This window comes from Plectropomus leopardus, chromosome 1 (assembly GCF_026936395.1).
Source record: "Plectropomus leopardus strain MGB_pleo_1.0 chromosome 1, ASM2693639v1, whole genome shotgun sequence".
Classification (NCBI taxonomy): Eukaryota; Metazoa; Chordata; class Actinopteri; order Perciformes; family Serranidae; genus Plectropomus; species Plectropomus leopardus.
Window position 1 is genome coordinate 15711522 of NC_142176.1, and position 144179 is coordinate 15855700.

Genomic DNA, 144179 nt, shown 5'->3' on the forward strand with positions numbered 1-144179 from the left:
TACCTTGTCAAATAGAAAATACTGCAGAAAAAGATGCCCAAAAATTCCCAATTAAGTTTACAGTTTCAATGCACTGATGTAATTAAGACTGTTAAGTTTATTGTTAAACTTTTGAATATCCTGCTTACATATATTAGTCACAAGTAAATGATAGCTCTATGTGAGGGATAATTGCATTGCATAATGGCGTGTGTGTGTGTGTGTGTGTGTCAGAGATCAGCAAATATATCAGTATTGGAATTATTTACTCTCCAATATCTGCATCGACCCCAAAGATCCAGTATTAAGTATTAGATCATTTCGACATAGTAAGAATGCTACCATTCAATTTTTATGTATTTATACAAAAAACATTATGCATGCTTTTGGGGGAGCCCTTATTTCCAGGGTCAAAGGGTACTGTACAAATGCATGCATGCATATATAGAACTAACAGTATACCTCAGTTTATTCAGAGATATTTAGCGTAGGCCAACAAAGAAACAGAAAAAATACTCACCGTCGTCACGTTATTTTAATTGATAGTTATTGGTTAGGATTTGTTGAACAACTTTCAGTCATAACAAATAAGGTTCTACAGACAATAGCCTTGCTTCCATATGGCAGTTGCCAGGGACCTTTAAATTTGTAGCTCTGTCCAATCAGATGCCAGCCTTACTAAGTGTGTCTTTCTATTGTGCATCCTCCCTGTTTAAATGGCAGATAGCCTAATAATTTTACCTGTCACTGCCAACAATTAACATGTATTTGGTGGGTGGTGGGTGCTAGTCTCACCTTGTTAATATTACATTTATTATACATTTAGAGGCATTCACAACCAGTTACTTGGTACAGTCTTATATAAACCAACTGAAGAATGTGACGTACAGCAGGTATAAACCTTCTGTTCTGGTGTTATAAAAGTCTTATAAAGCAGTTCCCTTCTCACTTGTTCAAGCTACTTTGTCGCCACATTCATTATCACATGTAGAAGAATCACCACTATCAGAGTTTTCAGTCAATAGGGGGAAAAAAGACAAGAGCGTCCCATAAGAAATAAAAGATAATTTGAGAGAATGCCCACTGACTTGCCTCTTGTTAAGAATATATTGTTATGGTGCAGACTAAGCACACCATGATAATTACCATCAATAATTGAGTAAGGGGAAATGGTAGAAAGAGCTGCATTCAATGCTTGCTAAATGTGCCTGAGAGATGCTGAGATGGACAGTCTGGCTAGCTAGCTAATTTGGCTCCTTTTTATGTGGCACTGAAGATTATCTTTATGTTTCCACCCGCTTAGCTTTGGCTCTTATGAAACCTGGGAGGGGAACGCGTAGTATTTCCTGTCATTGCCATTTATCAATTGTTTGGTGGTGCATATCGATCCCAAAGAGCATCAAAACAACATAAAGTGAGATGCTTGGAATGCATGTCTCATCCTGTAGGGTAGACTAAATCCATTCATGAATAAGAGCTCTTGGCTTGCTTGTGTAAGGGGCACTAATACAAAGCTGAAATTGATATCAGATCTTTATAGATTTCTGACTGAATGTTTACAGGAGTAAAAAATTAGCAGTTTTATCCAATCCAATTATAAACAATAAATTATTTGTATTTCTTATAACTCTTGCAAAAAGAAAACATCATAGGATCCAGATAAAGTTGCTTCTTCTTTGCTCCTGTGTTGTGCTGTGTATATTATGCTGACGATTACCTTTTTGGAAGTCTCGAGACTCAGATAACCTTAATGCAGAGCTAGCTGGAGGGCAGTTGTTGGCAAGAGCTGTTGCTGGAGTCTCTGGAAGAGGGAGCTTGCCTCTGAAATAGGCCAGAGATCTGTTGCAGTCCAGTTATACCCATGAAAATTATGATCAGCAAAAAGACTAACCTTGAAACTTCCCGCATTATTGAACAGGAGCAATCTGACAAACATGTTTTTCTGCAATATGTAGAGACATTTAGGACAATCTGTTTGTGTTTGAATTGGAGGACCTCACATGCATTTCTATGTTTTTTATTTCTCACATACAGAATAAAGCATAACCATTCATGACAGCTGCAAGGATAAATTGATTAGTTGTCAACTATTAAATGAATTGCCAACTAATCTGATAATTGATTAATCAGTTTGAGTCTGTTTTTAAGGGGGAAAAAATCCAAATCTTGTTTCCAGGTTCCTAAATCCAAATTGTATTTTTTTTTTATTAAGGATTTTTTTTTTTAGTACTTCTTGACAATTTGTTACATAACAATAAAAAGGGGATGTTTTACATGTAACCAAAGTTATTTTTATTGTTTTGCCCAGTGAATGTATACATTTCAAAAAGCATTATATTTTATGTCATCTGCCACTATCACAAAAAGAGCAGGCGGAATATGTTAATTCCACTTCAGGAGAGATTTGATGTTCTCAGCAATTAGTTGGAAAAAACATATTTGTATGTATTTTTATCACCAGTCGGCTAAAATGAGCGGAAAATTGCGGCATATCAAATAGCGGAAAAAACAAATCTTGTGCATCCCTAATCGAAATAATTGTTAGTGTAAGCCCGACCAATTAGGTATGTACATTTGTATATATGGATTCAGACTTGGGTTTTCAACAATTTACAAACTGTAAAAACAAAAAAACAAACAAAAAAAGTGAAGCAGCCATAATGCAGCCAGTGTGTAAAGGACTGGAGAGTCTTCCACAACAAAGAAAGTTCAGAGTCAGTATTGACTGAAAACGATAGGCAAACCCCCCGGGAGTAAGGTGCACTTTCCAAAATGTAAATCAGGCCTTCCCTGAGACACACGGGCCTCTCCCTCCCCTGCTGCTCAGAAAGCTTTGCCATTCACCTTTAAACAGCAGAACAATAATCAATGGAGCATTATTAATGCTGAAATCATTCATGTGCACTCCTGTGTTACCCTGCTGAGTGTAAAGCCACTGAAGTCATGGAGCCTATACAGTGGATTGCATTACATGGTAGAAGTATAGTAGCTGCAATCACTGACCAAATCATAACAAAATCTGTGTTGCCATCAATTAAAATCTTAAAATGTCATTCTTTAATCACCCAGAGACCTTAGTGTTCACACAAATCATGAACTATTAAGGTAGATCAGATCCTCCTGAGCCCTCTGGTACCTTCCGCTTCCCTTCAGTATCTTCTATCTCTGCATTTCTCTTAATCCCTAAGGTTTTTGGGCACTAGTATCAAGAATTTCCTTCTTGACACAGAAAAGAATCATGTATGTATGCTTCAATCTTTAATAAGCTGTGTTTCTTTACCGTGTTACGCACAAGCCCCTATTCCATCCCTCAAAGATCCTGGTGTAAATTTTTCAGAAGCTATGTCTCTGTTTCTTGTTCATGAGCTGTCTCAACACACAGAGGCTCGTTCCTCCCATTGCGTACAGCCACGGCATATTTATCGGACATTAGAGCGGAGCTTCAGTGCTTGGTGAAAAAGGAAGAGGAGAGGACTGAGCGCTCTCCTTCATTACAGTGGGCAGATATAAATCAAACTAATTATGGAGCCACTACAGTATCGAACCCATGGAGAGGAAATGAAATGATCGGAGGCAGGTCGCAGCTCAACACAGAGTGAGTTAATGAAAATATTAATTACCTGATGATATACTGGGAATCCAGACCCCACATCCCCCCCTCCCATCTCTCTGCCTCTCAAGCCCCCTACCACAGAGAGCATTTGTTTTAATTGAGTAATAATAAGACTGTTACATTTGGCTGAGTCACTTGATTCGATTGGGTAATTGACCAATAAAGGCCCATGATAGCCAATTATAAATCCAATGTAGCGCTAATTACTTAGCAACTCTTAAGTGTCTGACTAACACATTACACTTCAGTGCAGATGGTGATTTTAAAAGTCATAAAAATAAAAGCCAAGTGAGTTCACCGAGTAAGTTTGATACACATGACAGATACTAAATTAGTTGAATCAGTGTCTGTCTCTCTGTCACACACACACACACACACACACACACACACACACACACACACACACACACACACACACACACACTTACACACACACACACACTTGCACCAAACATCATTTGCTGTTAATATCAGATTTTGGCCTCATGATTGATTTCTTCTGTGTTTTCATTCTGAATTATTCAGTGGTACACTTTATCTCCTCACCTTCCCCTCTCCGCAGACTGCTGCCCCTCTCCCCCCTCCCACCACCCCTCCCTGCCATACCATTTGTTACACGCGCTGGTCAATAAGTGGGTGAAATTTGGATCCTGACAGTGTGGGACAGGGTGACTTGTAGGGTGTATATGTGATGGTGGGGGGGTCCAGACAGATAATATTGCACAACAGTCAATCACTGTAATTAGAGGAGGTATCAACAGTAGTCTGGTCTGCTGAGGTTTGAGGCAGAGGATGTGCTGAAGTTTGTGCTATTCTTAGGATCTGTTCATTTATTCTTGTGAATGAATGAATGAGCTTTTACAGACTTGTGCTGAGGATATTTTAAAATTTTTATTCATTTACGTCTACATATTTTTGTCCAATTCTCACGCTGAGAACTACAGGTTTAATATACAAATAGACCACATTACAACATCTTTTTTTTAATTAGCAATTAATCTGCCATTTTCCCCCCAATTGCATTGTTTGGTCTGTAAAATGTCAGAAAATGGCAAAACATTGTTCCCAGAGACCCAGGTGACTTCTTCTCGTCTTTTTTTCCCAATAAACAGTTCAAATATTTAGTTTGCAAGGATATAAAACAGAGAAATTGAGAAAATCTTCACTTTGGAGGAGTGGGAACGAGCTGATTTTGGCATTTCTGCTTGAAAAATTACTCCAAGGATTAATCTATTATCAAAATATTTTGAGCTCAACCATATGTACAAGTTAACATGTAAATGGTCCCTATTTGAAACCAATTATGACATTGGTTGGTTAAATTATATATTTTTACATGAAAGTGCTCATTGATCAACAGAAAAAAATGCCAATGAGCCAAAGTTGAGTCCTATACTGTTAACTTTTAACTGTTGGTAATAGCCAGATGTTAAAAAACAGACCAATAGCCAGAGGCAAATGCTGGCATTGTGACATTTCTGCAAACCACAAATGTTGCATTTCCTCATTTGGTACATATTATATCAATATTTCTAAAGTGGCGTAGTATATGAGCTGAGTTTGTCATGGGGAGATTGAGGGGACGGTGGATGGCATGACACCTGCCAAGCTCCACTGCAGGAGAACTACAAAAAACAAAACTGGTTCTATTTTAGTGACATGTGACTGTGTTTCCAGCATCTTTTTAGTAATGAAATGTGGGTGTTTCGTCACAACCACTCGCTGCTTTTACGTTGGAGATGGTTTTTCACAGAATCATCTCGGTAATTCCTGCCACGATAGTGCCTAGAAAAGTGGTTGGTGCCTAGAGAATTGGTTGTTGAAGAACATGTGCTTTCCCAGTGGGACTGTGCTCCCAAATCAGGTATTTTCAGCCAAAACATAACATAGTGCAATGTATGCCTAAACCGAAACCACACATTGTCACCATGAGGTGGAAAAGACTCTGGATGGCATGCCTCCTATGCAAGACACCTGCCAAGCTGCAGACCACTGTTCAAGACCAACAAACAACACAACCAGCTATGATTTAGTGAGTCATTGCTGAGTTTCCAGCACTTTTTATTTTTGGTTTTTTTTGTGTGTGTGTGGGGGGGGGGGGGTCAGGCTTCAAACATGGGTGTTTTGTATTGCCTCCTTTCTGTTTTTCCAGTGGTGATTATACCACCAGAACATGAATTATTTCTAAACATATCAAAGTCATTTTTGTGCCTAAACTTAGCCACATGTTAACCACAGCATTGTTGAAAGGACATATCAGCAACATAATAACATGCAAATGTTACGTTTCCATGATTTGTAGCCTACACTGCCAACATTTTACTTGTGATTGGGTTTTAAAAAGTCATGCCAACAATGTAAAGACATGACATTATTATGTAAAATCAAAAGGTGTCAGACATTGCACAAAACACTTGCTATTATCTTGAATAACAACAAAAGAGAGGCTTGGGTGTTACACCCTACAAAAGACAGTAGATGTTAACAAAAAACTGCATAACCTTAAATGCACAAGTGAGTTTGTACTGCTTTCCAAGGTGGAGGTTTTGAGGACAAACTGATAATTCACATTGTTAATTCTTCTAGATAATTACAACCTATTAATTAATAAACTGGCAAGTCATTACTGAAATGCCACCAAAACCAGACTCTGAAACACTTGCACAGATGCATCAATGTGACCGGTGCTTATGACTAATTAGTCATCTCAATTTATCTAACTCAATGAGGTGACGCATTCAGTCCGCTGCCTATCCGGCTCTCAGGGAGTCAATCAATGAATTTTACATAGTTCGTGGCTTCCTTGCATTCAGAGTGACAGGCTAATCAGTACTTTGTCAAAGTCGACTGCAGCTCCACCTGTCAAAGCTGGCCGTCTTCAGTGGAGACGATTAGGTCCCCCGAGTAATAAAACGCAGAGCTGATTTCACACCGTGTGACCTGCGAGGTGTGAAGTCAGGACGCTGAGGACTTAACAATCAATGTCAGAACATGTGGTATTGATGAAAGGTGTCAGAAATGGCTGGAACTTACATGGGATCCTGCAGGCGCTCGGTGGGTGTCTCTTGGGCGTGATCATGATTAATACACAATGTGTTGTGTGGTATAACAGTGATGTCAGGCAGCAGCAGCAGCGAGAGTCTATTAGCTTCCATAGAAACTGTCCTGGTGAACTGAGAAGTCACAGGATTGTGGTGCCCTTGAGGAAATCATCATACTTCTACCTGCTTGCTTTTGCTCTGTTAAACTCTGCAAAAGACGATGTCACTTCATCGCAGCTTTAGAAGAGGATATCGAGGGCTTTTCGCGGGGATATGAACACCACCCAATGGTGCAGCACTTGTCATCTTTGTTGTGTGTTGGCTGGTCGATGGGTGACACTCAGGTTGAGTTGCTGATCTAACAACCGTGTCATGAGTCGGATATTCCAGTAAGGGGATCCAGAGGATGATATTCCAGTCTGAGTAACAAGAGGCTAATAAGATCACAGAGAGACGATCAATGGCCAGTAAACTGAGCTCTCTCTTTTTGTCTCCCTCTCCCTCTCTCAGTCAGACACTTGTTTCCTCTGGCTGTTAAATGCTGTCTGATTTTGCACAGTTCCCATAAACTCCCTCCACAACTCACTGGACGTGCCACAGATGATATCGGGAGAAAATGCAAAAAATGCCCCAGTTATGTTTTTAAATTCTAGTTGAAAAGCATGCTAAAGGAATTGGTATGAATGTGTATGAGCACATGCTTTTGCACTTAAATCTTTGTGATGTTTTACCAAAATCAGCATGCTGATAAAGCCTTTCACATGAGGACTCTTTAACTGGATCCTCACTTTGACGAGAGCTTCGGTCACAAGGCCGTAAATAAAGCTCAGGCCTATGGTTGGGGTGAGGTCCTAGCATTTATAGCTAAAACCATAAGTCTATTAATAGATCACAGAAAATTTAGCTGCATTTTATAAATACTGATTAATCATTGGAGTCATTTTTCAAGCAAATTGACAATAATGTGTGATTCCACCCCTCAAACGTGGGATTTTTTTCTTCTTTTTTTTGTTCCATTGTTGCAGACTGAATATTTTGGGTACTGGACTGTTGATCAGACAAAACAAGACAATTGATGGCATCTTATTGGCCTCTGTGATATGTGACATTTGTAACAGACCAAATAAGTAACCGATTAATCAAGGACATAATTGGCGGGCTAATGGATAATGAAAAAAGTCATAAGCTTTGCATTAAGTTTGCATTCAGTAATTGTTAGAGTTTGGGTTGCTTCTCATTTGATTTCAGTGTGATGCAAGAGACACACACACCCCTCAATATTTAGAACATGTGCTTGACCCCCACTCCCCTCCACCACCACCACCACCAAAAAAAAACAAACATGACAGTAGTAAAGGACTTTTATTTTGACCAAATTAAAGACATTTACACCATGATTTGATGCAGAAAATGCACAAATTGGTGCATAAAAATTCACAGGATACAGGATATTAAGTGTTTGATGCTCAAAATTTTCTGACTGAGGACTCCCACACCCCCCTATTGCATGACCAATGCGTTTTGGCTTGTGGGTTCATGATAAAGGCTACACGACAAAAATCATTGGTCTTATGGTCAAGTTGTTCTGTATACTATGGGCCACAAGTGTAGCTGGAGTTTTGACCTTTTCAGAGTTTTGGTTTGCATGAAGAAAGGAGTGAAAGTCAGGGTTTAATTTTCATTGGAGTTAGACTTAAATTCTTGAGTAATGAAAATTGTAACATGGTTTGGGTTTGTAAATATTAAATATTCAATTTTTCAGCATCAGCTAAGGTTTCATTTGAACATTGTAATCTTCACATTAAGTTGCAAAGCTTATGTGCATCAGTGCATGTGTGTGTTTGTTAAAACAGGGGTAAGAAAATTGTAACTTTTTTCCTCATGGGAGCAAAAAAATCAATTTGTTACAAATCATCCAATTAGACTTCTTTTGTCTTGCTAAATGAGCCATGGGACATGGATGTTGGGACACACAGAGGAGTTTTCATCTGTAGAGGGAGGAAGGAGCTGAGAGCCTGAGTGAAGGATCTCTGGAAAATGACAAATGCACCTAGCACTGTACTGCTTTATTTGCATTGTCACTGACATTTAAAGAGATAACTACTCAACCAATAATGTGTGTGTGCATGTGTGTGTTTGTGTGTGTCAGACTGCATCAACATTTGCTCCCACTGCATGCTTCTCAGCCCGAGTTCAGCAAATGAGTTGAACCAACCTTCCTGGGCACTCTTTCCTCTCCACTCCAACAACTCATGAAATATTTAACGCGCCTCACAGTAACCTCTCTCTCTCTCTCTCTCTCTCTCTCTCTCTCTCTCTCTCTCTCTCTCTCTCTCACTCTCACACACACACACACACACACACACACACACACACACAGTTTAATTCTTCCAATATTTCTTTCTTTCTGATGACCACGGGACGGAAATGTCCGCTTAAGCCCTGCTAGATTTTTAGAGTGCAAGTGTTATCCCTGCACCCCCACACAAGCACACATACACACACATGCACACATTTGGTGAACTTCCGCCCCACGCCTCTCTATTATTTCGTGGGTGATTTCAGTCCCATTTCATTGTATTCAGGCTGGGTGTATACAGAGGTAGCTGGATACAAATTTGACACCCGGCCGATCGGCAGCTGCCGGCTGTTTAATCAACAGTGATGAATATTTGATGGCATGGCGGCGGGCAAACGGTGGCCGACACTCTCCTCATTATCGAAGTCCATGTGTACAGAGGAAGATATTCAATATCTGCCGATGGGGAGCTGGCCTCTCTCAGCCACATGAAATGCCCCCACACTTCCTCAGCGGAAAACTAGATGTTCTATATGTGGTGCTGGGAAAAAAAAAAAGTTTATGGAGAAGCAGTGGGAACAAAAATGTATTCCAGTAAAATAACAGAGAGTAAGCCTTTTGTAATTTATAAGAGGTAGACCAAACTTAAAGCATTTGGATTTTAAGTAATGTCTAAAGATGGCTGGTTAACATTCAGTTGGTTTTTGACCAGTGGAGCAGAGAAACATCATATGTGGACATTTTCTAACACTAATATGCTTTAAGTCAGAGGTCTTCAATGTTTTTTCAGGCCAAGCACCCATCAGCTGAATGAGAGAGGAAGCGAGGACCTCATACTATATATATTGTATAAAATTGCATAGCATATTAAACAGGGCAGATGGAGGTTGTCAGTCAGAGGGCCATATCAGCCTAAGGCTTCAGTCTTGACCTGTATTTGCTTTTCTGTTGGTAAAGGGAAAAAACTTTCCTGTTATAGCAATAAGTTATTATAAAAGGCAAACTATGTTCGAGTCATGTTTATTTGTAGTTTTTAAACATATTTACATTTTTAAACAGGAAAAAAACTTGTAAAAAAAAAAAGAAATATCAAACAATATTTTGGGGCTCCCTGCAATTACTTTGAGGACCCCCTAGGGTTCCCGGACCCCCTGTTGAGGACTCAAGCTTTAACTCATCTTTAAAGTGTAATTTTTTCTGAATTATGCACTTGAAGTGATTTCTAACCAACTACAAGTGTAAAAAGTTTAGTTAATCCACCTCTTACGGGACGTGATGAGGTCATTCAAAGTGAATCTTGACGTTTCAGAACGCAATTCTCTTTGGATAATGGGGGGGGGGCAAAGTTAATACATACATCCTCGGAATAGCAATATAAGGTTTGCACTTGGTGGAAGGTACAGTGAGGGAATATGATGTTCAGCACCACGGTCAGCGACATGGAGAACAGCGGCAAAGACGTAAAGCTTTATAAGTATCCTTTCCTGTAATCCTTTTTAACAAAAAAAGGTAAACGTTCGCAAAAGTAAGATATTCCAGCACAGTTGAGGATTACTTCATACAGGAGTCCTGTTTAGCTTGTCATCACCAGCTGTGAGGCTGGGTGAAGTTGCAAACGATTTATGTTGTTATGAATTTGTGCTATAAAAAGCACATTTAAAACCGGAAGCATGAATTGAAAAAAAGAAACAACTGTATGCAGCTTCTTATGTTATAGCTTTAATACCTCTCCCCCTCCTCCCCTTTTGTTTGTTTTAGAAAAGTAGACTAACTACAACAGTGAAAAGTTAGGCTAAATCACCTATATGATTCAACAATGGCAAATATTAGGTTGTTCTAGATAACATAATATTGCAGGAATAGCGACACTGTCTCAGTGTTGACCCATAAATTGGATCGCGTGTGCCTGAATTTTACACTCGCGCTGATGTGGAATCTCCTTATATGGTGATGCCTTACTTTTTGTTTCCGGTGGCGCCCCCCGCCCCCCCGCCTCTCTCACCACGCGGCTTCTGTCTGCAGCACGTGTTGGTAATGACGACAGGGAAATGGGTTCAACACAAGGGTTCAAAGAGCACTTCGCCCGGGGATATGGTGGCTCTTAACAGGCAGGACTCAGGATATAAATGACATTTAGGTAGTAAGGCAGATTTTGCATGACGTGACATTTAAGGTGGCGATAGGTAGTTTTTTTAAAGAGGTGAGACACAACTCGACTAACCAGTGCAGACACTGACGAGTGTTTTGATGTTTTAGTGCAGCATGTTGTTAAGGTGGGTGTCAAATGCTTGGGCCACGCAAGCAGGGGTTAAAACATGGTATGTTGTGTTTTGAGTCTACAGATTGATGCCTATTTAATTTTGGCTTAATGCATAGTGGACACACAGACAGGGGCGTAGCACCAAATTCTGGGACCTATAAGCAGTCCCTGTGACCCCCCTTTTACAAAGTCAGTTTTCTTTCTCTCCCTCTCATTTTTTTGTTTTGTTTTTAGTTTGGAAACCAAAATTCCTTTTCTCTAAGAAAAGCGTTACAGTGTAGTTAGTGCTCCGACAGCATTAGCAGTCATTCTCCTGCATTTAAAGACAAGTCCTAGTGTGGGAGCAGATTTAATCATTTTGATCATTTTGACACCCTGAATTCAGATATAGCAATATACAGAAAATGCCAAAATGCTGAAACAAAACGGCTGCCATTCACAGACATCACAAAAAGGGTTTTGCTTCAGCCAAACTCAACAGCAGGTCATTTAAATCAGGCATTCCCAGCTGTTAATATGTCCTAATTGATTAAATAAACCATAGCAGAGAAAACTGCTGCTTGTAGCTCTGGATGGCACACTGGTGGTGGCTGATACCCTGTAAAGATTTACTGGAGTGAGCAGTCTTTAAGTCGTGCACAGAGATCAAAATAAAGCTACAGAATTGCAGTTTGATGGTGTTCAGATGTGTTTTGTCCCTGGAAAGATTGCAGTACTCTGACAATAACATTTTAATTAACAAAAAAGTTTTGTAAAAACTGCAAGAGATGGTGAACTTGGATGGGTGAAGTGGTGTAAATGAGCAGCTTTATGGAGGTTTTTGATGTCACAACTTGTAGTGGCACACTACAGTTACTGCTTGATAGACTGCAGGTCTGGATTATTGTAATGAAATTCTGTAAAGTAGCAAAATATCAATTTGGCATTGTACAGATTTCAGCTGCTCAACTAATTTGGATGATATTGTGCTCTAATTAAAGCTGCTATCATAGGCTCATTTTATTTGTTTGCAAAGTCAAAGTATGTGCTACTGTCCAAGATGCTACTGGATTTCAACAGCCTCTATCCCAGTATGATGTCTCTTGGTGATGGGCCTTTTTTATGATCTTAATTTTAAAACTATAGCCACAGAATTCAAATGAAATGATGGCATAGAGCTGAATATAGCTTTCATTTTCTGTTATTTTGACATCTAAAATAAATATTTTTATAGTTATGCTTTGGATATCTGCAGGACTATAAAACTTTTTCCACTTCCAGCTTTTTGTTAGCATATGCTACAATAAGAATATGCGTGCTGGCAGACTTTGATCGGTCTGTTGTGTGTGTACTTCATACAAATATGAATCTAAATTGTGCCTTTTTTGGTATGCAGGCTACCTGCATATCCGTGAAGCATACGCACATACCCATTTTTTATCTGTCAGTAGCTACATGACAAGAGGTCAGCCCCTCAAGATCAAATATTTTTCTTACTAAATGACGGATTTATTAGACAAATAAGTTGTTCGTCTGACTCTGAACCCTCTGTGATTGAAATATACCCCTGTGTCAACAGCATCGCCTCTCAAACCGGGTCCCGGGCGATGGAGGGCTGCCACAGCGGATTACTGAGCAAATATAAGTGGGAAATGAGTGCAGATCTGGGGGATCTACCCATCCACATCCCCGGTTTGACATTTCCGTCCAAAGGCCAACCTTCCCTGCGCATTGTTAGATCAACGGTGGATGGGAGTTCCTGTTTTTTTGTTTTAAGACACTTCCGAATGTCAAAAACAAGGACAAGAACCAACGCAGTTTGTGTGCGCTCTCCATTCCTTTTTATTTTAGCTTGTAGTGTTGTAATTATAATGATCTAATCCATCTTAGCCAGGGCGCCTAACAGCTGCGATTAGGGTAGGCCCACTCCCTTCCGCTCAGAGCTATAGTAAAAAGTCGTGCGCTCGTAAATCTAAGCGCCTGCGTAACCATAACGTGTGGTGAAATCATTATTTGGCGACGTGGTGTCAGAGACTCTCTCATCTCGTCTGTCAGGAATCCAATTTCCTTTTATTTACATCCACGGTATGGATTAATTACTCCCCCGACTAGTAGCCTGAAGGAATTAAGTTATGAGATCCTTTGGTAGGCTCCATGATTAATCCATCGCGGCCTATGCAAGGAGAGCAAGGAGAGGAAGTGATTAATGCGGGTGAGATAGGATCGAAAACATTGTTACATAACAATACTACTATTACTACTACTACTACTAATAATAATAATAATAATAATGATAATAATAATAATAAAATATGCCTAATCATACACTGTAAAATCTGACAAATTGGTGGTATTTAAAATAATCTTGGAAAGCGATTGGGAAAAGTGGAAAAGTAAATTTAACTATTAATCTTAATTTATGCTGATTTTATATCTAATTGTTTGGTTTACTCGAAATTTTGCTGTATTTACTTAATTTTGTGAAGTTGTTGCAACTTAAAAAATGACAAGTGAAATTACCTTGTTCTTTCTAAGTGTTAGCAACTTCAGAAATCCAAGTTAGTCTGACTTTACTTGATCATAAGGATTCTGCCAGTGATTAAGTTCTGTGACTTCTGTTTTGTTAACATGTTTAAGAATATATAAATATTAATGATTAGCATGCAACTGGCAGAGTAATGATATAGTACAGCAAACTTGGTTTACTGTTAAAGTTTCTAAAACTTTGAAAGATTCATTTAATGAAATTTCATTTGAAGTTGCAATAACTTCACAGTACTAAGTAAATATAACATACATTTAAGTAAACTTGACAATTACGTATAAAGTAACATAAATTAAGATGAATGGTTATATTTACTTATATTTTTTAAGGCAATCGGTGTCCTAGATTTTTTAAAAGTAAAATCAACTTATCAGATTTTACAGTGCAATAAACATTAAAAATAGTTGTTAGAGCAAACATTTTTTTATGTGATCAATTTGGAATTAAAGGTGGTTTTCATTGCCATGAGGCTCAGATGTTTCAGCCAAAGCACCATGGGGTAGTACAAGAGGAGGCGGGGAGGGTGTGAGGAGGGGTCATCTAAACGATCTAGACATGAATATAGTGGGGAGGCCCTTTCAGGCCCAGGCAATAACGATACCTACGATCAGGCGATGCTGCGGCCCGCTATTGATAGAGCTTTAAGGGTTATGATATCGGTGAAGTTACTGATGAAATACCCCCCTGATTAATAGAGGACTCTGTCGTAACGGGCTGACATATGGTAGGCGAGGCAGCTGGGGACGGTACCTCAAGCATCCCCTACGGCCATTAACATATTAGAGGCTATTGTGCAGGCAGACAGTCCGACTTCATCCAGAGCCCTTGTGCAGAGAGACAGCACCCCAGAGCTGTTTGATATAGGCTTTCAATAATGCATTACTCTTCAATCCGCCAACGGAGCTGTTCGTGGTGCTGAAATTATTGCCGTGTGGCGCGTGGTGGTGGTGGTGGTGGTGGTGGTGCAGCGCGTGGAGTGTGTTCAGTGCCAGCGGTGTTGTGTTACTCTCGGTAGGTTGTGTTAGAAGGAGAAACTTTGAAGTCATAAGATAAAATAATAGATATCAAGGCTGCACACACATGAGGAATAAACGCTCGCTGCTCCAAATGGATGCCGTCTTAGCTGTGTGAACACGTTAAAAAGTCCGGATTATTTAGATTTTTTTTTTTAATGTTATTAATATAAATCCAGAAACCTAAGATTACATCTCACAGAAGTGGCTCTCCCGAAATGTTTTCTCCTGAACAGTTTCTGCTGCAATAATATTAAATTAAATTAAATTAAATTAAATATCTTGCTAAAATATTCTGTATTTTCACATTAAGGTTGTAGTATATTCATTTCGAGCAAAATATTTTTTTCTCACGTATAATTCCTTATAATCTTTAAATTCATAATCGTTATTTATTAAAAAATGTTAAAGAAAAGGCAAGGCTAGAATAACTGCAATGAATTCCAACTTTCCATGAAAAATAGTTTTTAGAAACGGCTATGTTTTAAATATGCTATTCCCGTGTAAATCTCTGCTAAACATTGATTATTAACAAAGAAATCAGACTTAAAATATTTTACTCACGTTAAGGGATCGCTTACTCTTCTGTTCCATGTAGCCAAAAGCCAAAGAAAAGCAATAAGGAGCAGCTCTTCTCTGCTGTTAAACAGCGGCTTCCTTCACCCGCCTGCCTCCCCTGAAACCCCCGATAGCTGTCTGAAAATATTGCATTTTATATCAGCAAATTGCGATTAATATTGCATTACCTGCATTTAAAAATTCGTTTTTATAAATGCAGCGGAAAGTGAAGCCCCACCAAAAGAAAAATAAATGAGGAAGTATACAGTGAATAAATATATTTGGGAGAGGGTGAAGGTCAAACAGTTGTCCTTTTAGATAAATATATCTACTTTTCTTCATCTTTTCTTTAATTTCTCTCTCTCTCTCTCTCTCTCTCTCTCTCTCTCTCTCTCTCTCTTTGGTGTCACGGGGAGCCGCTTTAATGTTTCTGCTGTTGAGTTATTCTGACTCGGCTGTGAAACTTCATTAAATGTTGATTGTCAGGCCTGTTTCAACACAGCAAAAGGCGGTAACTTTATCTTAGTTAGGAACTCCACACATACAATCAGTGTTACATTTAGCAGCCCATTCTGCTGTAATTAAGCCCATTGTAGGGGCAAAGTTGCAAATAGATGGGCAACTAAAACAACAACACACCAATTTAAAAACGCAACATTTCTTAAATTTGGTAGAATATTTTGAGGGAAGGTATTATTATTTTTATTATGTTGGTATCAGTATTTGCAAATTGTGTTTACATTTTTCATTAATTTTTAATGTGGCACCAAAATGTAGGCTACTGAAGGGGGGAGGGGGGCAAAAATACATTTCACTTTTAAAATGTGACCATAAACTGCAGTATTTTTATATTAAATCTGAAAATCATTAATTTTAACAAGGTTTGAAATAAATTAAATTAAATTTAAATTAGCTTAATTTACTGAACAATAAATTGGACTAAATCTGCAGACACCCAAGCAATATTTCGATTAATAAACGCTTTATCTCGATAGTTAAAATGCAATGTATAACTGTGAAATTAAGTCACATCTAAAAATCAAATAACGTCATTTTTTATCGAGTTGTGGCCACAATAAAACATTAAGCCATTCCACTAATATTAACATAAAATCCGTAATAATTGTGCTCAGTGTAAAGGCCCAGTCACAAACAGAAAAGCATCGTTTTCTTTCTTCGATTTATTAGAAGATTGCTGGAACACACCTCCCTGTTGAATTTGGCTTACAGGATGAATAGTACCAATGAAAGTATAAGAGGACAACAGAGGAGAGTGGAGAAGTTGTGAGAGAGGGAAGGAGACAGTGGGGACATTTTTTTTCCATGATGCACATGTCGCCGCAGTTTTGTAAACATACTTGTGCACAAAGTAAAATATTACTTACACAACGTTTCCGTAACAATTAACACGACAAACAACGTGGTGATCTTAATGTGAAAAACAGGCATTTAAACAGTGACTTACACCATCCACAAAATAAGGTCTATCAGTAGACAGCTCTACTGTACGCAGTGATTCTTTTCCAATGCATAGAGTGTTTGCACTGCAAACTGAAACACAGGAAAGAAAAACTTGTTCTTTTTTTTCGTGGTGATTTCTCCTTGATGAAGCAGACAAGGCTCTCGTGCTCTCTGGATCTGTTTGAAACTTCTCCTTGTGTTGCCAATGGTGTCGATAGACCCTATAATTTATTTCCAAAACACAGGAGGCTCACCTCTGGTAAGTGACAAAGTGATGTCTGTATATACAAAACCATTTCGATGTAACCGATCTATAAACCTAAAGGGTCTTTTGTGCAAATTTAAAATAAATATATCTCTAGATGTGACAGCCTATAGAGGCTAAATTACCGCCCGTGAATTTCATGCAGGCCTAAACATTTTTTTTCGTTAGCCATAAAAGTTTGCAACTAAATTTGAGTTTATAGCAGCCTCCAAATAAGAATAAATGAACACATGAATAAATGAACAGATTCATGAATTATTCTATACCAACAACGACAAAAAATCAAACCAAAAACACAGTTCAACAATCAATGAGGTAATTCGTAAATGGCTATACTTCAAATAATAGGCCTATTAGGAGAAAATAACTCGCTATAGTATCAAGCAAATTACCTCTTTCCACATGTTTTTAAAAGGCAATGTCGACGTCGCTAAACTTTTTCCCTCAACTGAGCGAAATTTGTGTAATCTGTTATTTGCATACTTCACATTCACCGATAACGTGAAAATAAACAAGATATATGAAGCCTCATAAAATGGGTATCTAAAGCCCATTGCGGATCCAACGTGTAAAATCGCTGGAGACAAAAGACTGAAAATGGTGTCTTAGTGTCCCTTGGTCCCCAAATTCAGTCACACAACTTTTTTCTGCTTTTTTATGCCCGTCAGTGAGCAGCGGAAAATTTCAACCTCTTCTGCTTCTGTCTTTGGTTACAAAACCACACTCGCACCACATTTTTTTTCAGGTCCAACTTTTCAGCTATAGCTGCTATTTTCTCGGACGACGGTCGAGGCTGGACAGCGAAGTACGCCTCCAAAGACCTCTTTTCCGGGGCCGCTATCGAGGTCCTCTTGCGTTTCTTTTCCCCTCCGTTGAAAATGTCAGGTTTGCTCATTTTCTCCCTCTGGGCCCCCTCGGCCTCCTCCAGCCAGGCCTGGAGGATAGGTTTGAGCGCAATCATGTTGTTGTGGGAGAGAGTTAACGACTCGAATCGACAAATTGTACTTTGGCTCAGTGACCCCACGCCGGGGATTTTGAGATTAGCCAGAGCGCCGCCCACGTCCGCCTGGGTCACCCCCAGCTTGATCCTCCGCTGCTTGAAGCGCTCCGCGAAAGCTTCCAGCTCCCTTGGGTCTGTGTCCGAATCATTGATGGAGGGAAGTCCGGTGTTAGTGAGTCCTGGGCCGCCTTGAGTCCCTCCATGATGGCCCGGTAGGAGCCCGTGGTGGGTGAGAGGCGAGTTCATACTCATAGCCTGGTGGGAGAGGTGACCCAAGCCGTGCATGTGAGAGTGCGGATGCGCGGAGGAGGTGGAGATGAGCCCTCCGCCGCCGCCACCTCCGCCGCCTCCGCCACCTCCTCCGCCGGAGCCGTCGTGCGCACCGGACATCAAGGCGAGTGACGGCGACGTGATGTGGTCCATGATTTCTTGAGGCTCCAGGTTCTGGTGGTGGTGGTGGTGATGGTGGTGGTGGTGGTGCGCCAGCGGGACGGTGGATGTGGACGAGCATGGCACCGTGCTCATCGTGTGATAGGTGGCGTCGGGCTTGAACGGGTGCGTCTTGCCCTGGGACACGGCGATATCCACGGCCGCCAAAGCCTCAGCGCGGGCCAGCAGGGTCTCATCCAGGCTCGCGAATATGTTACTCTGTAGCTGCAAGGGTGGAAATTAAAGAGGAGGGGAGAATGGAGGGGTGCGAAATTGGGTAAGAAAAGGGAAAAGACACGGAGAGGGAAAAGGGAAGACGCAAAAACATAAATAAATGTATCTGTCAGTCGGGACTTTTGGCGACACATAACACAGTCGGAGTATTCCTTCAGAAGTCATAAAAATTAATACAAAAACAGTAAAGCGAGGCTTTGCGTGCTTTCAAAAAGAGTCTCTCCGAGTGATTGCCGAGGAATACATGAAAAAAACATTAAGTGCGCGTCTTGGCTGAATGTGCCTTGGAGCACCCCTTGTTATTACGCACAGACAGCGTTCAGAGCATGCAGCCTAGGCACGAAAAAAGACAAAGTGGAAGTTGTTTTTCTCTCTTTTTTTTAATTTACCTGTGGAGTTTGTAGACAGGCTCTCCTTATAGCTTCCGAGCTGGAATGCAAAGTGGTGTACTTGTGCTCGGGTAAAGAGGGATGCATGGCGAAGTGCGGCTGTTTGCTGTTCATGGACATCATCTTGGCGAGCTTCTCCAATTAAAGTGCACGGGAAGAAGGGGGGGAAAAAGCTGCTACAAGAGCAAGAAAATAGTCATAGATACACAGTGATCCTTTTGCCTATCCAGTAATGATGCGGTGTAGTTTTCGCTGTGTAGTGCGCCGAGTGCAGCCTTGAGCCCGGAGATCACAGAGATGCCTGCAGTCTCTCAGACGCACTTATCTGTCTACTGTTTCCCACTGCTGGGGATGAGAGAGGCTCTTACACCTGAGCGCCTCAGATCTCGTCAAGCCCGTGCTCGGCTGCTCTCGCGAGACATAAACTGCCAGAACAGTGAACAGGCTGACAGATAAAAACTGCTCACAGGGCAAGCTGGAACATCTGGAGACTAGACGCCTGCGTTTTTAAGGGCTCACTCCACTCCATCCAGCCGCCGAAGTGCGCCGGTCGCAATGCCTTTCGGTCTTATTCTGTGCTTGGAGGCCGTAAACCATTGACTTAACGCTGCTTATTTTAGCAGCCATGCACTTTAGACCGGTCTTCATCCATCTGATTACAGGAAGTTGTTTTCATACAGAATTATAGTTATGAGGAAAGTGTCGCAAAAATGTGGGTAAACAAAACGTTCAAGCTATAATGCTCAAATGAACAGTCTACAACAATAAACAGGAAGGAAGAAATGTATGTGTACAGTGCTGAGCAAAAGTCTCATATATATGATGTATATGTGTGTGTGTGTGTTTCTCAATATCTTTATTAAGAAACAAATAGTCAAAGAGTACCAGGAACATGTACAATGCAATAAACACTAAAAAAAAAAGTCAGAAAAAATGCTTAAACTGAAGTCAATATTTAGTGTCAAAAAATAAATATTGAGTTTTGGACATGTCTTTAATGCAACCTAGTGTAAATACGCCAGAAGATTAGTATTGTAAATCTCATATTGTCTGCCCAACTTTTCCCATTTGGTTGTTTTATTCTTAAATATTTGATTTTATTTAATACTGTATACATATTTACTGTAATTTCAGGTTGTATTTTTAAGAGACTAATGAGAAATAAAATTTGTTGATCATTATAACCTTGTTAAATAACAAAGTTTAAGGTGGCCTAAGACTTTTGCACAGTGCTGTATATATTTATATTATTGATCAGTTCTTCACACCAATCCCAATCACTTCAATGTGCAGGTTACACGGTTCACTGCCCCGCTTTTCTCTCATATTAACCCCTGGAAGTAATGAGTCCGCCGTCTTATCATTAAAGCCCATCATCGCCAGATGAGCACTAAACAAATTGATTTAATACACCAGCGTAACCTTGTACACAGTCTTTACCTAAATTAATTAATCCCAATGAATTAACACTTCATTTATTCAAACCACAACGGTTACCCAATTAAAATTTCATGCAGCGATTAGAGGTATGTGAAATATACATGATATCGTTAAATTTGCATAATAAATAAGGCGCTTTTCTGCTACAATGGAATTACTGTGCGTGTGAGGTCTCTAATGTGTGTCGTTATGGGCTACAACATGCTTTTAACGACAATAGCAGGCTATGCGTTTTTTTCGACTTTTAATGGCAGCAAATTAATAATTGTTAGTTTAATGTAATGCAAATCATCAGGAACAGAAGCGCAAGAGAAAGGAATATGAGTGTGACAGTTTCCACTAAATAATAATTGTCACCAGAAATCTCAACAAGGAACAATCACTTATGGTCCCACATTTGAATCCTCAATGTGAGATAGTGTGTGGCATGAATAATGTGATCAAAGCACAGCAAAAGATGAGGAAAAATGCACAAAACACATGGAAAACAAACTTTCATACAATTTTACTCCTTGCATTACTATTTTATTTCCTAACACATTTTTACATTGTAATATTTCATTCAAAATATCAGTTTTTTCATGACATGACAGTTGTTTATGTGTCTTCAGTTTTGCATGTCACAAAAAGATAACCACAAGGACCATGTTTACTGGCTTAACTTGAAATGACAAGCATACAAGTTGGCTTAAAGTATTTTTGAAAGTGTCTCACTACCAAAACTGGTGCACTACAGTATGACAAAGGACAGCACATCAGTGTTTGTCAGATTACAGCACAGACAGGAGTTCAGACTGTAAAGGCTGGCCTTAAAAGCATTTAACTGCCACTGAGACCTACATGTATACTACACACAAAACTGACAAAGCTGCTGTATTTTATCTAATTCATACAACAGACAAAATGACAAAGACAATAATTTACATCAGAGCATCATGTTCCAAGTTTCTTCTGAAGCAACGTGGAGTTAAAGCAGTGGATTCTAACTTTTATAAGAAAAAAAATTCTCATATTTGCCAAACTGTCGTTATGTCCTGACAGTGATTCATGGAACAGATAATTTGTAAAAAAAAAAATTAAAAAAAAGGAAAAAAAATCATGTTCCTGCTCCTCCTTGTAATGCTTCTAATGGCACTGACAAGAGAGAAAAATAATCACAGCCAAGTAGTCTCTAACCCAGCCGTCAATCGTGTTACTGCTCTTGAACTGGGGTCAAACTAGGCAGCACTAATCAAATAGGAATCAAGATTCTGCTACTGAATTACCTGTTTCTGGTCTTAAATGTTTTCAGAGACATATTTTAATGTACTGCTTAGCTGTAAAAATGAGAATGTTTGTGACCTGGTTGCCATATGGAAAACAAGTGAACCAAAACAAAGCACCGCTGACCAGCTGGAGCAAACTTTCTCATTTTACAGATGTGTTAAGAAACATATCCTAGAGTACTTTTTAGCTGTGATATGATAACGTTTTCTCTGGCCAGTGCTTAGTTTTGGCTTTCCTTTTTCAACCTGGCAGCCAGATCACAAACGTTCTCATTTTACCGCTAAACAGTACTCTACAATATGTTTTTTATAAAAAACATTTGAAGTGAGAAATAGACAATGCAGTAACAGAATCTTGATTAGTATTTGATCAGCGCTGCCTAGTTTGACAGTTTGACCACAGTTTACAAGCAGTGATTGACAACTTAGAGACTCTTTGGTTGTTTTACTAAATCTGAGGTGGATTTTTGCAAATGTCATTTGAAGCACTACAAGGAAGCAGAGAAACATGGATTTTCAGAACTGTCTCGTGCACTACTGTCTGGATATATGGACAGTTCAGCAAGTATGTCAAAAAGTTATTTTTTATAAAAGTTAACTACACAGTGCATGGCACAGTGAGAACACAGGTTCAGTTTTTAAAACCTTCACATGAGCTTTGAAAGTTTTGTGGGACTGCTTGTGTTAAAGGGACTGTGAGACTTTCTTTTTGTTGGCTGGCTGATGTTCAGTGCATGTCTGTCTCTTGTTGCATTCACAGGTTTACTGGTGCAGCTGGGGGAGGAGGACGGGTTTGCGTGGTCACGGTCTTGCTCTGCTGGACTGACAAAGCCAGAGGGACCAGCCTTATTCTCTTCCAGTGAATCAAACAGCAAATCAAAAGACAGTTCGTCAGTCTGAGACAGCCTGCCGTGCCCTGCACAGTCAGGGACAGGGGCGGCGCTCTCCCCACCTGACACCAGTGTAGCAAAACTTTCCTCTGCAGAGCCCTTTGGAGCCTCTTTGTCATTCAAGGTGCCACCCATGTTGCCACGTGGTGCATCATTCTTCTGGTCACACAGTTTGCCACCATGGCTTGACAAGGTATCTGTGCATGTTTGTGGTTCAGGGACGAGAGTGTTGTCCAAGTCTGTGGGAGGAGAGGAGGCCAGGGAGGGTTGTGATCCCCGACTACTGGAACTCTCTCCATCCAACATCATGGAGTCCAACTCTGAGATTTTGTCCAGGTAAGCAGCATCCATGGAGGCCTCGCTGGACATTTGGAAACCATCAGACTCTTCACATGAAAGAGTAGTGGATGTGGTGCCTCTAACTAAGCTTTCTTTACTTGGACCTGGACATGACTTGTCATTAGATTTAGATCTCTGCCAACCACCCCAGAAGACAGACTTTGAGGGCTCCACATCAGTATTTGGAGACAAACCTTTGATGAGTTTGTCGAGGCTGCTGAATTGGTTCTCCATGGTGCTGTTACTCTTGGCAGGATTAGGAAACTCCTCAAAATCAAGCCTCCTCAGATAAGACGCAGGCTTAAATGCAACTTTTTTTTCACGGATGCCGGGGCTTCTCAGAGTCAGGGACCGGAAAGCAGCGGACGGAGTGGTGGGCAAAAAGTCAGAGGAGGTGCTTTCCAAATCCTCGTTTTTCTGGTCTCCAGTCTTATCAGACGCTCTGTGATCTGCAGATGGGATGAACATTAAATTGTGATTTCTAGGAAATGTTTGCACCTCTGCCACTGGATTGCTGCAGATCAATGCCCTCTCATTGTCACTCAAACTTCTCATCATCATGTTGATTTTCTGCTGCTGTGTGAGATCCTCTGATCCAGCCTTGCTATTCCTGCATGCTTCCTGGCCTTCAAGACGTCCCTTCTCACTTTTTCTAACCCGAGACTCCAGGTCTTCGATGTACTGGTCACTGCGCTCTAGAGCCCTCTTCAAGTGGTCCACATCACGCTCATACTGCTGGATTTTAGCCTCCAGTGCTGCCACTGTGTAACGCCCAAACCTGGGGACAGATGACTTTGAGTCTTTAATTTATTCAAGGGTCATCCTGACTGAAAACACACATTTTTGTTATTTGTCACACACTTGACTGAGCAAAAACAATTACTGCAAGATAGCTGTAAGATTACATTTGAAGAAATCATGACAACATTATAGTTACCCTCTGCCCAATACTCAATACTATAGTTTTACTGAATAGAGCTTGAATGCATCATAATGTAACTCAAGATGTTCGGCCAGTAAATCAGTGCATCCCTTGTCAAAACCCTTTATATGTATCAATAACACTTGAAAGACACTTACTTCTGAGGAGATCTGCTCGCCACCTCTGCTTTCAGTCTTATATTCTCTTGTACAAGGTCGACATTTTGAGATCGTAATGCCTTGTTTGCCTGCAGATGGCAAAATAACACATTTGTAGTATTTTACAAAATATTCCACAAAAGTATCACAAATATCATTAAAGTATTGTTTTTTATGCTTCAGCTCATCTTTATCAGTGTTTCTATTGAAAGATGGGTAAAATGAAAAGCTCAGTGTTAATATTGTTTGCCTTATTTCTTCATATGATATAATGAATACGAATAACAAAAATGCGTTATAGTGAGTATTCTCTTTTGAGGATCAGTACAGTTAATATAAATGCAATCTATTGATTGGCATAGGTTGCATACCTCCTTTAGCTTATCCATGTCCTGCTTTACTTTATCACAAACATCGGAGGCAGCTCGCAGCTTGTTCGTCCATTCCTCTAGGATGTAGGGGTCAACTTTTTTGTCGTCTCTTTGCACTGTATTAATGCTGCAGGGATCCAAAGCAGTCCTTAGTTGAGACTCCAGACTTTGAGTTCTCGTTTTCAGCTCCTCATTTTCTCTCATGAGCCCTTCTACTTCCTCCTGTCAGAGAGAAACGGCATCGTGAAAAACGTATAGGCTTATCACAGTATTGAAAAGTCAGTGCAGCTACTATCCTATAACAATGTTCTTCCTTTTGAGCAACCAGGCAGCTGGACACTTTGTTGTGATATAAAATAATGAATTGCTTTCATAGAATCTGCCACATTCTTTTGAGATGTGAGCAAATGAGCAAATCTGTATCAGGTGGCTGCAACTGAATCTCACCCCTCTGTCTATGCTTAAATCTTTGCGGTGATAAACCTCTTGATGAGTCTGTTTGAGAGCATCAACGTGCTTGTTATTGTTGTGAAAACACACAGAATGATGAACCCATACCTCATACTCTCGCAAAAGCAGTTCTCCTCTGGTTTTTCTGAGACATTTCCTCATGGAAGGACTGTCATTATGGTCACTCTCATTTGTGCCCCCTATAACAGAAATACAAGAGTACAGTAACAGATAAACTGACTTGATAAAAAACACATTAAAGTAATGTTACCGGGTCACTCGGCTTTGTTGAAGGTGCAATCACGCATTGGTTTTGTTACTATAGAGCTGCTAATCAAAAGTAGTGTCTGAAATTATGCTTTTTAAACTGAGGGTACATGTTATCTCAGACTCCCATGCTCACCTTCAGAGGATTGTGGTAGTATTATTAAGTATTTAAGCCCTGTACTTGTATCATTCACACAAGTAATTTACACTATTTCCCAGTTTGGGAAATGTGCTAGTTGGTAGTCTAACCCAGAGTTGGGTGAGAATATTAATAACAACTTTGTCAGCACAGATATTGGTCCAGACTCCAGGACATGTTTAGCCTACCTTAGCACAAAAACTAAAGGCAGATAAAAATGGCTAGCCTGAGTCCAGAGTTAATAATGTGCCCTCTGGCAGCTCCATGTTGCATCTTGTGTCCCGGCAAGATACATATATATCCAAGAGTCACCAGGGTTTTTCTTCAGAGAGTAAAGTGTGCACAGTGTAACAGGGCTTTTGAGGTGCTGTGTGCAGTAACAGGGCCCGTCTGATCAGAATTCAAGTTCTCTTCACAAGCTGGGATCAAAAAGGTGTTTTCTACTTCAATTGAGTTCATTTATATAATTTCATAAACTAACACATTACAAGTTTAGGCTGTGCAGGAGCTGAAACTGAAGCAATAAGTGCCCCACTAACATTTTTGGTTTTTAAAACTGTGACCTAACTTTTGCAAGAAATAACTTAGTGGATGACTCAAAAAATTCAAGGGGGGTGCCCATTAGCCACGGCTGAGATACATATTTGCATATCAGTGTAAACTGCCGTATTGCAATACGATAAAAAAATGATCAGGCCAGCCAAAACAAGGAAAAAGGAAACAATGGATTTGTGTGAAGAACTTCATATATCATCACCATAACACAAAGCCTGTTGGGACAAAAATGTAATGTATGCCAGCAAACACTGTAACATCACTCCCATTAATATCTTCCTAACCTTGTTCTATATCTGCCATTTTAAATGGAATATTTCTTCATATTCCAAAAGTTAGATATAAGCATTGTTTGCAAAAAAAAGTTTCAGTCACATCAAGGCACTTTTATTGAGCCTGTTATTTATTTTTATATGATTTAATGGTTTGGCATTTTTAGTCTTAAAATAAGGAGCAAACTGGAACAAACTATTAAGCTGTGCCATAAGATTACTGATGCTACCCTTTTGGCATTCAGCAGCTGTATGAAGAGAGGTTCATCACAAAAGGCACTATTGTTTTGGACCCTCAGCATCTTTACATGTTGAGTTGTCAATACTTTCATCAAGGTGGAGTTTAACTCTAAGCCCAAATGTAGTGCTAATAGACACAGATTGTTCAAACTATAACCCTGGATGTTATATCATTGCATATTCCTTTTCCATGATTCATGATGACTGTGGAGATGTGGATATTGAGCTGTGTTGTGTATGATGTATGTATTTGTGTTGGACTACTGTCTGTAAAGAAAACTGCCTCTCAGGGACATTAAAGAACATTAAATCTATCCAAAAACAACTGACAAATGAAACATTTGTTGACCAGGCTTGCACTTGTCACTGTCAGTATTTACATAGTCGAGAGTGTAGAGTTCAGTGAAACAAGCAAGGTTAACTGGCCTATCAATAAATAGATCATTTATGTGTCATATGAAATCAGCACAGCTCTGGAAAAATGTCATCCTGTCAGCTACTATAACTTGTGCATTGAAATTTAGTCTTGTTTTTGCCTCTTCTCACACTGTAGGCCTGTTTTACAAATGCCCATGTTTCTAGACTGCACCTCTGATTTGTCAGCTGCAGTGTGCATGTGTTTATGGCATCCTGGATGGTTGTGGTAATCCATGGCTCCTGGCTATGAAATGCTTTAACTGTAGTTTTTTGATACTTTAAAACGAAGTTTACAAAAAAGTGCTATAATACAGTCCGATTTTTTTCCTATAAAGCATGTGTAAATCATGGTAAAAAAAAATCTGTACAATGGGTGAACAGAACCTTAAATTTCACTGATAATCCACTCAGGGAGTATTTTGGTAAGTAGTGGTTGGGCTATTGATAAACAGACATAGCTGCCTAAACTTGACTGCAACTTTAACAGCATGCCTTGTTGAACATGATGTCACGATGACTCAACTGTGAGATGCCACAGGCATATGAAACCTCACATTACCTCTCCTCTCTTGCTTTGTGTCTGTTTTTCCTTGTTCGTAAGGAGCTACTCACCGATGATTTCTCTGCAGGGGTTCTCTGCCGTGATGGGGACTCTGCAGGTGGGACACTGGCTGGCTTTCTTTAACCACATTTCCATGCAGGATGAACAGAACACGTGGTGGTTGGCACAAATGACGGGCTGCCTTACCTGAAACAAGAGCAGATTATTAGTTAACTTTAGTAAATTACCGCCAGGAAACACAATTTGAGTTAGTTGCTAATGTTGGCAGCGTGAACGTCTTGTTACGTTTAACTGGTCATGTAAGAACGTTAACGTTACTATCCGGTATCAACACATCTTCGTTTAAAGGCTAACGGACGTTTGAAACGAAACGGCAGTTACCTTTCCGAGACATATCTGGCACGAAATCGGCAAAGTGAGAGACAGAGTGGATGTCTGAAAGTTGTGAGCCATGCTTTTTTTGGTGAAGCACAGACACAGCACACACTCACAACAAACTTCCCTCTGAGGACATACAAATCTCCCACCAGTACCCGCTGCAGCGCGCGCCGAGTCTCAACTACGGAAAGCCAAATAGACCTAAAAGGCCGCGCATACGCAAACGGTTAAAACCGTTGCTAACGATCAGCTTAACTTACATAAATATCATGATTAATTGCGTAGACACACTCTTGTTTGCCATTTTAAACACTTATAGTTAAAAAAGGTCGAGTAAGCATATTGTACGGACGCTCTTTTATGAGGTTTTAAGAAATAGAAAGAAATACTATCAGACACTATTATATTGTGGAGTTGCTATGGCTAATGTCATTGACAAGGAGCAACATTAGCATTCATTTGGAGACACCAGTGGCCACCAGTTTCATTAATGTAAGTCCAATTTTCACTCTTTTTTTTAGACTTCCACCAACTCAGAAAAAAGGGTGCCTCTCTTCCCTGCTAAAAAAAACTGGGTCAGGACCCTCTAAGACTATCTTCAACCAGCTAAAACCAACTAAAACCAGCTATTAGCATAAGCTGGGTTTTTTTCAGCAGGGCTTTAATAAAGCAAAATGTTCATTCTACATCATGCTTATGTTAGTTGGTAAATGTGTTTGCTGTTTAGTGTTGATTAGCACAGTTATGTATGTTAAAGGTTTATTGTGTAGGATTTAGGGGCATTTCATAGTGAAAATTCTAGTGTGCCAAGCCTGCAGGAGAATAATTGTGGCCAATGCAAAACAGCAAATGACCCTATCTAGATCCAGTGTTTGAATTGTTTCTTCTGAACAACTGTAGAAAACAAATGGCAGACCCCATGGAAGAGGACCAATTCACTAGGCTTGTAAGGTAACAAAAAACGCCAGATCTTGTTTAAACACTAATGTATAACACAGTTTGAATATAGTATTCAATTTCTGTCTGTTTATCGTCCTAGATCTTGCACACTGGGCCTGCTGCTGCTGTCTTGATGAGAGCAGTTTATGCTGAACCATGTTGATATAAAAATATTGGTAAGTGAAGCTTCAAATATGGAGAGAAATCATTTGGCTAACGATTAATTTATTGTGCAATAGTGTTTGGTCCAAGAAGAAATAACAAAACTACCCTATTGATAAAATAATTTCTAAACTCAATGAATGTTTATGATTAATATGATAGCAGGCTACATAAAATTTAAAGGATTACGTCGCTCACACAAAATGACCATTTGTGTATCAATTAGTCATGCCGTGTCACCTTGAATTCCTGAAGAAAACTGTTTTTGTAATTGATTGATTGGGGACCACATTTAACAACAGCAAAACTATATCAAAACATCCGTTTACTAACTCACACAACTCGAGCAATATAATCCAAGTTTCATTTATCTAGTGGTTGGCTTGGTACTTTTCAAGTACATACATTTTTAATAAAACCCCACTATTTAAAGTAAACTCAAAGTGAAAGGCCATATGCCAATGCTGTAGCTTTTTTATAGTGAAAATACGTGTTTGGGAGGCTCAGAGCATGTGACTGGATAAATGATAAGCTACTTTGATTGTATTTGGCAAGCTGTGTGAGAGTTTTAAATGGCTGTTTTGATACAGTTTTAATATCCTTAAATGTGGTCCTTATTAATATTATATCATTAAATCGATATGTTTGCAGTTTTCCATGGTGGCATGTAAGAAAAACAACATAAAATTCGAACTGAATAAAATAATGGTCATTTTGTGGGTTTTAAAAAAACAGTCTAAAATTAGTTAGCTTTTTTTCCCATAATAATAGCTTAGACCTGTGGTATGTAATCAGCCTGACAAATCCATTTAGTGACAAATAAAATAAAGAATAAATAATATCCACAGGTCTTTGGTGAAAAATGTATCTGTCATCTAAATATACCTCAGATAAGTTTTATTTTCTATATTTTCAGTGTTGAGCAACAACCTAGAAGTTTGAAGTTTATATAAACCTTCTTAAACTTATGTTTAATTTTAATGTTCCAACACGTCAATATCAACAACAGTTTACTGCAGACTGACGTGTGGCCACTTGATGTAACCTCCACTAACCCTATAAGCACATCAAAGATGCACAAGTTTAATCTACATTTCACAAATTTGATGTGAGTGTATATTAAAAGTGGGAACTGAAAGTTGTACATCTTATATGCAATCAGTGCAAAAATCAACTCATGGGTTTGATGGGCAAGACAGCTGCATTTTCCATGAAAGTCTATAATGCTGCCATCTGAGGGATGCTGAAATTTGGATGTGATTTGCATGACACAGACTATACTGGAAAATAAAGGTTAAAAATGAAACTGAGAATCCTAAGAGTTTTCAGAGGTCTAATGTGGTATAAATAAATAAATATTATACTTGCAGATATATAACAGCTTTCTATCAGGGGTAAAATTAGCCTGTGCAAATATAACTCTTCTTCGAGTAAACTTCTCTGTATTCACACAAAGAAGTTCTGGCAAAACTTAAAGCAGACAGGGGCTCACTGAGTAGGTGTCACTTAGAAAACTATGTTGCTATAGGTCAATGTCCTCCCAAAAACTAACAAAGCAGTATTTTCACTTTGGTTTCTCATATTTGTTGCTTTTTTAAAGTGATATATCACAGCAAAACCTGAGGACCACATTACAATGGTAAATAGAAAAGGTCTACATCACAGTATAATTGCTGCTTAACTTAGATGCCACCAGCAGCACATTCATTCATTTAAAGCCCATAATGAAGATTGCAATGTAATATTTAGCAAGCCTTCATCTCAGGTAAACGATCTAATTTATAAATAATGATACAGAGTGATCTAATATTAGCATAATTTCCACTACAAATATTTCAAATTGCATCTCCACCACAGTTAAGCCCACCAGAGCCATTACTCATATCTAAACCAACATGTCCTGCGCTTCATTGTATCTCAAACCAGGACATCTTCTCAGGATCTAATATGATTAGAATTGACTGACTGCGAAAAAAGCTTGTACACTGATCCCAGTTTAAAAGCATCAGCGGTACTTGTTTGGTTGTTTTCGATGGAATATTAAATGGATCACAGGCCACCACTTGTTCTCACTCATAGCACTGTATTGGTTTTATGAGAATGTTTGGAGTAAGTATGCACAAATAAAATGATTAAGTTAAACAATAAGAAAATGTGGCATCAATTTGCATGACATAATTGGATGCAACTTTTTATTATCACCGAATGAACTGAATTTAATGAGAATTCATTATACAGGCCTTTGAAACAGCAGGTCTATTGAAACAAGGTAGTATTCCAATATTTTTAGTAACCATTTCTGATTGAGCTAAAAAAAACTGCGTGAATGTGTTTGCAGCTCTAGCACTCGTTCAAGCCCATATTCGTTTCGATTTCACAAATGACTTCAAACAGTACCTGACATGCAAGATGCACTTTCTAGTTTGCCATAGTAAACATGCAAATTGTATCTGAAGTGGTTCATGAATCTGTAATGGGGAAACTCGCTCTAGAATAACCAATAACAGACTGAAATGGGAGGAAAAACCCATTTTCGGCACGTCCCATTGTCCCTCAAAGATTGCATTGCTTTGCAACAGGCCAGTCATTAATTGGTGACAGTCAATTAATCACAGCTGGTACAGACGGCTGCATCTATTGATCTTGTCCGAGCACTTATTTTTCATCCCTAAATGACACCGATTGCCAGATTTGACCAGCATGTGTAATGGACAGTGAAGAACCAATGACCCATGTGTCAGTCTTACCACAGGTCGGGATCTGGATCCCCCTCCCCCACCTTTGGCAAATAGCATCTTTACCATTTAGCTTGGAAAGGTTTAGACTGCCCTAAGAGCACAGCAGCGAAACTGTGCGCTCTGGTGCTCAGATGACCTTTTCTGTTTAAGGCTTAATCTCTGACAAATGCTTGCTTTAATTAGCCTGATACCCCCTGCCTAGACCGCCACCCCACCCACCTCCTCTCTCTTTTTCTCCCTCTCTCTGCCTCTCTCTCTCCATCTTTATCTCTACTTTTCTCTGTCATCCCCTGCATGCTTTTTGGAAATTATCAAACACACATCAGTTTGATTTAGATAGGAGTGAAATGACTGTCGGGTAGCCAGAGGTGGGACAGAAAGTGAGAAATTTCTGTCGCTTTTAAGGGATTGATAAAATGAATACAGCATTCAAATTATGAAAGAAGAAAATGTAACATCACTTTTTAGAATCATACCTAACAAGTAGGGATGCACGATATTGGATTTTTTATAGATATCCAGTCTGCCGCTATTCATCTGGCCGATAACATCTACCGATATTAATATATCCACTCTTTTGTTCCACCTAATTTTACTGATCATCAATTGTCTTCTGTAGTGGAATCATGATGGCCCACCAGCTGATGGAGACATAAAAAACAATGCTTTTCAGTATATGTTATATTCATTTATTGTGCAAAATAAGAGAAATATGTCAACTTATGGTTCATGTTTTACACATTTTCTTGTTTTCTTCGTCAATTTAAGAAAATATCAATTTGTTATACTGGTTGCTGATTCCAGAATTTTATTTTAAAGCTAATATCTGCCGATAATGATGACATGCAAATATTATCATGCATTCCTACTTTTCATACAAAGACATGCAGCACAAAGTGCACAATTAGGGCCTTATAAACACAGAGTGCTACATAAAACAGGCCAGCAATGCAATCAGCATAAAGGACATTTAAAAACAGTTTAAAACAAAAATGAAGTGCTTAAAATCATAAACTCTGAAGATTAAACCACAACTCGTAAAATCCAATGAGATTCAACATGATAATGGATAGATATTTGAAATGTAGCAAAAGAGAGCAAAACACAGAGGATGAGAGGTAATGTTGGGGAGAGTGTATAAGAGTAAAAAGATTAGCCAGTGCACATTAAGAGGTTTAAGATAACATGCAACGGCAACCTGCAGGCCTCATCTATCGATTAGCCACTATCAGAGACAGTTGTGTGTGTGTATGTGTGTGTGCGTGTGTGTGTGTGTGTGTGTGTGTGCGTGCGTGCGTGTGCGTGCATGCGTGTGCAAATTCAAGAGAATGGCAGAGTGTATAGGCTTCAAACGAGTGCTTGAACTGGAAAGTACCCTTAAGTAATTAGAATTTTATCATGGAGAAATTATGTAATATATGAAAAGAGATCATTAAATATATAAATGTAAATTCCATAAGATGCTGATAAGAAAAAAATAAATCCTCTGAAGTTTGGATGTCAAGAAGTAATTTGGGCAAATGTTTCTGATCACTTTCCAGCAGTGCTGAAATTAAATCCTCTCAAAGCCTCAGCTTCATCCAGGGACTGCAGCAGATCATGCATCCCTCCCACTGCAGTAGCAAACACAAGTAAAATAGATGCATGGCTACAAATCCTTGTTTTATTGGAAAGGGGCCTAATTATTAGGATGTAAGTCAGGCTGTGACTGGAGGGCCGTCTCCTTGATGCGGGCCTGGTTTATATTTATCCCCTCCTCTGCAGCTCCAGCAGCAGCAGTGCCACCATCACTACCAGCAGTGTGTGGCGCTTTTATTACATCGCCCACAGGCAGGTTCAGCCCTGTCACAGTCACACACACACACACACACACAAACACACACACACTCTCACACACACAGCCTGCAGGACCGGCAGCCAGTTGAGTTCCCTCCACAGCAGAGTTACCCCACATCCCCATGCAGCCCCACATGGGCCCATGGGACAGCGGAGGGAGGGAGCGGGTATTATGGTAATACTATAGCCTGCTGCTCCCTTCCCCTCTCCTCCAGCACAGCTGGGAAGGACCATCATTACAAGTATTGTAGCAATCTGTTTAAGAGGGACACATTGGAGAGGTTGGGTGACAGAGAGAGGATGAGTGCTGCATACATAGATCACATAAAATATGATTAAAATGTGTGTGAGGGGACCAGGAATAAAATGCAAAACTTGTTATGAACACCTTATATCAAGTCTACTGTCAAAATGGCTGGCTGTAAATCTCTATTTTCCCCTCTTTACTTTTTTATTTTATTAAAGGTTTCTTGTGTTGAGCTGGTCATATCTCAAGAAAGGGGGCCTGTGGCACATAAGGAATAAATAGGACATAAAGTACTTGAATCTCTAATGCCTCATATAGCTTTACCAATCTATATTATAGTGTGACATGAGCTGGAAATCCATTACAAAGTGACCAAAATCAAATAGCCTTGCAATGGTGCAACTACACTGCTCTTATGGTCAAATTACCCTGATTTCATGCAAAAACTCCCCAACCAATTATTTGTAGACACAAATGAAATCCGGGAGATATATCTACGACGTCTTTATGGTAATTGAGAAAGAGCGGTAATGCTCAGCGAGAAACTCCCACAACACATGTCTCAATGCTGCTTTGAACACCTGTTTTGCAGTAGATTAATGATTATATATCAAGAAAGTCTGATCAGAATAAACAGCCCTACTCCGCTATTCTGGTAGCAGATTAGGGGTTTGAGAGGACGGTCAATCACTCACTGTCGGATTAGGCTGCTCAAAGTCGTCCATCTACTTGTCTTGTTTTGGGGCAAAAGAGGAAGGCTGTGATTCAGAGCCTCCATCATCCTCACAGTATTTTTAGGAAACAGAGATATCCATTACATCCTTTTTTTCCCCTCTCCATGCCCTCCTTCTCTTTCTATTTTCAGCTCAGTTTTGAACAGAAAGTTCGATTGATAAAGCGCAGAATCTATAACAAGCATGCACAGAGGTGAAGGGTTATTGAATATTCTGAAGATGAACTATTAAAAATGCATATTATCTCATTATTCCTGCTGCCAAATAACTGGAAACTATATACGCCACAAGACAGAAAATGGCTCTCGTCTTTTTCTTTTCTTGACCTGACAGAGGGCACGTGGAGAGGAGAGAAGGAGAGGGAGGAGAGTGGTCTTTTAAAAACTGCTTCGCTGCACTAATGTCCCTGAAACCTGAACCCTTATTGGATCTGAAGGGCATTATGAGACAGGCATCCTCCACACCCTCTGTTCAAAGGTGAGGATTAAAGGTGAGTGTATTACAGCAGCAGTGTGTATAACATTATGTCAGTGAAAACACAATGATGTTTAATAGTTGTGGTGTCTTTTTTTTTGTTGTAAAAACAACTGCTAAAGGAGGTCTGGTGAAATAATGTTCAACAAAGACATTTGTCAGCCCTCCTCCCCCAACTCCTCACCCTTACCACACACACACACACACACACACACACACACACACACACACACATACACACACACACACACACACACACACACACACACACACACACACACACACACACATACACACACACCAGGAGGCCTTATTAATTATTTGTAGCCACTTGACTTCATATTGTGCTGCCAGTGGCTTGGTCAAAGATTATAATTACCACTTCCCTGTTTGTATCATTTTCCATCTCCTGTGCTTTTAGTGCAGTATTACTTCTCTTGTCCCTCTCTCTCCCTCTCTTCCTCCCTCTCTCCCGTATACACAAGACCAAAAGTGCAGGCACATCATTTATTGATAAGACAAAAAGAATGTAATGAAATTATCAATGTTCTTGAATTAATTATGAACATGATTAAGAAAGCTAAAATCTCAGGAGCCGGTCTCTCATTACCCATTCACTCTTAGGGATTGCTTTCATTCAGGGAAGGAGAAGCGAAAAAGCCTTCAAGCAGAGCCCACTCCGGCTCAGCCCTTCTCCCTGTGTGCCTGTCCCCTTGTCTCTGCTGCCGGGCTGATTGACCAACCCCTCCGACAGACCGGCTGCCAGCCAGCCCGCCCGCCCGGACGGCTCCCTCGCAACCCATGCTTGTTACCGTGGTGTAGCCAAGCACTGCTAGCTGCCTCGTGGCCTGTGACGTTTGCGTGGAAAAGAGAGGATGTGCTTTCCTGTTCTACACCTGCATTCAAGCTCTGAGGTCTTGACCCTCTTAAAAAAAAGAACGAGGTAAGTGAAACTTCTCAGACTTCTAATTAGACTTAATCTGCATGTCTGTGAAATATTTGTCAGTTGCAAATTGTTTTGGAAAATTTGGATGTTTTTTCCCTCTGTTACCTTAAAAAAAATCATCTTCACTTTTAATTTACTTCCTATAAATAATATTTTAGTCACAGAGTCAACTAGTTTTAAAATTTGAATTAATTCGAAAAAATACTAATTAGTTTAGGTTGTATTAATATCAATGTGACAAACTGTTTCATTACTAGATTTTTTAAAATTTTGATTTCCCACTTGTGATGACAAATTGATTATCTAGTCAAATCATTCCTGAACTGATTGTTTGATTATTTATGATTTTGAGTGGATCAATAGTATCACGCTTCTTGTGGATAACTCTGAATAATTTTGTGTTAAGCTGAGAGCAAAAAATGATATCCAAAAATTTAAATAGTAAATAGTAATAGTATTTAAATAATGTATACCTTTTAAATACATTTTAAAAAATCTATGCATCTGCAGTGATCCAGATCTCTTAAGATGTTTGTGATTTTGTTTCTCTGCTTGAAGTGTCACCTCTGAACAATCTGTATGACGCCCATTTAGTAGCATGTAACGTCATTTTTATATGAGAGCAGCAGTGCACGTTAAGCTAATTTCAGTGACTGTTTATCCATTTATATTCAGTGAGAGCGAGGGAAATGCTCTGCAAGAGCTACATATCTTTGCTTCAGTCTATCTTTCTTCTGCTCAGTCACATGGGACAATATATGGGGCAATACTCCCCAAAGTATTGGGAGTTTCAAACAAAGTCTCAAACCTACTGTCTCCCTCCTATTCCCACCATCTCTCTTTATCGCTGTCTTTCTAGCTTTCTCTACACGTACACACTCAAACACGAGCCTGCATGCACACACACATGCTTAATCATACTGTAGATACAGAAATACAAACCTATGCATTGTTTCACCTCCCAAAACAAACAGAACGTACACACACCTGCACATCCACATGCTGTGTATTCACACTAACATGTACATTTTTTTCACTTCACCAAGTTTCATGTTATATATATAACTCTGAAGTTAACATTTAAATTATTTTAAAAAATTAAATACAACTTAGGTTTTAACATTTTTGAAAATGTCAGTTTTGTGTGAAATTCAAAGCGGTGTTGTACTCGCACTCCTGCCACAGAGCAGCATTTTTTTCCCCCACTTGACAGTGATTTCATGATTTCTGCTGCAGTATGAAAAGAGGGAAGATTCACTAGAAGACGAAAAAACAAGAGAGAAAGAGATCTCAGGGGTTAATGGCAATCCTCCTGTCCTAGGGATTGATCCAAGTATTGGATCGCACATAAAGCTGCAGTTACTGGATATTACCCTGCCGCTATCGGCCCTGCAGTGATGGCCTGGATAAGAAGTGCTTACCAAAGAGGATGCTCCTCCAGGGCAGATACGGTTTCCCAGCCCTCTGGGAACAACAACCACATGCCTGCTGCTTGCTCAGGAACTTTCTACCTCATCGAGTAAATCCAGGGGCCTTATCAAGTTACTGGCCTACTGAACTGCTCAAAAAAATGTTTAAACCTCCTCAGATTTTGAGCAGTGTAGGGACAGGGCAGTAATTAAAAGGCACCTGCTTTTCAAAGATAAGTGTTGATTATTTCGTTTGTTTGGCTTGTGTTTTATGTTGGGTGTGGAGTGAGGTTATCGCAGATTTAACTCTGAGCAGAGTGCAATTTGATAGATTTTTTTTCTGGGTTAAACTGTGAAGTTGCTGAGTTATTCTTAACACAATCATAAACTTTACTTCTGCTTTATGCAGACTTTGCTGCACTGGTCTTGACTAATTATTGTAATTGCTTAATACGCTTTAAATGGACATGCTTCAAGAAACTGTCCTCAAACCAGCCCTGTCTGTTGTCCCTCTTGTGGTTTTACTTCAGATTTGTGTAGGGGTTAGCTGATTCCAGATCTGTGCCAAGGTGGGCAGCTCTACCCATGAGCATCTGCTGTATGTCTCTCTGTGGTATTACCCATGAAGCACCTGGCTCATGCCACACGCCAGCAACCAGAGCCCAGATGGCAGCTAAACAGGCTAATTATTTCAACACAAAACTCTGATGTCCCACACCAGTACTGGGGGGCCACTTTGGCATTCTCCATTCCTCTCGAAGAGGATGTCTGCCATGGAGCTATAAAGATGTCAAGTGGGTAATCACGGTCATAGACAGGCCCCGGTACAGTGCTTGGCGTCCAGATGTAAAGATGGTCATATGTGGTCTCCTTTAGAGGAACAGAGGCATTTGGCAGGGTAGGATGGTGTATTGTCTTTGCCCTTGGTGCTCATTGATGCAGATGCATGCTCATTATATTCCAGAGTTGACAATAAGTTTTTCAGTCCATTGTTTTGGATCCTCTTATGAATGTAAGCACTGCAAAAATTGTTGATTCAGTGTTTAGACTAGGTTTCAACTTTGCTTATTTTCCAAAATGTGAAAAAATATGAAAAGTACCAGAACAGGCAGGTGTTCCTCCCATATTGGACGCAGCTACCATCACTTATTAGGATATAACTCACAGACTGTAGCGACACCAAGCAGACAGCCTGTCACACTCGTAAATATGCATAACTTTTGGCCTTAATAAAATGTAAATGAGTGAGTTATATAAAAATTAACCCCCGTACAGTTGTCATGAATGTTAAAATTAGCTATAGTAACAAAATTCACTATTTGCTGTAGGCTGTAAGCATGTTTTTTTTCTGCTCTTAAGTTCGGCATTTTCACATTGGGGTCTATACGGATTATCTCACCTGTGAGGCTGACCTTAAGTGGCCATTCAAAGAACTGCAGTTTTGTTTTTTTGTCATTTTTCAGCCTTGGAGGTTGCCTTTTGGTTCCTCCTTATGTGTGTTGTTAGAAATTGATTGACTGTTGGTGCAGGTCCGACCACAGAAGTGGCTTGGCCCCAGAGAAGGTTGACTGAATGGGCCTTCCCCAAATCTGCTTTACTCACATCAACACATGCCCATGGTCTCCCTTTCTCCTAACTTAGATCAATTAATTTCTCTGGTCATGTGACCTGCAGTATTTTTCTGCAATGGTTGTATACACCCCAAAAAAGACCATTTTCAGGAGATGGGCTTTTCATTAGGATATAGGCAACAATAAATACCATCTTTAATAAACAACAGTGAAAAATTGGGTTTGAATTATAATATGATTATTGTTGCTTACATTATGATGAAAATGATAATTGCTGGCTTACACTGCCCCACCCCCACCCCCACCCCTCTCCTTAGCAGCTTGTTCCCAGAAAAGTACCCCCTTTTACCACCCTTGTAAGTGGCCCTGTGTTGGTGTGAGATAATTGACTGCTTTTGTGAAATGGGGCTCAGTCAGTTTCTAACTAAAACTCCTCGTTCATTCACTCATGGTCAGCCTGGCTGTCCCCTGGTGGTCGCACAGCAGTACCAGGATGTCCCCACATCACACACCAAACCTGGATCATTTACTTGCCTCCTCTATAACACTGCTGTTGAATACATCATCTAGGACAGTGTGAATTACAGGAGCACACTCAGCTCATACAGTAAATCTTGTATGTGTGTGTGTCAGACAGGCTCACCTTTGTTGAATCAGTCTCTAAGAAAGTCAGCTGACAGTTGCAAGCTCTTACTACAGCTATGATGCACTCCACTCCAAGATTTAACCAAATTATTCTTGGTGGTCCAGTAACCAAAACAGTATCAACATCTTTATCTGACGTCAGAGGTTGCAGTTTCTCTCTACATCTTCTCTGAGGTTGATGAAGTGTTGCCATTAGGGCTCATCCCCTGCACCCACAGCCACATCAGAGGGAGAATTGGTTGTGCTTGATAAAGCTGGCACTTAGAGCAAGGTGCAGGTCCCTCAGCGATAACCTACTGACTCGAGCATTAAAGACTCCACCAGTGGGAGGAGAGCCTACATCTTGATCTATTGCATCTTGGTAGAGCAAAGTATTGCTGGCTTTTGTTTGTTTTAGTTTTTTAGCTCTGTGTGCGGCATGAAGACTGTGTCTTCATGGAAGACGTTGAAAACTGAGTAGAAAATTAGCAGAGAAGTTAAAAAGCTAAGGCTCTCTGTTCTCAAAGGGCCGTAAGTACGGCAAGGTATCATTCAAAAATGTAAAATGCCAGTACCAGTATCCTTAAAATTATACTGATATCAATAGAGTACTTCGGTTGATACCTTTTTTTCTACTTCATTTATACATATTGTGAATGGAAACACACCATTTAGTGAAATGCCACTACCACTCCTCCACATCCAAATGATTTTTACACAAAAACATTTTGAAAGTGTTTGAATAAATACCCAGTACAAGGTTTTTTTGGGTGAGTTTACCTTAGACGATGTGAGGGTCTAAGGGCAGAGGGATCTCGTATGCTGTAGAGCCCTCTGAGGCAAACTGTGTGTTGTGATAATGGGCTTTATAAATAAAATTGAATTCAATTGAATTGAAATTTAAATAAAATATTTATTAGATAACTGTATAAACAACTCCATCAAATACACCACGCTTGATTTCACCACACCACAGGCTGTACTGTCGAAGCTGCTGCAGTAGTGGGCCAGTCACACATCACGCTAGATTGAAAAATACTTCTACCATTTTTTTCCCCCATTAAAGGTTTTTGGGGGGGGGGGACAGTTTTTTTTCATTTGCCACTGTGAGGGTCAAGGACAGAGGGATGTTGTATGTTGTAGAGTGGTATTAGGTTTTATAAATTACATTGAAAATTCAATTGATTAATTTCATTTTCTTTAAGCAAAATCATAAAAATAGTATTTTAGTAGACAAATAGAAATCAAAATGGATCAAATGCAGGTAGCATTCAGATGGAAAAGTTTTAATACTATTTGGTACTTTTTTTCTTCTAATAATGTACCTTCAGAGAATCAAGTACCAATACCTAGCCCTTGTCTTGATGTGATGTTGAGACATTAAAACACACACAACTTGTGACATTAATTTTACTGAATTTTGAAATGAAGTGTTGAAGATTATCCCCCGCCAATCCACTCAGTATTGTCTAGAATGCAATCTTAAACATAGTATTTTTGAATGAATCTTAACTTTTAAGGAACATTACAATACTCTAACAAAATTTCGGACTAAAATGTAAGACAAATTTATCAAAATATACCTAAGTCCATCAAAGGTCTTTACTTTTAAAACCAACATAAGGTAGACACTCACTACTGGTTGCTGGAGAAGTCAAGACAAACCTATTGTTGTCTGTTTGTAGACTCAAACTCTGAGACAAATTAGCTGAAATAAAGCAATAAAGACTCTAATTTGTCCCAGTACAGTTCTACCTCATCCTTTCACCCTCCTCCTCCTCTCTCCCTCTCCCTGAAGTGTATCCCATCTGCTTTGGGGACCTCTCCCCAGCATGCATGAGCAGGATAAGCACACCATTTCCCTGTCAATACTTTGCTATTAGCCTCTGCAGATCCATATATCACTGAGCTGTAGGCTATGAGCTGGGTGTTCCTCTTATCTGAATGGCCGAGGCTGAGGTTCTCCTCTCTGCCCTGCACTTTGATTTATCCAACCAATAGGTTAATGAGAGATGGAGCCTGCCCCTTTACTCTTAGCCTGAGGGGGTAAAAACGTGTGCATGTATAGGGCTGGAGTTGAATGAAAAGGAGGCTACAGGATGTGTCCTAAAATGCCACAAAATGACTAAATATATGATAAAGAAACTGTTGGGTATACATCATCTGTATGTGGAATTATTATGTAGTGATATTGTAAATGTTTTATCTAAAGGAATAGACATTTTGGAAAATATGCTTATTTGCTTTCTTTCAACATCAAACTCACTGTCATATCTTTCAGATTAATTTGAAACTAGAGCTAAGAGATGGTTAGTTTATCTTAGCCTGGGTCTATCCAAAGGTAAAACATCTACTTACTTGCACCTCTGAAGCTCACTAATTAAGACATTATACCTTGTTTGTTCAATAAATACAAAAATTGAAGTGTGAAAATGAGAGGCTGTGGGTTTATGGGTGGATATGTCCCAGATGATATGCTGGTGCAAAACTAACTGTCTCCTGGCTGTAGCTTCATAATCAACTAGCAAACATGATAGTGGTATTGATCCTACTCTCTATTTTCAGCGAGAAAGTAAAAGAGCATATTTCCCAAAATGCAAACTATTCCTTTTAAAACATTGTAGTTTTACTACCACTACTACTAGTTAAGTAGGAAATCAGCACAGAGCTTCAAACTCTATTTGTTTCGTGCAAATTTTCAGTTTTTGCTGGTGGGAAGCCAGTGAGCGATGATGTCCCTGTAACTGTGTTGTCAGCCCAACTGCTAAAAAAAACAACTTTGCATTGTATGCTTCTGCGAACCACAGATACATTATATTTGCACATTTATATGTAATGGATACGTTTCAACAATGCTTTGGTTAACATTTAAGGCACATAAATCACTTGGTTATAGTTAGGAAAAGATTTGGCTAAAAATACATGGTTTTGGGGGCACATTTCAGGCAGGAAAAACCCTGAACTGCTTTTCATGGCTCTATCCCCATTGGACCACAGATAGGTTGCTGCAAAACACCTATGTGTAGAGCCTGAAAATCAGCTGGAAAAACACCAAAGTATGGCATCAAAACCCCTTCATTTGGAGCCTAAAAAGAATGTGGAAACACAGCAATGACTTGACACAACCTCTTTTGTTGTTTGCTGGTCTTGATCAGTGGTCTGCAGCTTGGCAGGCGTTTGCAGGCATCTTGCCTTGGTGATACACTATCCACTGTCTCCTCCACCATTTGAAGACAAAGTTTAGCTTATATATTACGACACTTTATAAACATTGATACATTGATATGTTACGTTAACTTAAAAATGTAAAGTGCCGTTTGCAGAAAAATACTCTTTTCTTCTGCGTTTTGCATTTACACAGTACAGGGCATTAAGACATTTCAAATTAGGAAAAACAGGATAAACCCATACTAGTTAAGCTTGTTTTTAAAGCAGTTATTGGGACTGGCAGGATTATAATGTACAGTGTAATTTCAGACCTGCTGTGATGGGATATGCAGAAGTTAGTCTGTGTGATGATGATCCGTTCAATACAGCAGTTTACGCCTTTTACAGTGTGCTGTGTTTCTTCATGTTCATGGACCAAATGAGACGTGTGTATAGTAAATGATTATAAAAGGTAGTCCTAAAAAGAGATGTGTAGCTTTTGAGCACTTCCTTTAGATCAGTGAGTTACACTGCCTGTTACATCAGTGAGTTTATGACCTGCAGATATTTGGCCTCAATCCAAGAAGAAACTGTCTAATGAGCAAGCTGTGTCAGTGTCTCTAGCAGCTCCCTCTCAGCAGTCTGCCTGTACAGTTTGCAGTGTGTGTGTGTGTGTGTGTGTGTGTGTGTGTGTGTGTGTGTGTGTGTGTGTGTGTGTGTGTGTGTGTGTGTTTGAAAGCAACAGAAATTCTCTATGTTGAAGGCATTTAGCTGTGGGATAGAGAGGGAACTCAGCAACACACACACAAGCACAACAGGGGAAGACAAACCACTGCCAGATAAATGTCCTACTTAGCTATTACACTGTAGTACATTTCAACAAGAAGTAAGACCCCTCCCCCTGCTTGCTTTTTTTACACACACACACACACACACACACACACACACCTTCCATGAAAATATCTAGCATATGGTTATATGCTTCTAGCTCGTATCCCAAGGCCAGTTTCCCAGCTGGTTCCCTGGGAGAACAGAGAGAAGGGGGAGAGAGACAGAAGAGCGGAAAGGATACAGGAAGAGAGAAAAGAAAAGGAGACACACAGAGTGAGAGAAATGAAGAAGGACATAACAAGAGACACTGAGGTGAAAAAAGAGAAAGGGAGAAGAAGATGAAGTAGGTGGTCATGTGCCGCCCATCCCTCCTTTGCCTATAGCGGATGTGTTGTAGGTTCGGACTGTTAAATACCTGATAATTAGTTTGCCTGTGAGGCATCAGTCATTATGGTTCTGTGGCGACTAACAAGGACCTATCAGGGACGACAGCTTTTCTCTGTGATTTTCACAGTGTCTTACAATGATGATGCTACACCTACCTACCTACACCTACTTTTTTTCTTAAATAGCAGAATATACTGCAGTAATAAGAACATCTCTGACTGAGAGACATTGGCAGCCCTTTTTTCCTTCTTTAGTAAACCATATAGTTGAGCTTGAAGGTTCAATATTGACCCTGGAAATTGTTGTTTAACTATAAGGACATTTCTAGTAAGTGGATTTTTTTTTCTTGCAAACTCCACCATGTAAGCCCTTGAAGACTGAGATGTACTGTGTTATTTCCAGTCAACAGTCGATATTTTTCTACAAGTTATCTAAGTATACCCTCTGTCTTTGCATTGATCAATCTGGTACTTGTGGATGTCAACTTTTTCTCAAAGACATCTTCAGTCACAGTTACAAACACTGTTAAGACCTGGACTTCAGTCTGTCTATTGCGTGTCATCATACAGATATTCTAAAAGCATCACAGAAAATGTAAAAAATAAAATAAAATTAAAAAAACGGTACAAAACAGATGAAGGAAATCATTTTATGTCCAGCAGAATTATTATCTTATGCCTGCAACTGGGTGATTTTATTTTTTTAAACCTGTTCAACATCAAACATCTGAGACAATTGAAGCAGAGAATTCCATTACAGCAAGAGAAAATAATGGTCTTTAGATCCGGTCTACATAATTACACTGCAACAAATGTCTGTTCGTGAGTTCATAGGTGCAGATTTCGGGGTGCACAGGGGACACATCTCCCTCATTATTTAGAATATGTGCATTTGTCATGAATTGATGCAGAAAAAGCACAAATCTGTACCTAAATACTCACTGAAATGCTGGAAAATAAGTGTTTAATGCTCAACACTTCTAGCAGAGGGCCACCAAACCCTTTGTTTCTTATGTTGAATCAGATCCTAGACCTTGCGTACGTTTGTCTGTTTTTGGCATGTGGCAATGGATTGTTTGCATATATTTAGGAGTTTTAGTGCAAAAGAACAATCCAGATAGATCATTAAAAAAAACATTTTTTCGGTACCAGCATTGTTAATAGTTGATATTTAACTGAAGCTAGGTTGCGATGTCTGGCCGCCAAAATTGAATGTCAGGATAATGTCTAATGCCATTGTCAATAAATGGCAGAATACTAACACCATATTTAAGTTGTGTTATCAAGTAACCAATCCCAACATCGTCCAAACATCTAATGCCAATATCAACGACACAGAGTAACGACATTAACTTGTGAGGTATGGAGACCAAAACCCAATATTTGCCAAACAGCATAATGTTAATGTCCATACACAAAGTGGAATTCTAACATTGTCATTATTAGACATTTAAAATATTGTCAACCCAGTTTTCATTTCAACCAAAATTTGTTCAGTGTAAGAGTCTTACGTCTTTCTAACATCATATTGTCGTCTGGTGACAGCTTGTAAGTGTTGCAATATTTAAAATGGTCACATAGACAAAACATATACCTTTTTTGATGAACCTACGTCTTATCTGCTTCTGCAACAAAAAGGAAGTTATAAAAATATCCCTATGTAATACCATAATGGCACAAACAGCACACAAAAATGCTCAAGACAAGCATTATAATTGCCTTACAACCTCTGAGAATTAGTTCAGATTCTAATTTGGCACATCTGGGAGCTGAAGCCATTTTGCATACTGCTGCTGATAATTCAACCACCCTGCAGACATCTTCATTATTGTGATTTCTGCTCTGCACTGTCTTTTAACAGTCAATAACCTGCAAAGCAACCATGCATTGTATCTTGAAAGGGTTAACATGACTCTCATATGCCATCGCCTCAACATCCATCATGTTTCTGCGTAACCAGATCATAGCTTCAATCACAGGGAAGATTAGATAGTAGTCTATTAATCTCCCATATTAAGCAGATCCATTTGTGAAAGCAAACGGCCCAGCGAGGCCATCCTTTCACTTGTTGTCTCCAAATCTGATTAGCAAGCATAACGACATGTTGCTGAGGGTCACAGGAGATATAGATTGGTCCTGGCTGCATCTCCACTCTCGGTGGCTGGGGTGTTGCAAGAATCAACAATTTTATGTTCAAGGACTCATGGGAATTTCTGTTGTAGTCACCTAGTTTATTGAGCGGGCAAGATACTGGGAAGGTGGGTTCATTTGGAGTTTTTCATTTGCAAAAACACTGCAGTGTAGCAAAGCCTCTTCATTCTCAGCATTTTACATACTCTGCAGTTTAAAAAAAAAAAAAAAAAAATTCATAAATCTTGTGCAAATGTAGCTGGCATCTGCTCACTTGTTATTTCAGAACAGAGTAAGGACATGTTTCATTAATAAACAAACAGACACATTTGCAGCATTGTTTGGGCAGCCTGGCTGGACAGACTGGCTTTCCAGATGGAGATTTAAATAAAAGAGAAGTCCGGTCTGTGAATCTGTGCTGTGATGATGAATATGTCTTTCCTTCCATAAATACCTGTTATAGTGTGAGCTCTGGAACAGAAGTATTCAGAATCTATTTGGATAAAGTAGCAATACTAGTAGTAATAAGCAAGTAATACTTATAGTAATAAGTCCTGCATTTAGAGTTTTGCCAAAGTAAAAAGTAGAGAACAATTAGCAGCAAAATGTAATGAAAGTGTCAAAACAGTGGAATTCAGTTTCAGGAATTCAGTTATGCTGTTGAAGTATTTAGGTTAGTTCAATACTATGTCAATGTGGAGATTAAAGGAATAGTATACTAATATATTTTGGTTCCCCAATTTTAAGTTAATATTAGGTTGATGTTACAATTACTGTTGAAATGTCACGTTATAATGTAGAAGATACACGATTCACATTACAATACAGCAGATGCATTGAAACTGCACTTTGTAACAAAGATGTGGTTAATGTGTGCTTAGAATTAGGCACAAAATCAAATTGGTTATGTTTAGGAAAAGATCATGTCTTGGCTTAAAATCCTCAGTCTTAGAGGGCACTATCCTGGGAGGAATAGCAGGGATTTGTTAAAAAACTGCGACAGGTTGTTAGAAAACACCCACATTTAGTGCCCATGAAGCCATTGGTAACACAGCAATGACAAAATCACAACCTTTTTAACCTTTTTTTGTTGGCCTTGAGTGATTTGCAGTTTGGCAGACATCTCGCCTTGATGACGCACCATCCACCATCCTCTCTAACTCTCAATGACAAAGTCAGAATATATGCTGCGTCACTTTACACACCCTGATATGATATAAAACATACAAATGTCACATTGTTGTTTGCAGAAACATACAATGTGAAGAAGAAGATGAGCTCAGGTAATTGGTTTTCTGTGGGTCAAGAAAATTTTGAAAACTTAAAAAAAATAATAATAATAATCCAGTGAATGCGCTGAAAAAGTCATTGTCATCAAGCTAAAAGCCAAAATATGTTTTCTTCATGTGGAGAAGTTGAGAAATTAGGGACCAGGGCGACAATATTGTAACAAGTATTTGTGAGGAGACAGCAGGGATGTTTTCCGTGACCCATTTGGAGATCATGATGTTAGTGATGAGGATGATGATGATGAAGAATATGTAGATGATGTCATCAGTCTTTATTTAGCCTTCTTACCTCAACACAGAGTGGTGGAGAGTTAGCAGTAAGATTGTGTCTGGTGTCTGGTTTCTCTCTCTGACTTGGCCGGGACAAGGAGGAGAAGCAGGAGGAGGAAGATCTGGTTACAGCAGGGAGCAGCGAGCGTGGGGACAGATCTGTTTACTTGGGGAAGTTAATTGATTGGGAGGAAAGGTGGTGAGGGGAGAAAGGAAGGAGTGGTGGAAGGGGCAAGGAGAGGAGGGTCGAGAGGGGTATTGATCATGTGACTGCTCCTGCCATAACCTTCAATATGCTCTGTGCTTTTATTGCACCGTTATGCCAAATAAGATTGTTTCCTGTAAAAACAGCAGACGAAAAACAACATGTGCTCAATGCGAGGGCAGGCCGAGGCAAGGAATCGTTAAGATTGGGTTCACTCATTAAGATCAGCTTTCACCTTTTCATTAACACCTTGGCCTCAAAAGTGGATATGTCACAGAATATATTATTCTGTACAAAGTTGGCCTGTGAATGATATCTTTGTTTAGATGCATCAATACTTTTGGTCCAAGAACAAGGTATTTGTTGGAAAAAAAGATTCTGTGCTTTTTAATGTTACTCACTTGACAAAACTAGCCCATTATTAAAATAATAATAGTAATACATCAGACTTATGTAGCACTTTTCAGATTTCTCAAAGACACTTAACATAGAGTAGGATAGAAAGAAGAAAAAGCAAACAAAAGAAAAACAGTAGATCTTTAATAAAGACAATAAAATCAAAATAAATACAAAATACAACCATTTAAAGTTGTATGTCCCCTCCTTATGCCCATGTTAAAAACATAAGTCTCTCCCCGGTGCTTAATTTTTATTTTTATTTTTATTTTTATTTTTATTTTTATTTTTATTTTTATTTTTATTTTTATTTTATTTTTATCTTTATCTTTATTTTTATTTTTTTAAGTGCTCTCCCTGTCTTGCACTACCTTCTCCCCTCTCATAAATAACGAACAGTCCCTTAATTTGCAAAAAAGAAGCATTAGTCTAAGTTGAAGCAAGCATCTCGGTTGTATTGGTTTTATAAGTAATATTAACTCTCTTAGTGCCTTTTTTAATCTAATTTTTATTGTCCTAGGTAGCACTTCATCACCTCTGCTTTGAAAGGTTATATTACTATTATCATTATAACATTACTATGAACATGTAGTAAAAGGCTAATATTACAAACAAACAAAAAAGCAGCACAGGCATGCGCATTGTGTCCATCAGGGGAGATAGAGAATGAGATGGAGAGCAGCGGAGAGCAGTCTGCATGCCGTCCACTTTGTATTGGATAGGCCGCATTAATTATTTAACAGCAGGGCTGCTAGCTATTATTACAGAAAAACAGTGGACTGCATGTGGATGCTTTCCTCTTGTTTGTATGTCAATACACACCTTGGCCTCATGGGCTTCACTGGACCTCTGCGGAGCTCACATCTTAAAACAAGGCCATGCCGAATAGGTCATATTCACAAGGCGTGGTGCAAAACCCGTTCTTAGTGTTGAAACAACGCAGTTAACAGGTTAATGAGATGAGATATGTCTGAATAAGAGAAAAGAAAAAATAATATTTTTGATTTTGGTCTGTCTGCATGGTTTTATCCCACCATACATGCATTGCAGTACATAATGCTTGTGTGTGTGTAAGAACGAGATACTGGCAGACAGGTATAGAACAAGAGCAAATACCTGCTAGACAGAACAGGCAGGGCTGGAGGTGAGGGGGTAGTGGTTGCTCAGATTTGTTTGCCGTGTCATTTTTAGTTCTCCTCTCCTCAGAGTCGCTCCTTCCTGCGTAGATGGACATTTCTCTGTTATTCACTCTGAGGTTATGGTTTTAGATTGAGGGCAAAGCCCGCAGCCTGCCGTTTGTTTTGAAAGAATCCATTGTCAATACAGACGCTGCAGTGCCAGGATTGTTTGCAGAGTTAATAGTAGTTTGATGATGTCATTCTCAGTGACCTGAAGTGAAATTGACCCCTGTTGTGTGAGTATTTCTAAAATGCCACCTGCACAATTATAGTTGGAGTGTCCCTGGGCTGTTGTATGTGGGGTTTGTTTTATCTGAGACAGTCGCACTCACACACACACACCAACACACGCATGTGGACTCACACGCAGTTTAATTTGCTGACCCATACCTCCATATCTTCTGAGAACATGTTCGTTGAATGTCAGTAGAAATTAGGTTCCCCACAGTGATGATGAAATAATTTATTCATCACGAGTGACTTAGAGCATTTCGCTACGAACCTTTTACATATATATATTTTGGGGTTTTTTTTCCACAGCATAGGGTTACACTCTAAAATAAAACATTTTCAGCAATAGAGTTCTTTAGATGGATTAATTTAGAATTAGGTTTTGCTTACTTTTTCACATGCAGACACAGAAAAAAACAGAAAAAAGATATGTAGAGGGGCATAGAGGTATCCATGACAGGATAAAACTGCATTCATCAAACATTCACTGTTACTCCTGCTCATATGTCTTTGATGAAGATCATTTAAAACCTTTTTCTGCCGACTGATCGAGTGTTTTGTGGGAAAAACACTGATTTTTTTCTGTTTCAGTTTAATCATCCTACTGTTGTTGATTTTCACAAAGAGGAGAAATAAAATTGAAAAGTAAAAAAGAGGGTAAGGAGCAGAAAGTAAAAAGAGCAAAACCTCTGGAGAGATGTATAATTCATGTTCACGACATACCAGGCTTTCTGTGTGTGTGTGTGTGTGTGTGTGTGTGTGTGTGTGTGTGTGTGTGTGTGTGTGTGTGTCTAGATCCTTCTCAATGGTGTTTTATTCTGTGGGAAGATCACTGTATTGTTGCTGAATCCCTGTCTCCATGTTTTTAGGGTTGAGATGGCCAACAGACTGGATTTAGCCTGGCCAAGACCCGAGTCAGTGGTGGTGAGATTGTCTCTGTCTTCACTTGAGACATTATTTATTTCACAGGTGAGCTGTGACTTGAACTGCTTGCATATTGTATTCATGGTAACAGTCACTGTCAGCACTGAATCTTACAATCCACATATGTTTTTCTTTAGTCAGTGTTTGAGAACAGAAGTAATATAGAAACATACATACAGTGAATAACACTCTAAAATAGGTAGGTAGGTAGATAGATACTTAGACAGATAGCTAACATTAACAAACATTTTTGATGACCAAAATATGTACCGAGCAGGCAACCCAGACAAAATGTTACGTTACATATGCATTTTATTATGTAGTTTATTGTTTAACACTGCTGTGATTAACATCTTGTTTAATGGTTTAGAAAAGATTGTTGTCCAAAATACCCAGTTTTTGGAGCACAATCACCACTGGAAAATCAGCAATATTTTGGTAGAAAAAATAAATAATTAATTGTGCAGCTATTCTGGCATGAAAAGCAGCAATGTCTGTTAAAAAAAACAACAACAAAAAAATTGAAAAAAAGTTGAAAAAATCAGTGTAATAGCAAGACACTACATCAAACATTTCTGTGGAATTTCAGTGCTGCAATTTCTTGTTCCGCATCTGCCTGACATACTGTCTACTCCAACACCAATATTTTGTATTTGCAATAAGCTAATGGTCACCAGTCTGTTACAGTTCTGTTTTGTCTCAGTGAAAAGAAGTTAGCAAACTAAGCATTTACACTTGATAGTCCTTCAGCCTCAAGGTAGTATCCAACTTCACTGCCTTCTTCTGTAGTCACACACTTGTTAAAGTAAACATTTTCTGAACGAAGCTTCAATGGGTTGCAGCAGAGGAAGGGGAGTCTTGTAACAGATGAGACTTGATGTCAGGGAAGGATAGATAATTGCACTTTGGAGTCTTTGTAATAACTTAATCCTAAAGTGTCATTCTCCTCCTCTTCTTCTCATATAACATTTCAAGATGTTTCTTTAAACTCCTTTGTGAGCATGGCGTCTGGTCCAATTAGAACTGTAGACTGACCTATATGTTCAAAAAACATCTGTACTTGCATCTAACTGAGTTTCATATTACCACAATGCTGTCCCTTTTTCAGCAAGAAATTGTGCCACCGTTGGGGAAAAAAGTTATAATGGGCTTTAAAGTCACCTTTTTCAACTTTTTCAATTCGTTCAGTTCTCTATTTACCCATATGATGTTACAGGGAAGCAGACAGGACAACAAACTCTGTCCTGACAGAAGGAGACAAACCTCAGCCCATTAAAACGGGTCATATTTGCTCCTTTGTTTCCCAAATTGAAGTAAAAGATCATAATGGACAAGCATAACACACATTCATTTTTACACTGTTAACAGAGCTAAATGTTTTTTAAGTGTATGTATCAGCTGTATTATGTTCAGAGCAAACTGTGGGGCATGACTGTGGTCGTCACTCGATCATGAATTATCAAAAGAGAGGATTCCCGCGCGTGTGAAATGGCATTGTTCACAGTTTGTGTCACATCAGTGCATGTTTAACTAGGCAAAACAAAAGCTTTTCAATATTTTAGTGCTCAGGGACTGACAGAGTGCGGAGACACGGCTGCACCGCTGTTCTGCCTCCTCCTGTCTCATCCTCTCCTATCTGGTGTCCTGTCCTCTCCCGTCCCCTGAAGTGCTCTCCTCTCCTCTTAGATTACACCACCCTGAAAAAATGCCACCTCAAAAGCCCCACTCTCCAACTTCAGCATCACCACGTCAAAGCCATTTTTACACAATGAAGCCAACAAGAATTGACTCACAACCATCCCTCTTCTCCATTTATCACTTCTCCATCTGTCCTGTACCACAGGCTACATTAGCTTCAGCGCACAACCCTTTTAAACTCCCTCCGCTGGGTTTGAATAGTGTGTGCTAACATGCATTGTTAATCAATCTCCAAACAGGTACACCAGGGTTTGGGGTCTCAGAGGTCCGGTAAAAAGGCAACACTACAGAAATGATTAACAGGGGGGCTATTGAACAGATGTGGAAACAGAGACACAAGAGGAGCACAGAAATATAGAGAGAGGATATTGTCTAAAGAATCAGAGGAAGTTTCTTCCTTTATATTAGTGCATTTAAGTCTCTTTGTAGTGATGTCATCAGATTATCAATTCATATTGTTGGGTGTTGGCATGTGGTGATTTGACCGCAGCACAGATGGGGGTCCTCAACTGCTTCTAAGTCTTTGTCTTCCTCTGCTGAGTCAACCACAGAGAAGGTCTTTACTGCTCCCCACAATCCACTTTGTGTCCTTGCATGGGGACTTGTCTGATTAGGCGTTAGCTAATGAGGTCTGACGAGCCAGGCTTTTTAAGTCACACGCCATCATGCATGAGACTTGGTTAAAAGTTGATGGACGGATGAGACATTAACTGTTGAGATGAGAAACTCTGCTGATGGGACTGCCACTTCCTGGCATGAGTGGATGCCGTCTGGGGCAGCGTTTCCAAACATGTGGGTCGAGACCCTCCACAGAGGGCGCAATAAATCTGAAGGGTCCTGAGAGATGACTATATATTAAGGATATATAGAAAACACTGAAATGGGATAGTGCATAGTCAAAAACATATTTATGATTATTTTCAGACGCTTGTTATTTTCTTGTGAATTGCTTTATGGATGTCTCCCTTTGTTAAAAAGATAAAATATTAAAAAATTAAACAATCATAGATACTTACCACTAATGCACAGGTGTGACAAGTAGATATTGCTGTGTTTTCAAGGTGTACAAGTGAAAAACATTTGGAGACATTTTCCTGGTGTAACAAAAGTCAGGTCACAGCCTGAATGACAGTCAACGTCCTGCTGTTATTTATCAGTTAGTGGTCACATGTTGTAAGGACAGAATATTAAGCAGGTGCTACATTTCAGTCATTCTGCTTTAGCCACCTCAGGTAGAGCTACAACTTACAGGTATTTTCTTTGTCATTTAATCTGTGGATTTTCTTTTAATTATTAATTGATTATCTTGGTCTATAAAATGTCAGTATATGGATTAATTTGCCAATCAGTGTTTACCAAATCCCAAGATAATGTCTTAAAATGTTGTGTTTTGTCTTTGACCCACTTTTGACTTTTTTGTTGTTGTTTTTTTTTTTTTCTTTTCTTTTGTTAAAAATTAGCTCTTAGGTTTTCTGAACCTACATCATGGAACATTTGAGGCAGACTGGACAATTGAGTCCAGGCTGTCTGGGTGCAAATGTTTTACGTTTTTCTTTTTAATATTATCAGATCTATGTGTTTTTATGTTAGTTGTTGGGTCTCTGTGATGCTGCTGTTTATGGTAAAAGATCTTTGATGTCAGTGGAACAGACCTGGTTAATTAAAGGCTAAATAAATAATAATGGTATTATACAATTCAAGGCAAAAATGCCGTTAGATCTGGACTAAAACATGTCATCTAAGCTCATACATAGTGCATAACATCATAAGTAGGCTACTAATCACACTCATCAAACAACCAGAAAAAGACCCTTCAGTGTTTTTGACTCAGATATTCCCGCTGGTTGAATCCTCTTCCTGCTGATAGAGTAACACTACCAAGGTGGATGTATCCAGCAGAAATCACAAGATGGATAAGCAGCTAAAGCAGAGACGTGGATAAGAGTAGTCGGGTATTAATCGAGACATTTTAACTTTGTCATGAGAACATTTGCCAGCTGCAAGGCGCTCTGCTGATGTTTAGCCTGAGGGTGTGACAGACAGGAAGGGATGTTATGCTATCACAGCGTTTGATCACCAGCGTCACGGGAACACAGGTATCAGAGAGAGAGACTCATATCTCTCGCAACTGTTCAGGCTCTGTCGTGGGGCTTGTTTAGATATTGGTGTAAATGGGGATAAGGAGTGTTTAACTCTGAAGATTTAAGCCAAGCTCCTCTTTCCCTTCAGTCCTCCTTTAGAATGTCATACTGAACAGTCAGAGCAGCTTCTTGAAACTTAATAGACGGTCCAGGTAAATAAACACATGTGACTCAACAAGCAAAACAGTGCTCTCCAAAGCTGTGTAATTGTTCATTAATAGGCATCACAGTACAATTACTTGGCCTACACATAATGGAAGTCTAATCAATGTATGGATCCTGCCCCCTACTGTCAATGGTGAAAATGACATCTATAATCAATTAGTGGCTCAGTGTTGAGGGGCTGCAGGCTGAAGACTATCAACAAAAATATTTCTCTCATTTGGATCCCTTTTGGGGGGAAATTTGCTGTCCGGGCACAAAATAGCCGGCAGTGTAGTTCAGATATTACAACACATGTTTTGGAAATTGACTTCATTATTGTATTGCTGTCTACAGCATTTATTAAGTAAGTAAGTGTAATAAGGGATGGTTGTGTTAACAATATCAGGTGTGATTTGTTCATGTGTTTTTACGCTTTATCTTGAGAAAGGGCTGTTGGTTGAAACAGCAGAGATAAAATATGAGTCATACATGTAGAGCTGAAAAATGTAACGCTTATTTCAGTTTATTTTTATTTATATATTTTTTTTATTGATTTGCTCTTCATTTTGTTTTGTTAACTCTTTAAAACTGGGATCATCACTTCTCAGAATGTCTAGCAAATTGCAAGAAATTCGTAGATTCAGAAGAATATTTTAAATAAATCTAGAGGAAAATTTCTTGAGAACTATATATGTAAGATTCTTATAATTATGTATTTTCTATTTATTAATATTTTTTGTAGAATTATTATAATTTGTTTAGCATTTTTTTAGGTCATTACCTTTATTTTTAACTCTACAGTTTGGTTAGTTTTGGGTTGTTTTTTTTGTTGGTGGTGATAATTTTCAATTCATTTTCTAGTACTTTATAAAGTTAATGCTAATAATTCATTACATTTTAATCATTTAGGTCATAGTTAGTGTTGGAGTTGCATCAGACTGCATTAAACTAAGAGGTGTCTTTAGTATGCTCCCTCCTCCATCATGCAAATAGTCTGGGTACACCTCTTTGCTATGTCCATCTTATGCGAGATATAAAAGTAAATTTACAAGCTCCTTGCTGCTGCAAACACTGAATTATTATTTTGACATCTTCAGCTTGTTTAAACTGTTTATTCTGTTTAAGGAGTACAATGAGTAGAAGCTACTTTTAATGGCTCTTCAATTTCTGCTTGTACTTGCCCCCCCCCCCCTTCTCTCTCTCTCTCTCTCTCTCTCTCACTCAGAAAGAAACCTGGGATCTGTCATGGCCATCCACCTTCTGTTGTATGCAGGGAACACAGCAACCTCTTCTGGACAAACGTGAAAGCAGCAGCGGATGTAATGAAGCCCACACAACAGACGTGAGTAACACCTATTATCACTGCGAGTCTGAAAAATCTAGGTTTGCAGAAATTATGACAACACTTTGAGGAAATTAAACAGCACTTTATTGTCATAACTGTATTGCTGCTAAACAGTTACAGAGTTTGAAATCGGGCCATTGACTCATACTGACATCTCCCAGGAAATGTTAAAAATCCCAAACGTCTGGCGTCACATCTGAACAGATAACTAACTAGTAATTTGACTTGAAAAAAAATCCTATTATTGCCTGGGGAAGCGTTAAAAAGTATTCCATGATCAATGTATCTGATTAGTTTGCTTTGACGGTACACTGGTGAGCTAATCAGGCCAAAGGGATCAATGGAGCGGTTGTCAGGCTGCCTTGCATTCCTTCTATCTTCAGATAACTACAATGTAAATGACTGGGTACTAAAGGAAACCCTACTGGGACGCATACTAAACTCTGCCTGTGCTGCATTGTGCACAGGGGAATCTCTACAGACACTTAGCCAGTTCTTAATCAGTACTGTGCGAAAAATAGGTCCCTATTACACAGCCCTCTCTGAGTCTCTTATCATCATATTTGTCAGAGCTGCTTTATTCATTTCCAGATCAGTTTCCTCCGACTGTAAACTTTACAGCCCTTGTAGCAAATCCTTGTGGTACGATCCTTATTGTTGCTGAATGGCTCTGAACCTCTTTCTTTCTCCTTCTCCGCCCCTCTCTCTTTATCAGCAAGGTAGCAAGAGCTACGGGGCCACCAGATGCTCTCCAAGCCTATTTGTCTTTCCCTTTTCACAGACAAACTAATTGCTAAACAAAAGGTGCTGGCATGTCCTGTCGAGTACCCTTGTAAATGCTTTACAGCCACACTTCCATTCTGCGGGATAGTTAAGTGGCTAATTATAAAAGGATCACAAAAGAGTCTGATTAGGGATAAAGGAGAGGAGAAGGAGGAGGCTGTGATGCTACAGTCTCCTGCACAGGGCAGCTTACACACTTAGCTCTACGTAAATCAAGTATCACTGATGAAACTTCACAAAGACATGTGAAGTGTGGACTCACAATCTGTTGTTGTTCAAATACAGTGACTGTAGAGGCTTGATTGCTGCCTCTTAAGTGTGGTGCTCGTGTGAATTGTGGTAATACGAATGGATGCAGTTAGATAAAGCAGGGGTGGACAGATCTCATTGTGATCCTTTTTGAACACAGTACTGTAGACTTGGGCTGAAACTTTGTTGTTTTCAAAAGCCATTTATTTACTGACAGTTTTGATTCAGGGATTAATTGTTTAGTCTATGAAATGTCAGAAAATAACAACATATAAACTCAAACTTTTTTAATTTACTATCACAGATGACCTCCAGTTCTGGATACTGACATATGCAAATACTCCATTATGTCAAAATACTCATAATATAGAAAAATGACCACTGAGAGTGTGCTATAATTGTGTATACTCAAGTTTATTACTAGATTATTATTACAAATACATTCTTGTGTAAAATTAGCTGTTCTGCAATTTAATCTAGGGGTGGAGGGAAGATTGATACAGTCTAGTATCATGACATTTTGGTGATATTGCATCAATACATGGATGCTAAAGTTTTATTGCATAAATTATTAATATTGCAAGTACAAATTAAACTTTAGGTAGCCCACTAGAATAATAGTAATTTGCATTTTCAGTCCATTAGATACATTTTGTTATAAGAAGAATTACTGAAATAATACATAAAATAGGATGTTAAAAAAATATAACAAATCACAATATATGTTATTGGAATACTCAGCATATGACAGAATGCCTAAAATAGCAATAATATTGTATTGTGACTTAAATTTCCCAGTCATATCGTATCATGGGTCCTCTGGTGATTCCCAACCCGAGTTTAATATGATGTTTGATACAGTATATATTTTATGAACGGATGATCTGAAACATAACTACCCAAAAAGCTGCTGAAAAATTTCCCTTCAAAATTTAAGTATAAAAAAGCATAAAATGAAACTGCAAATGCAAATATCTAAGCAGTAAAATTGTCTTCATTTTTTTGTTCATATTTTGAATGCATACATTGAAGCAACTAACATTTTATGTTTTGCTAAAATTTTATGATTTTATGCGACGCATTATTTGAATTGAGTAAATGTACTGAGGTACAGTCCACCACTTGAACAAAAAAAAAATTCCAGCAATTACTTACTTTGAGCAAATAGAATGAATATATTGTCCCCATTTTTGCATAGAGTGTGGAAGGATTGAAATATGTGCAATTTAATGCTGTCCAATACAACTCCATTACAAATGATGGCCTCTAAAATTACAACAGAGTTCGATCAACACCACTCTGACAGACCATTTCTTCACAAAGGTAGTATTTCTTGCAGGGCTGCTGATTGGATTGCATTATACTGTACAGGTGTTGCTGTTAGTGAAAGTGAAGCCTTCACAGAAGCAGAAGGAGAAAAGTAGAAAATGCTTCTGTTGATGTGTGTGTTTGTGTGTATGTGTGTGTGAAAATGTGTCCCATCACCTGCTGATGTGCTTAAGTGTGTGTGTGTGTGTGTGTGCGTACTTTTGAGCTTCTCTGTGTACAGGCCAAGAAAACAAAGAGCCCCTGACTCCCTATCTTGACAAAGTTGGGTAATTAACGACAGAGCCTATTAAAGGGAGAATATTCAGCCAGTGATGAATGGCTTTAATAACAGGGCCGTGTTCTCTCTAACAGAGACAGATCCTCCCGCCACCGTCTCCCTGCCCACCAGATAAAACTACCCAGACTCCCATCTCACCACCCTCTTCATCTTGCCTTTTCCCATCGGCAGTCTCGCTCCTTCTCTATTTTCTGTCTTTGTGTTTCCTCTTTCACTCACTTTAAAAAAAATCTTTGCTTTCTCTCAAATATTTCATCTATTTGGATTTTTTTTCCATAATTCATGCTTCGTAGTTTCAAGGTTTAGTCACATCAGACACACTTAAATTTTATTCACAAAGCATACTGTCCACAAAAACATGTTCAGTATTTGTATAATACGTGAAGCGCCACCTTTTTGGCTACCTGCATGAGTATTTTGTGCATGTTTATCTTGTAAGACATCATTTGCCTCTTTGTGTAGGGGCCATGCAAATTGGACAGTTAAGAAGCGCCAGGACCGATTTATGTTGGCGTGCAGCCCTTTAACAGGGACTCTGCTACTGCTTTATGTGTCCTGGTGGGGTTGGGGGCAAGGGCTTACCACAGGGGTCACATTCATCACCGCCCCGTATTGTGAGTTTGGTCCAGATGTCTGTCCTCATTAAAACAGACCGCTCTGAAAGTGAAAACATTCAAATTGGTGAGCGTTAAGCAGCCACTCACCCGTGTAGGTGTCCGAGTGTGTAAGACGCATACAACCACAACACACCCAGTTCAATTATAATCAGGGACATTTGTTGCGTGCTTCTCTCTTCTCTACTGACAGGTGTCTAATAAGGGTAAAATTCTAATTAAATTTATTCTATGCATTCTATGTTTTTGTTTGAGGCTTGTGTCGACCCTATACAAGATAAAGGAGAACATATGATGATGAATTTAATATTTTTATTTATTTATTTTAGTTATGTGGTATTGCATGCACTATATATCCCCTTCTATGTTAAATGTTGTCAATGAAGGTGTTAATGTCATGTTATGTTTTCTCTGTTGTTATTTTTAGCAGTGTATAGTGGTTTGGATTTGTGTGTCTTATTTTGTTATGTATAAATGTAAAAAAGATTTATTTAATTTTTTTTAAAATTTAAAAAAGGTATTCTATGCAGGATCATCAGTTACTGTAAACATGCTTGCCAACAAAAGTGAAAGTAAAAGTCAAACCCAGACTCACTGTGATTTAGCATATCGCCTCACTATATTTTCATTTTTCATCACTGTATTTCTTTGATGCCTGCTGTTTACTGTCTGGTGCCCGGTCACTACTTTTTTGTAAAGCTCTAGCCTCAGCTGGCTGCTGTTGGCCTACACACTTATTAATGTCCTGAATACAAAGGAAAATAAGAAAATACAGGCAGAGTGCAAAGTCTCTGCAGGAAGAAAGAGTTGTAGGTGATGACTGAGAGAAATTATTTCCAAATGAGTCTATACTTTTTTGTGGAAAATCCTGCATAGTATACCTTTTAAAAAGTCATATAAAAAAAGAATTCAACAGCAACATCTCTTTGTAGACACAATGTTCTCATTGGCCTTATACTCTACACATCTCACTGTGAACAGTTTTCACTGTGATACTTTCCAAAGAAGTAGTCTCTAATAAAAATAGTTGACAGCATGTGTTGTAAATTATCCAGAGTAAATGGGGCGCTAATTCTGGAAAGACAAGTTGCTGTTGAATAAACATAATTTGTCAGTATTACATTGGTGGACACAGAAATGTCAGACATAGCTTTTACAAAAATCAGATGCTTCAGATTTTGGCATTGTCAGGTACAGGCATGCGCGCGGGCACACACACGCACACATGCACACACACTGGGCTCTTTTCCAAAGTGACTCCCATGTGTGTAGGGACCTTCGCACAGAGGTTGTAGCATCAGGCGCTCCCTCACAGGACCAAAGGCAGCGAGTCCATTAAATACACATGAGAGTCTAATTAGGGCCCCCCTCATGCAGCGGGCTTGGAGGTAGGAGTCATCAGGGAACGACACTGCCGAGACCCTGACACTCAGAGAACACACTCTGTAAATTAATAGAGAATGACCAAGAAGTACCTCTGTGACTGACTGGGACCTCTGCTTCCTTGGAGGCAAAAATGTTCAGTGCTGATTGCTCTCATTAAATTTGTTATAGTGATATAATTATGAAAATATGCCTGGAAAATGGGATGACTCTTGGTGTGTGGTTAGTTTGCATACTATGGTAAATTTGATATGAATGTTTAATATTTATACGGTTCATGTGACCTTTAAATGAGACTAGAGAGAAGGTATTGTTGAGTGTGTATTTTAGTTTGTGGCCTCATTTTGCCCAGTTTCACTACTAATTCAGTACCATTAAACATCTCTGTTTTGGTCTTTAAATGAATGATAGTCAACTATCCTGAACAACATTAACATAAGTGATCATTTTGCTAATTTGTTCGGAATTCAAGAAGGAAAAAAGACTCGACTATATTTCCCATTATAATTAGGTTGATAATAATGTTGGGTGAATTATTGCATTTTTGTTATTCAGGAGGAAAGACTTTCCTCTGCTGCATGTCAGATGAGATATTAGTGCGGACATAATTCTTATTCTGGCAGCAGCACGGTGACTGATATTATTTAAATTACACCTCCTTGGGCAAAGTATTCGGAAATACTTTGCGGATGAGAATTCATCACAAAATGGTGTTGAGAAAATGAGGGACATCAGGGTTTGATTATACTGACAAAAATGTCTTTTTTCAGAGGGAAATGACTAATGTTGTGTACTGGCCACATCCTCCCATAGCCCTGCATTTTGTATTCACCATGTCTATTCATTTTATTGATTTGATATGAGATAGACACACAGACAGCTGACAAATGGATTTGGAAGTACAACCAACTAAAACCCCTTTACCAATGCAGGTGATCCCCACTTAACTATTGCTGTGACTTTAAGACCAATTGCCTGCACCAGTAATGATTTGGACATGTCTATATCTTGTAACCCAGCAGATCTCTTCTGTTTTGGGGGCAAAGGACAATATTCTGGGAGCTCTGGTGTAACCAGCAAATAGTCAGGCTAGGATGTATTCTTCAGGTCCAGGCACACCGAACCCACATAAAAGCAAAATTTTTGATGGCATACTATACAATGATTTTTTTCATGATAACTGAAAAAAATATTATACAATAACTTTTTTCATATTTTAGGATGACATACTATAGTGTGACTTTTTTATGATGTTACATGACATATAATATGACCATTTGTATAAACTATCCAGGAAATATTATACTATGACGTTTTTTGATGACATACTGCATTATGACGTTTTGACATTATTTTTCAAGACATACTAGAATATATTGTTTTATCCTGATTTTTCATGACATTCTATCTTATGATGTTTTTTCTTGAATTTTCACAACATATTACACTGTGAAATGTTTTGATGATTTTTGACAACATACTATACTATGACATTTTTTTCTTATTTTTCACGACATACTATATTATGACGTTTTCTCATGATATTTGATGACATACTGTATTATGACATTTTGTCATGATTTTTGAACACAAACTAAATTGAAGTTGCAAGCAGTTTACTCAGTTGGTGAGAGCAGTTGCCTGTAGACTATTAGGTCAGTAGTTTGAATCCCACCAAGACATGCCATAGCATAGAATGTTCCAAAAAAACCCAGCCAAAAACACCATAATATAGCATTTTGAAAAAATAACCAAAAAGTATATACTATAGTGTGGCAAAAATGTCGAAATATGATATGCCGTAAATACAGCTCAAAACAGCATTAAATGGTGTGTCAAAACAAGCCATAGCATAGAATGTTGTAAAAACTGCCAAAACATCATCATATGGCATGTTGAAAGAATGACCGAAGATACAAGGGTATTGCATGGCAGAAAATGTAAAAAAATTCCATGTCCCAAAAACAGCTGAAAAGGGTATAAAATAGCGTGCTGAAACAGGCCATAGCACAGAATGTTGCTAAAATGGCCAAAAACACCATAATGTAACATGTCAGTGAAATGACAGAAAATACTCTACTATACAATGGCAAAAATGTCAAAATATGACATGTCCCAAAAACAGCTGAAAACACCTCAAAACAGCATAACAAAGCATGCAGAGACATGTCATGGCATAGAATGTTGCAAAAACGACCAAAACACCATAAAAATCCATGTTGAAAAAGTTACCAAAAAAGGCAAGGCTATAGTATGGCAAAAATGTCAAAATATGACACGTCTCAAAAACAGCTAAAAACATCTCAAAACAGCATAAAATAGTGTGCCAATGCATGCCATAGCATAGCATTCTGCACAAACGGCCAAAAACACCATAAAAACGCATGTTGGAAAGATGACCGAAAAAGGCAAGGCTATAGTATGGCAAAAATGTCAAAATATGACATGTCCCAAAAACATCAGAAAACATCTCAAAACAGCATAAAATAGTGTGCCAATGCATGCCATAGCATAGCATTTTGCAAAAACGGCCAAAAACACCATAAAAACGCATGTTGAAAAAATGACCAAAAAAGGCAAGGCTATAGTATGGCAAAAATGTCAAAATATGACATGTCCCAAAAACATCAGAAAACACCTCAAAACAGCATAAAATAGTGTGCCAATGCATGCCATAGCATAGCATTTTGCAAAAACGGCCAAAAACACAATTAAAATGCATGTTGAAAAAATGATCGAAAAGGCAAGGCTATAGTATGGCAAAAATGTCAAAATGTGACATTTCCCAAAAAAGCTGAAAACACCTCAAAACACCATAAAATACAGTGCCAACAAAAGCCGTAGCATAGTATTTTGAAAAAAACGGCCAAAAATACAACGATTGTGCATGTTGAAAAAATAACCGAAAAAGGCAAGGCTATAGTATGGCAAAAATATCAAAATATGACATGTCCCAAAAACATCTGAAAACATCTCAAAACAGCATAAAATAGTGTGCCAATGCATGCCATAGCATAGCATTCTGCACAAACGGCCAAAAACACCATAAAACGCATGTTGGAAAGATGACCGAAAAAGGCAAGGCTATAGTATGGCAAAAATGTCAAAATATGACATGTCCCAAAAACAGCTGAAAACGCCCCAAAACAACATAACAAAGTATGCAGAAACATGTCATGGCATAGTATGTTGCAAAAACGGCCAAGAACACCATTAAAATGCATGTTGAAAAAATGACCAAAGAGGCAAGGCTATAGTATGGCAAAAATGTCAAAATATGACATGTCCCAAAAACATCAGAAAACACCTCAAAACAGCATAAAATATCGTGCTAAAACACGCCATATCATAGAATGTTGCAAAAACAGCCAAAAACACCATTAAAACGCATGTTGAAAAAATGACAGAAAAAGGCAAGGCTATAGTATGGCAAAAATGTCAAAATATGACATGTCCCAAAAACAGCTGAAAACATCTCAAAACAACATAACAAAGCATGCAGAGACATGTCATGGCATAGACTGTTGCAAAAACGACCAAAACACCATAAAAATCCATGTTGAAAAAGTTACCAAAAAAGGCAAGGCTATAGTATGACAAAGATGTCAAAATATGACACGTCTCAAAAACAGCTGAAAACATCTCAAAACAGCATAAAATATCGTGCTAAAACACGCCATATCATAGAATGTTGCAAAAACGGCCAAAAACACCATTAAAACGCATGTTGAAAAAATGACAGAAAAAGGCAAGGCTATAGTATGGCAAAAATGTCAAAATATGACATGTCCCAAAAACAGCTGAAAACATCTCAAAACAACATAACAAAGCATGCAGAGACATGTCATGGCATAGAATGTTGCAAAAACGACCAAAACACCATAAAAATCCATGTTGAAAAAGTTACCAAAAAAGGCAAGGCTATAGTATGACAAAGATGTCAAAATATGACACGTCTCAAAAACAGCTGAAAACATCTCAAAACAGCATAAAATAGTGTGCCAATGCATGCCATAGCATAGCATTCTGCACAAACGGCCAAAAACACCATAAAAACGCATGTTGGAAAGATGACCGAAAAAGGCAAGGCTATAGTATGGCAAAAATGTCAAAATATGACATGTCCCAAAAACAGCTGAAAACATCTCAAAACAGCATAAAATAGTGTGCCAATGCATGCCATAGCATAGCATTCTGCACAAACGGCCAAAAACACCATAAAAATGCATGTTGGAAAGATGACAGAAAAAGGCAAGGCTATAGTATGGCAAAAATGTCAAAATATGACATGTCCCAAAAACATCAGAAAACACCTCAAAACAGCATAAAATATCCTGCTAAAACTCGCCATATCATGAAATGTTGCAAAAACGGCCAAAAATACCATTAAAACGCATGTTGAAAAAATGACAGAAAAAGGCAAGGCTATAGTATGGCAAAAATGTCAAAATATGACATGTCCCAAAAACAGCTGAAAACATCTCAAAACAACATAACAAAGCATGCAGAGACATGTCATGGCATTGAATGTTGCAAAAACGACCAAAACACCATAAAAATCCATGTTGAAAAAGTTACCAAAAAAGGCAAGGCTATAGTATGACAAAAATGTCAAAATATGACACGTCTCAAAAACAGCTGAAAACATCTCAAAACAGCATAAAATATTGTGCCAATGCATGCCATAGCATAGCATTCTGCAAAAACGGCCAAAAACACCATAAAAACGCATGTTGGAAAGATGACAGAAAAAGGCAAGGCTATAGTATGGCAAAAATGTCAAAATATGACATGTCCCAAAAACAGCTGAAAACATCTCAAAACAGCATAAAATAGTGTGCCAATGCATGCCATAGCATAGCATTTTGCAAAAACGGCCAAAAACACCATTAAAATGCATGTTGAAAAAATGACAGAAAAAGGCAAGGCTATAGTATGGCAAAAATGTCAAAATATGACATGTCCCAAAAACAGCTGAAAACACCTCAAAACAACATAACAAAGTATGCAGAAACATGTCATGGCATAGTATGTTGCAAAAACGGCCAAAAACACCATAAAAACGCTTGTTGAAAAAATGACAGAAAAAGGCAAGGCTATAGTATGGCAAAAATGTCAAAATATTACATGTCCCAAAAACATCAGAAAACACCTCAAAACAGCATAAAATATCGTGCTAAAACACACCATATCATAGAATGTTGAAAAAATGGCCAAAAACACCATGAAAACGCATTTTGAAAAAATGACAGAAAAAGGCAAGGCTATAGTATGGCAAAAATGTCAAAATATGACATGTCCCAAAAACATCAGAAAACACCTCAAAACAGCATAAAATATCCTGCTAAAACTCGCCATATCATAAAATGTTGCAAAAACGGCCAAAAACACCATTAAAATGCATGTTGAAAAAATGACAGAAAAAGGCAAGGCTATAGTATGGCAAAAATGTCAAAATATGACATGTCCCAAAAACAGCTGAAAACATCTCAAAACAACATAACAAAGCATGCAGAGACATGTCATGGCATAGAATGTTGCAAAAACGACCAAAACACCTAAAAAAATCCATGTTGAAAAAGTTACCAAAAAAGGCAAGGCTATAGTATGACAAAAATGTCAAAATATGATACGTCTCAAAAACAGCTGAAAACATTTCAAAACAGCATAAAATAGTGTGCCAATGCATGCCATAGCATAGCATTCTGCACAAACGGCCAAAAACACCATAAAAACGCATGTTGGAAAGATGACCGAAAAAGGCAAGGCTATAGTATGGCAAAAATGTCAAAATATGACATGTCCCAAAAACAGCTGAAAACATCTCAAAACAGCATAAAATAGTGTGCCGATGCATGCCATAGCATAGCATTTTGCAAAAACGGCCAAAAACACCATTAAAATGCATGTTGAAAAAATGACCAAAAAAGGCAAGGCTATAGTATGGCAAAAATGTCAAAATATGACATGTCCCAAAAACAGCTGAAAACACCCCAAAACAACATAAAATAGTGTGCCAATGCATGCCATAGCATAGCATTTTGCAAAAAACGGCCAAAAACACCATTAAAATGCATGTTGAAAAAATGACCAAAAAAGGCAAGGCTATAGTATGACAAAAATGTCAAAATATGACATGTCCCAAAAACAGCTGAAAACCCCCCAAAACAACATAACAAAGTATGCAGAAACATGTCATGGCATAGTATGTTGCAAAAACGGCCAAAAACACCATAAAAACGCATGTTGAAAAAATGACAGAAAAAGGCAAGGCTATAGTATGGCAAAAATGTCAAAATATTACATGTCCCAAAAACATCAGAAAACACCTCAAAACAGCATAAAATATCGTGCTAAAACACACCATATCATAGAATGTTGAAAAAATGGCCAAAAATACCATTAAGACGCATTTTGAAAAAATGACAGAAAAAGGCAAGGCTATAGTATGGCAAAAATGTCAAAATATGACATGTCCCAAAAACATCAGAAAACACCTCAAAACAGCATAAAATATCGTGCTAAAACACACCATATCATAGAATGTTGAAAAAATGGCCAAAAAGACCATTAAAACGCATATTGAAAAAATGACAGAAAAAGGCAAGGCTATAGTATGGCAAAAAAAAGTCAAAATATGACATGTCCCAAAAACAGCTGAAAACACCTCAAAACAACATAACAAAGCATGCAGAGACATGTCATGGCAAAGTATGTTGCAAAAACGGCTAAAAACACCATTAAAACACATGTTGAAAAAATGACAGAAAAAGGCAAGGCTATAGTATGGCAAAAATGTCAAAATATTACATGTCCCAAAAACAGCTGAAAACATCTCAAAACAGCATCAAATAGTGTGCCAATGCATGCCATAGCATAGCATTCTGCAAAAACGGCCAAAAACACCATTAAAATGCATGTTGAAAAAATGACCAAAAAAGGCAAGGTTATAGTATGGCAAAAATGTCAAAATATGACATGTCCCAAAACAGCTGAAAACATCTCAAAACAGCATAAAATAGTGTGCCAATGCATGCCATAGCATAGCATTCTGCAAAAACGGCCAAAAACACCATAAAAACGCATGTTGGAAAGATGACAGAAAAAGGCAAGGCTATAGTATGGCAAAAATGTCAAAATATGACATGTCCCAAAAACAGCTGAAAACACCTCAAAACAACATAACAAAGTATGCAGAGACATGTCATGGCATAGTATGTTGCAAAACCGGCCAAAACCACCATTAAAACGCATGTTGAAAAAATGACAGAAAAAGGCTAGGCTATAGTATGGCAAAAATGTCAAAATATGACATGTCCAAAAAAGCTGAAAACACCTCAAAACACCATAAAATAGAGTGCCAACGAATGCCGTAGCATAGTATTTTGAAAAAAACGGCCAAAAATATCACGATTGAGCATGTTGAAAAAATAACCGAAAAGGCAAGGCTATAGTATGGCAAAAATATCAAAATATGACATGTCCCAAAAACAGCTGAAAACATCTCAAACAGCATAAACTAGTGTGCCAATGCATGCCATAGCATAGCATTCTGCAAAAACGGCCAAAAACACCATTAAAATGCATGTTGAAAAAATGACCAAAAAAGGCAAGGTTATAGTATGGCAAAAATGTCAAAATATGACATGTCCCAAAAACAGCTGAAAACATCTCAAAACAGCATAAAATAGTGTGCCAATGCATGCCATAGCATAGCATTCTGGAGAAACGGCCAAAAACGCCATAAAAACGCATGTTGAAAAAATGACAGAAAAAGGCAAGGCTATAGTATGGCAAAAATGTCAAAATATGACATGTCCCAAAAACAGCTGAAAACATCTCAAAACAGCATAAAATAGTGTGCCAATGCATGCCATAGCATAGCATTCTGCAAAAACGGCCAAAAACACCATAAAAACGCATGTTGGAAAGATGACAGAAAAAGGCAAGGCTATAGTATGGCAAAAATGTCAAAATATGACATGTCCCAAAAACAGCTGAAAACACCTCAAAACAACATAACAAAGTATGCAGAGACATGTCATGGCATAGTATGTTGCAAAACCGGCCAAAACCACCATTAAAACGCATGTTGAAAAAATGACAGAAAAAGGCTAGGCTATAGTATGGCAAAAATGTCAAAATATGACATGTCCAAAAAAGCTGAAAACACCTCAAAACACCATAAAATAGAGTGCCAACGAATGCCGTAGCATAGTATTTTGAAAAAAACGGCCAAAAATATCACGATTGAGCATGTTGAAAAAATAACCGAAAAGGCAAGGCTATAGTATGGCAAAAATATCAAAATATGACATGTCCCAAAAACAGCTGAAAACATCTCAAAACAGCATAAACTAGTGTGCCAATGCATGCCATAGCATAGCATTCTGCAAAAACGGCCAAAAACACCATTAAAATGCATGTTGAAAAAATGACCAAAAAAGGCAAGGTTATAGTATGGCAAAAATGTCAAAATATGACATGTCCCAAAAACAGCTGAAAACATCTCAAAACAGCATAAAATAGTGTGCCAATGCATGCCATAGCATAGCATTCTGCAGAAACGGCCAAAAACACCATAAAAACGCATGTTGAAAAAATGACAGAAAAAGGCAAGGCTATAGTATGGCAAAAATGTCAAAATATGACATGTCCCAAAAACAGCTGAAAACATCTCAAAACAGCATAAAATAGTGTGCCAATGCATGCCATAGCATAGCATTCTGCAAAAACGGCCAAAAACACCATTAAAATGCATGTTGAAAAAATGACAGAAAAAGGCAAGGCTATAGTATGGCAAAAATGTCAAAATATGACATGTCCCAAAAACAGCTGAAAACACCCTAAAACAACATAACAAAGTATGCAGAAACATGTCATGGCATAGTATGTTGCAAAAACGGCCAAAAACACCATAAAAACGCATGTTGAAAAAATGACAGAAAAAGGCAAGGCTATAGTATGGCAAAAATGTCAAAATATTACATGTCCCAAAAACAGCTGAAAACACTTCAAAACAGCATAAAATATCGTGCTGAAAGACACCATATCATAGAATGTTGCAAAACAGCTTGAAACACCATGAAAAAGCATGTTGAAAAAATGACCAAAAAGGCAAGGCTATAGTATGGCAAAAATGTCAAAATATGACATGTCCCAAAAACATCAGAAAACACCTCAAAACAGCATAAAATATCGTGCTAAAACACGCCATATCGTAGAATGTTGCAAAAACAGACAAAAACACCATTAAAACGCATGTTGAAAAAATAACCGAAAAGGCAAGGCAAAAATGTCAAAATATGACATGTCCCAAAAACAGCTGAAAACACCTCAAAACAACATAACAAAGTATGCAGAGACATGTCATGGCATAGTATGTTGCAAAAACGGCCAAAACCACCATTAAAACGCATGTTGAAAAAATGACAGAAAAAGGCAAGGCTATAGTATGGCAAAAATGTCAAAATATGACATGTCCAAAAAACGTCAGAAAACACTTCAAAACAGCATAAAATATCGTGCTAAAACACACCATATCATAGAATGTTGCAAAAATTGCCAAAAACACCATTAAAACGCATGTTGAAAAAATGACAGAAAAAGGCAAGGCTATAGTATGGCAAAAATGTCAAAATATGACATGTCCCAAAAACAGCTGAACACACCTCAAAACAGCATAAAATAGCATGCCAAAAGACACCATAACATAGTACGTTGCAAAAACAGCCAAAAACATCACAACTGAGCATGTTGAAAAAATAACTGAAAAGGCAAGGTTATAGTATGGCAAAAATGTCAAAATATGACATGTCCCAAAAACATCAGAAAACACCTCAAAACAGCATAAAATATCGTGCTAAAACACGCCAATCATAGAATGTTGCAAAAACGGCCAAAAACACCATTAAAACGCATGTTGAAAAAATGACAGAAAAAGGCAAGGCTATAGTATGGCAAAAATGTCAAAATATGACATGTCCCAAAAACAGCTGAAAACATCTCAAAACAACATAACAAAGTATGCAGAGACATGTCATGGCATAGTATGTTGCAAAAACGGCCAAAAACACCATAAAAACGTATGTTGAAAAAATGACCAAAAAGGCAAGGCTATAGTATGGCAAAAATGTCAAAATATGACATGTCCCAAAAACATCAGAAAACACCTCAAAACAGCATAAAATATCGTGCTAAAACACGCCATATCATAGAATGTTGCAAAAACGGACAAAAACACCATTAAAACGCATGTTGAAAAAATGACCAAAAAAGGCAAGGCTATAGTATGGCAAAAATGTCAAAATATGACATGTCCCAAAAACAGCTGAAAACATCTCAAAACAACATAACAAAGTATGCAGAGACATGTCATGGCATAGTATGTTGCAAAAACGGCCAAAAACACCATTAAAATGCATGTTGAAAAAATGACCAAAAAGGCAAGGCTATAGTATGGCAAAAATGTCAAAATATTACATGTCCCAAAAACATCAGAAAACACCTCAAAACAGCATAAAATATCGTGCTAAAACACACCAATCATAGAATGTTGCAAAAACGGCCAAAAACACCATTAAAATGCATGTTGAAAAAATGACCAAAAAGGCAAGGCTATAGTATGGCAAAAATGTCAAAATATGACATGTCCCAAAAACAGCTGAAAACATCTCAAAACAGCATAAAATAGTGTGCCAATGCATGCCATAGCATAGCATTCTGCACAAACGGCCAAAAACACCATAAAAACGCATGTTGAAAAAATGACAGAAAAAGGCAAGGCTATAGTATGGCAAAAATGTCAAAATATTACATGTCCCAAAAACAGCTGAAAACACTTCAAAACAGCATAAAATATCGTGCTAAAAGACACCATATCATAGAATGTTGCAAAACAGCTTGAAACACCATGAAAAAGCATGTGGAAAAAATGACCAAAAAGGCAAGGCTATAGTATGGCAAAAATGTCAAAATATGACATGTCCCAAAAACATCAGAAAACACCTCAAAACAGCATAAAATATCGTGCTAAAACACGCCATATCATAGAATGTTGCAAAAACAGACAAAAACACCATTAAAACGCATGTTGAAAAAATGACCGAAAAGGCAAGGCAAAAATGTCAAAATATGACATGTCCCAAAAACAGCTGAAAACACCTCAAAACAACATAACAAAGTATGCAGAGACATGTCATGGCATAGTATGTTGCAAAAACGGCCAAAACCACCATTAAAACGCATGTTGAAAAAATGACAGAAAAAGGCTAGGCTATAGTATGGCAAAAATGTCAAAATATGACATGTCCAAAAAACGTCAGAAAACACTTCAAAACAGCATAAAATATCGTGCTAAAACACACCATATCATAGAATGTTGCAAAAATTGCCAAAAATACCATTAAAACGCATGTTGAAAAAATGACAGAAAAAGGCAAGGCTATAGTATGGCAAAAATGTCAAAATATGACATGTCCCAAAAACAGCTGAAAACATCTCAAAACAGCATAAAATAGTGTGCCAATGCATGCCATAGCATAGCATTCTGCACAAACAGCCAAAAACACCATAAAAAGCATGTTGGAAAAATGACCGAAAAAGGCAAGGCTATAGTATGGCAAAAATGTCAAAATATGACATGTCCCAAAAACAGCTGAAAACACCTCAAAACAGCATAAAATATCGTGCTAAAACACGCCAATCATAGAATGTTGCAAAAACGGCCAAAAACACCATTAAAACGCATGTTGAAAAAATGACAGAAAAAGGCAAGGCTATAGTATGGCAAAAATGTCAAAATATGACATGTCCCAAAAACATCAGAAAACACCTGAAAACAGCATAAAATATCGTGCCAAAACACGCCATATCATCGAATGCTGCAAAAACGGCCAAAAACACCATTAAAACGCATGTTGAAAAAATGACAGAAAAAGGCAAGGCTATAGTATGGCAAAAAATTCAAAATATGACATGTCCCAAAAACAGCTGAAGACAGCATAAAATAGCTAGCTAAGACATGCCATAGCATAGAATGTTGCAAAAACAGACAAAAATGCCATTATATAGCAAGTTGAAAAGTTGATTGAAAAAATACAATGCTGTACTTTCACTAGAAAAGAACCACACCTTCAACGACAAGATCAGTTTGACAATTTATTGACATGAATGGGATTGGTATGAACATGGATTGATGAATTCTTTATTGTGGGAACGATGGTTGAGTGCAGTGTGGCCAAGCATCGGTGGGGAATCCGCCGTGACTCCTGGGCACGAGAGACCCCCTAGGACCCTACGGAGAGAAGGAGGAAACAAGAAAAGCTATCAGGGGGTTGGGATGCAGAAAGCGAGAACGGAAAAGGAGGAGCGAGTTAAGAGGGTATTTCGGAAGGAGCACGGTTGAGGTGTGGTCGTGCTCCCGAAACTCTGCTGGGCAGCTTCACATGGCGAAAATTGTCAAAATAGGATCATCTCAAAAACAGCTCAAAACACCTCAAAACAACATAAAATAACATACTCAGACAGGCTATACAACAGTATCTTGCCAAAATGGCCAAAAACTCCATGAAATGGCATGTTGAAAAAAATGACTAAAAAGGCAAGGCTATGTGAGCAAAAATGTCAAAATATGACGTCCAAAAAACACCTGAAAACACCTCAAAACTGCATAAAATAGCGTGCCAATGCATGCCATGGCATATGTTTTGCAAAAACGGCCAAAAACACCATAAAAAAGCATGTTGACAAAATGACTGAAAAAATGTCAAAATATGACATGTACTAAAAACAGCTGAAAACAGCTGAAAACAGCATAAAATAGCATGCAAACACAGGCCATAACATAGAATGTTGAAAAAACGGCCAAAAACATCATAATATAGCATGTTGAAAAACTGACTGAAAGGCAAAAATGTCAAAATATGACAAGTCCCAAAAACAGCTGAAAACATAACAAAACAGCATAAAATAGCTAGCCAAGACATGCCATAGCATAGAATGTTGCAAAAACGGACAAAAATGCCATTATATAGCAAGTTGAAAAATTTATCAAAAAAATACAATTCTATACTTTCACTACACCTTCCACAAGAACCACACCTTCAACAAGAAGATCAGTTTGACAATTTATTGACATGAATTGAATTGGTATGAACATAGATTGATGAATTCTTTATTGTGGGATCGATGGTTGAGTGCAGTGTGGCGATGCATCGGTGGGGAATCCGCCGTGGCTCCTGGCTGTGACAGACGCCTTAGAACCCTATGGAGAGAAGGAGGAAACAAGAAAAGACGATCAGGGGGTTGGGGTGCAGAAAGCAAGAACGGGAGACGAGTAGCGGGTTAAGAGAGTATTTAAGCCGGAAGGAGCACGGTTGAGGTGTGGTCAAAATTGGCGAAATATGACATTTCATATTTAAAATAGCATTTAAAAAAGCGGCAAAAACGGCCAAAAACACCATAAAAAAGCATGTTAAAAAAATGACCGAAAAAACAAGGCTATAGCATGGCAAAAATGTCAAAATATGACATGTCCCAAAATCAGCTGAAAACACCTCAAAACAGCATAAAATAACGTGCCAATGCATGCCATAGCGTAGTATTTTGCAAAAAGGGCCAAACACACTATAATAAAGTATGTTGAAAAAATGACCGAAAAGACAAGGCTATAGTATGGCAAAAATGTCAAAATATGGCATGTTTCAAAAACACTTAAAAACATCTCAAAACAAAATAAAATAGCCTGCAGAGAAAGGCCATAACATAGTATGTTGCAAAAATGGCTTACAACACCATAAAAAGCATGTTGAAAAAATGACCGAAAAGGCAAGGCTATAGTAAGGCAAAAATGTCAAAATATGACATGTCTCAAAAACAGCTAAAAGCAACTGGAAACAGCATAAAATATCCTGCAGAGAAACGCCATAGCATAGTCTCTTGCAAAAATGGCCAAAAACATCAAAATACAGCAAGTTGAAAAAAAGAACGAAAAGGCAAGGCTATAGTAAGGCAAAAATGTCAAAATATGACATGTCTCAAAAACAGCTAAAAGCAACTGGAAACAGCATAAAATATCCTGCAGAGAAACGCCATAGCATAGTCTCTTGCAAAAATGGCCAAAAACATCAAAATACAGCAAGTTGAAAAAAAGAACGAAAAGGCAAGGCTATAGTAAGGCAAAAATGTCAAAATATGACATGTCTCAAAAATAGCTAAAAACACCTCAAAACAGCAGAAAATAGCGTGCCAAAGCATGCCATAGCATAGTCTTTTGCAAAAAAAGCCAAAAACACCATTTTATAGAAAGTTTAAAAAAAATGACCGAAAAGGCAAGGCTATAGTAAGGCAAAAATGTCAAAATATGACATGTCTCAAAAACAGCTAAAAACACCTCAAAACAGCATAAAATATCCTGCAGAGAAACGCCATGGCATAGTCCTTTGCAAAAACGGCCAAAAACATCAAATTACAGCATGTTGAAAAAATGACCGAAAAGGCAAGGCTATAGTAAGGCAAAAATGTCAAAATAGGACATGTCTCAAAAATAGCTAAAAACACCTCAAAACAGCAGAAAATAGCGTGCCAAAACACGCCATAGCATAGTCTTTTGCAAAAAAAGCAAAAAATACCATTTTATAGAAAGTTTAAAAAAATGACCGAAAAGGCAAGGCTATAGTAAGGCAAAAATGTCAAAATATGACATGTCTCAAAAACAGCTAAAAGCAACTGGAAACAGCATAAAATATCCTGCAGAGAAACGCCATAGCATAGTCTCTTGCAAAAATGGCCAAAAACATCAAAATACAGCATGTTGAAAAAAAGAACGAAAAGGCAAGGCTATAGTAAGGCAAAAATGTCAAAATATGACATGTCTCAAAAATAGCTAAAAACACCTCAAAACAGCAGAAAATAGCATGCCAAAGCATGCCATAGCATAGTCTTTTGCAAAAAAAAGCAAAAAATACCATTTTATAGAAAGTTTAAAAAAAATGACCGAAAAGGCAAGGCTATAGTAAGGCAAAAATGTCAAAATATGACATGTCTCAAAAATAGCTAAAAACACCTCAAAACAGCAGAAAATAGCGTGCCAAAACACGCCAAAGCAAAGTCCTTTGCAAAAACGGCCAAAAACATCAAATTACAGCATGTTGAAAAAATGACCGAAAAGGCAAGGCTATAGTAAGGCAAAAATGTCAAAATATGACATGTCTCAAAAATAGCTAAAAACACCTCAAAACAGCAGAAAATAGCGTGCCAAAGCACGCCATAGCATAGTCTTTTGCAAAAACGGCAAAAAATACCATTTTATAGAAAGTTTAAAAAAGATGACCGAAAAGGCAAGGCTATAGTAAGGCAAAAATGTCAAAATATGACATGTCTCAAAAACAGCTAAAAGCAACTGGAAACAGCATAAAATAATGTGCCAATGCATGCCATAGCGTAGTATTTTGCAAAAATGACCAAAAACACCATAAAAACGCATGTTGAAAAAATGACCAAAAAAGGCAAGGCTATAGTATGGCAAAAATGTCAAAATATGACACGTCTCAAAAACAGCTGAAAACACCTCAAAACCACATAAAATAGCGTGCCATAACACGCCATAGCATAGTCTTTTGCAAAAACGGCAAAAAATACCATTTTATAGAAAGTTTTTTAAAAAATGACCGAAAAGGCAAGGCTATAGTAAGGCAAAAATGTCAAAATATGACATGTCTCAAAAACAGCTAAAAGCAACTGGAAACAGCATAAAATATCCTGCAGAGAAACGCCATAGCATAGTCTCTTGCAAAAATGGCCAAAAACATCAAAATACAGCATGTTGAAAAAAAGAACGAAAAGGCAAGGCTATAGTAAGGCAAAAATGTCAAAATATGACATGTCTCAAAAATAGCTAAAAGCAACTGGAAACAGCTTAAAATAATGTGCCAATGCATGCCATAGCGTAGTATTTTGCAAAAATGACCAAAAACACCATAAAAACGCATGTTGAAAAAATGACCAAAAAAGGCAAGGCTATAGTATGGCAAAACTGTCAAAATATGACATGTCCCAAAAACATCAGAAAACACGTCAAAACAGCATAAAATATCATGCCAATGCATGCCATAGCGTAGTATTTTGAAAAAACAGCCAAAAACACCATAAAAAGCATGTTGGAAAAATGACCGAAAAAGGCAAGGCTATAGTATGGCAAAAATGTCAAAATATGACATGTCTCAAAACAGCTAAACACACTTTGTAACAGCATGAAATAGCCTGCAGACAAAGGCCATGGCATAGTCTTTTGCAAAACAGCCAAAAACACCATTTTATCGCATGTTTAAAACAATGACCGAAAAGGCGAGGATATAGTATGGCAAAAATGTCAAATATGACGTCCCAAAAACAGCTGAAAACATCTTAAAACAGCATAAAATAGCATGCCAAAAGACGCCATAGCATAGTATGTTGCAAAAACGGCTCATAGCATGTTGAAAAATTGACTGAAGAGGCAAGGCTATAGTATGGCAAAAATGTCAAAAAATGACGTCCCAAAAACAGCTGAAAACACGCCAAAACAGCATAAAATAGCGTGCTGAGACACGCCATAGCATAAAATGTTGCAATAACGGCCAACAACACCATGATATATCATGTTGAAAAAATGACACCTCCCTTGTGAGGTGTTCAGGGCACATCCCACCAGTAGGAGGCCCCAGGGAAGACCCAGGACATGCTGGGGAGACTATCACTCCCAGCTGGCCTGGGAACACCTCGGGATCCCTCGGGAAGAGCTGGACGAAGTGGCCAGGGAGAGGGAAGTCTTGGCTTCCATGCTTAGGCTGCTGCCCCTGCGACCCGACCCCGGATAATCGGTAGACAATGGATGGATGGATGGATAAACAAGGCTATAGTATGGTAAAAATGTCAAAATATGACATGTCCGGGGTGCCTGGTGGCTTGGTGGGTAGGGCGGCACCCCATGTGCAGAGGCTGTGTCCTCACTGCAGCGGCTGCGGGTTCGGGTCTGGCCTCAGTGCTTTGCTTCGTGTCTCTCCCTCTCTCTCTCTCCCCCTTTTGCACTCGAGTTGTCCTGTCAGTTAAAATGTCAAAATATGACAAAATCAAAAACAGTTGAAAACACCTCAAAACAGCATGAAATAGCTTACCAAGACACACCAGAGCATAGAATGTTGCAAAAACGATCCAAACACCATAATATAGCATGTTGAAAAAATGACAAAAGCAAGCAAGGCTATAATATGGCAAAAACTGTGAAAAGATGATATGTCCAAAAAACAGCTGGAAACACCTCAAAAAAGGTTAAAATACTGTGCAGAGACACGCCATAGCATAGAATGTTGCGAATGCGGCCAAAAACACCATAATATAGCATGTCGAAAAAATGACCGAAATAGCAAGGTTACAGTATGGCAAAAAATGTTAAAAAATGATAGTTCCAAAAACATCTGAAAACACCTCAAAACAAAATAAATTAGACTGCAGAGAAAGGCCATAGCATAGTATTTTGCAAAAATGGCTTGAAACACCATGAAAAGCACATTGAAAAAATGACCAAAAAAAGCAAGGCTATAGTATGGCAAAACTGTCAAAATATGATATGTCCCAAAATCAGCTGAAAACACCTCAAAAAAGCATAAAATAACGTGCCAATGCATGCCATAACATAGTATTTTGCAAAAACGGCCAAACACACTATAATAAAGTGTGTTGAAAAAATGACCGAAAAAACATACTACACTATGACTTTTTTTAATGACATACTATAATTTTTTTCGTGATTTTTGATTACACACTATACTAGCACTTTTTATTGATGATTTTAACGACATACCTATTCTTTTATAAATTAAAAAAAAAAATCATGACTTTTGAGAGCATACAATTCTTTTTTTTAAATGATTTTTGATTACATATTATTCTATGACTTTTTTTGATGACATGCCTGTGCAGGTGGTATCCTACTTTTATCTGTGATTTTTTTAAAAAAGCTGCCTCTTCACCATACCACTCTACTCTTCTATGACAGCTCTGGCCTTTAAGCTCAGCACTGTTATCACTGGGACGTCACATTTAACCAGAGCATCACTGACATCATTATTCTGAGCGTCCTGTCGCAGTGACTGACGGCTGTTTTGACACTCTCTACCTCATCGGCTGCACACACACGTGCAGTCGGAGGGCTGACTTACAATAATACAATACTAAAAATGTCAGCGGCTCCATTTAACTTTATTGGTTTTAATGCCAGTGGCTAAGGTATTTTTTTATGGCCCACTTTCTTAAACATCTTGCGGTGAGATAGAGCTGTCTAAATTGTATTATACATTATAAACTTCTACAAGTATATGGCAGTAGCTTCACAGCCAATGTTGAGCACACTCTTTTGGGCACAAAATTCATGTAAATTATGGTGCAGATTATCTACTTGTACTCATTTATGGACCACTGTATGGTCACACAGATGGGCAACGACCATGGTGGCCAATTGGCCTTCTGTCTCAAACATAACAGACCCTTTTGTTTACCTTTAAAACGCCAATATATCTGACACATGCCGTCTCTCAGCATAGATGTTGCTGCACATTAACTGCACTTTAACCCCACATTTCTGGCCAGCGAGCCATAATCCAACACTACTCCACACCTTTTGGTTTCTAATACTGTTTTATTATTTTGTATTATTATACCATATTTGAAAATATAATGTAATGTGGCACTGTTCGTTTTTTAATATAAACCTGCCATTCTCAGAAGATTACAGCCACGCACTGGGAAAGTTTATGTGTCTAGGTAGTTCAGCATTCTTTGTATTAACTGTTTTCAATCTTGTCTTTTTCGTTTATGCTCTGTATGACTGTAAGTGTGTCCAACGTTACCCACCAATGTATCAGCTGTCTGGCTACAGTATCTCATTAGTCCGGACTTTTTGAATGACCCTAAAGATATCTGTGCTAATGCTAAAATAAGATCATATATAATCCCCCAAAACCATTGCAACTGCGACAAAGGCTTCGTCCCATTTCACTAACACATTTAACATTTTTTTACTGTGAAGAGAACTCAGATTCCTAAAGTGCCCCAAAATGAATTACATTGTGGATTATCATGTAATTATGGATCTTTCCAAAGTCTGATAGAGCAGGAAAATTGAGTTCTGAATATTTCATAATGCGCAGCACCATCTTTGTTGAGAAAATTATTTAGGGATAGCATGCTCATTTGCAGAATGGATAAAGGTTCATTGCATGGCACCAGAGTGCAGTAATTGGAAATCTCTAGCGATTCAAAGCAGTCATTCAGAGATAAGCACATGTCCTTGATAGCTGTGCATTCAGTGCAACATTAATCCTTCATCAGATGCCCAAAAACTGCCGTTCAACCCCGTCAAACTGTTGCTGTTTATGTTATGTGTGCCATATATAAATCATACTGATGCGACAAATGTGCACTTTGTGTTTTTTCTGCAGATGATAGAAGCCACCATCAACACAGCTGAAAACTGGTATCACACACACACACACACACACACACACACACACGCACACACCTGTGATTTTGATTTTACACTTAAGTTGAAGCATTTATTATGAATTCTTTAGGCAATGTGAATAAAGATAATGTTCAGACAGGTACAACTCTGATATCAACATCAGACAATGATAACAATGTTATTGCATCATGAGATAATATCACCATTACAAAGGAAAACAAAACAACCAAACAACTTAAGGTTGGATAAATTACACATTTATATGAACACTCTGACTGGGATGTAAAAGAATAATTTTGTCGCCTCTAGAAAACATATGAAGAAACGCCAGTTTTGAAAAATGTCATCTTTAAAAGGCAAATCTAAATGTCAGAGAGACAGATACTTTACACATAGAGAGCACTGCCTTCTGGGCGTAACACAGAGAGGCGTGAGAATAATATTTTCTCCCAGTTGAAATGAACTGCAATTACCCGGCATCAAGCATACAAAGCAGTACACTCACATTCACATAGCCTGGAGAGGAGCGTGGTCACTGTTTGCAACATTACTCAGGGAATCAGAGAAAGGAAAGCACTACAACAGCAAGAACTATGTTTTTTCTAATGTCACAGGGAAAAGTAGACACTTTACTGTGTTACAATCTGCAATATGCTACTGGGATGTTATAAAATACAGAGCAGGAACAGTTAGATAATTAACTGATAAATTTGATTGTTGCAGTTTTTCGAATGAAAGATTAATAAACATCAGTGAGAAACAAAGTGGTTTTAAGGTGTCATCTGTCACTCATACAAATTGTTGGGGTTTTTTTAAATTTCAACATGGAAACACTTTAACTATCTCCACCACAATTTAGCATTTATAAGCACTATATAAGCATTAAATAAATAGTTTGTAACACACTAGGGGCATATAAGGTCATTTTAAGAGTGTATTAATGCACAATGTTTGTCCACTTTTGTCAGACATATCTTACAACTATGCATTTCTATACTGTCTTATTATCTGTTATTTTACCAGCCTTCACTTAGGGCCATGACACACCAAGCCAACATTTGGCTGTTGGACAGTTTCGGGCGGTCAGGGAGCGTCTATCACCCTGTGTATCACCCAGTGTTGGCACTTGTTGGATCTTTCTTTTCCCAGACAATTCAGCATGTCAAATAAGAGCATCTGTGAATGAAATCGTTCTGATTGGGGGTTAGTCTCAGTGCACGACGAGCAAAACGAAAGTGGGGAAAGTAAACAAAGAGCCGTTAGCCAAATCTCCTGCCCTCCTGACATTATGAGGAGGGCATGAGATCCAAACAAACTTCTTATTTTAATTCTTTCTGAATTTTCTTTTCTTTCTTTCAACAGCGGGGTGTGTCATCAATGTGCTAACTGGCTAACTAGCATCTTAAATCGGTCTTTTTGTTCTTCCAGTTTCCAGGTTTAAATGACAAAAACAGACTTCCACCACCCTCTGGCATAGAGAGTTTTTTCCTCTCATGCAGGGCCAGCACATGTGTGCCATTGGCTGTTGGCTGTAGTCTTTGCGGTGTGTTCAGTACAACTTTTGGCTGAGACGCAGGCGATGTGAAGAGATACAATAGTTGGCCTTTGTTGCCACTAATTCTCTGATGTCAGTTTGGTGTGTCTGGGCTTAAATGAGTGTCCACAGGAGGACACACACTTGTTGACAAATACATTTTAATAAATTATTAACAAGTGCTTATAAGTGCTAAATATGAGGAATTAATGTGAAGTGTTACCAAATATATTTTACTTAAAACTGGAAATCACTGCAGCTAATTGATTCGCTGACTCTCACTGTACGGCTGATGTTTCAACAATGTAACAAAATAAATGCAGTTTTCTTGACTCAACCCGTGCATTGAAGTTATTGCATATGAATGTGTGCAAGTGTTTATTTCAGCATGTGTGTGTACTCCTCTGTTTATTTGTGCGTGGGTGAGAGTCTGGCTCAGCTATTGGCATGGGGTCACAACTCCTGCCCAGCAGAGAGCAGAGATGAAGCAAGTGGAGCAGCAAGCCCTGTTTGGGTTTAAATTTTGCATGCTGGTGAATGTCAATCTCATGAATAAGCAAAGCAGGAATAAAGCCCTCCTTGGCCCTCAGTTTGTTTTGAAGTTTCTGTGTAAAACGTCCTTACTTCTCAGTATGAATGAGTACATTATTCATTAACACTAATGAATAATCAATATAAACAGAGGCCCAAGTGGGTGATTCCTTTTCAATCATCAGTTGGGCATCTGCAGGTATGGTGCTAAATAAAAAGCAAAAGGAAGAAGAGGATAAAACTGAGGTGCAAGGAGAAACGAAGTCCGAAGAGGTAAAGAGGGAGACAGCAGAGATGGGGGGAAGCGAAGTGAAAGAGACAAAGGCTCGCCTGTCTGCTCTCTGTTCCTGCTGTCCCAGGTCATGTGTTTTTATATTAATGGTTGAGGTCATGTGTCAGGTCAGGGGTAGCTAATCTCAACTCCGTGGCTGGAGGGCACCTTCAACCCACAGGGCATTTAGGTACCTCTTCAACCCAACAGAGAACCACCGGGCTCTTCTCTTAGCATGCAAATGAGACAGGAACAAATGTCCCGTCATGTCTGGGGCTCCATGTCCCAAAGTACTTAACACTCTTCCTGTCAACCCCCCCTCTCTCCAGCTGCTTCAAAAACCCCCCCGCACCTCCCTCACTCTTCTTTCCTCCCTCTTATGTTCTTTAAATGAGCTTTCCAACTCCACTTCTTTCTCGCAATTCAATTTTACAAGGCCATTATCCCGGGTGTAATGTGGAGGTTAAATATATCGGGGCAGACGTTATGTGAAAATAATTAGTGCTAATGAATAATGCACTCATTCAGCTGATGAAGGATGGTTGTCAGGGTAATGGAGTGCAAGGGAGGGGCCCCTCTGACAAATGAAATTAAAATATTTAAACACTGTTTTACGATATTACCGGGCCCTCACACTCTTTCCCTGTTACCTACTCGCTCCACGGAGCAGGCCGGCCTCTATGTGACATGATAGCTGTGCCATTACTCATGCACAGCATCTGTCTCACTAAAGACAGAGGAGGAAATGTCCCCCACACCACACTCTCACAGTACCTTTCACCACAGCTAATCATCCCCGCCCTGATAATCAGGACATCAGAGACGTCTATCCATATCGACAGCCCCTGTCTCTCTGCCAGGTTATATTTCGTTCCCTTTATTTATTGCCGCTACACTCATTCGGCCTCTTACAACCTCATTCTGCACCCATCATCTGACAATGAAGGATGTGGGTTTTAAAATGCCCAGTTTACAGCACCCTTCCATCCAATTGGCCCACAGGAATCAATAATGGTGTACCAAGCGCTCTGTGACTGACAAATGGTAAGGCATCAACACCATTTCATTAGACGCGATGGTTAAAGGAGGAGCAGCAGGAGGAGTGAGACAGCTTATAAGGTGATACATATTGCGCAGTGATTTATTCACAAAATCATTAGGTTAAGTAGCTCTTCAGATGGATCGGTTCACCCACTTTTCTTAAAAAAGAAAAGAAAAAATCCACTTCAACTAACTCAGACTATAACATACTATATCTATGTTCCATTTAATATATTCATAGTACTGCACTCTATAAAGATTATCCCAAAAAAGTCATAGCATGTCCTAAAAATGTCATAGAAAAGTCATGGTATAGAAATTTTATCCAAAATAGCACTAAAAAGTCATAATATAATATATTGTCCAAAACTGCAGGAAAAGTAATGTTGTCAGAAATAGCACACAAAAGGCATAGTTTAATATGTCATCCAAAATCACAAAAAAAAGTATCATAGGTTACTATGTCTTCCAAAAAGAACCAAAAATGGCATAGTATAGTATGTCGTCCAAAACAGCATAAATAAGTCATATATTGTATTTGTCCAATATATGATACAAATCATAGTAAAGTATTTCTTCACAATAGAATGAAAAAGTCATAGCATAGCATATCGCTCACACTAGCATAAAAAGGTCTTATTATAGCATGTCATCGAACATAGCATAAAAAAGTCACAAAGTGTCATCCAAAAGAGCATTAAAAAATCATAGTACAGCAGGTTGGCCATAACAGCATAAAAAAACTCAGAGTTTATGATGTTGTCCAACATAGCATAATAAACATCATAGTGCGGTGTGTCACAAAACATGCTCAAGCAAAAGTCATAGCATAGCATGTCATAAAAAGTCATGGTATAGCATGTTATAGAAACTGCCTAAAAAAGTCATAGTACAACATGTCACAAAAACAAATTCCTGTCATGGAAAATGCCACAGCAGGCGGACATATCTTTGCCAAAGTAAGTCTATGGGGAAAAAAAGTATTTTTTGGTCTGATGGCATCGCACGACGGACCCGAAAGCTGAATTTCCACCGTTTGACGACTATGAAAATTTGCTTCAAAGCCCGGCACACTTTCTGAAGGCCTGATATTTGTGACTATTTACAAAAAGCAAGAGAAAGGGAGCAGCTACGTCCTGTTGAATCCTAAAGGGAGATATTAACATTTCTTAGCAGCAAAATGTCAAATTGTATCTTAGATCGTTACAAATCACGCAGGTCTTTAAGTTAGGGTTATGTTCAGTTTTCACAGGACAATGGGTAGCTGTTATAAAAGCAGGCTGTAAGCACTGAAGTGAGCTGCTCTTTCCCTGGGGCTTAGCAGAGACAGCTGGCACACCATCGACAGCCACGTCTGACAACCTTCTTTTATTAATCTCATATTTTGTAGATTGGCGCCATATACATTTGACTTGTAAAACAGACCTAATTACGGGGCCTGTAGCATGCAAGCCACACATCAAACAGTAAGTTACAGTAAAAGCCTATGATCTCAGTCGCCTTCTCTCTCCTTTTTTTTTCCTCCCCTCCCTTGCCTCCACACACCAGAAACACTGATTATAACAGGGACATTAAAAGGGAATTACAGCGAAACAATTTACACTTAATGTAGCAGTCATATGAACAGGGAAGAAGGATGGACAAAGATATAGCAGTATTAATAATACATGCTTTAATTTAGCAGCTGGGAATGCATAGAGCAGGATCAAGGCACCGGGAAAGACAGACAATGAAAGAAGGGGGAAGCAGTGAGAGAAAGATAGCTGAAGGAAAAGAGATGAGAGGCCGAATGACAGAGAAAGTGTAAAACAGTGGAGGGTAAAAAAGTGGAGGAGGATCAGAATATGTTGCTGTGGGTTTTTTCGACGCAGCGTGATTCATGGGCAGTAAATATGCAAAGCCTGATGGCCATAAGGCAATCAGAGGAGCGCCACTCATCTACATGTTGCACAGTGGGCTATAATCCATCTGAGGGGCAAGGAATAATGATAGCAGGAAGCAGGAATAAGAGCAGGGTCTGTTTATTACCTCAGACAGATCCATAATGCATACAGATGTGAGGGAGGCACGCAGCAGCCTCTGGCCAGAGAACTCTGTTGAAAAGACAGTAATATTGTTTTTAGTGTAATGAAAGACAATCTGATTTAAGCACCTATTAAGGCGTGCTGTCATATAAAGTTTTAAAAGTGCTAGAGCTATAACCACCGCTGACAGAGAGAGGAAAAAAGCCCAAAAGATGGACACAGAGAGAAAGGGAAGAGTTAACCTCAAAGGTCACCAATAAATTCATATTGCAATATGGGTGCACACTTATGTATGTGAAATGTTATAATTTGGTCCAAATATGCATGTCTAGACCTATATAGATAAAACCAACTGGCAATAAAACTGTGATCTCACTTCTTGGTGTCATTGTGGGTCTTTATTTGCAAAGAGATACACATAAACACACACCAACACAAAGACCTCGCCTTGCTGTCTCCTCACAGAGGACATTAACACCGGGATCCTACTGGTGCCGGAGTAAGTAATAAATTGTGTTGAACATTGATAAACTAATGCAATTACCTGCAGGGCAAGCAAGTCAGCTAATTTAAAGATACCAGGTTTGTTCATGCAGTGGGGGGCTCTGAATAGGCCCCAAGGGTGAAAGATGCCACCTTTATTACATCTGAGAGGTCAGCCTGGTAGCACAGTATTAGGATTGATCTTTTGATCCCTGCTTGGAACCCCCCATACTGTACCAACCCCATCTGGCTGAGAAAAAAACAGCTTATCTGGCACGAAGGGTTAACCCTGCTAGCCAGGCAGCCTAATTGAGCGCCACACATCTCAGCTACACAGCAGAAACAGGAACCTAGAGGGTCGTAACAAGCCAGCCATGACTTATTCACATAATAAACCAAGCAGATATCTAAATGAGCCATTGAGCTGGCCAGAGGGAGGGAGGCCATTAGGCCGCACGAACTATGGGTACATATTTGTATATCTACAATTGCCCTATCATTTGCATATGTAGCTGGCTATAGAAATGTTAGTCTGCGCTTGTACCCAGGGGCCTAATGACACAACAGAACAACTTCGTACTCATTCAAGGTATCATAAACAAGCCAGAGCCGCATTCGTTTAATCCATAACAACAAAAGGTGATGACGTGAGGAATCATTTAGGTTATATTGAAAGCAAAGCGGCTGGAGGTCCGCTACATGCCCGCTGTTCCTTCACTGGAGTGAAAACATCTGAGAAATGAATAAATGTAAGCTTAAAGGGATAGTCAAAAACTGCGCTTATTTCTCTCTCTTGCCGAGTTAGGTGAGAAGATCAATACCAGTCTCATGCCTATCCGTTAAATATCAGGCTACAGCAGCTGGTTAGCTGACCATAAAAACTGGAATCTGACAGGGTTCCCGTGTATATTTAAAAAGTCATTGAATTACTTAATCTAAAAAAAGGGTGGAATTGGTAAAAAAAAATAAAACTTCTTAATTAAATCTTTCAGAGGTATTAAAATTGCTCAGACATGGGAATTTTTTTGATTTTATAATTTTTTTTCCTGATGTTGCATTGTATTAAAAACAGTGGTAAAAAATGGATATATGTTCATAGGACCATTAACCAAATCCTGGGCTATGTTATACCTAGATAGAACATGTGTAGATCTGTATTTTTATGTTCTTGCAGGGGGCATTGTGTTAAGAGAAGACAGATATTTACTAAAAATCCCTCTGGCAGCATGTAAGAAAGCCATTACCAAGAGGTGGTACAAGGCTGAGCCACCAACGCAAGATGAATGGCTGAATATTGTGAATGAAATTTATTATATGGAATTGTTAACTTATAAGGTAAGGGTCCGAGAAGAGCAGTGTTGAGAAAAGTGGGAGAAAAGGACAATATTTACAAGTCAAGGACAAGATGAGAGACTGAACCACTGAATATGAAATATGAATGAATGTTTTTTGGTGAGAAATGTCAACCCAGAACTTTTTGTTTCCTCTCTCTTTATTTGTTCGTCTTTGTTATACTGTTTTTTTCTCTTCCTCTAACACTTTTGTCAAACCAATAAAAATAAAGTGTTAAAAAAAATGTAAAGTCTTAAATCTAATGTGCCTTAAGCTGTAGGAACCCTGTCTGTGAAACAGCTCAGCTTGCCTCCACCCGAAGATTAAAAAAAAAGTGAAAAGAAAACAGAATTTGCTGCTATACTGGGAGTTATGTGCCGTACTATTTCTTGTCTTGGAGCTGTTGCTAGCATGGATGGATTACTGGGGCCTACCAGGCATAGACCGAGAGACCCAAGGTGTGAGGGGCCCACTTGACTTTCACCTGCAAATTATGCCGATCGCTCAATACTTACCAAAACAACTATTCAAAATGACTAGCCTATAAACTGCCAAAAAATGTCAAGGAGACACAAAAGAACTAAAAAGAGACACAAAGCAACTACAAAGAGATTCAAAATGACCACAAAAAGGTGCAAAACTGCCACAGACTGCAAAAAACTGCAAAGAAAGTTACAACAATGGACACAAATCCACACATAGATACATAACAACTAAAAAGAGATGCAAAACAACAACATGTAGAGGATAAACCACTATAATGTCTTGCTTCTAGAGAGCTGGTGGGACCTTCTACATAACTGTGCCCAGGGACCCACTGTCTCATCATCCACCCATGGTTGGCATGCGGACTAAAAAACTACTTGGGCATATAACATCCCCCTAAAACTATGAACTGCTGTTTTACATTTAGATTTTTCTGCAAATTCACAGCCCAGCTAGCTGTTTCCCTCTGCTCTCACTGATTGTGCAAAGCTAAATTAACCAGCTGCTGGCTGTAACACACTGAAATGATGAAACTATTTTTCAATGGATTAATAAAAGACAAACGCAAAATAAAAAAGATCATAAATACATTCAGAATATATAAGGAGTAAAGCTTTAGATTGCCAAATGTTTTTGCAAATACAGGGTGTTTATACATATATTTATGAATAATCTACAAAACTGTAAAGGCATAATTTCTCAAAACCCGTACAGCACCAGGAAGCTGGGCATGATGGGATTCAGAGACCCCAGAAAACCACTGACCCTTTTCTCCTGCACTCGTATTTGTCTGTTATGTTGATCCGTTCAAACAATAACAACAAAGGCTGTCACTAATCAGCAGAGTCTTGTGGTAAAGGGTCAAAGGTCAGCCTTTAATGTGACCTCTGACACATAATTAAATTGCCATCTTTAACCTCAGTTACAACCTGTCACAGAGCATTGGATTACATGCTGCAAATCACTCCACCAATCAATGCCAGGAGCGAGGGCAGAGGGAGGGGCCTGCTGCGTCCAGCAGTGTCTGCACAGAGATTATCTTTAATGAAGCTGCACTGTACCGTGATCATGTTAGTGTAAAGCCTAATTAGATTCTGAATGACGTACTGCAATAGCGCACACACTCATTCTAACAGGGAAACGGAGACTGCAGATAAGAGACACACACAGGGTCCAGTCACATAACTTGCTTCCACTTAGGCTATTAAATCATGCAAATCTGAAAGAAGCTCCTTCAAACTTACGTCAAATGAAAGCTCTGGTCAGTAGAATCGGATATTCACTGGCTTTTAGCTCTGTTTTTGGTCTCTACCAACTCCTGAGGGAAATATCTGGCTCTTTAACTACTTAACACTCCACTGTGTTCACAAGCTATACTGTGTCTGTCTGCTGTTAGGTGCTCAGCAGATCATGCACGGTGGGCTTTTAAAGCTTTTTCAGTAAATACAGCAGAACTGCTGCGTCCAAAAACAGCACCACAAGAGCCGTGAGAGAGAACCAGAACAGTAATACCTGACAGTTAAACAATGAGCTCAAACACAATATAAAGCTACTTTAAGTCAAAATTTTAAATGTTTATATCTCAAAACTTTCATATGTTAATTTACTACAAATTACACTTCTCAGAAATATATCAAATTGTTTAAAGTAGCTCTACTTTGACTACAAAAAAAGGAAGGTGTCTTTATTTCACGGCCTACATCATTAAAGGTACAATATATGAACAGGGTTTGGTAGGTTACTTTCACAGGTTATAGTAGATCACTAACTGAAAAATTTAATAAGTAATGTTACTTTTTCAATTACTACAAAAAAGTAATCTAATTTATTACATTTAATTGAACTGAAAAATGTCTGTGAATAGAATGTGCCAAAAAAGGCATTCTTTCACAGTTAAAAAATGCAAAGCAACAAAATGGATTATCTATTTCTTATGTAAACGTTTTACTAATTTAGGGTTATATCCCCTTTGGGTTCTTATTTACTTATTTATTCATTTATTTTTATGCAGTATGCTGTGGACCTTTCTCTGTGTTTTCATAATAGTCATAATTACATAACAAGTTACTCCGTAACACTGTATACAACATTCAGAACATTAATATAACAGCAAATAACTATTTACTATATAAATATAAAGTGTAGTGCTGGCACTTGGAAGTCCCTCTGTGCGTGCTGTAATCTCAGCTTCTCTGTTCTGTGTTTTGGTAGCCAGTCAGGCTGTCGGTGCATGAGAGTGCATGAGAGTCCTTACTTTTCATGTACCGCTGATAACTCTGTCCCAACTCCGTGTTTGCTTGTGATGTCAGAGGTGAGACCCGTGAGTAGATATTCCCAGATTAGACTCTGAATGTCGTACACTGCACCTTTAAAGAGTAGAAAGAGAGAATAGACAAAGAGAATAAATATTCATATTATATAATAATATATCATTTATAGAAATAAACACTCCTAAAAGTGGCGAATATGCAAAATTTGCATGTCTATTTTTGATATGCTACTTAAACAAGCTTTTATTTTGCTAATAATAATAATAATAACCCTAATAAAAGTAATAATAAAAGTAAATAAAGACAGAACTTTGTTGTCATTTTACCTTGTTGTAATGGCGCTTTACTTACTTAAAGGATCCAAATACCACTTCTGTCTAGGGGAATTAACTTGTTAAAAAATATGTATATGCATACAATTTTCATTATTGTTTATTCTGGATCAGAAATTGAGATATAAATTAGTTAAACTGATATCAAACTATTTCTTATTTTCCCAAGGGCCTCTACTGGACTCCTTATGTATACTGAGAAGAGTAACTCCTCCAAATGTGTCCCAAAGTAGAGGGGGTAAAATGAAACTGTTTTAAGTACAGTGAAGAGTATATTCCAGAGACTGAAACCAAAAAGTAAAATTATGGATAAATTGGGTCCATGTGTTGCCATGTTTTCAGTTGTAAGCAGATTAGCTGCAGACTACAGGAGCTTAATGTTGATCTGCAGGTTCGGGGCAGCTGTGGTTTGATTTATTGATGGCGTTTCCCTACTAGCAGGGTTACCTGGGATCACCGGTCAGCAGACGAGGTTAAAGGGCTTTGCAATGTCTAGCAGAGCAGTATTTCCCGACAAACTGAGCATGATGGAGAAGGGTTTTAGGAGAAACAAGTGTGTTTTTGTCTTGCAGCTGAGTGATAACAAAAGATTTCCTTTATGCAACACTATATTTTACTGGTGAAGCTTAACAACTCAGCCATCCTCTCGCAGGCACTGATTTTACACCAAATCTGCAGCTGCAGTTACTGAGAAAAAATGTGTCCCCAAACTCAAATGATCCTGAATGACTATGCTGATTATGATTTAGAGGCTGCTAGTTTTGTTTCAAACTGTGCCTTGCTTTGTGGCTGGGGGCCCTGTGTTGTTTAAAGGGTTGTCGGGGTATAAATACTAAATTAATCATGCTTTGGCTCAACTTGCTAGGGACTGAAATTTGCTTATGGAGGCCCATGATCACATAAAATATTAATGGCTTTACAGAGAACTGGCATTGTAGCGATGGGGGCAAGGCGTGTGAAAGCATAAAGCAATGTGTTGGGAGGGGTCACTGTTGATTTGAGATCAGAAACACCTTAATATCTTCACTTTAAATTAGTGACAAGTGACCAAAACATAATGTTAATTATCCGTCCATTAGGATGAATTTTGTACATATTATTCTACAAAATTGGTTAAGTGGTAATTGGTATTAATCGGCTTGCAGCAGTGTTTTCATGTTGTGAAAATGCAGGAATGATATTCAAATGATTCTGAATAAATACATTAGAAGTGTGTAATGTTATGCATTTTCCTAGTTGTTGCATATCCATATGACCGACTTATTGAGCCCCCAGGGGCTTCTAAAAGAAACTACAATTATTTTCGCTGACAGACAGCAAATCTCCAAGCAAACAAAAGTGAGACTTTAAACAAGCAGATTCTTTTTTTTTTCCTAGTGTAACATACTTTCAATTTCATCTGCCTGCTGCATAAACAAAACAGAGGGGAAAAAAACAACATTATTACAGCTCATTCCAAAATTTCACACCATTTGTCTCCTTGACACAAATCAGAAAGTATAGATTTGTATAATGGATGACATGGATGTTGTAAACTTGTTAGCCCATATTTTCAGAGCTCACACAGAGCGTATAAACATCGTCTGCCCACTGAGACACAAAGGGAGGCAGAGCTCTCAGGCATTCCTGCACGCTGGTCACATGACTTAAGTGACTGAGGACGACATGGGACAGTCCTTTTCTGTAACACTTATCTGCGCAGCTCGTCCACAAAGTGCCACTGAGCAATTGTCAGGAGTTGTGGGTATTTGTGTCAATCAAACACGTGACAAATGAAAGCTACAAGTTCGTGTCACAAGTGCTTGTTTGATCAAAAATGATGCTTGTGTGAGTTTGGTGGCTCTACAGTAGGTAAATGAGCAACAGGAGGGGGCATTTAACACTCCCACACTGAGAGACGCAGGCATGAGGGAGGGTATTTTTGGTGTTGGCGTGGGGGGGAAAAGGGCTTAAATGATAAACAGCAGATATTCTACAAGAGCAAATCTGATTTCTCACAATTATCTCCACGAGCCTGACAGGCACCAGGGGTGGCCCAGGAACACTGAACTGGAGGACACTGATTGGGTTATTTGTCCTCTCTTATTCGAGACTGAGGGATTGTGGGAGCTGTTCTGTGGAGAGGCTCTCTGCAGGTGTATACCAACCCCTTACAGGAAGCAAAATCCCTTTTTACCCACACACCACGACTCAGATCCAGCTTTGGTTTGAAGAAAACAAAAGGGGACCCGTTTTAAAGTCAGTTTTAACCCATGTTTAGCAGGCAGGCAGTGGCAACTCTTTAAACACACTTGAAACACTTTAACATTTTAAAGTAGGAAAAGTACGGGTGCAAATAATGAAATAAATATTGGCTGAATTCCATGTTGCTGCTTCAGTTTTAAAGTGCTGGTATTGTGCATGCTAGCTCATCTACTGGGACTTTTGAATGGAACAGAGCTGTTAAGTGGATAGTTCAGATTTTTTGAAGTGGGGCAGTATGAGGCACTTATCCATTGTTAGTGTATTACCTACACTAGATTTGAGGTCAGCACTTGGTGCGTTTGGAGGAGCAGACTGGAGTACCGCCACGTTAACTGAGCGATGCACTGCTGAGGATGGAGGAGCAGCAAAACCTAATTTAGCCACCTAAAAAAAGAGACCACCAAGAAAAATCTGTATTAGTTTCAGTGCACACTATATTTATAATGTTTCACCACTTCACGTTGCTGTCAGACAACAGTTTCTGGGAACTTAAGACATTAAATTGCTCCCTTCAAAGCCAGACTCCTTTCACAAAACCAGTTATTTTATCTGAGCACGACAGCTGCTGGTCTACGCCTTCCTCGATCAGTCTTATGTGAAACCAAACTAACCCATCTAAAAGACCAAAATGCACACAATTACACAGCAAACTAATTAATCAAGGTAGTGGCCAACACCTCCTGTGTTCAGTGAGGTAAAAATCACTATTTTTGTCAACGGAGTCTGGCTTTGAAGAGAACATAAGTTACACTTTCAGTTCATACGTCTGCTCTTACTCTGATGTAACTTAAAATGTAGTTAAGTAGCCGATAATATTTATGATAAATAGTACATAAGGAAAGTTTTTGCATCTTATATATATATATATATATATATTTACACGTGAACAAGACATACCGGTGTGCAAGAGAAATTTTACATTTTTTTCTAACAATTAAGAGAAATTGATCGATCAAGAAAAATGTTGAAGCATAAATTAAAATCTTTTGAATTTAATTTAGCCACAGATACAAGATTGCTAAAGAAGGCAATTGTCAAACAAACACTTAAAAATGCACTAAACATTTATCTACAAATACATATTTAAATACAGCAGAACTTAGTTTAATAATGTTACATTAAATATACAAAATTACATATATAATGTTGAAGCCATTTGGAGAAAGAGGAGTTGTGGCTGGATACTGTGGACAGACATCTGCAACAAAAAGAACAAAAACTGATTTTAGTTATTGTTGTATTTGCATTTGGATCATAAATATTTTAGTCATTCTCTGCAAAATGTGTACATTTTTTAAAATTTACTGTACAATTATTTCATATACTTACCTTAGCGTGGAAAACAGAACAATATATTACCTTACCGATCCAAAAAATAAAAAAACAGTTATAGAACTGTTAGAGGAAGGTAATTTGTAGGAACTTTGCTCTTTAGGGGAAGAGGAAGATTTTTTTTTTGTTTTTATGAAATGGTCTTATTTTCAGCTCTTTTAGGAGTTTTTTTCACTGCCACAACATTTTCTTTTTTGATCTTTTTTTCTTTTTTCTCTTTTTTTTTGTTTTTGGCAGGATGTTTTCAGACCATTTCAATTCTTTATTTTTTGTACAATCCAAAGTAAATCCAAGGAACTGAGAAGCCAAGCTTTGATACAAATCATTTAAACCCAGACATAAAATATTTACACATGAGAATTTAAACCAGTTAACCTAATACTATTCTGCAAAAGCTACAGTCTGTCATTCAGTTAAATTACAACACAGGTTTTGTTTCCTTTAACTGAGAGTTCAGCAAATATGTCTTCAAAGTGATCAACTGTCACATGTCCGGACAAAATTTGTTTTGTGAAGAACCAAAATAACAAAAAACAAAAACAAAAAAAAAACAGAACTATTTCTACATTAAGAGCATTAAAAAAATTCACCATCGTTGCATCTGGTAAACACATTAAAATTTATCAAACTTGCACATGGTTCTTCTGCCGGTTACACACTTGTGAGGAGGAAAAAAAAAAGTCTAGCCAAAGTGAAATTGTGACTTGCTGGTTTATGACCAGCTGTTGAAATCTTATAAAGTTGCTGGATGATGCTCTTCCAGTGCAACCAGTGAAGAGCTACAGACTGATCTTCATCTGCGCCAGGAGCGAGGCTCGTTGTCATCTTCTTCCTCATCATCATCCTGCAGCAACGCATCGTCACTCAGCGACTCTTCCGGGTACTGATGGGGTAAAAACATAAAAAAAAAACGCTAAAATGAATTATCTCTGTAGATGATTAAAAAGTGGAGAAAAGGCAATTTAAAGTCGAAAGACCTTGTTTTTTGAGAATCATCAGCACTAAACTCGCAGCATGTATTTAAAAAGGTCTCCAGAGGGGCTAAACTCTCAGCTTGATACTATCACAGGGACCAGCTGCTTAATGAAAGTGGCCATGAAAAAGAACACATCCTTGCTGTAATGGCTAATGGCTCCCTCTTGTGATCTCAAAATGTAACACATCAAGAAATAGGCATTTAATAAGCTTTCCTCATATTAAATCTAAACATCTAGGTATTTTCTACGACGGAGGATTAGGGCCACATTAAGGAAAAAAAAATTAATTATTTACGAGATTAAAGTCATTAGTTACGAGAAAAAACTCATTATTAACGAGAAAAAAGTCATTATTAATGAGAAAAAAGTCATTATTAACAAGATTAAACTCATTATTAACGAGAAAAAAGTCATTATTAACGAGAAAAAAGTCATTATTAACGAGAAAAAAGTCATTATTAATGAGAAAAAAGTCATTATTTACGAGATTAAACTCATTATTAACGAGTATAAAGTAATTATTTATGAGAATAAAGTCTTAATATTCAAACCTGCTGCTTTTGGAGACCATTGTCAAAATGAGGGCTACGGAGGATTTGTTTCTTGAGACACAACGAAACCCCTCTGAATAGCCCGTAGATGCATCCAACCATAACCCTGCAGTTGACCAGTTCAGCCATTTCCCCCTCCAGAAAAGCAGCAACATCCTCCAAGTCTGACTGGTTCTTTCGCCGGAAAAGATGCAATTTCTTGCATTTTCTTTTTAAAGTCCTGATACTTATGATAATGTGATGCTGATGTGCCAAAAGATTAAGTATCTCCTTGTTTGTGAAACCTATCCTAAAATACAACTCAACCAAATCCTCCGTAGCCCTCATGTTAACAAGTGTCTCCAAAAGCAGCGGGTTTGAATATTATGACTTTATTCTCATAAATAATGACTTTTTTCTCGTTAATGAGTTTGATCTCGTTAATAATGACTTTTTTCTCGTTAATAATGACTTTTTTCTCGTTAATAATGAGTTTCATCTCGTAAATAATGACTTTTTTCTCATTAATAATGACTTTTTTCTCATTAATAATGAGTTTTTTCTCGTTAATAATGAGTTTTTTCTCGTAACTAATGACTTTAATCTCGTAAATAATTTTAAAAAATTTCCCTTAATGTGGCCCTAATCCTCCGTCGTAATTTTCGCTAACATTTCAAAGTGGTTTTTAATTCCAGAATCAATTGCAGCACTGGCACAAACAAGACTGGTCCTGCCTGATCCCTCTCCTTATCATCTTTACAGTAATGCATACGCAGACTAATCAGTCCTGATTAGCTACCACAGGTATAGCTATACAAAAACACACGAGAAATGTGCACAAACCTCATCCTCCTCCGGTTCTGCCTCATCAGCATCCGCTGTACTGAGAGCCGTGACGGCCTTATGCCAGGCCAGACGTAAAGTCTGGTTGTTGAACCTCACTCCGTGAATAGCAGCCTACAGGTGGACAGAACACACAGCAGCAGGACATGTGATGAGAGGAGAAAGAGATCATGCAGTGTGAAGAGGTAAGGCAGGAGTTGTGGGGGGAAAAAAAGGAATTAATGACAGTAAGTAGATTTTGGCTTTCTGACAGAAGCAAATGCTGTAGATTGTGATAACCTTTTTTTCACCAAACTTAGTACAAACGCGCAGATTTTTGAGCACAGGAAAACCTGCTAAAAAAAACAGCAGCAGACTATTCTCCAACTGTAAGTGGATTAGTATGATGATGTCATCATCAGCCCAAACAGACAGGGTTAGCAAACATTAGTACGCAGCATGGAGGCTACCGAAAATGTTAAGGTGGTTACTCTTCTGTACCTGTTACTTAATCTTTCTTTCAAATTCAGGAAAAAAATAATTTGGAACAATGTTTAAGCACTGCTTGGTAGACATGAACAGTGTTTTGTAGCGACCGGTCAATGTATCCCACCAGAAAAACGGGGAGAGTTTAAGCATCCCCGTCAAATTTCCATCACTGCCAACTTTAGCCAATCGAAGCTGAAGCCAATAAATACCAGTAACTACTGCAGTCATTTAGTCTTGGAAATAAACGCCTATTGTAACCTTTATCTTTAAACACAAAAGGCAGATGTTGGCGGGTGTTAGTGGATTTATGTCCAACGGGAAATGGGGCTTACGGAAAAAAAGAATCAGAACATTTTATTGTGTTGACTCACCTGTTCTGCCTCTGCTCTTGTCTTGTACGTGATGACTGCAGACAGATTGTTTTCATCCATTTGGCAATCTTCAATTTCTCCAAATTGCTTCAAAATTGTGAACACACAACATTTGGTCACTTAACAAATAAACTAATTCCTGTGTAATTATTAAAAATGAACTCATGCTTTTTCTTTTTCAGTTACCAAACCTCTTAAATGTTGAGTTTGTTTATGTAGAAGTTGCTTTTCAGTATCACAGATGCTCTATCTAATTCTCACTGTTGCATTTATTTTGAGATTGGTTGAAAATGGTGATGAAAGTTTATTCTCAAAACATACTGGACGGACTGTAATTAGTGCAAACAGCTTACTAGCTGCATTTCTGTAAGACTGGAAGTCTAACTGTCTGTCTCCTGAGTGTAGACATAATGTTTTTTTTGCTCTTTTAACCGTTTCTGCATCCAGTATTTTTTTCTGGTGATTGAGAGCTGAATAACCTTGACCTTGTTGAAGTGAGATAGGACTTAATAGATATACAAAAAACCATTTAATTTGTATTTAGACAGACTGGACTGTCAGCACGTGTTACGTTGCACCATTTGTGGTCAGTTGCACTGTGTGGATGTAACCACCAGAGGACACTGTTGATTCTTTCTATGACACTGACAAAATAGTAATAAAACGCACATGGTATTATTGTATATGATACTACTACTACTACTACTACTACGACTACTACTACTACTACTGATAATAATAATAATACATATAGAAAGGAGTAAAAAATGTAGCCCAAGTTAGATTTTTTCTATATTGTTTATGGGAAATTTCATGTATGTTATCACTTTACTAACAATCCAATTACATAAATAATAGAAAATGTGATGCATGTCATTTTTAGGCTATGTTGATGTTTAGATTTTGTATTTTTCTTTTCTCTTTGACCACACCACACACAGCCTTAATCCAAAGTAAGGCAGTGAGAACAGCTGAAAGTTTTATTTGTCGTGTCCTGACTGACTGGCGAGCTCTGAATGTCCGCCCCCCTCGGCAGTTACGATAGCAGTGCCCTTTAACACAGTCCTTTGATCTCTCACTCACAGCCTCCATCAAAAGGTCATATTGGTTAATTGTGGAGATCAAATCTCCTTTCACGGTAGCACAGTTATAGGCTGACTTACAGCAAAGTGTGGCAGCAGGTCTACATGGTCTGCCTCCATGAAACCAGAAATTTCCAGCGCTCGTGGTCGATGGTCCACAACCGCATGCAGTGGCACACCTCTTCCCCTTCCTCTGGAGCCTCTTCCCCGGGCCCTGAGAGCGCCACGGCCACGAGCGTGGACCCCCCGGCCCCGTCCTGGTGTCAGGATTCCCCTTTTAGCCGCCTGGGTAAAAACAAAACGGGGGTAGAAGTCAAAAAGAGAAGACATATCTAGCAGATATCTTTAATGTGACTTGTGGAGATGAAACTCAAAAGCTTGAGGGACAGTTTTCTCTTTCAAGATAAAGTCAATACCTCAATTTGCAGCTGAGTGTACTTGATCTTCAAAAGAGCAGTGTCCTCTCCGGCCTGGGTCTTCTTGTACAGGTCCAGCTCCGCGTCCAGCAGCTCCTTCTGAGCCTGAACAAATTGTCAATTCACATGATAATGACGAAACTATAAGTTGGAAGCAATATGACAAAGGCAAATGGAAAAAGTAAATAACTGAAAATCCAGTTGCCTTTGACCATGATGCATCTTCTGAGATCTCAAAGGAATAAATACAAAAAACGATTATACACAGACCTGCAGCTTTAAACCACATGCTGATTAAAACTACAAAGCAGAGCAAAGAAGTGCACGTGCTGTCTTTAACTGTTTACAAGGTGAGGAGATATTCATGCAGCAAGAGTTAAGTAAAACCAATTTCCAATCAAAAGCCAATAGGAAAGTAAAACCAATCAGTAATGGCACCAGCAGGGAGAGAGCACTACCTGGGCCTTGCTCTTGGCTGAACGTAGCGGGTTGCTGCTGCTTGAGATTCCCTTTATCTCCTCTTGCAGTTTGGTGATGCTCTTTGTTAACGTCCCCAAAGTTTCCATGATCTTGGCTTTATCCTCCGCCTTCATTGCTTTGTTTTTCTCAAGTTTGGATATCAGGAGCTTTAGAGGAAGGGAGCAAAAAGAAGAAAGAATCACAAGTTTAACTATCGCCTGTAATTCTACAAAGTTCTTGTACTTGAGTAATATATGATTACACAACAAGACAGCAAGCCATAAGTCCCACAGGACAGGAGACAATATTTAATAATCGTATGAAAATACAGATCATTTTACCAAGCAAAGACAATAAAGCATACTGGCACATGATCTTCAACTCCTTTGACAAAGATCACACAGTAAATGAGTCACAGATCCACACAAAGCTCTCAAACACTGTTAAATTCACATTAACAAGCCAAAGCAGTGTGCAGTGACAGGCTTGGAGACTCATGTTGCTTAAAGGGAAACTGCCCTTTTTTTTTTTTTTTTTTTAACACATCTCTGTCTCATCACAGTGTGTGCAAATCAACGTTGTTTGGCTTCCACCCATGCCACCAGCACCCAGAACTCGCATCCTGGATCATCAATGACTCAAAATGGTCCACCCAGCCGACATTTCCCAGAGATTGGATTTCCCCTAAACCACCAGCACCCAGAGTTTCCTGCCAAACACTGTTCATCTGCAGAAACTGCGATGACACAGATGTTTGAAAATCACAAAGATTCCCTTTAAGTGGCGAGTCAGACCCTTTTCAGAGCTTACACACTGACACCGAGTTGTATATAGGAGGCTTACAGAATGTAAACACAGAGAGGTGATAGGGACATTTGAACGAACAAGACGTAGACTTCTACTACAGATTATCTTACCTTCTGTGTCTCAATGTGCTTCTCCAATATTTCCTGCTTCTTCTTCCTTACATCCTGCTGTAGTCTTAGAGCTTCCTGTCAAAGGAATTATGAGAAATAATTAAGTAGTGCCTTCTGTTTTTAGTATAAGAATCCTATTTGCTTGCTTCCTATTTCACTCTCCTGTTGTGGCTTTATTTCTGAACCTCTCCATTCTCCCTTTTGCCCACCATGCCCTCCATTTCTCCTCTCACCTGTTTCTTCTTCAGGGCTTCTTCTGAAGTTTTCTGGGCGGCTTTCAGGGCAGCAGGATTGTATACAGTCTTTGTGAGGCCCATTGATGTTGAAAAAACCTGAAAAAGGGGAGTTAAACCTCAGCACATAGCATTTATGCTATTTAAAGGGGTTAAATTCCTACCTATAATCAGTAATTCTGGAAAGTGAGAACACTTACTTTTTCAACAGGAGCTGCTGGTTTGGCAGAGAAACCCAGACGGTCTTTCACTGACACCTTCGAGGGATTCTGCTCCAGCGGAGAAAATAACACATTACTTTTAAACACACCGTCTGCAGATTTTGACAAGCATATGCGAAAAAGCACACCCTCAACACTATCATCCACACATACCTGAGAGGCTATGCTGGAATCTTGTGAGGGCTCAGAGTTCGCAGTGAGCAGCGGACCGAGGCGATCTTTGACAGACTGCTTCAGAGCCGTGGCTGAGGGCTGCTGAATGACAAAGGAGATGTATATCCCTTTATGTCTGGATTAACGCATGAGTGCATTTTAACATAACTACTGCCAGACAACTATTCTAATGTTTAATTTCATTTTAATTTTAATCTTCCAGATTTCTTGGTAAATCTTCATCTGTATCATATACTTTAACTGACCTCTGTCTCCTAGAATGACTCACAACACTCAGTCAAAGACGTTCTCTGTGCTGTAAATGGAGGCAGCTCTGACATTAATGCAGCAGGTTATTCCAAGTGCCTAAATACGATGCTGTGGTGTCTCCTGCCCAGTTTTACAAATAATCACTCTTGCAGAGGGTGTTACATTTCACACAGTGACAGGGCATGAATGCATCCACAGCTTGTTTTGCTGTTGATCTATTTAAGCCGATTATAGCCGATAACCTGGTATCTCTTCCTCTTCTTGAGTAGATTTCTCTATTCAAGAGAAAATGTGTTGCCACACAATGGTGTGATTCCTCTTGATTCCCAGGACCTGACATCATAACCTCATTATTATATTTCTAAAACAGACGTATATTTGTGGGGCAAAACTACCAGCCCAAGCAGCGCTCCGACTATTAAGCAGGCAGAGAGTTGTTGGCATTTAGGTAGAAAGAACCGGGTGTTAAATGCTGCAATTATGGACGTCTCATCATAATCACACGTGCCTGGAACAACATCATTGTTTGGTATTCTATTGTTCATTGCTTGTTGTGCTTGTGTGATTAAAACAGAGCCCTTTGAATCTTTACTGGTGCTGCACTACAAATATAAGATGCATGATGTTATTTATTTTTATACAACACCCCAGCAAAATATAACAAGCTCCTAGAACTGCCAAGTTTATTGTTCAAACCATTACAACTGCACAACTTTTGCTTGAAATACTGATTTCTCAAAAACGATCTCAGATGCAGTTTAACTTGTTTAAAGAATCCCACGAGAGACAGTATGTTCTTTCACAAGTGCATCTTATATCACAATATTTACTCTCGTGGGAAATTCAACCCAGGTAAATAATATTTTGTGTTGGTGTTGAGGCAAAACATTTTATAACGACAGATTTAAAATGAAATTTCACCGTGGCTGGCTGTGGCTGAGGCTGCTGCTGTGAGTGAGACTGGCCCTGCCCATCACTCCCATCATCTCGAAACCAGTGCACCCTGATGAAGCGGTTGTTGAGAACAGCCTCTGTGCTTTGCATAGCTCGCTTGGCTTCCTCTGGAGAAGCAAACTGGATCAGTGCCCCTTCTGGGTCATTCTGGAAGGCCACCTGTCAAAAGAAACCATAAACCAATCATGAACAAGTGCATGGAAGTATTAAAAAGAGGCTAGGTAGTTCATTTTAAAGGATTATTTCAATTTCAGATTATAAACTTCCTGTAACTTTTCTGACCTTTAGTTCCTCCTGTAATCTTTGAGGGCTTCACACTAATTTGGTTACACCACAACTGTTTCAAATCATGTTAGTAGTTACTGGTTTATCAGACGGTTTAAAACATTTCATAAAGACATTACAAAATGAAATCCAAGGACTTCCAAGTACATTTTCAAGCACTATTTTTTTTTTCATTTTTCAGAGATTTAACTCAAAGCAAATAATTCATTTTAATTTATATTAATAACTATTAATCATAAATAAATTATATGGTCTTTCTTTGCCGTGAAAGTTAACTTATATCACTCTTCATGGCATAACTGTATAATATCCCCATCAAAACCTTTGAATGGCCTGAGTGCTAAATGCCTGCCTCACACCTACTGACGGTCTGAACTAAAATGAAGGAAATCTCTTCTGATTCTGAACAATGAAATATTAATTACTTGAACTAACTTTTCATCAAATATATGACAATTTTGTAATTTGATTCAGTTGATTTTCATAAGTAAGCACTTTATTTTTCCTCCTCAAATTTTTTCAAGCACTTCAAGCACCTTGTTCTAAATGACCTAAACTATATAAGATACATTTAAAAATAACCCTTAAGTTAATTCAGTTAACAAATTAGTTTCCTGTTGTATTGCATCACCAATTGCACACAGTGACTAAACATTTTTATTTACATGATTTTGAATTAAATTTGTTTACCTTTTATTATTTACAGATCATTTATTGATTAATACCCATCAAAGTGGTGACTTTCTTGTTTATAGCACCTGATAGGGGACTGACCTGTAGGTTGACTATGGTGCCGAACTTGCTGAAATGTTCATTAAGCTTGCTGATGTTGTTGAGCCCGTGAGGAATTTGTCGAACCAGCAGCTTGGTGTTGAGAGAGAATGGGGGTCTTTTGTGGAAGCCCTGATGGTTTGGTTTGTTAAAGTTGGGTCTGAGAAGAGACAAAAAAAATTGTTAAAAATTCAATGAGAATGATGTTAAACATAACTCTTTCAAAGGTGCTTAACAACTGAGTTTAAAGGCAACATTTGACTTTTTTTATTGCAAAGAAAAGGTGTCTTACTTTTCAAACCAAGGTTTCTTGGGGGGGAGGCCTCCATCGTGGGAAGAAGGTGGTCTCTTCCTCGAATCAGATTCCATCACAATCCTCATGCTGTTATTTGGGACCTTGTCTGGTGAGAAACAAACACTGACAGGTCAGTTTTCAGACGACAGCACACACCACTGAAAAAGAAGATCACAACTCTCGCAAATGACTTTTGAACAGGCAGCTAAAACACAAACACAGAACATGTACTGAATGCACTGTTCTATCAAAATGGCCATAATACTAAGCATTCAAATGGTAGGATGTAAAGTACATGCATGTTTTAAGACAACAGATTCAAAGCTCAAATGGTTCAGTTCACGTGAACAATACCTCTTGGTGGCTGGTCTACCTCCCCCATTGTGAGGCCAATCAGATTGGGTCTCTGGGCATTGACCCGATGACGATAGATCGGCCTGGAGGTATTAGTGATGCTGGGAGCTTCAGGGTTGTACACATCTGACTCATAGTTGTCTGTTCAGCAGAGAGAGAATACTTAAACTCATAAAAAAACAGGGTAAGTTGCAGATTTTTATGAATACAAAATCAAAAGACCATTACCGTTGGGGAAATGTGGCACTGAGGCCTGGGGAAGTGAGGAGCGCATCCCAGAAGTAACGATGGTGGGAACAGAGCTGGTCATGGAATTGGGAGGAGCATCCATGCCCGACGGTTGCAGTGGAGGAAGCGGAGGAGGGGGACCTGTGTCAGACAGAATTTAATGACATGTTAAAGAATAAGACGTTCAAGCAAAACTTCAACTTGTCGAAAACTTGTTAAAATTAATTGCCAGTTGTCTTCCTGAAAGTGACTGTTAACGCAACATCACAGTAATTCAGTCTTTATATTTAACTATTATTATTTACACCAACTCCAACGTGCTGTTATATTTAACCGAATAAGAAATTTAAAAAAAATATGATAAAGTGTGACATTCCATGCACTACACAGTGAAGCCCACTCTCAAATTTCAGAGAAGTGTCCTCATCCCTACCTGCCACAGGTGGAAGGCTGGGTGGGAGGGCGCCTGGTGGGGGCACAGGAGGTCGCAGGTTCACGGGTGGGGGGTTCATAAGAGGTGGTGGTGGTGGGAGGCCTGGGGGTGGTGCGGGGTCCACCCCTGGGATTGGCGGAGGTTGGAAGGGCAGCATATTGGGCAAATTGACATCCTCCACTACAACTGGGTCACTTCCATGGTCAAAAGGACACATGTCGCCGCTCATGCAGAAACCCTTCTCTGGAAAAGAAGCCAGACGTGCAGAAGGTCAAGCGTACAGAACAACAGCAATAAAAAACACCTGTGATGGAAAAAGCTCAATCAGCTTTCCTTACCATCATAGTCACGGCATCGCTTCCTCTGTTGAGGGGGTGGTCCCCTGTTAAAAAGGCCACGATCCACAGGGTGTCCGGGGCGGAAGTCTGACCAGCTCTCAGTGGTGTTGTTGCTGTGATGATGCGTGGGTGCGATGACTGTTATGGTGCTGCTCAGTGTTGGCACAGGGAAGTGTGTAGTGGTTGCTGCGGAAACCAGGGCTGCTGGGGTGTAGCCATCACTACCCTCTGGCCTGTCCACTCTATCATGATCAAACTTCAGCTTTCCAGAATCTCGTTCTACAAAAAGACACAAATTGACATGTATAAAAGTTATAGAAAGACTGTCATTATGGCATGCAAAAAAACTGGTCATAAACATTTCAGGATTTTAAATATTGTTTTCATGGTTTTTATCCTTAGGGCTCATTTAAACTCAACCTTAAGATACGTAGACATACATGGATGGAGGCCTCTGTCCATACTCTGCATTCATTTCATCCGTATTTGTGGATATTTTCTAAAGCTTATGAATATGGACGAAACAGAGCAGTGCCACCTGAGATTGTGGAGGCAGTGTAGCGTAATTCAAGCAAGATATGAATACATTTAGAAAACAGCACAAAGGACTGAATAGGTAATTTAGTGGAAAAAAATATTCTCTGTGCACATGTTTCAGACTGCTGCTGTCTACAATGCCGCCTCCATTAAAAGGTACATTGTTACAACCTCCTCCACTGTCGCCTCCTTTGTTGTTGTCTCAAACTTTTGACCCTGCCCTATACTGTCAACTACTGGGATGTATTTATGCAAACATGAAGGGCACGTGGAAGTATTAGGGCAGTGATTTCTGCGATTGAAACTAACGAAACTGTTTACATTTTTATTGAGAGTATAAATGAGCCCTTAGGATGGGCATACACTGTACGATTTTAGAAATGTTATTATTAATTCCAGCTCATACTGTACAAGTAAATCGTCTGAGATGTGAAGCCAAAGCTCATGATGAATGTGCTCACACTGTGCAGTCTGATCCTCAAGTCACAACCTAAGAACTTATACTATACGGGTAAAAATGGCCTGTCTGCCCCTGCAGACCGTCCTGGCTAATAAAGATTAGTTTGAAAGCTCCAAGGCAGGCATTAGCAACAATGATAACAAGGCAGAAGTGTGCTGCCTTGATAATCTGTGCAATCCTGTGTGCCAAAACCTCCAAGAAAAAAGGCGCCAGTGCATGTGGACATGTGGACTTGTCCCAACTCTAAAATGAGCTGTGCAGCTCAAAAATCATACAGTATATACTTGGCTTTAGAGTTGCACTTTTTGTCAATATCAAGTCATTGTATATTATGTCTACTTATGATCATCTGTCTGAGATGCTGTCACTATTGGGATGAATCAGTTGCAAATGCAAAGGTCAATGCTGATATTCAATTAATGCTGAAGAAAGCCCAAAAATCCTTCTATTTTAAATTAGAAAAATGAATCTCTGGATATGAGATCATCTTCGAGATGATCTTTGTGTTTAAAAAAACTGAGATCTTTGTGTTTAAGAAGCTTCTTGGTCAACTTAAATCTGACTGGACACAGTCTGAAAGGTCAGCAACAAATGCAGTGAACTTTGAGCGGACTGTAAGATGTAAACAGAGGACACTTACACAAGAGGTCTTGGTGTTATTGATCTCTCCACAGATAAACATTAGTTCAAACTGGCACATGGTGATCATGCTGATGACCATAAAAGTCTTATATTATTTTCAGTACATCAGTCGTGTTTTTACCTCTGCTCCTGCTTCTAGAGCGAGTCCTGCTGTGCGACCGGCTCCTACTGCGATCCCGATCCCTGTCTCTGTCCCGGTCTCTATCCCTATCCCTCTCTCTGTCGCGGTCTCGGACGCGGTCTTTGCTCCAACTCCGACTTCGGCTACGACTGTAACTGCGACTTCGGCCTCTCCTGCGATTGTAGCGATCACGGTATGAGTCCCTCCTTGGTGGTATGCGGTCATATTCCCTCTTCCTGGAGCGGTCGTCTCGCTTGCGATCATCTCCTCTCCTAAAAGTTTGAGTAATTAAAAACACAATGGTATTTAGTGAAAAGTACGTACGCAGGTTGAAAGAGAAAGTTGAAACAGGCAGTTACACACCTGACATCTCTGCTGTAACGAGAGCTTGATTGTGGTGGGCTGTGATTCATTCGCCGAGGGAACTTCTTCTCCCGCTCTTCTTCCCGATTTGTCTGAGCAAAGAAAAGAGCAACTTTAATTTCCTTTTTTTTAATCTGAGATAAGCACTGACATGGGAGGTCCTCCATGTTGTTTGATACTGTTAAGCGCACAGGAGCTGCATCCATATTTATGCTCTCTACTGACTCCTAAAAGTGTCAGTAGTTGCAACCTTCAGTAATGTGGAAAACTTATGTAAGCCATTCCTCGAACCGCACCGTCTTTAGAGAATGTGCTTTTAAAAATTTTGCTCCATCATCTTGGTGTGAGCTGCAGAGTCACCTTAAACTAAAATCTATTATAAGCCTGGGAGATTTTAAAAACGGTTAACGACCTTTTGAACACTGAATACATCTCTAAACACTGTAAATTGGCTGTTTTAAGATTGCTACTTATGTATGAATTTTTATGCTGTTTGTTTTATGTTTTACTGTTGTGTTTATATTCTGTTTGTTCTTTTATGTGAAATTCTTCATGCCACTCTCTTGGACTCTCTTGAAATTGAGAATTGATTTTGAATCTCAGTGGGACAACTCCTGGTTAAATAAAGGTTAAACAAAAAATAAACTGAAAAAAATCATATATTCTTGACATTATAAGTTTACCTCATCTTTTTTTGGCTCCTCTTTTTCAGCTTTGATCTGAGAGGATGGTACCTCTTGCTGCTGCGGGAGGTAGTTTTTGTTGTTAATGGCTTCAAACAGCTTATCCACAAATGGCTGGGTCTCTGAAAAAATAAAGGTAAAAGTGTTAAATAAAGATAATATGCTAATAAGCAGACAGATAAACAATTATACACGTTGGATCACTCACTCAAAAATAAAACAATGCTTGCAAAGTACAACTTTTATGAAGCACGGAGATTAATTACCTTTCTGGAGAAATACATCCAACTGGTCTATGCACAGGGCTTTAAGTTCTTTTTCACTTTTGTCTTTCTTCACCAAGGCAACAACATACTTGGCGAGGGCAGAGGGATCTGCATCACAGCTGGACGTGCAGAGAAAAAGGCATTAGACACATAAGCACTGTAATAAATAATATAAAATTTACAAGATAGCCTAGAAAACACAACATTGATGATACTCTTAAATTTATGTGTATTGTGTTTTTCATTTGTTTCAACATTAGCTTATGTAGGTGCTCAGACTGCTCTAGGACGGCTAAAGCTGAGTAGCTAACAGCTAACGTTACTTACATGGGCTCGAGGGTTTCAGACAGCCATGTTTTCAAGGCATCGATGTTTTCAATGATCATCTTAGATCCAGCCAAACTTTCCCTCCACCGCGGCCAGAGTTAACGCTAGCTTGGGTGACTGTGCTTATCTGTTCAGGAGGATAGCCGACATTAGCTGGTAAACGAACCACAGCAGTGGTCTTTGGCTGTGGTGCTAAGCGCGACGTTAGCTGAACAGCCGCGTTAACGTTAGCTAGCTTAGCTACGCTAGCATGCGTCTTTCCCAGGCCACAAACGCGCTGTACGATTCCTCGATTTTCGTACAGTATGTATAACGAAAATGCAGATTTGGGACGTCTATTTGTTATCAAACAGTCAACCAACTAACTCCGAAAGTTAAAGATGTTTTTATCCTTTAAATTTAAGGAAGCACCCACGCTTGACTTGCTACGTTATCCCCTCGCACTCTAGCTAACTTGCCATGGCGACTATTTACTTCCGCTCCTGCTCTCGTTGGCTAAATATCGCGAGAGGGAGATGTACAGCATAATGACCATTAGGACTTGTACTACACCACACACACGCACACACACACACACACACACACACACACACACACACACACACACACACACACACACAAACACACACACACATAAAATTTATTCATTTATTTTTTCCCCTCTCTCTGCCTGTATGCATGTTTGTGTATTACCCACTACCATAGACTGTAGCCTACAATATTGCCCAACCCTTGCAAAATAATTGATTGATAATTAAAACACAAAATAACAATAAATAAATATAATAATAATAATAATAATAATAATAATAATAATAATACATTTAAAAGGCCTTATGGTCACTGAAGCCAAAGCAACAGATCTTCAGGGTCATATTAAAATGCAAAGATGAGCATGCATCAATAATAATTGGAAATGCACAGAGCTTTAATCAAAGTTAAGGGCATTTTTTTTCTGTGATTCTGTCATTTTTCAAAATAAGATAAATAACTGGCATAATGAATACCTAGGATCATCAAAATTACAGGCACTCATTATAGATCCAATCGGACAACCATTATCATGATCTCTGACCTATTGTAAATCTATTGTCCAAGATCATTTTAGTCTTAAGATACTTTTTTTTTGGGGGGGGGGGGCAAGGACTTCGTTGGGACCCAAATCTCTTAACTTCCCTCTTTAGTAGCTCAAAGTTAACATGGGAAATAGCTTCATGTCACAATAATGTCATTGATGACATACATTATTTCTGTTTCTATCACATCATTGAGCTAAATGTCAATCAGATATACTTTTCACACAAATATCATTACATGATATAGGTATATTAGCTATAGCCATGTTATTCAAATGTTGATGCTATTTGCATGACATCAGTGGTTTTCTGTGGATTTGAACAATGCTTGGGTGCACACTATTTTCAGTCAATGCAATTATGAGTTTATTGGTTACATTGGCGCATTGGTGTGAATTGCTATTAACAAGGATGATGCACTCAGGAATCAATAGTAACTCTCAAAATCGAACTCTCTCTAGAAGAGACTTATTTTATGTAGTTACGTCATATTTTGTTACATTGTTCTGCTTTTACATTTTCTAAAAATGTATTAAGCTATTGCTTTGTAAACATTAACACTGACATTTTAAACATTATTTTGACATTCACTTATTGGCGTAAATACCTTGACAAAGGTCAACACACACAATGTTTAAAATAATAATTAGATCATTTTTATTGTTTCCCAGTTTCACTGGGACTAAAGTAAAAAGGTACAGAAAGACAAAAGAGAAGATAAATACAAAGATAAAAAAAGTTTCCATTTTCCTCCATGCAAACCAGTGGAATCCTTCATAATAGCGCACCTCAACAACTTGTCTCTTCCACCTTGCAAAACACTTCTGTAACCTACACTATCCCTCTTAGTGAAATCATAATGTATCCAACTTTCTTGTGAAATACTTGTTTTCACACAAACAACATATAAACCAGAAACACAGAAAACATTGTGATCCAAATATAAAGTGTGAAAAAATAGAAACATTTCATTAGTTGAGCAAATAGTCTACTTTTTAATTAATTAAGTTTATAACGGTTCATTCATTAGGTCTAACTCAAAGGATGATTAAATTTCTTTTTAGTTTAAAAAGCGAAAAGCTTTTTTCCCTAGAACTCTATATTTATATTTAAAAAATACTAAAAACTGTTTTTTTTCTGTTTACTGTGTATTTAACGTGTCCTGAATATACAGTGCATAGATTAAAATCACGTAATGCCACTTGAGTAATTAAATTTTCTTACATAGACTGGACAAAAAAACTACCTGCAACAATGTTTTGGCTTGCAACAAGGACAACACACAATCTTAAAATAAAGCTTATTATATACAAACTGTACTTCTTAAAACAGCTCATTTTCAGTACATTCATCGTTGCCCATCGACATTCTCAGTGAATTGCTCTCTTAAACTAAGGGAGGAAACAGTGTGATTATGTATTAATGCGGTAGCACAAATTATTACACACAGATATGCACATTAACATAAAACGATACAGTTTGAGTACATAGAGTATAGTTCATGTTTTCACTCACTATTTTGAATAGACTGAATGGAAGATGTAACAGTCTAAACTGCAGTGGTTTTCACTACGTACAATTAATACACTTCCTAGAACAACTTTTTATCTTTACATTAGTGGTCCAATTCTGTGTCCTCCTCACCAACAAACAGGAGATAAGACACATTTCTTGCCTGAGTAAAACCTCAGTCTCAGCTCGGTATTCACAACATAACAGTGGAAGATGTACTAAAGGCAGTGTATTAAAAAAAAAAAAAAAACTAATAATGAATCAGAGCTTTAAAAACATACAGTACAGTAGACCTTGTGGAGAGGAGTCCGCGTTTACTTTTCCCTGTCGATGAACTGCAGGTGGATAGGGGCAGCAGGGCACAGTAGGCCATGAGTTTTGGCCGTGACATCAGCAGTGAGAGGAGACATGCTAATGTGGAATCTTTGAATGAGCTGCACAAAGAGCAAAAACACAGAGATGTCTATTAGATTATATGACTCACATGTGCATTCATAAGTGTGTTTATCTTGAAGCCACAGCTCTTAAGTGGCACAGCTTTGAGCTGGTATGCTTCCTCTGGCCACTGATGTTGGCAATTTCAAGAATATTCAGGTATTGTTTGAGCTGTTTGGGAGAAGTATTTGTAGTAGGTGGTTCTGCTAGCTCACTTGCACATGTAAGTAAGCATGTTGTGGAATATGGGTGTTGTTTAGTCTTTAGTAGTTATGCATCACCACTTACATACTGTTTTTGGTGAAGTTCTTTATCTTAGGTGTGCTGCATTTGTGTGTTGTTGTAGTATGTGAAAAAATATTAGAGTACCACTTTTCAAAACAAAGTGGTAGGTTACAAAGTGCTGTACAAACGGAAAGAGGTTAAAAAAACACTATGAGTACAACACAACATTAAAAAAGGAGAAAAAAGCATATCAATAATAAACAATTAGCAGCATCACAGCTCAATATGGAGAACGTGACTCAAGCATAAAAACCCTTAAAAAATGAAACACTCAAGCAGCATATTTTACTTTAAGAAGTCAGTAGGCTTAATGGATGGAGTTATGTATCATCAGTGTAAATGATAAAACACACAACCAAAGTAACAGATTAAGTACATAGATTTAGAACATATCGTATATAATGAAAATAGCATGGGTTCAAGAGTTGACCCCTAAGGCACCCCACAGGTTAAAGGAGCACAGGAGGATAATTTGTCATTGCAGACACCAGGAACTTCCATATTGTACATTAAAAGAAGAGTCCAACCAGCCAGGAGCACAATTTGGAAAAACACCCAAGTCTTAAGTTTTGCACCCATGGTGAGCTGAGCAAGGTGTGAATCATTTTGCTCTGTGTTCAAGTTATACCTCTAAAATAATAAAATGTTTACACGGATTGTTTTTTAAAGTTGCTGTGTTGTGTTGTCAGCTGCTAGAAATGTTCCATCACATTCTAGCATAGCAAAACTAAGTTATTAATTGTTGTCTTACACATGTGTTTGTTATTTCGTCTTATCTGATAAGTCTTTAAATGTGTAGTGTGTAGTTGAAAATGCAGATGTTGGACTGTGGAAATTTTAAATATGTTTATATATTTGTGTCATGTGAGAGGTTTATTAATTAGTTATTCTTTGTTTTTGCAAATGTATAATACTGATTTCATCAGTATTATATAGTTAGTGTTTTTGTCAGTTATTTGTGTTGTAGAATGTGAAGATCTTAAGATCTAAATGTGAAAGATGTTAGAGTTGATTCTTCCTATTTTTCTACTCTTAATTGTTTGAAAATGCATATACTGCATTCTGGATCTGGCTTATTTGAATTGTTTTGTAAGCCCATCTGGGCTGGGCATTGTTGTATGCATGACACTATGATAAGAACTTTCATTCTTATAAGTTATTTATAAATGTGTTTGAAGCCAAGTGATTAATCCCCTACCCTTGTGAGAACTAGATGCATCTCTAACTCTGCTATTCTCCTGCCGATGCAGCTCCTGATGCCGTAGCCAAAAGGAATCGAGCCAAAGTTGTCGACACGATCTGTGGAATCTTTCCTTATCCAGCGATCCGGTCGGAAGTCTGAAGCGTCAGGGAAATTCTCTTCATCGAACGACGTTGAGTAGTGACAAAGAGCCAACTGAGTCTAACACAGCAGAGAATCAAAAAAAAAAGAAAGTGTCAGTTGTGTAATGAAAACAGCTGGGCTATTGTACATGCATGTGTACAGGCGAGAGAGGGAGAGAGAGATGTATGAGTAATGCAGGATCATGTTACATTTGGTTCCACTGTAATGTTTTTGGCTGACTCTTACGGTCACGCTTTTTCTGCAGCACATGCACACTCTAGAGGACTTGCATCTATTATGTCTCTATCAGTCGTACCCCTTTGGGGATGAAGTATCCGCCCACCACCAAGTCATCCTGGGTAATCCGTCCGTTGCCAGGGAGAACTGGAAAAAGCCTGCTCCCAGGGAGGGGTGCACAAAGACTGTTATTCAACAGCACTATACATTCATCTTCTCACAAAGTTAATAAGTGAAAAGCCACACAGAGTGAGATAATAAATGAATTTAAGATATGAGAACATATTAAATAGTCTTCTAAAATATTTCTGAGGTTTTACTTACAGTGCAAGGGAGAGCAAACACACACACACACAAAGACATCAACAGCTGGAGAAGAGGAGAGAAGAAAAGCTCAGAGTATAAATATCCATGTAGTGTGCACCTGAGAGTCTCTTTGACTAGCCCTCTGATGAGAGGCAGACGAGGGACATCAGCGGCTGAGGCAACTGTTCCAGGTCCAAGAGTCTGTGTCACTTCCGTAAAGATTTGCTGCTGTACATGAGGATGCCGCGCTAACAGGTAGCTGGCCCATGAAAGGGTGAAGGATGTCTAGGAGAACAGAAAAGAAAAAATGTTTGCATTCCTCTTGGAATGTGCAGTCTGTTGTTAATTTTCTCTTCTTGAATGAAATCTCTGTGGAGATGTTGTCATTTTTCTTGATGTTTTGCAACAGGTTTGACTGCTATGCAAGCTGATAGAAGAGATTCTGTGAGGTTGCGTAAGTGTTGGGAAACAGCAAGGGGCTTTGAGGGAGAGAGGGCTGATTCCACGTGCAGAGCAGACACTCGAGTCCACTCGACCAGCTGCACTCTCAGCCCTTTATCCCTCATCTTAAGTCACTCATCCATTCTCATCCAAATGTACCTTGATGCACTCAGTGGGCTGCACTTAACAGCACTCCAGTGTGTCAAATGCAATGAGGATACAAATAATAGAAAATAATCCTAATTAATTAGCTAATCACAGTAAATAAATGGGAATTTTAAACCACTTCCACCTCACTCTATTTCTATCTTTTCTGATATATTACTGCCTGATCTCACTGCTGCTTTACTCCACGCTATGGGTGGATTATGAGACAATGGGCCCCTGAACACAGATATGCAAAAGGCCCCAACAAGTCTCCCACATAGGAGAAAGACTTTTTGTTGCTGGTTTTGTTTTGTGTCTCCTTACAGTCAATATGCATATTTTGGTAATTTTGTATCTCTTTGTGGCTACTGGTTGTTTTTTGTTTCCTTGAAGGCATTTTAACGTCACTTCGTGTATTTTTTGGGTTGTTTTGTGTCTCTTTATAGTCATTTTGTGTCTCTCTGTGGTCATATGGTGTCTCTTTGCGGTCTTTTTGCTGTCTTTGGATGTCTCTTTGTGGCCCTATGTGTCTCTTTTTTAGTCATTTTGTTTTTTTGTCTTATGTGTCTATGTAGTCATTTTGTGATCTTTTTGTGTCTCTGTAGTAATTTTGAAACTTTTTTATAGACTTTTCATGTCTCTTTTTCATGGTCTTGTGCCTTCTTGTGGTCTCTTGTGCCTTTTATTAGTCTTTTGCATTTTTTATGTCTCTTTGTTGTCATCTTGCGTTGTACTGGCTTTGTGGTCTTATGTCTCTTTATAGTCATTTGGTGTCTACTTGCGCTCTTTTTGTATCTACTTGTGGTCTTATGTGTCTCTTTCCAGTCAGTTTTTTTCTTTTTTTGTCATTTTGTGTCTCTTTGGGGTAATTTTGTATATTTTTTGGCTATTTGAGATTCTTCCTGGTCAGTACGTGTTAATTTGAGTGACATTTTGCAGGTGAAGGCACATCTGCCTGGTGGGCCCATTCAGTAATCAATCCATGCTCTACACACACATTTCCCACAAATCTTGCGATATCATTTTGTCATCCTGACACACCCAGATCCTTTCAATTTCCTCTTTCCTTTCTGCAACCGCCTTACTAACTGTTCTAACTTGTCCTTTTTGTGACTCACACATCACTGACATTTTAATTTCAACAACGTGGGCAGATAAGCAAATTACTTGACAATGGGTGTCATCCCTCTCGTATTCACATCCTACCTGTACCATGTACTTAATAACCTCAACCCATATCTTACTACCTTTCATGGCATCCTGCCTATCTTCCCATCCGGCCTCTTCACTTTTCCACTCATGCATCTCATGGCATATATCGGTATCAGAGTGGCAGCCTTGTTTTTGCCAACATTTCAATGAATCAACTCAGTCAGTCTCAGGTCAGATCTCTAACTAATGATCAAAAGAGTCTCTATCCTTGTATAAGCCTCGCCATCCTTCTCACTGTACAGTCACCCACCTTCCTCTTCCCCCACTCTTCCTCTGATTCTTACTCCCACTCTGTCATCCTCCTTTCCCCATCTAATCAACTTGGAACTAATCATCCCCGGCTGGGACAGATGCTGGCAACACCTCAGACAAAGCAGAAGAGGAATCACATGACAAAAGCTCATCCAAAAACAGCTCTAAAAGGCTCAGGCCTCTCCCCTCTATCCACCACATCTTCTCTGTATTCTCTAAAATCCATCGTATTATAACCAGCTCCTCTTTCCTCCCCCTCTTATGACGCCAGCTCCCCAAACCATTGCAGTTTCATGACAGCGTCCTTATTTTTCAGCAGGCCCACCCCCTTATTCTCCCCCTTGTCTCACCTCTGCACAGTCTGTGCTATAACTCTGGCTGTGGCTAACGTGTCTTGACAGCTCTTGTGTGTGCTGAGTAAAAGGAAATGCACCACAGGGTCAGGTAATGGCTCAGCTTAGTTCACCCCCTGCCAGGACGTGGCCGTTGCAACAAGTTCAACAAAAACACACACACCCTTTTATCCCATGGCCCCCAGCTCAGAACAAAACACTCTACACCCATAATTATCATTAATCTGACAGAACCCAAAACAAATTAGGCAGTAACTGCGCACATGTACTTACAGTATGCACACAGATGCAGATGCGCTTACACACACTCATACCAGACAAGTGTGAAACATTTGGAAAATCATTTTAAGTGGGTACAATACCCACTTTTAGGGTTAAATATTATGAGTTTTATTTCAAATATTTTTGTGAAGATCTATAATTTTTTATCTGTTAAATTGTGTGGTGGGTGTCTGGTCTCATGGCGGGCCAATATGTGACCCAGGATCTTTATCCAATGTCCCTGCTCCCTTACAGTGTTTCCCATTTCTGTATTATTTAACCCTTTGAAACCTGAATCAACATCAGCTTTATTGTGTTGCCTTCAGACGCCTTTTACAAGCATTTAAACCACTGAAACGTTTGAAATTGATTTGATTTCTTTCAAAACATGGGGGAAAAGTCTTTCAGCAAAAATAGTTAAAGGTGACAAAAAAAGACCTCGGAATTGGCAAAAAAAAAAACCCCAAAAAACAAGAGAAAGAATCATTAGAAAATTATCAAAAAAAAGGGAAAAATGTCATTATATATTTAAAATAAGATGCCAGGTCATTTCCTGTCTTTGTTTATTGAAGTTTGTTTTTGTTGTTAACTTTTGGGTCATTTTTTGTAAGTTTTTACTTATTTTTTGCTAGTTTTTGGGTCATTTCTTGTTAAGTTGCCTTCTTTCATTGTTTCTGAAAGAAATAAATCCCATTTGCTCAGGTTTCAAAGTCTGATTAAAAGGTAAAAAATTCCTCCCAACAATGCTTCAATGACATTAACCCAACTGTCTAATTATTTGCAAGTGCCATCTAATTAAGTTCTAATGTGAAAACACATGAACACACAACACAGCTGTCTGGTGGAGGAGAAAAAAAAGACAAAAGCCCCCCGTGTAGATCTAACAGACAATGACAAATGACAAGAAACTAAATCTGAGTGAGAACAAGTTTGTCAGTGGGATACTGTGTAACCTCCCGATTCACTGCTCTGACCTGACGCTGGCACAGCTACACAGGCACTGATATGGCGCCAGAAACCCAACCCTTGAAACTCAAGACTGACTCAACACACACACACACACACACACACACACACACACACACACACAGAGGCAGACACACATGTGCAACTCCCAACTCCTTCACCTCCTGCTGAAGTTACACTCACTCTTAAAAGCCCACTCTGCACATATAACACACACACACACACACACACACACACACACACACACACACACACACACACACACACACACACACACACACCGTGTCGACTCCAGCCAGTAGCATCTCCGTCAAGTTGGCGTAGATCTCCTCCATGTTCATCTCCTTGGTGATAAGCATGTGTGTGAGCAGTCCCCCCTTCACCTCCTCTCCCCGCTCCAGCCGGGCCTTTATCTCTGTCAGCCTCTTATCAACATGAATGCGGCCTGGGATCAGACAGAGACAGAGAAGGTGGGATGAATGGAACGGGGGGAGGATGGGGCGGTGAAGGAAATTTAACCAAAAAAAAAAAAAAGAAAAAGGACAGGTTATGTAACAGAGGGACCCCTTACTCCCACAATCCCATGGTACAGCAGCAGAGATTTATATGCAAATCCACATTCCTTTCCATTGATGCCGGACAATGTATCCAAAAAAAGTTTGCAGTTGCTCAGCCTGACCTGAGGTGTAGTGCTCTAAAACTGACAAAAGCATTATCTAACATGTTTACACATCAAAAACTATTTATTATCATCTATTTTTAAAAGATTTGTATTGAAGAAAGCCAGTCTGCAAAGAAAAGGGATACTACTTACTACTTATCTCTATGCTGTGACATTTTTTAATTGTTTTAAATATCCTTTTATGATCTCTTTCTTTTGCACTTTGCCTAAGTGCTTTTGATGCTTTATGTGTTGCTGAAATTATCTATAGAAAATACATTGTATCGTTGCATTGACGCCTAAGAAAAAAAAGCAAATAATATTGTTTATGGGGCTTTTCAAAGTCTGACATATAATTTAAGCCCTCCAAGTCATTCAAGGAAAAAGGTCCGGAAACTCTTCAAGAGGCACTACAGCAATTGTGCCATTCGGTGTTCTCTTCAGTCTGAGAAAACAGTTGTATAATGTCTTTTACTGTGGAGAAGCTCAGTCAAGTCTGATGCAACTCCTGGTAATGGCTTTAGGGTTATCTTGGCTTGGGCTTAGAGACTATAAATTCATGGCAAAGCCACCAAAGCAGAACTGCAATGATAAAATGTTTATTTTCTAAATTAATTTTAAACTAATGTTATAATTGAATAATAGGATTGACTAAATTTTTAAAGAAAAAAACTTAAAACTCTCTGATTCCAGCTTCTTAAATGTTAAAATAGTATGGTTTATTTACTCCTCTATGACAGTTAACTGAATAACTTTGAGATGTGGAGAAAACAGGAGGATATCTGAGGATATCATCTTGGGCTTTAGGAAACACTGGTCGACATTTTTTTTCCCCACAATTTTCTATCATTTTATGCATCAACCAATTAATCAATTAATCAGTTTATCAGTCTGAGATTTTTTTTAAGAAAAAATGGTCTGATTCCAGCTTCAGTCTTTTTAAACGTCAATAACAGCTTAATTGACAATGAAAATAATCTTTAGTTGCAGCCCTGTTCCATAACATCCAGCATTTTTAGAGCTTGACACTAGGGATTACGAATCAGGATAACTCTGCATCAGTGTTTGTACACTATAAGGTATTTATGTGCCCCCATGGCTAAAAAAAAAAAATACAGCACTTACTGAATTTGAAGAGGCCGTCCCAGGAGAGACAGAACTCCTCCCACGGTTTGGGGAAAACAGGTCGGAGCCACTTGGGAATGGCACCAGCATACATGGTTGTCTTGAAGGAGCTGAACATGAGGTGCAGTGCACTGATGTAGTCTTGGGTTTCCTGGGGAATCTCATTTTCCAGACATCCTAGTCGGGACTCATATAAAATGGCTGCCACACCTGTGAAGACAAAGGCAGGAGAGACAGAGTTTCAGTAATCTTCTCTGTACATTTGTAAAGCTGTGATAATCTCTTCAGCCCCTCATCCACGCTACACCTGCACTGTTCTTTTCAAATCCATCCTGCCCAAATTTAAATTCCTTCACGACCAAACTTTGTATGATCTTCACCTACCTTCCATTGCGTATTTGAAGAAGAGGTCATTCACATTAAGGACAGTTGCTCCATCAGGCCCTTGGCTGCTCAGAATACAAAGTCTCTTGATCAAGTCATCAACCACTTGGTTCACATCATCAGAGAAAACGGCTACGTCACGGGGACGCATGATGAGCTGCCTGAGCACGCTCCGCATCTTCAACCAATCTTCTCCCTCACTGGAGAACAGGACACAAGAGAGACAAGGTGAAATAAAAAATGAAATAATGCGAGCCAGTCACAGACATACAGAGGAAACAGCCTTGTTTTTGTGAAGAATGATAGTGGTGAAACTGTTGAATTGAAAAACTGAAAATATTGATGCCAATGACTTTATAAATACAAAAGCACGACACGACTGTTGAGTACTAAAAAGGACATGCACATGTTTGGAAAGGTAGCCCAGACATCAGGTTTTGTGCTATGTGCATCCACATATGGAAAACTAAACTGATTATCCTGTCAACCCCCAAACTCATTTTTTTCAGGAGCTCCTTATCTAGACTCAAAGATCAAAGGTTGGAGGGGACTCACGCTGAGATGAGACCAGTGGAACGTCCTCTCATGTCTCTGTACTCCTTCCAGGACTCCATGTTAGCTCTCTGAGGGGCCACGCCCTCGGCCCTCAGCACCTCAGCCACCAGGTCACGGTCTGCCACAGACACTACTAGCTGGGGCCCAAAACGGGATTTGAAAATTTTGCCATATCTCTTCTTGTGCTCCATCTATAAAAGGCAGTGACACAATTTATATTAATTATGGAGAAAATTACGAGAAAATTTTACTTTATTACATTCACTTACATAATCAGAATGTAATGAAGTGTAGTGCATACTGGATATTAAATCTATGATTGACCTCAGAAATGTACATCTATTATACATTTTAAAAAATGCATTTTTGTTTTATAGGATTAAAGGAGATCAAATAATAGTACTAAAGTAATGGAATGCATTTCAGCAGATTTGTATTGTACGTCAGTGGAGTCTCTAAATCTACAGGCCTTACTAAAACATTTACTTACACAACATTCAAAATGAAGATGTCTTTTTGGTCTGAATGTTGAGTCACTAACAACGAATGACTATATTTAAATGTCAAAGGGTGTTTCTCATACAGCTGCACATGTAATGATGAATTTAAAACAAAGAGGGATGTGTCATCTGACTCAATCTTGCAAGATGTGGCATAATACTGAGAGTGTGTCACTATCAGTTTTACCACGCAAGACTGAGGACTTTGTGTCATGAGTGATTCTCCTGTTGATTTCCTATGTTAAGTGTCTGATCTCTCTCTCTCTCTCTCTTTTAAATTTTTTTTTCTCTCTAGACCACACCAAGATTATCAGATGCACCTTATAATTGTGAGAACACTGAGCTTTGTGACTCACTTGAAGACTATTGCAAAACCCTGGAGTGGAAAGCTCAGCGATCGAACTGCGAGTGCGCTTTTACGCAACGGTCTGTGCCATTTTACGCATAGGTAGCGAATTTGGCTGATGCTGACAGCACATCCGCTCTTTGCAACTGGTGGGCAACATGAATTAATCGCTTCATCTGTCAAATAACACGAAATAAAGCTCAAAGAATTACATATGTGAACAACATTACCTGAATTTCATGAATTCTGCTAAACCCGTCTCTCCAGAAGAACTCAATCAAATTTGCCAGGGTGCTCGGTCCAGGCATCTCCTTCAGGGTCATGATTCTGGGTTTCTCGCCAACATCCGCCGGTGTGATCAATCTTTCAGGAATGGCCTCTTCTCCAGCCGCGGAGATCCGAAAAGCTTCGCTGGCGGCTGATTTGTGCAAGGCGCGTAAAATGAAGAACAGCTGCGTGTTTAGCCGGTCGCCTTTTAAACTCCTCCAGCATGCTGTTGTAAAATGTTTTAGGATTGCCATGATTTGAAGACTTTTCGGTGTTTCCGTGCGCGACAACCTGAAATCTGACTGAGTCGTCTTGCAAAGTCTAAAAGTGGCAGAGTTCACATCTGCAAATGCATGTTCACGGCACGTGTAAACGCAGTCCTCCCTGTGTGGTAATGTAATATTAGATGGGATTGTATTATGGAAGACTTTTAAAGAGTCGCTTGTACAACCTCAGCAGTGGAAGAGGATTGGATGTTCGCTTCAAAAGAAGGGAGGGATAACTCTGTATTCGGATGTGGGCGTTTCTCCCTCCAAAAAAAAGCTGCTGGGTTCATTCTCCCATTGGAAGAGGAGTGCGTTACAACGTGCCAAAACACAGTTAACATCACACCAATCAATCAGCCCGCATGCACGCGTACTCCCCACCTCCAACACACACACACACACACACACACACACACACACACACACACATTGAATCCGCGTTAATGTGATTAACGTTACATGAAGGCAAACTGCATGTTGACATTAGTCACAGAACAAAGGAAAATCCATCCCAGTCTGGCTAACGTAAGATCGTGCACATCTATATTAAGACAGGCGATTTCACAAATCATTAGCGGTTTACACATGCAATAAGTGCTCACTGCTTTGTTAATGTTTAGCAGTTGTATTTTCATAAGTACTGATAGGCTGTGTACAATCAGTGGAGATGGATTGCAGAGAAAAGTTACCTAAGTCTGCAGCTCAGAAAGGAGATGTATGTAACAGCCCTCTTGAAGTTTCCAAAAGATAAATATAGGTGGCAGCTTATGTGAAATATTTGCACATTATCCTTGTACACACCTTAAGAAAGTTCTCATGCCAGGCTAAACTTTGGGGGATCATCTTACAAACCTAATAGACCTCAGAGAAATAAACTGAAAAAAAAAACCCCAAAAAAACAACTGACCACTTGCTTTTCTCTTAACAGCGTTTAATAACTTTTACTTTATATACTTAATTATATTAAATTAAAAAAAACAACTTTTGATACATAAGTACAGTAAATATGAGATACTTTAAGACTTTAAGTATAGCTTTATAGCCTTCATACACCACTGCAAAATATCAGTTGCTTCTCCGTCTATAATACTGCAATTACTTTTTTCTTAAACACTACATTGTTTTTGCTTACTAACAAAAATATCTTTTGTATACATTCAGCAAACTGGCATTCAGTAACCCAATGTTAGTTCTTCATGGTTCTCTCCTGCAACTTGATTGGCTGCTGTTTTGATTAATAAAAAGTGGATCTAGAGAATTAATTGCTGTCTTGCTGTCAATTAATAGCCTTATTGTTAGTTGATTTAACCCTTTAGAACCTAGTTAAACATATTTTTTCCTTTGCTGCATTCAGATGCCTCTCACCTGAGCAAATTGGTTTGACTTTATGGGTAAAATATGGGTAAAAAAGGCGAAGACTAATTTGGGAAGAAATGTCCCACAATATTGCAAGAAATAAGTAAAATGTGTCTAAGAAAATGACCTGAAAATTAGTTTAAATAATGGGGGAGAATTATTGATCAAAAACTAAGAAGAATGTCCAGAAAACTATAATCATAATCTATATCTATTTACCTATACTTATCTATATTTCTCTGTCTTGATCTCTCTCTCTCTCTCTCTATGTATATATATGTGTGTGTGTGTGTGTGTGTGTGTGTGTGTGTGTGTGTGTGTGTGTTCTGCTTATTTTCAGGTAATTTTCTGTAACCTTTTAGTCATTTCTTGCTATTTTGGGGCCATGTGTTGTTAAGTTGCTCGTTGTATTCTCCCCATGTATATAAACGAACTAAAACCATTTTGCTCATTTTCCATTGTGATGAATGTGCTTCAGTTGGATGGTCCATCCTCTCTCTTTTACTCCTAATCTAAACCGACACATGAATTTAAATTTACACCACGTCATTTTGCTTCTCCTTCAAAGCCAACAGACCTTAAGTCTCAGGGGGACACAAAATGGGGATTAAACAGATTGGGTCATAGACGGGGCCATTTAGAGGGTCACTGTGCCCTGTGCTCCAGTGAAGGTGGCCGGGCAGAGGTGGGTATTTTCCCACACTCACCACTTTGGCAGCTTACACAAGGCACCAGGCTGGATGTTGTTTCTGGAACGTCTTCAAGTCATCACCAAGCAGAGGAAGTAGCCCCCCAATCCCCCACCCCTCTCATCCCCGGCTTTTACTCGTGCCAAGTGCAAATAAAGCTCAGTTTTCCCTCTTTTCAGTCCTCAAGGGAGAAAAAAGCTTGCAGCTACACTTTCTTTACTCTGGCAAAACAAAATAATTTGGTCTATTGTGATGTATTGTCACTATTAACTGCTGCCAGGAATTACTAATGTCTACACTTAAGTTCTTCAATACTTTTACTTATTGATTTTGAAGGTGTCATGTTCCATTTTGCTGCACTGCATATAACAGACTCATTTTATTACTTATTATTAATTTCTTAATAATTTTTCTTTCAGCAATTTCTTGTAAGAAACATTTTTAGAAGGGATACACAATAATATCAGCAAGTCATGTCTATCAGCAGATATTGGCTCTAAAATGAAATATCAAAATCGGCCAGCATGCTTAGTATTTCTACCATTATCACAAATGGATTCTTTTTAAATTGACAAAGTGAAAAAGGACAAAACATCAACTCTAAGTTGGAGTATTTTTCTTATTTTGCCCAATCAATGAATATAACATACATTGAAAAACATTGTGTTTCCTGTCTCTATCTGGTGGGCCATCCCAATAAGAGTATACATAATACGATGTTTATTCCACTACAGAGGAGACTTGATGATTTTTACAATTAGGTGGTGACGAAATGTAAAGTTATTGATTGCCGTATTGGTTATTGGCCAAATGAGTTATATAATATCATGCATCCCTAATGTTTGGCCAAATTTGAATGAAGAAATTACACAACAAAACGTATCAGTGAAAATGAAAATCACCTGTGCTGTCAGCAAACAGATTATTGTCCACTCATTACGTTGGCTTAATTTACAATATTTTAATGTGGAAAATGAAGCCACTTACAAAATTTTTTACAAACACATCCTTAGTTTTGCTCCTCAGATCAGTGAATTACACACTAACAGCAGATAAGACACAGGTAATTCCATCTATCCATCATACTCTGGTCCACTGTCATCCCACGCACAGACATGTATGGTGGAATTTCGCATTTAATTTTGTAAAGGCCTGATTTTGCTTTTTAGCACAGACAGAGATAAAAAATAACACTTTTAAAGGCAAAGATTTTTTTTTTCCAATTTCAAGAGAGAGACACCACTTAGACAAAGATTTCACCTGAAAATGTCATGCATGTAAGTGCTCTAGGAAGCTGGAGCTGAGACTTTCACATGTATCACAATGAGCAATCGAGCCCCACTGGCATAATTCCCTGCACTCTTAACCAGATGCATAAGTAACATTAGCCGTCACTGTTGCTATCAGACACCAGGAGGAAGCTATCTACAGTCAGTCATCATTAGTTTCGGATAATATTCTGGTTCAAATTATCTCTGGTCATTGCTCTGCTCTCCAGACCAGCTGGACCATCTGAACCTGCTACTGGTAGCCTCCTGTTCAGTTTATCGTCTCCCTGTTGCTGCTGTCCCGAGTCTTCAGGTGTCATGGTTTGAGTCAGTGCATCTACTTTCTGAAGCGCTTGAATAGTGGATGCACGCTCTTGCTCATTGCGGACGCTTTGCTGCCTCGATTCTGATATTCCATGTAGACGGTGTCATCTGCACCTGACATGGAGCTCATGGTGCCTGTTCGCCTTGAGAACTGATGAGGAAGCAGGGAGAGAGAAAACAAGTAAGAATATTAGAATACACAATAGCAAAACTGTAAGCAAATACAGGGAATTATTTGTGCTTTCTGAGTCCAGGTTTAGAGAAAGAGCTCACCTTTGGTTGTCCGCCCACCTCCACCACCACTTCCTCCTCAGCATCCAGGTCTGAGGCAGCGAGGACCTTCTGGAGCAGCTGCTGTTGCTCTTCTCTTGTGGAGAACATTAAGTCCCCCTCCTCCATGCCTGCCAACTTTGTGATCACCTGTGAAACAAAAGGAGCATGATGACATCAAAATGGTATTTATAAATGGTCACAAGTGGTCAAAGGGTTAATAGATAATAGTCATTGTACAGGGTCTCTTAAGTGAGCAAGTGAGCATGTTGATGCAGTTCCTATCATGCGACTGGTGTGAAACCGGAAGAATACAAACTTCCAAGGGTGAAAAAAAAGATTAATTTATATGAATATGCCAACAAGGTCTAACAGGAACTGCAAGAGATTTGGTTGTGTAAGACCAAATTATGATTGGCTTCGTAAACGCTGCAATTTCTGCAACATACTTCTTACATCATGTCCTGTGTCCTGCATGCTCTACCCACGCGCCACCCTTTGCCTAAACAAAACGGAGCATTTCCTATGTGAGACCACATCTGACATGGACAATCTCTTTGTGTGTGCCACCTGTGGTAAAGCGCAACTCCGCAAAATGTCTTGACCAGATTCTTATAAACATTTTCCCCTTTTTCCTGAAAAACTGCCAGAAATGCATTAAAGAAACAGTTGCATTTTGTCTTGTAAATGAACTCTCCTTCCCCAACTAAAATTGTATAGATGTATATCTACAACAGACCAGGTTGTCTCCTGATGTACCTTTGTGAGTGGAAAATGCTTCTTCTGAAACCAGTTCATTTATTTGGTTCAACCTTTGACATGAGAGAATCACTCTCATATTTCTGTGTTGGTGAGTTCTGGACGGATTTACGATACACAGTCCAGCTAGACTGGATCTTATGAAACCAGACACTTGCGAAAAACATCATATTGTATCTATCTAGTCTGGGGCAGTTAAATAATGAACAAAGAAAATGTATTAATTATCAATTAACAATTAATTATTATTTATTAAATAAAGAAACAAACTTAACACTTTACTTAAATCATATTGTAGAAAACAAAATGGACCTTCAGCACCTTTAGATTCTGCGTATAGCGTGATCAAGCCTTCAGTGTGAGAGCTTATTCATATGAATGTGAGCCAAGAGTTCCTTGACAGAAATGCAGAATCTGGTGTACAAACATGGTGAAACTGTGTGGAGGTGATAAGATGCTGCAGGGGCAAACATACCTTAAAGCTGTATCCCTGGTCCACCAGGAACCTCTGCCTCTTGGTGGAGTAAGCCATCTCCTGGGTGTCCTGAGATACCAGCGAGTAAAAGTATGCATTGTACTCTTCTGCTACCATTCCTAGACGTGAGAGATAATAACTGTTTTAGTTCATGGATGGAGATAAGACAAAGCAGCAATGTCAGCATGTCAGGGTTCCCACATATTTCATGGACAGAATTTCAAAACTTTTCCATGACTTTTCTAAGACCCCAAATATTTTTTTTTCCTTGCTCCACTTGCCCTGCGTTTTACAAACATGTAAGACTGAAAAATAGTTTCAGTCTCCCCAAATGATGTGTTAATGATTTGTTGAATACTGAAAAATCCAATTTCAATTTCTGGCTGAGATAAATGGTGTTATTTTGGGAATTTTTAAAGAAAACATGCATTCCAATTCCATTTTCTAAAAAAAAAGAAAATCACTATTTTCATCACACAACACATTTCCAATATTTTTCCAAAACTTTCAATCATTTTTATTAATTCCATGACTTCTCCACACTTGAAAATGTGATTGTGAAATTACTTGACATTTCCAGGTCTTCCATGACCATGGGGACCCTGGCATGTGTCAAGCTTTTTTTTTTCTTTTTGTAGACTAACCTTTCTTGGCTCGTAACACTCTGCCCAGCCTCTGGGCCTCTTGTCTGCGAGATCCACCATGGGAGGAAATCTGGATCAGGACATTGGCTTCTGGCAAGTCAAATGAGGTGTCTCCAACCTGTTCGGTAGGAGGGATGTAGTCCAAATTTTTAGCTGTCTAGAAACACTGGTGTGGCTCCTACTGGCCGCAAGAGGGCACATGTTGCCTGAATGAGTGCAGTCCATATTACATACAGTAAATCAAAAATCGATCAATTGGTTTACCTTGGATATGAAAATGGTGTTGATTTTGGGGTTGTGTTTGAAGTTCTGTAAAATCTGCATTCTTTCCCCTTGAGAGGTTGGGCCATAGATGTACGGCCTTGGGAGGAATATGGGAGAGCAGATTTATATTTTAAAAAATGAAGAAATATGATTTAAAACATTTGAAAAGCTGCTCATTTTGTGAAAATAATTTACTTGTTTAGGCGAATGGCGTATTCCTTCAAGGCAAACACATTGTCAGCAAAGACGATGATCTTGTCGTTGCGCCGCTCGTGGAAGCGAATGAGAAACTGACAGGCGCGGAACTTATTGGGGTTCATTGTATAAAGCAGGATGCGCTTCTTCGTCTTAATGGCTACATATTCTCTGTAAAACTCTGGAGACATGGGGCACCACACCTGAAGCACAGACAAGAGAACACTGTTCAGAAAGCTTTGTAAATGTAAAACATGCTCACTTGTATGTGCTACATTTAAACTTGACTTGTCTGATCACCTAGTCATGTAATATTAGGTTTAAATAACCACAATGTTATGCTCTTTCAGATATCTTTGTTCACAAATAAATAACTTATTTCTTGGCTTCATCTCTGGGTACTGCACTAGAACATGTGAAACTCCAGCCCAAACAATTCAATGATCAACTTTTTTGCACGTGGCTCCACACAACGCTGCAAGCTGTCTGACTTTAATGACATAAGACAGTTCAGCATCTATCTTGTCACAAAGTCTGCACAAAAAAACAGGGTTAAATGATAAATCAGGAAGCAGATTCATTATGTTTTTGGAGCACTGAAGCAAAAAAGTTATGAGTCAAAATATTGAAAAAAAGAAGCAAAATATGGTAAAGAAACATAAACTACAAGAAAAAGAACCAAAATATCAGTCTGCACTTGCAGTTCATAGTCTACTAATTCTAAATAAAATATGTATGTTTCTTTATCTCAATTTATTGTATAATACTGGAAGACTCACCTCAGCACACTGGACTTTAGCAATGTAGCCATTATTCTGCAGTTCCATCCAGTTCGCCTCAAATAGTTTAGGCCCAATTAGGAAGTTCAGATCCACAATCTTGTCATCTTCTCTGACCAGTGTGGCCGTGAGACCCATTTTGCAGTGTGCCTGGACAATGGTCAGAACACGACGGAACATCTTGGCTACGGGGAAAGCACAGAATTAATATGTGAACACGTAGATTTATCTCACCAAAATATGCATCTACATTAGGCTTGGGCGGTATGTAACATTTCATACCTTCCTAAAATGTCACCAGGTTATACAGTATATGATGGTGAAAGTGTGCGGCTGTTCCAACAATTACCAGGTCTGGTTTGGTTGAAATAAATCCTTAATTCACCAAGTTTGATGTAAAAACATGCTGATATTTCCATGATCTCTCTCTGCTGTTGCTGGCTGTCGGCTGTTTACTGTCCTGTAACTTATCCTTCCACCACTAGGTGTTGCGTTTCAGCTCAGCTGCTTGTTGCACCAGTAGAGACTAGAGACTGAGGTCTGGTGGTGCGTGCTGGATCTACATCAAATGAGTCTAATAAAAAGAAGAGCACCTATATTTATGACATAATTGAAAAACATACCTTCAGGATTTCTAAATACCCTGATATACCATAATACCGCCCAAGCCTCGTCTACATCATGTGTCTATAATCCCACTGTATCCTTAAGTGTTACTTAAAATAATCTTTGCATAACATAGTTACACTGGAAGGCAATAATGACTTGATCTTGAAAAAAATATGCGCTGTAACAGCTCACCAGGGATTGTGTGCACCTCATCCAGGATAATGAGCCCCCACTCCTGGCTCCGCATCCACTCCATGACTCTCTCAGCCTCCCAGGAGCGCTTGGTGGTGTGACCCAGCATAGAGTAGGTGCTGATGGCCACCGAGCAGCCGATGGGCTTGTCCTTGGCGTCAGAGGTGAAGCGGCAGATCTGAGAGTCATCTATTGTGGACCACATCTTGAACTGAGCCTTCCACTGTTCGACTGACACTGAGGAGTTCCCCAACACGAGGCAGCGTTTACGAACAGTGCACGCTGCTGTCACGCCCACCAGAGATTTGCCCGCTCCTGCAATGCAAAGAGGAGATACAATATTGAGACATATGTGCTTTTTACACACAGGAATGATGCTACATAAAGATTACTAAATATAAGAGTCCTTTGTTTTACTTAGGCTTAGCAATTGTTTTGTAAAATTTTATATCATACATTATTATTTCTTGTTAAATTGATATAATTTTGCCATCTCAAGACTGTATTTGTATTGTGAAGAAAGACTTTATTTCAGCTGCAGTGAACCAGCTGTCTCACCGCAGGGCAGCACAATGACCCCAGAGCGAGCACGTCCGTTCCCAAACATCTTGCGCAGACTCTTTTCCTGGTAGGGGCGCAACACAGCAGTGGGCTTCAGGTCAATGTTGATGTCTGGGTTGACTGTATCATTGCGAAAGTCGTACTCTGCTAGGAGGGGGTACTCGAGCTGAATACAACGCTTCTGCAGCTCTTCAATCATCTCCTAAACCAGATCAGAGGAGAACAGCTCAGATCAGGGCATAAAATTTTGATTTTAAACATGGTACTCAATTTGAAATAAAGCCACAAAACATGATCATAAAGCTCTACAGTAATGTTAAGCATGTAGCAGTAAAAAAGCTAAAACAAAAAAAGAAATCAGTTGTGTACCTGGCGTATCTCAAAGGACACTGTCTGAGTCTCTTCCTCTTCTTCTTCTTCTTTATCCATCTGCTCATAGTAGCTGAAGATGTCCTCGGGGACCTGCTGGGTTGAAGCTTGTCCATCGCCAGGCTGCTGTGAGGTGGAAGTGCCCCCCCTTTCCTCAATAGTCTTGGAAATCTGTCAGAAAGAGACACAGAGGGACATTTGTTAGTTTCTGATGAGGGAAACAGTTCCATTTCTATGTAAGGGGGGCCCAACTCTCAGGTTTATTTCCAAAACTTGACTCGTTAATGCTTTTCGATTAGATGGTAGTATAATACTTAAATTAGAAAAAAATCCAAAAGCAAAGTGTCTACAGATAACAGAAGCTTAAATTCAATGTTTTAAGACTTTTTCTATACATTACATTCATAACAAAATTTAAGATTAATTTTTCTCCATTTGCCAACAGGTAAGTGCAAATGTGAAGTAAACAGACAGTATTAGGGTTCGTGGTAGGTTTAAAGGTTTGCAGCATCAGAAACTGGACTGTAAAGCAGGAGAGCTTGACTCATTTTGACAAAAAGAAATTACAAGATGGATAAATAAAATTAGATATAATGCTTGTGGCAGTTGAGACCTCAGAAATTAAAATATCATGTGCACAATCCCATTTTTAAGAGTAACCACACTGGTTGAAAATCTGTGTTGTGCTGCCATCTAGCAGTAGCTGCATGATCTGCCCCCAACCTGAGAAGTACAGCACATCAAAATGCATGATAGTGCTACGCTGCACTACACTCAGGTGTGATTTTGAGTGCAATGTTGGGTATTACCAAAAGTGTGACAAACTGTTTTAAATATTCAGGGGTCACACCAACAATACCTGTTATCCAGAGAAGTATTACAAGGGTGTTAGGAGAAACATGACACCATTTTTATCTTAACGACCTCCTCAGGTTTAAGCCTTAAGTCTTGTGACTTCACACAAAAACACATCTATGGGTTTAAAACATGTTTAAACTCATAGATAATTTTAAATTAAAACAATAATAAATGATTGTACATGTTTGTAAGTACAAAAGGAAGCTAGACAGCATACCGCTGACTTGCTGTGGATGACTTCAGTAATAAGCTCAGTGTCTGCTCCGTCTGCAGTGCGGAGACGACACTCACGGATCACGTTGTCCTGCAGAAGCCGCTGGATCACATCAGGGAAGGCACTCTCAACAAAATACCTGAGGTTTGACACACAGAACTCTTTAAGAACAGCACTGACATAATCATTAATGATGCAACGGCAGAGGGGATGGTTGTTTGAAATTACTTTACCTATTGTGCTTGAGCACCAGCTTGACTTTGCCGTAGCTCACCGTGCAGAGCTGTGAGAAGGAGAAAGATAAAATGCAGTGAAAAAATAAAATTTCACACACTATGACCTTAAAATCTCAAAAAACAAACAAACAACCAGATACTCTTTTTTCAGACCTTAATAAACTGCACAATTCCATCAGGCACAGATGTCTTGCTGAGTTTCTGCAGGTACTCCACAATATCAGAGGTCTGCAGCCCCACACTGACAGCTGCGTACAGGGAATAGGCCGTCAACTTGTACTCATGGATATGGTTAGGCCTGCACACAGGCTCTGCGATGGCCACCAGAAAATCCTGAGCATACTTGTACACTGGTGAGAAGGCTTCCAGAAAGATGTGTCCATCTGGAGCCTGGAGAAATACAGAAGAAATATAAAGAGACGTTTTTTTTTGTTTTTTTTTAATATTGTGTAAAATGGACCAGAAGTTTTTTAATTTAACTGTGATGAGTGAAGTGAGGAAATCAACAACAAAAAAATCAAAAACATGTCTTACCACCCAGAGGGGGCGTGCAGAGTGATCATTCTTCAGCAGCATCTGAAGACGGTAGTCTTTGGCTCCATATTCATCCAGTTTTGTACTGGACTCATCCACTTGTTTTCCTGCAGCAGCAGGTATTGCCTCCTGAGTGTCGTTACCCACCACTTCCTCTTCATCTTCCTCCTCCTCATAGAAACGCTTTCTGGACTTCTTGTCTGTAACCCGAAAGAAAACATTTTCAGTAATAGCTGTGGACAAATAGCAGACAGCAGAAATGCATCAATGAAATTTATCTTGTCTTATGATTTTAACGCATCACTCCCAGTATCACTATACAATGACTCTTTTAACGGACATATGAATGAATCTATTTATTTATTTTTAATATGCAAGATATAGGAAAATCATTCCTTTACCACAGCTTGCTCTGCTCTCTAACCAGTTTGCCTTTTTGCATCATATATGCAGTGGTGGTATGTAACTATGGCATTAACTCAAGTATAAATATGAAGTACATTAGTTTTATGCATTGGCTACTTTTACTTTAGTAGCCCATATTTTCCTGTCTAAACTTACTTTGACTTATGTGACATTTCACTGCAGGACTTTAACTTGTAACGGAGTATTTTCACAGTGCGGTTTTCCTACTTTTACATCAGTAAAGGAATTGCATACTTTTTCAACACTGCATGTATGGCAATAAACGATTAAAGCACATGTACATGCCCCTGTGTGTTAATGTGCTTAAAGACACTGTGTGCTTCATTACAAACGCATCTCAGTCAGTAAGTCAAAAGGTATATGCCCGATTCCTACGTTTTGAAATCATGTTTTACCATTCACAGCGTGATAAATACATCAGTTTCACCGTTTCAATGCAACTGCTCCCCTTCATATTTGAGCTAAATTTAGCTAACGGCTAACTAACTGTTAGGTTAAACCGTAGCATTAGCAACTCAACTCACCGCGATCTCCTTTATCCTTTTTACCCATTTTACAATTTTTTTCAATCGGTGATTAATTTCAAAACATGACAGACATATCTTTATAATCTATCCCCCAGGAAGTCCACAAAGATGGACTATGTGGTGTGATGCAAAAGTTGCTACGACACATTACCGGAGTGTCGAGGATGCTAACATATCATGGAAACATACTTCCGGTCCTACCCTTCAAAATAAAATATTGTTTACGGAAGATGGAAGAAAAAATTGGGAGTATTGCACTTCGTCAACACACAAGGTGTAGGTAATTGTAAATTAAAAAAATAAACAAACTAAAAAAAACAGAGGATCAATGTTATGGCAAATAGTCATATAAGAATAAAAAGCATGACTGTCCCAGCATACACTTTGTATAGGTCCATGGTAACAGTCTATAATAGCATCTGAGGGAATCTGACTATGGTTAAAGTTCCTTTAAACTCACATGGATAGTGTGGGAATCCAGATAAGAATAACTGATTTTAACCATAAGAGTGCTTTGCATGCATTTTTAGATTACCAGTCCATACCATGGACTTCTTCACAGTGTAAGCTGGGACAGTTGTTGCTTTTTATACTTTGTTATCTGATAAAGATTAATTTGAGAAGCACCACCAAACATATTGTAACTGAACACACAAGCTTGAACATGCATCGCTGGATGACAATTTTTTTTTGGGGGGGGGGGGGGTCAAATTTCTCTCTTTCCTTGGGGCTTGACCCCCGGTCCCCCGTAGAGATTATGTAAATGTAGCAAAGTGCAACTGATTACTAATAAATGAAATTAATTGGTGTAATTAATACACACCAGAAGTCTATATGACTGCATGTCAAATAGAGTAACAAGCAACAGTCCCAGGTATAGGCCTCAAAAGTAACCTTTCCAACACTGGCAATTACTCTAGACAAGCCCTCATCACTTAAAGGCACACCTTCAAATGGGTAGCCCTGCTGTAATAGAAATGCAAATCTCTGCAGAGCTGGGCTTACAGGTCAAGCCTAACTAAACCAAGGCCAAATGTAACACCTTATTTCTTGTGCTTTTATTCCTGCAGCACAATAACTTACTTCCGGTGTTTCTATTGTTGCCTTACTGTTTACTTCCTGGGTGAAAGGTCGGAATAGTCCATCGAGGTTCCCCTGGTTTGTGGAGAAGATATATATTTTTTTATTTAATAGAAACTTCAGAAACTACGCCGCCGAGCAGATAACGTAAAGTCATCAGTGTCAAATATGTCGTCTGATAAACTCATCGGACCTGCTTTACCCCCGATGTTCAGAAAGGAGGAGAGCGACGAAGACGCTGATGACGATGGAGGATGTAAGTCAAAATACAACATTTACTTTCGATTAAATGTGGTTGAAATCCCCCCTGTGTGTATCAGGTTGCTTTTTTTCCACGATAGCTAACATTTTTTCTCCTCTCCCCGTGTCAGTCTCCGGTCCCGCTCTGCCTCCCGATTATAAACGGAGGGAACCGTCGAGCTCCTCGGATGACAGCGAGCAGGAGGTGACGGTCAAAAGAGCAAAAACAAAACACACAGCTGCAGAGAGGTAGGTTCATTACTAGACTACAAGTCACTGAAATATACGCTTCAACAAACAAAGACACTTAATGTGGCCTTCTTGCTATTTTGGGGCCAAGTAACTCACTGCCTTCTCCCCTGCAAGAAGTCAAACCAATTTGTGTAGGTTTCAAAGCTACCATGATTATGTAGTGCCAGATAAAGGTTTGTTGATGTCGTTGTGCCCACCTGCTCTACCTTAATACAAAATCCTATGTATCGATGTTTGTGCAGAGCAGATGCTCTTTTTCAGATCATTGTTTTTTCAGACCTTGACCAACCCTGAGCTGAGCTCATACAGGTCTTCATCTAGCCTTATTTTCCATTTTATTTATTGTGTCTGTTGTATTTTTGTATATAGAGTATTGTTTGTTTTGATGTAGAATGCCATGGACCTTTTTCGGTGTCCTTCATGAAGTTATTATTATTATTATTATTATAAAATTGTAATATGTGTCTTTTGAACAGGGTGGATAACACAAAGGTGCAAGATGATGATGATGGTTTCTTTGGACCAGCCTTACCTCCAGGATTCAAGAAACAACAGCATTCACCAGAAATGTGAGCAAGTGAATTACTTTTAATGTGTATAAATGGTTAATTATGGCAGCTGTAATTTTATTGTGTTCCCTCAGGCCGCCCTTGCTGGGACCAGCTTTGCCTCCCGGGTTTCGCAGAGCAGCATATGACAACGATGATGATGATGGTGAAGATGGGAATGATTTACCAGGGCCAGCACTCCCTCCTGGCTACAAGGCTGAGTCCTCCAGCAGCGAGGGAGAGGATGAGGATGTGATCGGACCCATGCCAGCCAAAGGAGCCATTGAAAGCTCTGTGGCTCTGGACTTTGAGCGCAGAGCACAGAGGATGAAAGAGAAGCTGACTGGAAATGTGAGTCATCAAAACCTCCTGTGCAGTTCAATGCTTACAGATTGACCTTTCTTGTTGAGAGGTCAATGTGTAGGCATTAGGGTTAGGGTATCTGTTTTATTTCATGTCCTTGTAAAGCACTTTGGTCAACATTTGTTGTTTTCAAATGTGCTATGTCAATGAATGTGACTTGACTTGACATGACAAACACGGACAATATTTGAGCCAAATTTCTCAGGCTAGGGTGTCTGAATTTATTCCTGTGTGTATTGCTGTGCAAACAGGACACTCCTGAGGTTTTGGCCAGAGAATCGTGGATGACAGAACTCCCTCCAGAACTGCAGCACATTGGTTTGGGGGCTCGAACCTTCAAGAAGAGGTCGGGTCCAGAGAACAAGGATCGCTCCATTTGGACCGATACACCTGTGGACAGGGAGCGCAAGGCCAGGGTATTTATCGAAAAATAACTTGTCCTCTCACCTATTATTGGTAATTTCTAATAAATGTCTTTTAGCTTTTATATTACTTCCCTGTATTTGAAACTCCCGCACACTGTCCAACTTGCAAAAGAAATACATAATAAATGGCAAACAGGTCCAACAGCAAGTTGAACAGTGTACCTACACGTCCCTCTCCTGTTTTTAAATAGATATGTAAAGTATTCTTTTCTTATGGGTCTATTCTCGACTGATAGGAACGCCATGAAAGAAAGCAGAAGGGTGAGGTGGAGAAAGACGACGTCCCACAACTCTCCCAGAAGGACGTGGAAATGGCAGCAAAAGTGTCTCAGTATAATGTAAGACATATTACCTCATCACCATTTTGATCTAAATGTCCCCATATGAAATAAATGCCAGATATTATTTACATTTTGTTCACATTAAACTTCTCTACCCACTCCCTGTTTTCAGGAGTCTAAACGTGCTGAGTCGCTGGTAAGCATGCACACAAAGAAGATGAAGGAGAAAGCAAAGGAAAAGGCTGACAAACCAGTCGAGAGGAGGCCGTTTGATCGAGATGAGGACCTGCAGGTGAATCGCTTTGATGAAGCGCAGAAGCAGCGGCTGCTGAAGAAATCTCAGGAACTGAACACACGATTCTCTCACAGCAGGGACCGGATGTTCCTGTGACAAATTGTCAAAATATAACAAACACGTATGAACACGCAGATGTCCAGTAACTGTCTGGCTGGTGAAATTTTCAGACAGGTTTTGTACAATATGGACTATGTTTGTATGGATACTCACATGTTACACAAATGGAGAATTGAGTTTAGGGACTGTACTTAATTTATCAGAGTGGGGGATGTGACTTTATTCATACACACACACGTATATATATTTATATAAACTGTATATATATATGTATGTATGTATGTATGGTGTGATTTTGGTGTCTAAAGAAAACATGTCTTTCAAACCCACTTGCAGATTTTGGCGATCTAAAGGGCATATAAGGTGAATAAAAAATACTACCATTTCAAATTTGATATCCAACCCCTAAGCCATATTAAAAAACATTACTCCCTCCCAGGGGCTTAAAAAATATTTGAAGTCCGCATTTTGCACCACCCCCTCCCCTCTCACAAATAACAAACAGTCCCTTGACTCAACTAAATAGACTACAAGGACATGACGGGCATGTCCATTTATGGAAATTCATGTGATTGTCTGATTGTTGCATTTTCCAGGAGACACTGTACTGATAAAATAAATGACATGCTCAAATAAATGACATATTTTTCCTACACTGATGTGCAGTGATTTTGTTTTTAAAAAAACATTTTGTACAGATTGTTGTAAGGTCTATGCTGCATGCATTCACTGTAGCTTTGCAATGCTCCATAGGTCCAATAAACTCTCTTTGCAAACTTTTAAAAATCATGAAAGTTTGATTTTTAAACATTTGTATGTCCAATTCTAATTCATGCTGTAACCCTTTGAAACCTGAGCAAATTGGCTCTATTTCTTGCAAACACATGGGAAGAAGGCAATTAGAAATGAGAGAAAATGACCCACATATCAGCGAGAAATTAGAAAATGTACAAGAAAGTTACCTGAAATTTTGAAAAGAAAAAGAAATTTCGATAAAAAAAAAAAAAAAAAAAAAATACCTGGAAAAATCATAATGATTTTGTGATATATTTTTAAATATGTAATTCTGATATTTATAAATATGGTTTTCCCCGAACCATTTTCTTATCTCTATAGACATTTTTCCCTAGCTATTTGAATGTAACTTCATGTATCTACCACTGTCTTTTGATTTGTAAAAACATTATTTACCAAGTTGCGCATGTTTTGGAAGAGATCAAACCAATTTGCTCAGGCTTCAGTGGTTTTGGTACGTTTGAAAGGCATCTGAATGCATCACGAGGAAGTTATACCTATCCAGGTTTCAAAGAGTTAATATCTATAAACGTGTAGGATATACTACGTTGGTCAAAAAGCGAAGGATGTATACAAACGGTTTTGGACCTTCAGAGTTGCCATATTTTTAATTCCCTCCACGCATGCGCGAACCGCCTACATTACAAGCTATCAGAAGAATCATTTTGAAAACATGTCAGAGAAAGGAGAAGTGGATTTAACCGGTGCCAAGCAAAACACGGGAGTGTGGCTTGTAAAGGTGCGCATATACAACTCATTTACGATATTAGTTCATGGGCTAAAGGGTGTTTCATTAACTTAAACGCAGCTAAAGCTAACTAGTGTAGCTTAGCATCCACCGCAACGATTTAATGAAACCGTGCGTTGTAGCACACGCTGGCTAAGTTGATTAACTGTTAGCTTGCTAAACTAAACTGCTCACGACTAATCGTTACCGATTGTAACATTGTTTTTCTATAGTCTTTTGACGACAACGTAAAAAACGCGGTTGAGTAATAACAGAAATCATCAACGTAAGGCATTTTAGGATCGGTGAAAAGTAACTAACTCAGTAAAGGTTTGCGTAGCTTAAAATGCAACGATAGCTTCCAAAGTAACACTCACATTTCTTTCCAATGGTCATAGTCAAACAGTTTAATCCCTCTAAACTTAACGTTATGTTTTAGTGCCTACATGTGTAACTATGTTAATACCATTATATATATATATATATATATATATATATACATATAGTTAATATGTATTAGCTCAATATAACCTATCAGGTACAAAAATGTTTCAGAATGGACTAATACCTGTATTAATGTTGTCTTGGTCATATTGTTAGGTTCAAATATCTATCTATGTCAGTGTTGTTATATGAGGAGTGGGTCACTATGTCAGGTCGCAATAATTCCAATATTTTTGAAAATTTACTACTACTTGTATAAATATCGTAAATGTGGAGTAGCTCAGCCAGTCAGGTACAAAAAACTATAAGCGTGGACTACTACCTATGAAAAAATATTGATGTATATATATATATATATATATATATATATATATATGATTTGCTTTAATATGTTGAAATGATATGGTGTGCAGTGGAGTAGAGTTACAAAACTGATTTTCATTGTTCGGGGCACATTGACAATGAAGATCTATTCTATAACACCAAAAGGGCCAATTGTCAATGTAAGCAGCCCCTAATAATACATACCCATGTTTATTTTAATGCAGGTGCCCAAATACCTCTCTCAGCAATGGGCAAAAGCGACTGGCAGAGGAGAGGTCGGGAAACTCCGAATCTGCAAGTATGAGAAACAGCTGAGCATCAATAAATATCAAAATATTAATGCCAAGTTTGTTGTGTTTGTGTGTGTCTGAGTTTAAATCAAGTGATGTAGTCAGTGTACATCATGTGACTGTACATTTGGAAGGGGAAGAGAGAAAATGAGAAATTAGTTTGTGCTGATGAAGGGTAAAAATATTATGGTGAATAAGATAGTTATATAAGCTGTGTTCTTTTTGTCTTATTACTAATGCATTTGAAATGACACTGAATACCCTGTTATTTTTTCGAATCAACTAATTCTTTTTTTTTTTTTTTTGCATTATTTTTGATCTCCAAGGAAAGGAAACCAAGGAAAACCAGAGGTAAATGATGTTTGATAGAAGTACAATGGGGTGGTTATCTGCCACATACAATGCCATGTAGTATATTTCAGTATATGCAAAAGAAGTCACACTTACTTCGTTGGGATGTCATAACTTTGCTCCCTATCATTCTCCATTTATGGTCAAACTTAAGTGAGAGCCAAATTATTAAGTCATTATTATGACTTTGGTAATGGATTAGATTTTGCTGTGCCCTTTGAAGTTCACATAATTGATAATAGCTATGTTGTAGATATGTGATGTTATCCACAATAATTAGTATTGGAGAAATGAGAATTCATTTATAAAAGGTTAACACAATGTACCCCTTTGTTTCAGTGCAGACAGAATTTTTTGTATACATTTAACATTTCACTTGCAATCTGAATTGTGCATGTTTAAATGTAGTTGTGCATTGTGTAATTCTTCACCTTTCTGCATGACCCTTTTGTAGGTTTTTATCATTTTTTGTTTGTTTTTGCCCTGAAAGAAATAATTTATGATAGCAAAACTTAATCTAGTGAGTATGTAACTTTTAGTTTGTGACATTTATGTTTTAATATATTTTTTTAAATTATTATGCAGTCAGTCAAAGCTAGCCAAGTGTGTTTCTTCATATTACATCTTATTGTGAACTGTTTGTTATCCAATATCAAATTCTCTAAATTCTTCTGACATTTTCTTAAGTATATAATAATAATTCATGATTTTAAGCACTTAACAAATATATATGGAACTATTGGGAATAGAACAACTGACTATGTGTGCATGCCCTGCCATACTGCTGTACTAGACACAGAATAATGGCTGTAAAATCAAAAGTAAGGAAAGGTTCTGAAAAGATTAAGCGTGTACACCACTCTTTACAGGTGTCTTTCACTTTGAATGAAGAGCTGACTGTGATTGAGGGTATAGAAGACAAGACGGTGTCTGCACCTCGTGAGCACCCATTCACCATGCAGTTAGTGGGAGGTCAGATGTTGGCGGTCTTCACAGAAACTTCATCAGGTGAGTTTTGGATGTCCTTTTTTAAGTCCAGCTGGAGGACGCAGAGTGTTTGCGTAGAGCACGTCTGCTGCAAGATGAGGCACCCGTAACAATCCACGCGTTTAGTTTTCTGTGATGTGAAATATCTGTTTGTATTCGATCCTGGAGGTAAGTTCTGTGTGATCAGGTGGTGAAGGTGCCCGTCCTGCTGCTCTCTGTACAGCTTGCTGTTGTCGTGCACAGTCTCTCCTTTGCCTGCCCTGCTTGTCTCGTGTGTTATGAACTCTCAACAGACTTTTCCTAGAGTGTGAGGTTGTCCACAGACTTAACAGAGTACATATATGTAATGTACTGTTCATACTGGATAAGTAAACACTCAGTGGAAAACAGAAGAGAGTTGGTGTGTTGGAAGTGTGTGTTCATCCAGTCCTATCTGTGTTTCTCTCTCTTTGTATAAAAGAATTTTAGTTTCTGTGTTTGTTCCACTGTAAGTCATTTGTTTGTGGTTTGACTTTTCCCTGCCAATCACCCCGGCAGATTGGGTAAATGATCCGGCACAATGGCCCCATTTGGAATTTGTTTAACATAGCGTAGATCAAGATCAACACAAATCATTTCTGAATTTGGCGTTGATTTTTTTTGTGCATGGGTTTCTTTGGTTTGAATTTCACCAGCCCTGTCTGCCCTCTGAATGTGATGTTGTTGTTTTGTTGCTATGGGTGCTTACTTTGGGTCACAGTCATGGGCACATGTCTCAGTGTGAGTGTGTTTTAGGGCTGCCCAGTTGAAATGTTTTAAATATGTTTTTTAAAAAACACCTTGACGTAAGACTATTTTTTCAGTGGAGACCTCGCAGGATTCACAACGTATGAAATTCAGTAAATTAAAAGAAAAAGAGAAAAGGAGAGAGAGTGAAGTTCTTGTTGTACTTCCAAATTGCAGTGTTAATAACTGGAGAAATGCACTGGTAATGTACTGTTTTCATGTGAAAATGTATGGTGTTTCCAGTTATTGTGCAGCCCTGCCGTGGATGTGTATTTGTGGTGGGACAGGGTATCTGTGCTCGCTTTTTTGTGAGGGCATGCTTGCTTTGCTGATGCGCACGGGTGTGTACTCATCAGAGATTACGCCGAGACGCTCTGTGTGATTTTTCGTGTGCGACTAAACCCTGGGTGTGGTTCTTGTTGTTCGATCCCCTCCTTCCTCCGTCTTCCACCCCTTATATTTTCATGTTTACCATCCCTCCCTCCCTTCCTGTAGGCCAGTCAGAAGAAAGATCTGATGGCAGCAGCTCAGGTTCGGGGGCGGGGGCAGGTCCAGGTGAGTCCTCCGTTTTGACAGCAGGTGACAAAGTTGCACCTCTGGGAATCAGACACACAGAGTGTCTTATATTTTTATTAATAAAGGGCGTTTGTAGTATCATAGTAGCAACCCATATACATGCTTTGGAAGATGCATGTATTGGTACCAAAACTGTTAACACATTGTCCTCATGGAAGTGCCCAGTTTTGCCCTGGAGCATCGTGCAGGCCTCTACTTTTTGAGCATAGTTGTACAATTCCCGTGAAGCTTCTGCACTTAGCTCTTGACTGGAGGATGGATAAGAAAGTCTGTGGTCAGACTGGTCGATACTGCACCTGAGCAGATCTACCTGCTCTTGGTGATTGTTGTAATGCCAGTCCAGTTGTGACATTAGGCTGGCAAGGAGAATTAATATCTGACACTTTCTAAATATTAGTTTAGATCCACTCTTTGTATATTAGCAAGCATCCTTTAAAGTAAGTAAGTATGACTCTGTGATGTGATCAATGAAGTGTTGATGTCTGTGTTAATGAATTCAAGATTTTTATTGTCTTCTTTGTTTTTAAATTCAACATGCGCAGAATTACTCATTCACATTTTTCTTTTGTTTGATGAGACTTACAAAGCTGCTGTATGTGATTCTCAAAGTGGGGTCCCGAGACCACCACAGGGTCTTTGAACAGTTTTCAGATTATCATGGTATAAAACATATTTTTGATTTCATTTATTTATGTTTAGAAAAGCTTCATAATTCTAAGGATATTTTTTTTGGAAGTAGACTATTGAAGTGTAAAAAACTGGGTACATCAAATTATTTCAAGGGATGCAAGGCGGTCCCCGGAAAATATTCTACCTTGTAAGGGGACATCGGCTGAAAAAGATTTGGAACCTCTGTTATGTGAGACAAGTTGTCTTGGTCCTTCACTACCATTGCCAAAAAGAGCAAACAACAAGGTTTTTATAATTTTAAAGTATGTTTACAGAAAATGACACAGAATTGGGAGATTTTTGTGCAGAGTACAGAGAAATGCATCAACTGAATTCGAATTAACTGTGAGCTGAATTAATAATAGCTGAGAGGGCACAATCAGGTGTATATGGCTAAAGTGGTTTGTTGTCACATTATGATGAGTTTAGTTTACATAATCTTAATGATTGAAGCAAATGAAATGTTATGGCATTTCAGAAACTGACCCCTTGTTTGCTCTGACATATTTCCTTCAACTTCAGTAGAGAGCCTGGACTGAACTAGGTTCATATAAAAAACAAAAACATCTGTTTCTGGAGTGAATGTTTTCCTTTGAACACATTATCCATTCATTCAGTGTCTTCCTTATTAACTTTTTTTTTTACACATATGCAACCAATCCCCCTTCCTCACCTGTGAAGTAAACATGCACTAAAAATGCATTCGGACAGGTGGACTTTAAGTTTTTATTCTGGTTTGAATTAACTGTCCTCTTTTTTTCAGATAAAATAGCGTTGGAAGGAGTGGTAGTGCAAAGAGCAGAGTGCAGACCTGCTGTTAATGAAAGCTACATGAGGCTGAAGAGGTGAGTATTTTCCAATCGGTGTGCACACACGAAACGAAACATGAAACTGCATTCGAATTTTCAAACGAGAGAAATCTCTTATTTTAATCAAGGACACAGTTTGTGTTGTCTGGTAGCCATCGCCTGTCAGTGATGTCAGGGTTATGGTTGTCTGCATGCCATAAATTGCTTTCTAACTAGTTTTAGTCCACATTTTTACAGTGCACTTTTTAGATCTTGGTTGTTTTTAACTATATGAGGGATTTTCGTCCTCAGATGTCTGGATCTAGAGTTATATGAAAAACAAGCTGAGCAAAGGTTAGCAGCTTGGCTCCAGCCCCCGCCGTGCCAAACAGTTTGGAGAAATACTGATCTGTAATGTGAAACTGCTTTATTCAGTTTTATTATTGGTTTAAATCACTGGGTTCATTTGTTGGAGAGGAAGACACCTCTGAAGATTGTTCAGCTTCCAGTAAAAAACCTCCTGAGCAATGAACACTAAAGGAATACAAAATGGGAGAAACTGACTGCAATGTTGGCATTGCTTCGTCCACTGTTTTGATCGAGAGACCTCTAGTGGCAAAAATGTAGACATTGTAGATTTAATTGCAGAGCTATTGTATTGCATTGCATTTTATCACATAGTTGCGTTTTTTAATCCCAGGTGCCTCAGTGTACACTGTATATGTCTAGTATTGTACTTGTGCAAGCAAAGTAATTCTCATTATGTTAACAGGTTACAAATTGAGGAGTTGTTGAAGCCAGTCCGGCTGTCACAGCAGCTGGATAAAGCCGTCACCAGCAACTACAAACCTGTGGCCAACCATACTTACAATGTAAGAAAAGCATCATATACAGGACTGTCTTGTTTAATTACTCTTACTCACCTTTTTGCTTCATCCAACATGTTGCCTATAATACTAACAAAGTTAATTGATGCATCTGGACAAATATTCACCATAAATTAAACAGCACATTAAAATATTGTTGCTTGTTTTAACCAATTGCTAAGAATCTTGTAAATTTTACATTGCTGCTAAGTACATTGTTTGTTTATGATCCGGGGGATAAACTGCCCGTGTAAAGCCAACAGTGGTGGAAGAAGTATTTAGATCCTTTACTTAAGTTAAAGTACTAATACCACACTGTAAAAATAATCTGTTTTAAGTAAAAGTCCTGCCTTGAAAATTTTACGTAAGTAAAAGTAAGTATATTCAGGAAAAAATGCTTAAGGTATTAAAGGTAAAAGTACTGCAAAAAAAAAAAAAAATCAAAATTATTTTAAAAATAAAAGAAACATACCCTAAACAAAAACATATTTTTTTAAAGACACCCCAAAAATTTTAAATTATATAAATAACAAACACCCCCAAAACTTATTATTTAAAAAAACATACATAAACACACAAAACTCAAAATTATTAAAAAATAATAAAAAAGACCTAAATGTTTGTCAAAATAATTTATGTTCTGTCAACTGACTGATTGTTTAATCAGCTAATCATTAAAGCTGCAATTGCATAAATTTAATGCAATTTATAACAAAACATCAGATTTTATAAACTCTTGTTTTTTATGCAAAAATCTTAAGCTGTTAAGTAACTAAAGTGTTCAGATAATGTAAAGTAAAAAGTAACATATTTTCCTCTGAACTGTTGTGGAGTAAAAGTATAAATTTACATTTAAAG

General features: G+C 38.7%; 7 protein-coding genes and 1 long non-coding RNA gene across 10 annotated transcripts in view; 3 read left to right on the forward strand and 5 right to left on the reverse strand.

Moving 5' to 3' along the window:
* Positions 1-16455: 16455 nt before the first annotated feature.
* pou4f1 (POU class 4 homeobox 1) lies at positions 16456-19473 on the reverse strand. Its single transcript, XM_042489829.2, has 2 exons — positions 19066-19473; positions 16456-18667 (listed from the first exon to the last, which is right to left on the reverse strand). Exons 1-2 carry the CDS (start codon positions 19186-19188, stop codon positions 17678-17680), a joined length of 1113 nt encoding a protein of 370 aa, XP_042345763.1. The 5' UTR covers positions 19189-19473; the 3' UTR covers positions 16456-17677.
* Positions 19474-21001: 1528 nt separating this feature from the next.
* obi1 (ORC ubiquitin ligase 1) lies at positions 21002-27910 on the reverse strand. Its single transcript, XM_042488695.2, has 6 exons — positions 27734-27910; positions 27403-27538; positions 25009-25100; positions 24451-24672; positions 24080-24168; positions 21002-23777 (listed from the first exon to the last, which is right to left on the reverse strand). Exons 1-6 carry the CDS (start codon positions 27803-27805, stop codon positions 22418-22420), a joined length of 1971 nt encoding a protein of 656 aa, XP_042344629.1. The 5' UTR covers positions 27806-27910; the 3' UTR covers positions 21002-22417.
* An 11-nt stretch (positions 27911-27921) lies between these two features.
* Positions 27922-82002, forward strand: LOC148190385 (uncharacterized). Its single transcript, XR_015776349.1, has 8 exons — positions 27922-28222; positions 28631-28681; positions 28770-28845; positions 34720-34876; positions 35485-35803; positions 50343-50442; positions 55606-55722; positions 79836-82002. It is a non-coding gene; the product is annotated as an uncharacterized LOC148190385 (long non-coding RNA).
* An 11848-nt stretch (positions 82003-93850) lies between these two features.
* rbm26 (RNA binding motif protein 26) lies at positions 93851-108219 on the reverse strand. Of its 2 annotated transcripts, none has more exons than XM_042492787.2 (22): positions 107736-108219; positions 107409-107527; positions 107143-107264; positions 106460-106551; positions 106097-106368; positions 104337-104615; positions 103999-104241; positions 103566-103706; positions 103338-103478; positions 102981-103089; positions 102692-102848; positions 101600-101791; positions 100409-100507; positions 100235-100303; positions 100035-100133; positions 99802-99876; positions 98884-99051; positions 98426-98530; positions 98091-98294; positions 96928-97014; positions 96089-96202; positions 93851-94621 (listed from the first exon to the last, which is right to left on the reverse strand). In XM_042492787.2, the coding sequence occupies exons 1-22, from the start codon at positions 107792-107794 to the stop codon at positions 94532-94534; spliced, it is 3036 nt and encodes a 1011-aa protein (XP_042348721.2). In that variant the 5' UTR covers positions 107795-108219; the 3' UTR covers positions 93851-94531. The 2 variants fall into 2 exon arrangements, with proteins under 2 accessions (XP_042348721.2, XP_042348715.2); XM_042492781.2 differs by having other exon boundaries at positions 100409-100510.
* A 1225-nt stretch (positions 108220-109444) lies between these two features.
* On the reverse strand, positions 109445-120867 carry cyp27c1 (cytochrome P450, family 27, subfamily C, polypeptide 1). The gene is made up of 9 exons (XM_042492796.2): positions 120344-120867; positions 119268-119458; positions 118713-118912; positions 118329-118538; positions 116824-116987; positions 113029-113195; positions 112684-112762; positions 112242-112445; positions 109445-110757 (listed from the first exon to the last, which is right to left on the reverse strand). The coding sequence occupies exons 1-9, from the start codon at positions 120632-120634 to the stop codon at positions 110638-110640; spliced, it is 1626 nt and encodes a 541-aa protein (XP_042348730.2). The 5' UTR covers positions 120635-120867; the 3' UTR covers positions 109445-110637.
* A 2765-nt stretch (positions 120868-123632) lies between these two features.
* On the reverse strand, positions 123633-132375 carry ercc3 (excision repair cross-complementation group 3). The gene is made up of 15 exons (XM_042492808.2): positions 132193-132375; positions 131243-131442; positions 130862-131098; positions 130706-130755; positions 130476-130611; positions 129401-129571; positions 129029-129233; positions 128471-128785; positions 127670-127854; positions 126891-127093; positions 126696-126792; positions 126432-126549; positions 125788-125906; positions 124557-124703; positions 123633-124434 (listed from the first exon to the last, which is right to left on the reverse strand). The coding sequence occupies exons 1-15, from the start codon at positions 132218-132220 to the stop codon at positions 124297-124299; spliced, it is 2349 nt and encodes a 782-aa protein (XP_042348742.1). The 5' UTR covers positions 132221-132375; the 3' UTR covers positions 123633-124296.
* Positions 132376-133295: 920 nt separating this feature from the next.
* gpalpp1 (GPALPP motifs containing 1) lies at positions 133296-136394 on the forward strand. The gene is made up of 7 exons (XM_042488098.2): positions 133296-133531; positions 133647-133764; positions 134244-134336; positions 134411-134666; positions 134930-135094; positions 135340-135441; positions 135557-136394. The coding sequence occupies exons 1-7, from the start codon at positions 133444-133446 to the stop codon at positions 135773-135775; spliced, it is 1041 nt and encodes a 346-aa protein (XP_042344032.2). The 5' UTR covers positions 133296-133443; the 3' UTR covers positions 135776-136394.
* Positions 136395-137121: 727 nt separating this feature from the next.
* gtf2f2a (general transcription factor IIF, polypeptide 2a) overlaps positions 137122-144179 on the forward strand; it is an 8707-nt gene continuing 1649 nt past the window's right edge. Inside the window, exons 1-7 of one of the 2 annotated variants that reach the window (XM_042492817.2) lie at positions 137122-137273; positions 138254-138327; positions 138646-138670; positions 139540-139678; positions 140918-140977; positions 142431-142512; positions 143228-143327. In XM_042492817.2, the coding sequence (XP_042348751.1) occupies positions 137208-137273; positions 138254-138327; positions 138646-138670; positions 139540-139678; positions 140918-140977; positions 142431-142512; positions 143228-143327 (546 nt within the window). In that variant the 5' untranslated portion in view covers positions 137122-137207. The remainder of the gene's footprint in view (positions 137274-138253; positions 138328-138645; positions 138671-139539; positions 139679-140917; positions 140978-142430; positions 142513-143227; positions 143328-144179) is intronic. The other variant, XM_042492826.2, reaches the window with a different exon arrangement.

Excerpts from the sequence above, each read along its gene's own strand:
- pou4f1 (XM_042489829.2), bottom strand. The coding sequence starts at position 19,188 with ATGATGTCCATGAACAGCAAACAGCCGCACTTCGCCATGCATCCCTCT. Across the intron at positions 18,668-19,065 it reads CCTGTCTACAAACTCCACAG|CTACAGAGTAACATATTCGC; the intron begins GTAAATTAAAAA and ends CCACCCTTGCAG.
- obi1 (XM_042488695.2), bottom strand. The coding sequence starts at position 27,805 with ATGGCTCACAACTTTCAGACATCCACTCTGTCTCTCACTTTGCCGATT. Across the intron at positions 27,539-27,733 it reads GCCAGATATGTCTCGGAAAG|GTAAGGCAGCCCGTCATTTG; the intron begins GTAACTGCCGTT and ends CTCTTGTTTCAG. Across the intron at positions 24,673-25,008 it reads TGCTTTTGCGAGAGTATGAG|GAGGAAGTAGAAGGGCTCAT; the intron begins GTATGGGTTCAT and ends TCTCTCTGACAG.
- rbm26 (XM_042492781.2), bottom strand. The coding sequence starts at position 107,794 with ATGATCATTGAAAACATCGATGCCTTGAAAACATGGCTGTCTGAAACC. Across the intron at positions 107,528-107,735 it reads TCTGAAACCCTCGAGCCCAT|CTGTGATGCAGATCCCTCTG; the intron begins GTAAGTAACGTT and ends CTGCACGTCCAG. Across the intron at positions 107,265-107,408 it reads GGATGTATTTCTCCAGAAAG|AGACCCAGCCATTTGTGGAT; the intron begins GTAATTAATCTC and ends TTATTTTTTCAG.
- cyp27c1 (XM_042492796.2), bottom strand. The coding sequence starts at position 120,634 with ATGGCAATCCTAAAACATTTTACAACAGCATGCTGGAGGAGTTTAAAA. Across the intron at positions 118,539-118,712 it reads CTTCAAATACGCAATGGAAG|GTGTGGCAGCCATTTTATAT; the intron begins GTAGGTGAAGAT and ends TTGTCTTCACAG. Across the intron at positions 116,988-118,328 it reads GGACGGCCTCTTCAAATTCA|GCCGCATTCATGTTGATAAG; the intron begins GTAAGTGCTGTA and ends GTCTGATCCCAG.
- ercc3 (XM_042492808.2), bottom strand. The coding sequence starts at position 132,220 with ATGGGTAAAAAGGATAAAGGAGATCGCG. Across the intron at positions 130,612-130,705 it reads CTGGTGCTCAAGCACAATAG|GTATTTTGTTGAGAGTGCCT; the intron begins GTAAAGTAATTT and ends GTCAAACCTCAG. Across the intron at positions 127,855-128,470 it reads TGAGGTGCACACAATCCCTG|CCAAGATGTTCCGTCGTGTT; the intron begins GTGAGCTGTTAC and ends CTTTCCCCGTAG.
- gpalpp1 (XM_042488098.2), top strand. The coding sequence starts at position 133,444 with ATGTCGTCTGATAAACTCATCGGACCTGCTTTACCCCCGATGTTCAGA. Across the intron at positions 133,532-133,646 it reads CGCTGATGACGATGGAGGAT|TCTCCGGTCCCGCTCTGCCT; the intron begins GTAAGTCAAAAT and ends TCCCCGTGTCAG. Across the intron at positions 134,337-134,410 it reads CAACAGCATTCACCAGAAAT|GCCGCCCTTGCTGGGACCAG; the intron begins GTGAGCAAGTGA and ends GTGTTCCCTCAG.